The sequence below is a fragment of the Telopea speciosissima genome, chromosome 9 (assembly GCF_018873765.1).
Source record: "Telopea speciosissima isolate NSW1024214 ecotype Mountain lineage chromosome 9, Tspe_v1, whole genome shotgun sequence".
NCBI classification, from domain to species: Eukaryota; Viridiplantae; Streptophyta; class Magnoliopsida; order Proteales; family Proteaceae; genus Telopea; species Telopea speciosissima.
In genome coordinates this window covers 58,500,997-58,645,175 of record NC_057924.1, presented here as the reverse complement: position 1 = coordinate 58,645,175, position 144,179 = coordinate 58,500,997, and the positions used below count along the sequence as shown (strand labels likewise).

At 38.5% G+C, this 144,179-nt stretch overlaps 7 protein-coding genes and 2 long non-coding RNA genes across 9 annotated transcripts; 4 read left to right on the top strand and 5 right to left on the bottom strand.

Moving 5' to 3' along the window:
- Positions 1-6,231: 6,231 nt before the first annotated feature.
- LOC122639194 (UPF0481 protein At3g47200-like) lies at positions 6,232-7,701 on the bottom strand. The gene has a single exon (XM_043832016.1). It carries the CDS (start codon positions 7,699-7,701, stop codon positions 6,232-6,234), a length of 1,470 nt encoding a protein of 489 aa, XP_043687951.1.
- A 14,034-nt stretch (positions 7,702-21,735) lies between these two features.
- On the bottom strand, positions 21,736-23,226 carry LOC122639193 (UPF0481 protein At3g47200-like). The gene has a single exon (XM_043832015.1). It carries the CDS (start codon positions 23,224-23,226, stop codon positions 21,736-21,738), a length of 1,491 nt encoding a protein of 496 aa, XP_043687950.1.
- Positions 23,227-46,785: 23,559 nt separating this feature from the next.
- On the bottom strand, positions 46,786-54,391 carry LOC122639633. The gene is made up of 3 exons (XR_006329548.1): positions 54,301-54,391; positions 51,730-51,731; positions 46,786-46,797 (listed from the first exon to the last, which is right to left on the bottom strand). It is a non-coding gene; the product is annotated as an uncharacterized LOC122639633 (long non-coding RNA).
- Positions 54,392-62,789: 8,398 nt separating this feature from the next.
- On the bottom strand, positions 62,790-63,875 carry LOC122639192 (putative UPF0481 protein At3g02645). The gene has a single exon (XM_043832014.1). The coding sequence runs from the start codon at positions 63,873-63,875 to the stop codon at positions 62,790-62,792; it is 1,086 nt and encodes a 361-aa protein (XP_043687949.1).
- A 6,431-nt stretch (positions 63,876-70,306) lies between these two features.
- On the bottom strand, positions 70,307-114,021 carry LOC122640862 (protein ROOT HAIR DEFECTIVE 3 homolog 2-like). Its single transcript, XM_043834127.1, has 22 exons — positions 113,844-114,021; positions 103,774-103,840; positions 103,550-103,652; positions 100,227-100,297; positions 100,046-100,109; positions 99,881-99,946; positions 99,712-99,759; positions 99,564-99,626; positions 99,425-99,481; positions 98,963-99,121; positions 98,809-98,877; positions 98,629-98,720; positions 89,240-89,318; positions 83,438-83,603; positions 80,744-80,868; positions 80,363-80,625; positions 80,184-80,280; positions 79,907-80,077; positions 79,723-79,827; positions 72,016-72,110; positions 71,773-71,869; positions 70,307-70,802 (listed from the first exon to the last, which is right to left on the bottom strand). Exons 1-22 carry the CDS (start codon positions 113,989-113,991, stop codon positions 70,512-70,514), a joined length of 2,496 nt encoding a protein of 831 aa, XP_043690062.1. The 5' UTR covers positions 113,992-114,021; the 3' UTR covers positions 70,307-70,511.
- LOC122640863 lies at positions 72,407-98,741 on the top strand. Its single transcript, XR_006329768.1, has 3 exons — positions 72,407-72,528; positions 93,589-93,593; positions 98,727-98,741. It is a non-coding gene; the product is annotated as an uncharacterized LOC122640863 (long non-coding RNA).
- A 12,570-nt stretch (positions 114,022-126,591) lies between the features above and the next one.
- On the top strand, positions 126,592-128,946 carry LOC122639488 (receptor-like protein kinase HERK 1). Its single transcript, XM_043832354.1, has one exon. The coding sequence runs from the start codon at positions 126,814-126,816 to the stop codon at positions 128,893-128,895; it is 2,082 nt and encodes a 693-aa protein (XP_043688289.1). The 5' UTR covers positions 126,592-126,813; the 3' UTR covers positions 128,896-128,946.
- A 4,928-nt stretch (positions 128,947-133,874) lies between these two features.
- LOC122639191 (probable receptor-like protein kinase At1g30570) lies at positions 133,875-135,465 on the top strand. Its single transcript, XM_043832013.1, has 2 exons — positions 133,875-134,413; positions 134,499-135,465. The coding sequence occupies exons 1-2, from the start codon at positions 133,875-133,877 to the stop codon at positions 135,463-135,465; spliced, it is 1,506 nt and encodes a 501-aa protein (XP_043687948.1).
- Positions 135,466-138,890: 3,425 nt separating this feature from the next.
- On the top strand, positions 138,891-141,749 carry LOC122639190 (LRR receptor-like serine/threonine-protein kinase RGI5). Its single transcript, XM_043832012.1, has 2 exons — positions 138,891-139,500; positions 139,712-141,749. Exons 1-2 carry the CDS (start codon positions 139,001-139,003, stop codon positions 141,747-141,749), a joined length of 2,538 nt encoding a protein of 845 aa, XP_043687947.1. The 5' UTR covers positions 138,891-139,000.
- Positions 141,750-144,179: the final 2,430 nt, after the last annotated feature.

Genomic DNA, 144,179 nt, shown 5'->3' with positions numbered 1-144,179 from the left:
AAGAATCAGGCAGTGCCGTGACTAATGCAATGAATTTTGAAGGTTTCAAACAGGAATCAGGGGCTACTTCTGCAATATACAAATCCATCAAGCTTGCAACTTTTCTCAATTGAGTTGATGATGCCCATCAGTCTTCCTTGCTGAGAAATGATTTCAAGAATCTCAGTACCAGATTCACATCATAAAGATAATTCGGCCCAGGTGGGGATGGTATAAGGAGGCTATCAATTGTAACTTGATGATGCAATTGTGAATCGATCATATTCACTGTAATCTGTTCCGGCAACATTTGTTCACATTCAATCTCAAAGTCACCCGAAGAATCTCAAATAAGCTTTTGCAAGAAACAGAACTATGGTCTAGCAAAAACAGCAGCTCAACAACAATCTCTGTGATTTTGCGCTTCTCAAAGGATCTAGCATTGGAAAATCTTAATTTTAGGGTTCATCTTTCCCAAATGGTGTAGGGTTTGATTTTCAGTTTCAAACCCTAAACGATTTGGGGAAGATGAGGGCAATTTGGTCACTTTATTCTTTAATTTTATTGGATTTTTGTTACAAGGGCATTTTGATCATTAGATTCGTTGAAACTAACGACTATCATCTCAGGCTAACAGACTGGACTAAAGTGTTACAACGTTTTAAAAGTAGGGAGCATACATAAATTATAAAGATATAAGGGTGTCTTTGGACAAATGGGCATTTTGAGGGGGTATTTGACAAAAACCCTTCAATTAAATATCTTCTTATACTTTACAATGCATCCCCTTCTACATGCATGTCTACTTGTGGTAGTTTGACCACTTTTGTGCATTTTCGTAGTCTTATTTTTTAAATCCTGAAATTTGTCATTATTGTGCACCATTCGAAATATTTTTACATCGTAAAATTGATGAGACTAAATTATGGATAGATAGACCCCAAGATCCCTTGTTCATATGAAAATTTTCAATGCAAATAGAATTTTCCAAGTGGCTAATTGGAGTTTTTTGTTTTTTGGTAATTGACTAATTGGAATTTTGAAGATAAACAATGAGAGATTGCAGAGTAGTTGTAAGAGTAAAGTTTATAGACATACATGGAATGCATGCCAATACATAACAAAGATTTAGTGGAATCAAGCTTTGAAATTAGACACATGGCTAATTCAATGGTTAGAATCAATCGATCTTAACCATTGAGTTTTTAACCTACAACCGGCTCTTCCACATCTTCTTCCTCAGCTACTGATCTGCAACCCAAAACCCATCTCCAGAGACATCCATATGTCTCTTATAGAAAACCACACCATTTCGCACACTGATCTCCGTGACAAACTCGGATTATGCCGACCGACTAGCTTCCACAGTCTGACAAAAGAAAAAGGTTTTTTCTACCATTTAAAAAAAAAAGGAACAAAAAAAAAGAGAGTAAATTACTCCCCCTTCCCCTCAATTATGCTCTAATGACAAACCCCTCCCCTGGGTATTGAGTAATAATTCTCCCCTCCCCTGCATTAACAAGATTCTATCAATCGTACCCATTCCGTTAAAAATGGCTGTTAAGTGATGGAAAAAGACTATATTACCCTTTCACAGTTTGTCTTAAAATATTCTAACGTCTCTCTCCTTGCTCTATCGTCTCCAACCTTCAGCCAAGAGAGAGTGAAGATGAGGTGCTGAAACAGCCCCTGTTCCTTCTTCTTGAATATCCCATGCCCTTCCTCCTTCCTCCTCCAAATCTTAAATATCATAAACCCACCAACCCCAATCAAGATCACAACCGAAGCAACCAACAGAGCTAGACCTTACCTTCCCCAAATCGTTTCCCCAAAACCTGCAAACCCAAAACGAAATACTTCCAAAATTAAATAAAAAAAGAAGAGATAAAGTGAACAAATTCTGATGGAATCAGCTACCTCTTAGAGAACTTGTGTCGTGAGGCTATTTCCATGTTCTTTGATGGATTCAAAGAAGAATCATCCCACTCAACTTCAAGCATTTGCGCACCATAAGCCGCTTCAAACGAATCAAACCCCATTGTTGAAATCATCCACAATAGCTGAAAACCCAAGAAGGTTTTCATCAGATAGAGGCAAAGTGTCCAGAATGTAAAGGAAAAACTCTTGTAAGGGAAGCAGAGACATTAACCAAAAAATAAAAGCATATGCATAAACAGAGTACTGACCCATTCTGGCTGTTGAAAACATGAAGAAGAGCACCCAAACCCGGCAGTCCACTAGACAGATGGGTTCTGAGACAATCTCAATTAGACTCAAAATCCCATCTGTCCGATTGCACAACAGCAACTCAGATCCCAACGGACATGAAGGAACCAGAGGGAGAAATGACAAAAAAATTTGCAATTTTTTGAGATTCAAAAGGAGGGAATCATGGCTTTAACCTCTATCAACATAGGAATCCCAAGTCAAAACATGCAAGAGGTCATTGAATCCAAATTCCTCTTCACCGAATTGGGTTTGAAACCCTAAGAAGGAAAGAAATTACCCAAAAATAGGAGGAATGAGCAGTGATTGTGGTTCTGAGAAGGGTTCAATGAGGATATGGGAGAAATCCTGAATCACAAGTCCCAAAGCCTCTGAGTTTTGAATCTCTTATGCTCTCACTGTTTCGTTCTCTTTCTTCTTCAAACGAAGAAGAAACCTGCTGTCTGAAAACCCTTTTTGTTTTTTGGGCAAAGTCTGAAAACCTTCCTTGCTTTTGAAAACCAGAGAAACCGATCTCAAACCCCTTTGTATCCATCTCTCTTTCTTTCTCTCCCTCCCTCTCTCTGTGTTTTTTGGAAGAAAACTGAACGAAGACAATGGAAGAAGAATCGAGAAATGGGGAAGATGATGTGGTGCTGTGAGCCTATCCTCTCACTCAGGGGTATTATTATAATATCACAAATATAAGGGTAGTTTGGGGTTTAAATAAATGTATTTAGGATGATGTTATCACTTAACAGCCGTTTTTAACGGAATGGATACAATTGATAGAATCTTGTTAATGCAGAAGAGGGGAGAGTTATTGCTCAACACCTAGGGGAGGGATTTGTCATTAGAGCATAATCGAGGGGAAGGGGGAGTAATTTACTCTAAATAAAAAATAGTAACAACACAACTGACATAAGAGAAATCATCAAATGTTTCATTAGAACAAAAATTAGAAATTATCAGTGAAAAGGTTACAATGGCTGTAGTAATGAACAACATGGAGAAACTTCTGATTTCTCAGTTGCGAAAAAAACCAGCGTTGGATTAAAAAAAAAGAAACATTTACATACAATTCCGCTCTCGGTTTTTTGTTCAAAGGAGCAAGAAATAAAAATATCTCTTTTTGGGAGAAAAAAGTTCCATCTGAAGTTCTGAACCGGCGACGCCCAAATTGAGGTATCAAACAACTTCCGGCACAGGGGGAGATTCAGGTCAAAATTGAATCTCCTAGGAGAACTCTGTGGGTGGTGGCTGAAATCGACGATCGAGGATGAGTCGGAATCACTCTGGAGCCCACCACCACCGCAAGCACCAAAAGAAGTCTGGAAATCAGCAGTAGCTGGGTCCAACCTCAGACGGTGAAAGTTCATGCCCATGTTCTCCGACCGAACAAACGCGTCAAAAAAGAAAAGCAGATGCGCTGTCGGCAATATTCCAGCGGCAACAGTTTGCTGTTGTTGTTGATGTGGAAGAGAATGGTGATGGATCGTAAACCTCATGGCAAACCCAGCACCACCGCCACCGCGGTATAGTAGATCTGAGTCCAAGGAAGAGGGAGGTGCGATCGGTGCCGGAGAAAACCCCTCCGAGCAGGAAGATTCATCGGAGAAGAAGACTGAAGAAGAAGAAGAATAGACAAAAGAAGAAACCTTCTTTGAGGGTGAACCGGTTAATGGGTTTTTTTATTCAATGGTTACAATTAAAAGTTAAAAAAATTAACGATTCAGATTCAAGCGTTGCGCTTAAGGAAAAATGCTTGTCGTGACGCTACCGCCTCCTCTTTGTTTAATTGTTCAGCGTAAAGAGAGGAGAGGAGAACCCAGAAGGTCAGAAACCATCAATGTTGGAGTTGTTCCTACTGACACATACGAAGAAGACTAGAGAGGCTGTAGATGAGGCTTGACAAAGAGTTGGGTTGTGAGAGTCTTGACAGAGCATAAAAAAAAGGCGCCTTGTTGAGATCTGAGAGTTCCTCTGATGATGGGATGAGAGTTCGACCAAGGTGAGATCGGAAAAGGATCTTAGCCCGCCGTGGCGGGTGTTGCATAAATAAGGGTAAGGTAGTCATTTCACAGGTAGGTCTCACCTGGGCCCACATATGAAATGATCATCTCCCCTTGTATTCAGGGTGGGTTTTGGTGCTGCACAGTGCAGCTCCGGCACAACTGCACAAGATCCAAGTCCGATGAGATCTGCCAGTGTTACAGATGTGAGATTTTCTACTGCTGGTGAGTTCGAATGTGAGATCTGCCACTGTTGGTGCATTGGGAAGTGGGTATTAAAGTCAGGTTTGCTGCTGCTGTTGAGAACGGATCTTTCTGAGAACACAGATATGATTTTTCTTTTGTGGATATCAGATGCCATTCCTCTAATTACATATCCATGGCTTGGTAGATTCCATCATTGGAGTCTCTTGAAGAATTAGGCAGTATCGTGACTATTGCAATGAATTTTGAAGGTTTCAAACAGGAATCAGGGGCTACTTTTGCAATATCCAAATCTATCAAGCTAGCAACTTTTCTCAATCGAGTTAATGATGCCCATCAGTCTTCCTTGCTGAGAAATGATTTCAAGAATCTCAGTACCAGATTCACATCATAAAGATAATTCGTACGAGGTGGGGATGGAATAAGGAGGCTATCAAGTGTAACTTGATGATGCAATTATGAACCGATCATATTCACTATAATCTGTTCCGGCAACATTTGTTCACATTCAATCTCAAAGTCACCCGAAGAATCTCAAATAAGCTTTTGTATGAAACAGAACTATGGTCTAGCAAAAACAACAGTTCAACAACAACCTCTGTGATTTGCGGGCTTCTCAAAGGATCTGGCATTGGAAAATCTTGATTTTAGGGTTCATCTTCTCAAATGGTTTAGGGTTTGATTTTTAGTTTCAAATCCTAAACGATTTGGGGAAGATGAGGGCAATTTGGTCATTTTATTCTTTAATTTTGGTGGATTTTTGTTACAAAGGTATTTTGGTCATTAGATTCCTTGAAACTAGCGACTAATGTCTAGACTAACGGATTGGACTAAAGTGTTACAATGTTATAAAGTAGGAGGACAAGCGTAAATTATAAAATTGTAAGAATGTATTTGGACAAATGGACATTTTGAGGGGTTATTTGACAAAAACCCTTCAATTAAATATCTTCCAATACCTTGCAATGCATCTCCTTCTACATGCGTGTCTACTTGTGGTAGTTTGACCATTTTTGTGCATTCTCAGAGTCCAAATTTTTAAAACATCAAATTTGTTGTTATTGTGCATCATTCCAAATACTTTTATATTGTCAGTTTGATAGGACTAAATTATAGATAGATACACCCGAAGATCCATTGCTCATATGAAAATTTTCAATGCAAATAAAGTTTTCCAAGTGGCTAATTGGAGTTTTTGTTTTTTGGTAATTGGCTAATTGGAGTTTTCAAGATAAATAATGAGAGATTGCAGGGTAGTTGTAAGAGTAATGTTTATAGACATACATGGGATGCATGCTAATACATAACAAAAATTTAATGGAACTAGACTTTGAAATTAGACACATGGCTAATTCAAGACATGTAGTACTTATTGAATGGTTAGAATGGTCTCATCATCATTTTACATGGAACAATGCGTTTGTTATGTGCAAAGATAATCTGAGGAATAAAATAAGAAAAACAGAAAAATAATTGAGAGACAGAGAAAAGAGAAATTAAGGGTGGAGAAAAAAGAAATAGAAGAAAAAATAGAAGGGCTTTACGGGTGTCCTTCTTCTCAAGATAACTCAAGAGACAGATTTTTTTTTTTTTTTTTTTTTTTTCCCCTTCTCAAAATAGGCCTCCCATATGGTTACAACTTACTCAATTACAAGTACACCATAATCCCACGTACTTCCGACAATTTTATACTATACGAATTTAAAATTACACCATTACCTATATCATAGTTCCCCAATAATCCACATTTGTGAAAGTAACCATACAAATTTATTACAACAAACAATCACACAAAACATTTATTCATGGCAGAATATTTCATCATGATCGATCAGTTTCCTTTCTTCCAAAAGTCGTAAGAAAAAAATGTTTGTGCGGCGGTCAAGAAGAGGATAACTGCTGCAGCAAAGAATGCAATGACTGACCATGGGCTGTCAAAATATTTAGCCTTGAGAATATTCATATATCGGTAGAATCTTGAGACGAATCTGTGCCATATTGTCCCAACTCTGAACCATGAGTTATCGTAATACCTATTCAGTTCCTCATAAACATCGTCGAAGTAGAGCTCATCATTTGGAGGAAGTGGAACTTCTTTTAGAAGATTTTCAAAAAAAACAGCTACCTCTGCGGGCTTAATGTTCTTGCCGCTTCCAGTTGTAAAAATCTCCTCATCCTCCTTCTGCAGCAACTTCACATCCTCACAAGAGTTGATGAGCTCATTCATGAAGACTACATAACCTGTGATTTTTTTTAAAAATACCTGATCAGATTGCTCCAAGACGATGAGATTTCGGAGCATAGATTCTGTGGAGCTGTCAATTTGAATAGATGGGATACTCAACATTCCTTCATTGGGATCGAAAGTTATATCCGTGAAGCACCTTGTCTCGCTCTTCTTAAACTTAACCGCAGCCGACTTCTTGAGCTCCGTTGCACATTTGAGTTTTCGCTTTTCCGATAAATCAATTAATATAATTGATATGAATCTCTGGAGAAGACACTTGAGTTTATCACAAGGCGTTGGTCTCTCGAGAACCTGCGGCGGATTCTTTGAAGTAAACAACTCCCGTACACAATCAAGCAAATACAAATCTTCCGAATCCTTCGGTTTATCGCAAGGCAGTAAATTGGGAGTTGGTCCCAAGAAATTTTGTAAGAAAGATCGTGCGTCTGTACTTATTAATGCATGTACAGAAGCAGATGGTTCTTCTGAATCACCAAAACGAAGATCACCCTTATTGCATAGATTGTATAATTTGTGGAGGACAAAGAAGGGAAGCTGATTCTCAAGCAACAACAGGTCACGTATAATATGAGGCATCCATTTATCATTGATTATAGGGTCATCGGTGTATTCCGTCCACCGGAGGATGAGTTGAAGTAGGAAGCAGCCGTCCACCACCAGCATCTTCACAAACTCGTTATTCTCGAGTAGGATGACTTCTGAATACCATTGCCGAACTTCTTTTTCCAAACCCCTCATCTCATTGAAACAATATTCAGCCATCGAAGTTGCTTTTTTATTATTATTTTCTGGGTCTAGAAAATCGTTTACAAGCCGCAGCTTATGTGCTTCCATGGGTTTTAAGACCATTTCTTCACGGTGAAGAGGACCAATGGAAATCAAGCGAGGTGTGTAGGCCTCTGGCTTTACATCACGTATTGGCTTGAAAACTCGGTCTATTGTATAAAAAAATGGAAAGGAAGACGACCTCGACACGTATTGTAATCCATCCTTCATGTCCGCCAAAAATATCCTGACTTCTTCATCTGGTTTTGAATTACTTCCATCGGCCATTGCTTGTTTGGTTTCTTTCTTTAAGCTAGCTCTCTCTCTCTCTCTCTCTCTCTGTCTATACTGTTGTTGTTCTCAACGAGCTAGCATGTGAAATAACTGGCATAGTAATAAGATAAAATCCACAATCACTTCAAAGTAAGGAGGAAGGGGGAGGGGAGGATTACAAATCCGTAACTACAAAGTACCCTTTTTCTATGGTAAAAAATCCGTAGTTATAGATGTAGAGACGATACTTCTAGCTGCAAATAGAAAATTGCAGGTAATTCACAGCTATAGGCTATTGCTGCAAATTTTTGAACCTTTTACTACGAAAAACAGGGCAGTAAATCAATGATAGAATGGATCAACAATGGTTATTTAGTCTGTGTTTGGTATGCATTCTTGAAATGCATTCTAGGTTGATTTTGCATTGTTAGACGATAAAAACAACTATTTTTATCATATGAGAATGCAAAATTACCTTAAAATGCATATCACACATAGTCTTAGATTTTCACTCCACTTATTTTTTTTTATCTTTTGTCTTTTTCAAAAAGAGATGCCATCTCTAATTAAAATTTGCGAACCACGACATCTGGGCCCATATTATGACTTAATAAATAAAAAACAATTTAAATTAATTTACATGCCATACTTAAATCCACACTTAGATCAGTCAACTCAAAATCAAGTGAACCGGTTTTATGGTTTTACAAAAAAAATGACTAAACTCGTCGAGTTTGTTAAGCTCGGGAGTCTTATTTGACTCAGACAATTTATGATCCAGTCTCGTCTTTTTTTACCTAGACCTAGTCTAAACTACTCTTGACCAGGTTTTCTAAAATTTTGACTTGACGCGAGTGACTCGTCCCAATCAATTACCTTTATTTGTCAATTTTGTAGCCAAGAGTTAGGCTAGCTAGAATTCGAAATCATTGACAGACACAAACCTGGCCTATTTATTTTTTTGCATCATAACATTATGAATCTAGTGTACCCAATTAATTACCAGTTTGGATGGCCAACATGAATCATCTCAGATCATATGTGGCTCTAGAAAGATTCAATCCAATATCTTTGTACATACAATAAGCTCGGGTATGAACTTGCTAGAGATCCCAACTGAATAATAGTCCATTTTTTGAGTGGACTAGTAGAGCACAAAATTCTAACTATGTTGAAGATTAAAAGATTAGTTAATCAAAAAATAAATCTAAAAGGAACTTCTCATTCTTTAAGTATGAAGCAGCTTGAGGGATAGTACACATGCCTTCAAACCTTCCATTAGATATATAAAGCAACTCTTATTGAAGAAACATGAACCTATTGAAATTCTTCAAAAAATGTATTTCTGCCGTAACTCTCAATGGCATTCAAGTTATATGATCGTTGTTTACGAGAGCTTCGATCCCCATCACATACTGGAAGGTCTAGAACTATATAAGAGAATGAGAAGTGAAAAGCAAGAACATACCTCTATGCAAACAATCTCTTTTCTATGTCAGATCTGCCCACGAATTAACAATAAAACGTCTCCCTGCAAATATAAAGTTCACTGAAAATCATTTTACAGTTTTTGTTTCCCAGTGCATGTATGAGATGAATTATAAACTAACTATAAGAAGAAAACAAAAATCTAAAAAGGAGTTTGGGGGTCCATTTAAGCAAATTCTTTAACAAGCTAGCATTAAAGTGATTCTTTTTCTCCATAGCTTCCTTGTTGGAATGGAGTTTCAATTTAATTGGGGCCTACATGATAACACTTCTGTTTCTCTATTTTTCTATTTTTTTGTTCTTGGAAATAAAAAAAAAGAGAAATCTATTTGTTAACAACGGTTCATTTTTTTGTTCCTAGAAATGAACCGAGATAAAAAAGTTGCTGAGAAATAGAAAAGAAGAAGCTCCAATTTGAAGCTTCTTTGTCCTAGAAATGAAATGAAGAAATAAGGGGGGAGTTATTTTTTAATGAGCACATGGTTAATTTAATGGGTACAACCGTAATTTCATGTTCAAAATAAAATACTACATCCAATGCAAGTTCAACCACCGCCACCGCCACTATCTCCACCACTGCCATCGCCATCACCAGCCCTACCACCTCTACCACCATCGTCGCCACCAACTTCACCGCTGCCACTACCTCCACCACTGCCACCACCACCACCACCGCCACAAACTCCACCACCGTCGTTGCCACCACCTCCACCGGCACCACCTCCTCCACCAATACTGCAACCTCCATCGCCACCATCTCCACCACCACCACTACCACCACCACCTCCACCGGCATCACCACCACAACCTCGACCTTTGCCACCACCACCACCACCTCCACCTCCACCTCCACCTCCACCACTGCCACAACCACCACCTCTACCACCACCACCTCCATCATCACCAACACTTCCACCACTGCTACCACCTCCTCCACACCACTACCAAAATTTTGGTAATTCAATGGCATGTTTGAAATTTTATAGAAGTTCTAGAAACTAAAATGATTGTGCATAACAAACACATATTTGTTTATTTTCTAACCCAAAAATAGAAATTAATATGTGTTACCAAACGCTTTTTTTGCCAAAAAATTTGACCCAATAATAGAAATACAAAAAATCATTTGTGGAATAGAAATATGGCCCAGAAACAGAAGTGTTATCATGCAGACTCGATCTCTCAAATCAAGCTTTCGATTTCAAAAATAATTCTTTGTGCTCATTTGTGATGCTCGATCTCAAAATTAAAAGTACCACCCACATAACAAAACATGGCAACACTAATTTACTTTAATGTTGTTTAGCAAGAAAATCTTTGGACCTCATTAGCAACAATACAGTTAGAGAATGTGACAAGCCCAATCAAGCATTTTGAAACTCAATGTGGAGAACAATATGAAATGTCTTGTATAATATGTTTGAGTAGGAGTTATTGAGATTTCATATCAATGATAAATGCCTAGACGGTCCCATATAATTTTAACTTGCTTTATTACTTTTTCTCTATCTTGGAACATTCATTATTAAGATTCTTGTGGACAATTTTTAACAAAATGTCACATTGAAACCCTTTCCTTTCAAGGGATGATTTTACCATACTTAAATGCCCCTCTTGGTGGATGGGAAAAACCACATCTTTCCTATTCTTCGACAATAGCCCTGGTTCTCATTCTCACTAATACATAGGTTTTAGTTCTAAACTACAACTTAATATGAAAAGAACCTTTGTTACAATTTTGACCTATCAAATGGTGGGTTTGAAAAAAATATTAACATAACTAAAAAGAAAAACTATTTGGATTTTCTAAAATTGATGGTTTTTCTAGAATTTGTGAGCTTAGTGTGATTTTATTTCCTACAAATACGGGTTCTGAGTTTAAGACCAAATCAGAATAAAAGGGACATGCAGTCCCTTAATTTTTGGGGTTGGACTACCAGTTTATGCTAAAATGTGAATACATAGGTTTTATATGATGAAAAAAAAAATTTCTTCAAGAGAAAAATTATACATTTATTGAACTCCTCACTAACTAAAGAAAAGAATAGATGTACACACCTCAAGCTTTCACAATTGTAGAAGTCTCTAGTATGATCATACGCCGTCATTGTGTTGGAGAAGACAAACTCTAAATGAGAGGTGGAAAATCTGCTTGGGGTTGTAGATCGAGAACCAAACTTCAAGAAAAGAAGATAAGAGAGGAGAGCACTGCACCCAAACAAAGGAGAGGGAGGGAGGGGGTTATGATCTGCTAGCAAATTAAATTTGTCCTGGAGCTCCCCTCTTCTCCACCTTTATTTATAGAGTTTAATTTGATCCTCCCAGTTAATTGCTTCTATAAATTTTCTATTTCCTATTAAAAAGGTGAGGCATAAGTGATCTTAATTACATAATCTATCTAATATTTTATGTAACTGCAAATAACCACCTATTATTTGTAAATAATTTCTTAAGATATTAGGAATTATATGAGATCATATCTTAATGATAATTACATACTAGTCCCTCCTCCAACCTAGGATTCCTTATATGCCAATAGGATTGGACTTTCATCGCATTTTACCCTGGCCTTCAAGTGTGTCTCTATCTAGTTAAAATAGCAAAATTATATTGAAAATACTTTACAAAATAAATATTCAATTAATAATTACTTCAGTAAAACTTTTTTTTTTTGATAAAATATTCAACCAACCATTTTTAAAGAAGAGATTGGCATGACTTGCTTTAAATATTCATCATTTAAATTGGTCTAGAAGAATACATGTTGGGAATTATTTATTCTTCTAGGTCAACATAGATTCTCTACGGCCCAGCTGCTGATAGAGGCCTGTGCAGTGTAGACTGGGCCGTGCGCGCAATGACCGCCTTACCTCCACTTGAGCAAGGCGTTTGGGCAGGGGTAAGATGGTCTTTGTGCGTATGGATCAGTTTGCACCGTTCAGGCCGTTACGGACAGCGCATCGTAGAGGATCTGGATCCCTTCCAAATAAACATTTTAAAATCCAACATGCTCGCTTATATCTCTCATGCTAGTCATACTACATGTTCATCTCATATAAACATTTACACATGTTTTGGAATTCGGTAATTTGGTAACAAAGACACATCTTCTCATCCGTTATAGTCATCACCCTTAACTATGAGGACAATATCCCCATAAAATCATGCAAATTAAAATATAAAATTGTCATTATTGACTTTTGAGGGCCTACTATACATTTAATAAGACCTTTTAAATTAAACATAAAATGTCTATGACAAAGTTTTATTTATTCATTTATTTTTTTTAGAAGTCTACGACAAAGTTAAACTTCAATAATTATTTCCTTTTATACATGGGAGAGAAGACAAAATATAAAAATAGGGAGAAAGAATACCACTGCAGTGCAAGCCACCCCTATGTCCAGACACAGGTCACATGCTGTACCCCTGGAAAGATGGAAATGATAAAGGGTAAATCTGTTAGCAACCAAACAGGTTACAACAAACTTTTGTAACCTCTCTTTTTTACCCTTGGTCACGTCACCTGCAAGTCTGCAACCACTTTCAACGAGGTAACTTTTGTAATTTCATTGCCTCTTTTCTCGCCAAACATGTCCCTCTCTTTGTTTAAGATGATTAGGACCTTTCAACAGCCTCTGTCCTTGCTGTGAGCTCCTCTGCATTACTCTCTCTCTCTCTCTCACGCTTTCCAGGTCAAAGCCATCGCTAGTGGTGGTGGTGGTGATGGAAGGTTGGGCTGTTCACGTCACCTGCAACCTCTTTCAGTGAGGTGTGTTTTATAGTGGGTTGTCCCAACCTGCATTTGTTGATGGAGGTTAATTGGGTAAAACAGCCCCATTATTTTTTCTGAGTCATGCAAGGTGATAATTATTCAAGCAGGTTAGATGTTCTAGATTTGGTGAAAGTGAAGCAAACTTTTTTTTTTGCTTTCTTTCTGAGCAATTATTGTTCATAATTAACGGTGCCGTTTGAGTTTTGATTCGGCCAATTAATTCACAAAAGTTTCAAATAATTATAATTAGATGTTGCATAACTGATCTTGGCAATATACTATACTAATAGATAATCATCCAAGTCCATAACGGGCCAAGCCTTTTACAATCAACTAAATCAAGGTATTAAACCAGGAAAAAAAAACCCATTAACCGGATCTTGGCATTGGCTGATGATATTAGTTAATAAATGAAGGGGCGATATTCTCTTCCCAGGGGCACAGGCTACGTTTAGACACATGGAACGGGATGAGATGGTCATATAAATTATTCACGTGTGAGAATCTTTCTCTCTTCACTCTCTCCCTCCCCCTCTCCCTTCCCTCCCCAATTTGGATCCTCTATTGCCGAGCTGCCCGATAGGACCGTGCTGCCTAGACACGGTGAGGCGTACAATGACTGCCTTACCCCTACCCAAGTGCCTTGCCTGAGTGGGGGTAAGGCAGTCATTGCGTACCTCATCATGTCTGAGCAGGATGGTCTTATCGGGCAGCTCAACAGTAGAAGATCTGAATCCCCCAACCCCGTGGAAGGACATTGATTTAGTTTTAGGGACAATGCCTTTCCTTTTCTTTCCCCAAGTGGAAAGGAGAGTTGGGATATGAAGTTCACGTATGAGAATGTCTATCTCTATTATTAACTTTTGTCACTTCTTTTCTTTTCTTTTCTTTTCTGCATGGAGCCATGGACAATGGTAACTAATAAGACTAAAGAAGGCAATGTGTGGAATGAATGGCAACACGTCAAAAGGGCTGTTCAATTATTGTACTCTGCCTTCTTTCTTGGTGAAGTTCAGTTATTGTCCTCTCTTAAGTTAATTGTGTTGATTAAGATCCGGGCCCTGGCAATGTCTGGTACAGTGCTCCAAAGGGGGAGGCCCCAGGGGGGGAGGGGGGAGGGGGGAGTGGGGGTGGAGGTGGGGAATCTTTCCTTTTTTCCTTTAACTTTTTGTTAAAAAATGATTTCTTTGACGTGAACTGGTACAAAACTTTCTTGACCTTCGTCAGCAGATATTTGTATTAAAACAATAAAATAAGATACAGATACAAAGTTCAACCAACATGTTGGAGCACATTCCCCACCTTCGGCATGGCCATCAACAAGGAAGCACTCCACCACTACACATACAAGGATCACCCCCAATCACCTAGAGAACCTATATCTCGGCCTTAAAGTAGCATCCCACCTCATCTCATTGCCAATGAAACCTGGAGCAACGTCCCAGGTACTAGATATCCTTGTTAAAGCACCCTTCTTTGCTAACATATCTGCAACCCCATTAATCTCTCTATAACAATGGGTTATCCTCCACACCACTTTATCCATGTAGGCACTGTAAAACCTCCATCTCTGCTAAAATTCCCAAGGAAGCGAATTATTGGCCACACAACTCACCAATGCAGTCGAATCGCTTTCAATCCATAAATAGTCCACCTATAGTCGAATCGCCTGTTGTATGCCATAGAGCAGACCCTCAATTTCCGCCCTGAAGTTTGATCCCACCCCAATGTAACAAGCGAAGCAGCATCTAGATTGCCCATTGTGATCTCTTAGAATTCCTCGAATACCTGATCGCCCTGGATTCCCAAGAGAGCACCCATCTATGTTAAGTTTGACCCATCCCTGAGCTGGAGGCTGCCAAGAAATTTAGCTAATCAGCCTGCTAGGTTGCTGAATAACTTTGAGAGAAAGCTTCCTTGATAGCATAAGGTCAGCCACTGTAGAAATTTGTACCGGTTCCAAAGTCGAAACATCGATTAAGTCCTTCCAAATGCCTTTTAACACAACTGTTTGATTGCGTTGTACATTCTCGAACCTCCGCCTATTTCTTTCCATCCAAATGGACGCTGGCCATATTTTAAAGAGCACCACGCCTGCCTTTTTCCTCCTCCACCATGAAAACAGCTCTTCAATAGAAGGAAAACCAGTCCATCTTGGCTCAAACATAGACAATACTGCACCCCAAACCCTGTTTGCAAACTCACATTCAATAAAGATATGATGGCTGGACTCCATGCTCCTAGAACACATATCACACCTTGACGCCCCATGCACAACACGTTTTGTAGCATTCTCGTCGGTTGGAAGGCTTCGGTGCGTTAACCTCCAGCCAAAAACCGAACCTCTTGGTGCTAATCCTCCTTGCCAGACCAGCCTCAACCATCTACACTGAGGTTCATGAACTCGCATCCTCTCCCATGCCGAGTTCACCGAAAATACACCTGACTCCGTCAAGGCCCACACCCTTTTGTCATCATGCTCAGTAGATGGAAGCTTTATCTGCAAAATCTGATTGCATATCTCCTGCAACTCTGGATTTCTAGGGACCAGTAACCTCCACTCGCCATCACCAATATAATCAACAACCTTGTCTTGCAACAGCCTTGGATTTGTGACATAAGGCGCTACCGTATCATATATACGCTGCTCATTCACCCACTGATCGAACCAGAAACTTATCTTCTTTCCATTCTCAATTATCCATCTTTCGTAATCTCCCACCATCTCCCACACCTTCCTAATACCAGGAAGAATAGAAGACTTAGCCCCCTGCTTTAAAGACCCATCCGCCATAAGCAGCCTTCCCCTCAAGAACTCTGCAAATCTGGAATTATCACACTTAATAAACCATGCCAACTTTGGTAGCAGCGCAAGATTTATCTCCTTAACCCTTCTCACCCCCAGACCTCCCTCACACTTAGGCTTGCACAGCTTGCTCCACCTAACTATGATAGACTTCGACTTATTTGCGTCCCCACTCCAAATAAAATTCCGGATCCACTTTTCCATCAACTCCACAGTCGACACTGGCCTTCTAATCAAATAGCTTATCTTGGAATTTAATAAGTACACATAAAGGCATTCTTTATTTCGAAGGATGTAAAAATAGACGAAAAAACCTGAATTGGATTCGCATCTGTATTGTGTAGGGTATTAGGATCTAAATTCAGGAAATCTGGAATGTAATCCATCTGATTTGAATAGATATCCAATTAGTAATAAAAAGTTAAGCAGGCAAGGATCTTGAGGGTAAGGGTGTCAATTGGGACGATTCCCAGTATTTGGGATGGGACGGTACAGGTACCGGTACTAAAAGTGCCAATTCCAGTGCCGCCCAATTTAATTAATAGGACCAAACCTAGATCCCAGTCCTGATCACTAGCAGGACGGGACGGTACTAGTTCCTAAGCGGTCCTAGGCACTACAGAAAAAGGGAGAAAAAATTTAATTGTTCCAAATGAGGTGGGTTTATTAGTATTGTGGAATTTTTTCACTATCATGAAATCTAAATTGTCTACTGCTTTTTATAAAGCAACTTAAATTATGAAATCATAGTTTTACTTCTTCACACTCCCTAAGATCACAAGTAATAAGCTTCTCAAGATTATAACTAAGAGTTAATGATAATCAAATAAACAAAACCCAAATATAGTTTTAATGTCATCACCAAACAAGTTTATAAAAAACAGAACTAAAGATCAATCACTTGAAACCTCCATAAGAGAAAAGACTCCTAAATAAATCAAACTGCTATCATAAAACTTAAACACAAGAACATGCATAAAAAATGATATCTTCATGAAACTACTATCAAAGGCTAGTCAACACTTTTTCTCCTTAGGCAAGATGGCCATGTAGGCTGCAACCATGACATAAATAATAATAAAGTGAACACTATCAATGTTGCCTGCCCAAAAAAAAAAAAAAAATTAGGAACTTTAATTTATTATAGAGCTGATTGTAGGCCAAAATTGCACTACTATAAATAAATGCAGATATGCTAATCATCTAATGAGAGACATATGTATCATACACAACTCTAAATCCAATTGAAATAGACGTTTAATAAATAGTACCCTTAAGTTGAATATCTTACCTACATATTATCCATCACACATTCACACATCAGCCTGGGAGGTAATATATACATTGTTCAGTTCGAGTAGCAATTGTTAGTATACTACTCAATGCATCAAGCAAATCATCGACATCAGTATACGGATCGACTATATACAAAGAAATGAATACCCTATTAGTACAAAATAAATTATTATAAGTTAAAAAATAAATAAATAAAGATTACCTTGAAAATCCACATTAAACAACCAATCTCACACGCAAATCAAGGTTTCAACATTTTTGGATAGTAGTCTACTTTGGTATTTATCGATCACCCTACCCCCTATACTAAAAGTCGACTTAGATGCAACAGTGGAAACAGGAATTGCCAGGATTTCATGTGCCATCCGAGCAAGATTAGAAAATTGTTGCTCGATCACATCCCTTCCAATATGTTAAAACATCAAATTCTTTGGAATTAGCCTTTGGTAGTTCCTCTAAATACTGATCCAGGTCAGACTTGTCTGAACTTGCAATTACCTTCATTTTTTTAAATCTAGAGAAGTCCTACAAAATGGTAAAATCCAATCAAGAAATGAATATGCAACAGAAAATCTACATAGATTAATAGAACATAATTATAAGAGTGGTTTAATAAAAAATAGATTTTATAGGATCTTCAACATTTGGTATGCTCTTGTATGCTTAAAAAACTCTGTGCAATGTTGTCTTGAGACGTGAACAATCTCTTCAGCTACCTCTTTACTCCTACAAATCCTAGAATATGCCCATTCCACTATAGTCAACTTGTATCTGGGATCAAGAACCACTACAATTGATAAAATCAGAGCATATTCACTCTAATATTTGTTTAATTTCTTCTTCATTGCATCCACCAACTCTCTCATAAAGTTTTCATCATTTAAAATCTCTTCTTGCAAGGTAATATGAATTTTCACCACACTAGGAAAATATAAGTTTGAAGTGGGGTATTTTGTACCAGAGAGCATATTTGTGATTTCATTGAATGGATTCAAAAACTTGGTGATCTTTTGAATTTTCATCTATTCATCAGCATCAGGACAACACATATAATTATCCAACTCACTTAAATTTTCAAAGGCTGCACGATAAAAAATTGCACCCTCAAGCATATGGTAGGTGGAATTCTATCGGGTAGTCACATTTGCATTCAAGGCCTTGTTACATGCGATTCTCAAGTGCTTGTAACTGTCTATAAACCTTATCTTTCTTGATTGAGAACTTTTCATAAATTTTACACTATCTCGAACCTTTTGTACAAAAATATCTATTAACTTGATTCCATCTTGTACAATTAGGTTCAAGACATGTGCACATCATCTAACATGGAAAAAGTCGTCTTTGCACAAAAGAGCATTTTTTGGATTTAATTTACTTTTCAAAAAGTTCACAAACAAATCTTAGAACTAGCATTATCTATATTAAAAGAAAATAGTTTCATTTCGATCTCCCATGTCATTAACATCTTTCCAATTGTTTCACTAATATGAGCACCAGAATGCAAAGCCGGCAAGATAGTAAACCTGAGCATCTTCTTTTGCAAAACCCATAATCTATTAATATAATGAGCTGCTATGAGAATAATGTAACTATCATTAATTAGTGATGGAAATCCATAGATCCGTAGTCAAAGAAACCCTTCCTGGAAAACTTACTATTAACTCTTTGGTCTTTTCCTTTTCCCTTTTCTATAATTTATGAATATCTAACATTTGAGTGTTCCTAGATATGGGTTTGTACTCTGGCCAAATATGCAACATCAATTTTCTAAAATCCTCGTACTCTATAAATTTGAGAGGTAATTTATTCTTCACTATTAATGTCATCACCATCTCCCGTATAACTGTTGGACCAATATGGCTATCCTTCATAATCACCTTTCCTCCAGATGTTGTCATGAGCATTTGGGCTACATCTTTATTGTCACGCTTAGGGTAACATCTCATTTGTGTATTAAGACTAGAGGTTCCATTCTACCCTAGGCTTATTATCATTAATTTTTCTTTTTTGTCCAACTCCTTTAACCAATTAGGATTCCAATAGGCCGAAGTTCTCTTCCTAGTATTCATAGCTTTAGGGGAAGAAGACTTGACAGTGCCACCATCTTTGTTAGATGGTTCGGGTGCCGAAGTAATTATAGCATCCACCATTTTGCACAATGAAAATAATAATCACCCTAAATAGGCACCTAAAAGAAAATTAATATTAAGTTAAAATCAAGCACAATATAAAAATCTATTTTAAACTTAAACTTTAATAAATAAATATTAATATTACTTAAAGAAACCATGCGTGTGACTTTTCCAAAGAAAACTATAGTTCACTACTTCACTATAATATAACGTATGAGAGGAAAGATAGAAACTTTTTGGAACACAACAAAACGGATCAATCATGTAGCACAATAATGCATCAAACTCATAATAACAAGAAAATAATACCATGAGGTATAGAGTTCTGGAAATCAAACGATTAGTTTTATAAAATCAATTTAACCCACTATTTAAAAAAATAAAGCCTAACCCAAATATCCAATCCCTTATTATTAAAAGTTTAAAACCAATTCTATGTTTTCATATGTTTTATCTGGGCCCTATTAAATGATCACCCTCGTGCTTTATAGACGCCAAATGACACCTCAATAGAAAGTAAAAGAAAAAGGCATTGGAGTGTCACTGTGTACTTCTTATTATTAGAAAAGTCACAATCATGGCAACTTTCCCCTTCCCTTTTTTTTTTTATATTCTAATCAGATAATAGAGGATAGATAAGATAAAAGTAAAGAACATTAAAGATATGAATGAAAAAACCCCCTTGTGTTTCCTCTTTGATTTTTCCAAACAAAACATGAAAGCAAGATCATGCGTTAGCTTTCTCCTTCGCATTTCTTTATTCTAATCAAATAATGGAGGATAAATAGGACAATTTTATAAATAGAAAAAGGATAGATAGGACAAAACTCACGAAAGTAAAACAATAGGAATGGAAGAATCCCGTTGTGTTTCCTCTTTGATTTTCCCAAACAAAATTCTATATATCACACATGTCACATTGTAGTCTGGTATGAAGTGCTAAAAAGAACCCGGTAGATGTAGTTGGTTGAGGGAAGAGGGAGTAGCACTGTAGCACTGTAGTAGGTTCTGTGAGGAGAGACTTCAAGCTGGGGCTATTGAGTATTGATCTGTTGTTACTCTTCTTATTCAAAAGGCAATTAGTGAAACCCTAATGGGTCATAATTATTATACCCTATTTTTTTTCAAAAAAAAAAAAGAAAAAAAAAAAAAGAGGATCTTATATACTATTTCTTTTTAAATGGTACTAGTAGTTTCGGAACCATCTGGTACCTAATTGAAATTTTGATAATGGTACCACTGGGAATCCTGTCCCAGAACCGTCTCGCCTCATTTATCATTCGGTACCAAAATCAGATACCATTACCATCCCATTTACTAATGGGACGATCTGGTACCGGGTTTTAGGGGGACAGTATTGGGACGGTTCCCGGTTTCGATCCCAAATAGATACCCTTACTTGAGGGTTCTTAAAAATTTGATAGGTTTTAGATCAAGAGTGAGAAAAAGGGCTCACAATTTAAGAAACTTGGACCGAGAGCGAATTGCATCCCCCGGAGAGAGGAAGGTCCAGGTTACACAAATCATGGATGTAAATGTTGGGGGATACAATCTCTTGTATTCTGTCATTTGCATAAGTGGGCTAATTTCAAAGGGCCATTAAGAGGCCGTAGGGCCCGAAGGGCCTGACGCCTCAAGGGCCCAGCTATATGATATATTTCAGTAAACTACCAATATAGGGTTTCGATATATACTTGTAATGAGGATTCTTTCTTTGTTATCAAACTAAGAGAGGTGTGAGGATGTACGATTGTAACCCTATTCCCCATTGATGGTGAAGCAAATCTAATTTCATCGTGGTCGTAGGCAATCTTGCCAAACAACGTAAATCTTTATGTGCATTGTGTAATTGTTTGTTTGTAATTTCCATTCGTTTCTTGCATCGTTTTAGGTTTCATTTTCTACAGTAAACAGATAACAAAAAATCCGCATTCAATTCATATCTATATCCTGTCTGATTTGTATTGATCCATTTACATCTCTATAGTTTCCTTATTTTTTTCCTTTCCATGTGTTTGGACCTCAGTGCAATTTTTAATGGAATCAGACTTTGAAATTGGAAACATGGCTAATTCAAGACGTATAGTAGTTATTCTATGGTTAGAATGGTTTCACCATCATTCTGCATGGAATAATGAGCTTGTTACATGCAAAGATAATTTGAAACTAAAATACGAGAGAGAGAGAGAGAGAGAAGAAATATGAGAGAAAATAGAAGGGTTTTATGGGCATAATAAGGAAGTTGCCTATCCTATTCTAAGGATAACTCAAGAGACAATTTAGAGATTTTCATTCTTTTTTTTTTTCTTCTCAAAATAAGCCTCCCATACGGTTACAACTTACTCGGTTACAACTACCCCCATCACATACATATTATACAAATTTAAATAACCACACAATCCACACAATATTTAATTTCCTAGACTCTTACAGTCTTACCTATACCATACATCCCCAATAATCCATACATGTGCAAGTAAACATACAAATTTATTACAACAAACAATCTAACAAAACATTTATTCATTAGCAGAATATTTCATCATGATCGATCAGTTCCCTTTCTTCCAAAAATCGTAAGAAAAAAATGTTTGCGCGGCGGTCAAGAAGAGGATAACTGCTGCAGCAAAGAAGGCAATGACTGACCATGGGCTGTCAAAATATTTAACCTTGAGAATATTCATATATCGGTAGAATCTTGACACGAATCTGTGCCATATTGTCCCAACTCTGAACCATGAGTTATCGTAATACCTATTCAGTTCGTTATAAACATCGTCGAAATAGAGCTCATCATTTGGAGGCAGTGGAACTTCTTTTAGAAGATTTTCAAAAAAAACAACTACCTCTGCTGGCTTAATGTTCTTGCTGCTGCTGCTGCTGCTCCTGCTGCTGATGCTGCTGCTCCCTGTTGTAAAAATCTCCCCATCCTCCTTCTGTAGCAACTTCACATCCTCAGGAGAGTTGATGAGCTCATTCATGAAGACTACATAACTTGTGACTGGTTTATAAACATATCCCTCAGGTGTTTGCTCTAAGACGATGAGATTTCGGAGCAGAGATTCTGTGGAGTTGTCAATTTTAATAGATGGGATACTCAACTTTCCGTCATTGGGATCGAAAGTTATGTCCGTGAAGCACCTTGTCTTGCTCTTCTGAAACTTAACCGCGGCTGACTTCTTGAGCTCCGTTGCACATTTGAGTTTTCGCTTTTCCGATAAATCAATTAATATAATTGATATGAATCTCTGGAGAAACCCTTTCAGTTTATCAAGCCAAGGCATTATTTGTTTCTCGGGAACCAGCGGTGGCTCCTTTGAAGTAAAGAAATTCCATACACAATCAAGCAAATGGTAATCTACGAATTCCCTGACGTTATAGAAAGGCAGCATATCGGGAGACGAAACCAAGAAACTCTGTAAGAAAGATTGGGTCTCTGTTCTGAATGCATGTTTTGAATCCCGACATCCCTTGCAGCAGCATAGATTGTATAATTTTTGAAGGACAAAGAAGGGAAGCTGATTCTCAAGCAACAACAGGTTACGTATATTATGAGGCATCCATTTATCATTGATTATAGGGTCATCGGTGTATTCCTCCCACCGGAGGATGAGTTGAAGTAGGAAGCAGCCGTCCACCACCAGCATCTTCACAAACTCGTCTGTCTTGAGTGGGATGACTTCTGAATAAGATTGGCGAACGTCTTTTTCCAAACCCCTCATCTCTTTGAAACAATGTTCAGCCATCAAGGTTACGCCATTATTATTATTATCTTGGTTTAGAAAATCGTTTACAAGCCGCATCTTATGTGCTTCCATGGGTTTTAAGAGCATTTCTTGACGGTGAAGAGGACCAATGGAAATCAAGCGAGGTATGTAAGCCTCTGGCTTTACATCACGTATTGGCTTGAAAACTCGGTCTATGTTATGAGTAAATGGTGAGGAAGACGACGACGCGTATTGTAATTCATTCTTCATGTCCGCCAAAAATATCCTCACGACTTCTTCATCTGTTTCTGGTTTTGAATTACTTCCATCAGCCATTGCTTGCTTGCTGTAATATCTTTCTTTCTCTCTCTCTCTCTCTCTCTCTCTCGCTCTTGCTCTCTCTCTCTACTGTTGTTGTTCTCAACGAGCTAGCATGTGAAATAACTGGCATGGTAATAAGATGAAATACACAATCACTTCAAAATAAGGACGGAGATGATTACACATCCATAGCAGCAAAGTACCTTTTTCTTATGGTAAAAAATCCACAGTTATAGACGTAGTGACGACACTTCTAGCTGCGGATAGAAAACTATGGGTAATCCACATCCGTTGGCTATTACTGCAGATTTTTGGACTTTTAAATCAATGATAGAATGGATCAACAATGGTTATTTAGGCTGTGTTTGGTATGCATTCTTGAAATGCATTCTACGTTGATTTTGCATTGTTGGATGATAAAAACAACTATTTTTATCATCTAAGAGTGTAAAATTGCCTTAGAATGCATATCACACACACAGCCTTAGTTTTTTCACTCTATTTATTCTTTATTTTTTCCTTCTTCAAAAACGGGATGCCATCTTTAATTAAAATTATGAACCACGACATTTGGACCAACATTATGACTTAAGAAATAACAAACAATTTAAATTAATTGACATGCCATATATAAATCCACACTTAGATCAGCCAACTCAAAATCAAGTGAAATCGGATTTATTATTTTAAAAAAATGGCTAAACTTGTCGAGTTTGTCATGACTTGGGTAAAAATACCGAGTCTTATTTGACTTAGACAATTTATAATCCAGTCTCGTCTTTTTTTACTCTTACCTAATCTGCACGACTCTTGAGTACGTTTTTCCAAAATTTTGACTCGACTTGGGTGACTCCTCCCAATCAATTACATTTATTTGCCAATTTTGTAGCCAAGAGTTAGGCTAGAATTCGGAATAATTGACAAACAAAAGCCTGGCCTATTTATTTTTTTGCATCTTAAACATTATGAATTTAGTGTACCCAATTAATTACCAATTTGGATGGCCAAATCATGAATCCTCTCAGATCATAGTTGGCTCTAGAAAGATTCAACCCAATATCTTAGTATATACAATAGGCAATAGGCTCGGGTATGACCAACTGAATAATAGTCCATACTAATGTCAAATATATATATGTGCTTTAAATTATATTTCCATTTTTTGAGTGGATTAGTAGAGCACAAAATTCTAACTATTTTGAAGATTAGAAGATTAGTTAATCAAAAAATAAATCTAAAAGGAACTTCTCATTCTATACGTATGAAGCAGCTTGAGGGATAGTACACATGCCTTCAAACCTTCCATTAGATATATGAAGCAACTTTTATTGTAAATTATGAGAAAGAAACATGAAACCAATTGAAATTCTTCAAAAAATGTATTTCTGCCGCAACTCTTAATGTCATTCAAGTTATCTGATCGTTGTTTACAGGAGCCTCGATCCCCATCACAAAAGCTCCATTTGGTTGCAAGGGGAATTAAAGGGAAGAGAAGTGAAATTTTTTAATTTAAATAAAAAACTTTTGTAATCATTATCCCATGTGACTATATCACTTGCTCCAAATCATTCCATATTTGGTAATTAAATTTCACTTTACTTTGCATCCAATTCTCTTTGGGTTAAAAAGTAAAATAAAAATTACATGTAAAATGTATCATTAGTAAACATGGTATGAAATTTAAGTATTTATACAATCATATGGGGTAATTATTACAAAAGTTTTTTTTAAGGTTTGAAAATTTTCATTTCTCTTCCCTTTAATTCCCCTTTGCAACCAAATATTGCCATACTGAAAGGTCTTAGAATTATATAAGAGAATGAGAAGTGAAAAGCAAGAACATACCTCTATGGAAACAATCCCTTTTATATGTTAGATCTGCTCATGAATTAACGATAAAACGTCTCCCTGCAAATATGAATTTCATTGAAAATTATTTTGTAGTTTTCTTTTCCCAGTGCATATATGAGATGAATTATCAAGTAATCATAAGACTATCGAAAACAAAAATCTAAAAAGGAGTTTGAGGTCCATTTAAGCAAATTCTTTTACAAGCATTCAAGTGATTCTTTTAAAAGATAATTCTTTGTGCTCATTTGTGATGCTCGATCTCAAAATGAAAAGTATGATGCGCTTTTCGTGGAATCATTATCCTCTGGACAGCAAGGTGTTGTCCCCTCACATTGGGGCAAAATGACCATTTAACCTCCCTACCTGAACACACTGCCCGAGGGAAGGTCATATGATCATTTTGCCCCCATATGAGGGAGCAGCACAGCAGAGGATAAAAATTCCTTTTCATGCCACCCAAATAACAAAACAATAACAAAACGTGGCAACACACGACTATAATACAAGTAAGACAAAATTACTGTCCCCTCCCCTTGATTATGCCTTAATGACAGTCCACTCCCTTAAAATTGAAAGATTCTATCAACCTGTTTCCATTATTTGAAAAAACTGTTAAGGTGATGATATCAGCCTTAATATATTCATTTAAACCCCAATATTATCCCCTAATAACAAGAGACTAATTGAAATGACGAAGTTTTTCTTCTTCTTCGTTCGTTATCTGACCGTCCCCAAGGCCAATAAAAGTTCTTTCGTTTTACCAAAAGTAATCCCTGGGTTTCTTTTAGTTATTCTAAATAAGTGGCTTTGGATTCAGATAATTAACAAGTCCAATATGAGCAAAGAAGAATCAGAAGTGAAGAAAGATATAGAGAGAGGGGATTTAACTGAAGAAGAAGAACAACATATGGGGTCGACTTGAAACAGAGAGATCAATCAATCCTTTTAAAAGATTAAAAGGTGTTCTTCCACCCTCATATTAATTTGGTGAAGAAATTAGCAAAACACTCTCCTGATCCGATTGATCCTTTCAAGTTACCTTCAGCAGATTCGGGAATCGATCCATAGTACACAAAGGAAAAAGGACATATGCTAATAATATCTTTGATCCGATCGATTAAAATCCTAGAATTAATCGTCCACCGATCCTTCGTAAATGGTGCTCAACAAACTCCTTGGTTCGTCTGGAAGAATATCTCTGCAATTTCCTAAATGGACCCAAATCTTGAAACCTATCATACTCAAAACATCCTTCAAACCCACCATTTCTGAATCTTTGGTTGTTGTTCAGTTCCAAAACTCTGAGAAAGCGCGATACTGGCCTTCACAGCGAGCGCGGCCATGTCAGGAGTAGTGAGAAGATACTATTGGCCATGTCAGGTGTTTTGGTTTTTTGATTGAACCAAAGCTCGAAAGGGGTTTAGCTACCGCTATTGCAAGTGATTTCCTGGTCTTGTTCCGAGCCCTGTTACGCCGTTGATCCCTGACCCCTTTAATAGGTCTCCTCCACTTCGGTAACATTGGATCTCAGCAAGTCTTCTCTACCCTCAACAAATGACACAGCCTAAACTCCGCCCTCCGCGGAGATGCAGTAAGAAGAATAAGAAGAAGAAGAAGAGGGGTGGGGGCGGATGGGGTTGCAGGAGGAGGAAGAACAAGAAAGAATCTTTGGATTTTAGGGGAGGGGAGAGTCATTATTCAATATGCAAGGGAAAGAACTGTCATTAAGGTATAATCGAGGGGAGGGGACAGGACAGTAATTTATTCTACTAGTAATTTACATTTTCTGTACGGAGTAGGCCACACTCCCATGTGTCTATCTCTCTCCCCTTTAAAACAAGGGGGTAGAGGTGTCTTTTCACATGGGGGAGGAGAGAGATAGACTCATGGGAGTGCTGGCGTAGGCTACACTCCCGACAGAGAACTTTTTCCCTTTACATTAATATTGTTTTGCAAGAAAATCTCTGGACCACATTAGCAACATTATAGTTAGATCCTTATTAGAAGAAAAAATTCCTCAACAGTGCCTAATCTTTCGGTGCACTCCAGTGCAAGTCTGAGAGTTCGACAAGTGGAAGATGCGACATCCAATGGTGTCGAGCTCGAGTAGAAAGAAATGAAAAAAAAAAGTGCCTTGCATCGAGCTCGCACCGTTGGATGAAGCTTCTTCCACGTATTGAGCTCTCAGAATCGTACTGTCGTGCACTGCCAGATGCCTCCACTGCAGAAGATTTTAATCCTTAGAGAACGTGACAAGGCCTGAAAATATGAACCAAGCATTTTGAAACTCAATGTGGAGAACAATTGGAAATGTCTTATATAATATGTTTGAGTGGGAGTTATTGAGATTTCCTATCAAATGATAAATGCCTAGACGGTCCCATATATTTTAACTTGCTTTATTACTTTTTCTCTATCTTGGAACATGCATTATTAAGATTATTGTGGACAATTTTTGACAAAATGTCACATTAAAACCTTTTCCTTTCAAGGGATGATTTAACCACTCTTAAATGCTCTTCTTGGTGGATGGGAAAAACCACATCTTTCCTAATCGACAATAGCCCTGGTTCTCATTCTCATTGGCTCCTGTCAATTTGGGCAGGGCGTAGCACCGTCCAGCGCCTGAGATTGATAGGGGCGCTTTGACCGCCTTACCCCTGCTTTGGCAAGGCGTGGGGCAGGGGTAAGGCGGTCAAAGTGCCCCCTGTCAATCTCAGGCGCTGGACAGTGCTGCGCCCTGCCCGGATTGACAGGAGCTTTTTCAGGTTTTAGTTCTAAATTAAAAAATAATAATAATAATAAAAAGAAACTACTTGGATTTTCTAAAATTGTTTAAATCATGGATTTTGAAAAGTGATGATTTTTCTAGAATTTGTGAGCTTAGTTTAATTCTTGTTCTTACTAATTAATAGGGGTTCTGAGTTTAAGACCAAATCAGAAAAAACGGAACATGTAGTCCCTTAATTTTTGGGTTGGACTACCGGTTTATGTTAAAATTGTGAATACATAGGTTTTACATGATGAAAAAATATGTTTTTTTTCTTCAGGAGAAAAATTATATATTTATTAAACTCGATTCTCTCTATTTTATACTAGATCTATCCTAACACAAAGAAAAAAATAATAATTTCTATATCCCATTAAATGAATTTTTCATGTTCATAAACCACTAACTAACCAAAGAGAAGAATAGATGTACATATATACCTCAAGCTTTCACAATTGAGAAAGTCTCTAGCATGTTCATATATACACCGTCGGTGTGTTGGAGAAGACAAACTCGATCTAAATGAGAGATGGACAATCTGCTTGGGGTTGTAGAGAACTACACTTCAAGAAAAGAATATTAAGAGAGGACAGCACCGCACCCAAACCTAGGAGAGAGAGGGAGGGAGGGAGGGGGTTATGATCTGCTAGCAAGCAAATTAAATTGTCCTGCAGCTCCCCTCTTCTCCACCTTTATTTATAGAGTTTAATTTGATCCTCCCAGTTAATTGCTTCTGTAATTGATCTTAATTACATAACCTATCTGATATTTTATGTAACTGCAAATAACCACTTGTAAATAATTCCTTAAGATATTAGGAATTATATGAGCTCACATCTTAATGCATGATAATTACATACTAGTCCCTCCTCCAACCTAGGATTCCTTATATGCCAATAGGATCGGACTTTCATCGCATTTTACGTACCCTGGCCTTCAAGTGTGTCTCTATCTAAAATACTTTACAAAATAAATATTCAATTAATAATTACTTCAATAAAATTTTTTTTCTTTTTTGATAAAATATTCAACCAACCATTTTCAAAGAAGAGATTGGCATGAGTTGCTTTAAATATTCATCATTTAAATTGGTCTAGAAGAATACATGTTGGGAATTATTTATTCTTCCAGATCAACACAAATCCTCTATGGTCCAGCTGCTCGTAGCAGCCTATGTGGCACAGATTGAGCCGTGCATGCAATGATTGCCTTACCCCCGCTCGGGCAAGGCATTTGGGCAGGGGTAAGACGTTCTTTGTGCGTGCAACTTAGTTTGCACCGCTCAGACTGACCACTACGGACAGCGTGTCGTAGAGGATCTGAATCCCTTCCAAATAAACATTTTAAAATCCAACATGCTCGCATATATCTCTCATGCTAATCGTACTACATGTTCATCTCATATAAACATTTACACATGTATTGGAATTCGGTAATTTGGTAACTAAGACACATCTTCTCATCCCTTATAGTCCTCACCCTTAATTATGAGGACTATATCCCCATAAAATCATGCAATTTAAAATATCAAATTATCATTATCAACTTTTGAGGACCTACTTTTAATAAGACCTGTTAAATTAAACATAAAAAGTCTGACAGTTTTTTTGTTTTTTTTGGTCGAAGTCTATGACAAAGTTAAACTTCAATAATTATTCTTTTTTAAGCTTTTATACATGGGAGAGATGATAAAATAAAAAAATTAGGGAGAAAGAACGCCACCCGATTGTGTAGTGCAAGCCACCTCTATACCCAAACACAGGGGCATGCATAATAACTATCGTACCCCTGAAAAGATGGAAATGATAAAGGGTAAATCTGTTAGCAACCAAACTGGTTACAACAAATTTTTGCAAGTGCTCTTTTTTACCCTTGGCCACATCACCTGCAACCTCTTTTAACGAGGACATTTTTGTAATTTCATTGCCTATTTCCTCGCCTCCCATTTCCTCTCTTTGTTTCAGATGATTAGGACCTTTTAACAACCTCCGTCTTTGCTCTTCTATGCATTACTCTCTCTCTCTCTTTCATACCTTCTAGGTCAAAGCCATCTTCAATAATGCCATCTTCAATAATGCATTAATCTCTCTCTCTCTCTCTCTCTCTCTCTCTCTCTCTCTCTCTCTCTCTCTCATGCCTCCTTGTATAATTGATCTTGGCACTATACTATACTAATAGATAATCATCTAAGTCTATAACGGGCCAAACCTTTTACAATTAACTGAATCAAGGTATTAAACTAGGAAAAAAACCCATTAACCGGATCTTGGCATTGGCTGATGATATTAGTTAATAAATAAAGGGGCGATATTCTCTTGCTAGGGCACAGGCTATGTCTAGACACATGGGACGGGATGAGATGGTCATTTAGATTATTCATGTATGAGAATCTCTCTCTCTCTCTCTCTCTTCACCTTTCCCCCCCCCCAATTTAGATCCTCTACTGTCGAGCTGCCGAGTAGGACCGTGCTGCCTAGACACGGCGAGACATGCAATGACCGGCTTACCCCTACCCAAGCGCTTTGCCCGAGTGAGGATAAGGCGGTCATTGCATATCTCACCATGTCCTGACAGCACGATCCTACCAGACAGCTCGACAGTAGAGGATCTGAACCCCCAACCCCGTATAAGGACATTGACTAGTTTTGGGGACAATGCCTTTCCTTTTCTTTCCCCATGTGAAAAGGATAGTTGGGATAAGAACGTTCACGTATGAGCATGTCTATCTCTGTTATTAACTTTTGTCACTTTCTTTTCTTTTTGTATGGAGCCATGGACGATGATAACTGATAAGGCTAAAGAAGACAATGAGTGGAATGTATAGCAACACGTCAAAAGGGCTGTTCAATTATTGAGCTCTGCTTTCTTTCTTGGTGAAGTTCAGTTATTGTCCTCTCTCAATTTGTGTTGATTAAGATCCGGGCTCTGGCAATGCTGGTTCAGTGCTCCAAGTAAAAGGAAAGAGGGTGAAAGAGGGTGGGGGGGGGGGGTGTTAGAAAATGATTTCTTTGACGTGAAGGGGTACAAAACTCTCATGACCTTCTAACCAAATTGCTTATCTTGGAATTTAATGACTACACATAAAGGCATTCTTTATTTTGAAGGATGTAAACAGATAGCTAGACGAAAAAACCTGAATTCAATTCGCATCTGTATGAGTGTAGGGTATTAGGAATTGAATTCAGATAATCTGGAATATAATCCATCTGATTTGAATATATATCCAACTAATAATAAAAAATTAAGTAGCTAAGGATCTTGAGGGTAAGGGTGTCAATTGGGGGGTTCCCGGTATTTGGGATGGGACGGTACCGATACCGATACCAAAAGTGCCAATCGTTGTACCGTCCCATTTAGTTAATGGGACCAAACTTAGATCTCAGTCTCGATTACTAGCAGGACAGGACGATACCGGTTCCTAAACGGTCCTACGCACTGCAGAAAAAGGGGGAAGAAATTTAATTGTTCCTAACGAGGTGGGTTTATTAGGATTATGGAATTTTTTTACTATCATGAAATCTAAGTTGTCTACTGCTTTTTATAAAGTAACTTAAATTATGAAATCATAGTTTTACTTCTTCAAACTTTCTAAGATCACATGTAATAAGCTTCTCAAGATTATAACTAAGAGTTAATGATAATCAAATAAATAAACCCAAATATAGTTTTAATGTCACCACCAAACAAGTTTATAAAAACAGAACTAAAGATTAATCACTTAAAACCTCCATAAGAGAAAAGACACTTAAATAAATCAAACTACTGTCATAAAACTTAAACATAAGAACATAAATCACATCTTCATGAAACTACTATCAAAAGCCAGTCAACACTTTTTTTCCTTAGGCAGGGTGGCCATGTAGACTGCAACCATGACATAAATAATAATAAAGCGAGCACTATCAATGAGGCCTACCAAAATTTATTTTTTTTAAAATTAGGAACTTTAGATTGTTGTAGAACTAATTGTAGCCCAAAGTTGCAAACCGTAAATAAATGCAGATTGTTACCCAAAAATAAATAAATAAATAAATGCAGATATGCTAACTCATCTAATGAGAGACATATTTATCATACACGACTCTAAATCCAATTGAACTAGAAGTTGAATAAATAGTACCCTCAAGTTGAATATCTTACCTGCATATTGTCCATCACACATTCACACATCAACCTGAGAGGTAATACATCGTTTAGTTGGAGCAGCAATTGTAAGTACCTTGCTCAATGCATCAACCAAATCATCGACATTAGTATAGGGATCGACTATATACAAAGAAATGAATACCCTATTAGTACAAAACAAATTATTGTAAGTTAAAAAAAAAAAAAAAGATTACCTCTAAAATCCACATTGAACAACCAATCTCACATGCAAATCAAGGCTTCAACATTTTTAGATAGCAGTTTACTTCGGTATTTATCGATCACCCTACCCCCTGTGCTAAAAGCTGACTCGGATGCAACAGTGGAAATAGGAATTGCCAAAATATCACGTGCCATCCGAGCAAAATTAAAAAATTGCTGTTCACATCTTTCAAATATGTTAAAACATCAAATTCTTTGGAATTAGCCTTTGTTGGCTCCTCTAAATACTGATCCAGGTCAGACTTGTCTAAACCTGCAATTACCTTCATTTTTGTAAATCTAGAGAAGTCCTACAAAATGGTAAAATCCAATCAAGAAATGAATATGTAACATAAAATCTACATAGATTAATATAACATAATTATATGAGTGATTTAATAAAAAATAGAATTTATATGGACCTCCATATAGTCATCTTCCTCCTCAGCAACATTACTAATAGGATCCTTGGCATGCTCTTGTATGCTTAAAAAATTCCGTACAATGCTGTGTTGAGACATGAACCAACCTCTTCAGCTACCTCTTTACTCCCACTAATCCTAGAATATGTCCATTCTACTACAGTCAACTTGTATCTGGGATCAAGAACCACTGCAATTGATAAATCAGAGCATATTCACTCCAATATTCGTTAAATTTCATCTTCGTCGTTGCATCCACCATTTCTCTCATAAAGTTTTCATCATTTGCAATCTTTTCTTGCAAGATAATATGAATTTTCCCCACACTAGGAAAATACAAGTTGGAAGTGGGGTATTTTGTACCAGAGAGAAAATTTGTGATTTTATCGAATGGCTTAAAAATTTTGGTGATCTTTTGAATTTTCATCTATTCATCAGCATCAGGATAACACATGTAATTGTCCAATTCATCTAAATTTTCAAAGTTTGCACGATAAAAGATTGCACCCTCAAGCATATGGTAGATGGAATTCCATCGGGTACTCACATCTGCATTCAAGGCCTTGTTATAGGCGATTCCCAATTGCTTGCAACTATCCATAAACCTTATCTTTTTTGATTGAGAACTTTTCACAAATTTTACACTATTTCAAACCTTTTGTACAAAACTATCTATTAACTTGATTCAATCTTGTACAATTAGGTTCAAGACATGTGCACAACATCTAACATGGAAAAAGTCACCTTTGCACAAAAGAACATTTTTTGCATTTAATTTACTCTTCAAAAAGTTGACAAACAAATCATTAGAACTACCATTATCTATTGTTAAAGAAAATAGTTTCATTTTGATGTTTCATTCCATCAACATCTTCCCAATTGCTTCACCAATATGATTACCAGTATGTAAATATGAGCATCTTCTTTTGCAAAACCCATAATCTATCAATATAATGAACTGTGAGGACAATGTAATCATCGGTAGTGATGGAAGTTCATAGATCAGTAATCAAAGAAACCCTTCCTGGAGAACTTAGGATTAACTCCTTGGTCTTTTCCATAATCTATAAATATCTAACATTTGAGTGTTCCTAGATATGGGTTTGTACTCTAGCGAAATATACAACATCAATTTCTAAAATCTTCATACTCTATAAATTTGATAGGTAATTCGTTCTTCACTGTTAGTGTCATCACCATCTCCTGTACAACTGTTGGACCATTATGCCTAACTGTCATAGTCACCTTCCCTTCAGATGTTGTCATAAGCATTTGAGTTACATATTTATTGTCATGCTTAGGGAAACATCTCATTTGTGTATTAAGACGAGAGGTTCCATTCTACCCTAGGCCTAATATCGTTAAATTTTTTTTTTGTCCAACTCCTTGAACCAATTAGGATTCCAATAGGACAAAGTTCTCTTCCTAGTCTTCTTAGCATTAGGGGAAGAAGACTTGACAATGCCACCATCTTTGTTAGATGGTTTGGGTGCCGAAGTAATTTCAGCATCCACCATTTGCACAATGAAAATAATAATCACCCTAAATAGGCACCTCAAAGAAAATTAATATTAAGTTAAAATCAAGCACAATATAAAAATCTATTTTAAACTCAAACTTTAATAAATAAATATTAATATTACATAAAGAAACCATGCGTGTGACTTCTCCAAAGAAAATTACAGTTCACCACTTCACTGTAATATAACGTATGAAAGGAAAGAGAGAAACTTCTTGGAACACAACTAAACGGATCAATTATGTAGCACAATAATGCATCAAATTCATAATAACTAGAAAATTATACCATGAGGTATAGATCGAGTTCGGCAAATCAAATGATTAGTTTCATAAAATCATTTAACCCACTATTTGAAAAAAAGTCTAACCAAAATATCCAATCTCTTATTATTAAAATTTTAAAACCAATTCTATGTTTTTATATGTTTTATTTGAGCCCCATTCAATTTCACTCTCATGCTTTATTGATGTCAAGTGACATCTCAATAGAAAATAAAAGAAAAAGGCATTGGGGTGTCACTGTGTACTTGTTATTACTAGAAATGTCACAATCATGACAGCCTTTCCCTTCCTTTTCTTTATTCTAATCAAATAATAGAGGATAGATAAGATAAAAGTAAATAACATTAGCAATTCCCTTTCCTTATTCTAATCAAATAATAGAGGATAGATAAGATAAAAGTAAATAACATTAGCAATAGGAATGGAAGAATCCCCTTGTGTTTCCTCTTTGATTTTTCTAAACAAAATCCAAACAAGTTCATGGTAGCTTTCTCCTTCCCATTTTTTTATTCTAATCAAATAATGGAGGATAGATAGGACAATTTTGTAAATAAAAAAAGGATAGATAGGACAACACTCATAAAAGTAAAACAATAGGAATGGAAGAATCCCATTGTGTTTCCTCTTTGATTTTTTCAAACAAAACTCTATTTATCACACATGTCACGTAATAATATGGTACGAAATGCAAAAACGAAGAATCTGGTAGATGTAGTTGGTCGAGGGAAGAGGGAATAGCACTATAGTAGGTTTTGTAAGGAGAGACTTCAAGCTGCGGCTATCGAGTATTGATTTGTAGTTTCTCTTCGTATTCAAAAGGCAATTAGTGAAACCCTAATGGGTCATAATTATTATACCCTATTTGTTTCAACAAAAAAAAAAAAAAAAAAAAAAATATCTTATATACTCTTTCTTTTTAAATGGTACTAGTAGTTTCGGTACCAACCCGTACCGAATTGGTATTTCGATATTGGTACCATTGGGAATCCCATCCCATTTATCATTCGATACCAAAATCAGATACCAGTACCATCCCATTTATTAATGGGATGATTCAGTACCGGATTTTAACGGGACGGTTCCCGGTTCCGGTCCAAAATTGACACCCTTACTTGAGGGTTCTTAAAGATTTGATAGGTTTAGATCGAGAGTGAGAAAAAGAGCTCACAATTTAAGAAACTTGGACTGAGAGCAAATAGCATCCCCTCGAGAGAGGAAGTTCTAGGTTACACAAATCATGGATGTAAATGTTGGGGGATACAATGTCTTGTATTCCGTCATTCGCATAAGTGCGCTGATTTCAAAGGGCCATTAAGAGGCCATAGGGCCCGAAGGGCCTAACGCCTCAAGGCCCCAGCTATATGGCATATTTCAGTAAACTGCCAGTATAGGGTTTCGATATATATTTGTAATGAGGGTTCTTTCTTTGTTATCAAACTGAGAGAGGTGTGAGGATGCATGACTATAACCCTATTCTCCATTGTTGGTGAAGCAAATCTCATCTCATTGTGGATGCAGACAATCTTGTCAAACAACGTAAATCTTTTGTACATTGTGTGATTGTTGGTTTGTAATTTCCATTCGTCTCTTGCATCATATTAGGTTCCAATTTCTACAGTAAACAATGAATAAAGAATCTATATTCAATTCACATCCATATCCTATCCGATCTGTATTTGATCCATTTACATCTCTTTAGTTTCATTATTATCGTTCTTTTCAATGTGTCTAACCTCAGTGCGACTTTTATGGAATTTGTGTGCTACTATGGTTTCAGGCTATTAAAACAAACAGTGACAGAATGGTCCCAACATCTTATGTGGTTTGTGATGTATATTAATAAGGAAAATAGATAACCAGGATAAGGTACTTGTGGTTAGTAGTCCCCCTAGCCCGGCTCTGGCCTTGGGTCTGAAAAATCTAACCCTAAACCTCCCTCAGGTAGGGGTGTCAATTGTGGATCAGAACCGGAAACCGGAATCGATCCGGACAGATAGGAACCGGAACCGGACCACCCAATAGCTTAATGGGACAGATCTGGTCCTAGTGTTTTTCTGTCGGTCCGGGTCAATTCCGGTCCAATTCTAGGTTCAAAATCGATAGCCCATTAAGGACCAATAGCACTGGAAATGCTAGAACCGCTTTACATCCCTTAAAACTAAAGTCTAACTTTAAACCCTAATATCTAAGAAGAGTTAAGAGAGGAGAGGGTCGAGAGGCATTTACAAAACCTAGCAGCGGTGACGGCACGATGCAGTCATTCAGTGAAGTTGTGAAGGCAGCACTCTATTCTCTAGGCTCCAACACATAACTGAAGGTACCCGTAACTCTGAGTTCTCTTCCCCCTCCCCCTTCCTCTTCTAATGCGTTCCTCCTTCCCCACAACTCTGAGTTCTTCTCAGTGTTGGTTGATTTTGATTTTAAGGGATAGTGAATAATAGGAACTCATTCAATCAACGATTTGATCAACATCACAGAGATTGATCTATAGATCATCGAGGATGAAGAAACTATACGACAACCAGATCAAACTTTTAGTTCGACTAATGATTTGCAAGATCTAAAATGAAAGAATAATGAAGGAAATTCGAAACATTTTGTTATTGATCTTTTTTTTCTTTTGTTATCGTTCTTTTCTGTTGTTGGAACATTGAAAAGAAAGACAACCAGAGCAATCTTTTAGTTCGACTAACGATTTGCAAGATCTATAACGAAATGATAGAGAAAGAAATGCAGAATAATCATTCATCACATTAAAACCAAACAATAAAGGGAACCTTTGATGTAAACTTTAAAGAGGAAAGAAGAGATCTACCTCCGAGAGAATTTAAAAGGAGAGAGGTCTCCAGAAGAATGCCTAGCTGCCCAGCCGAAGGCCTTTCGGGGATGCTTTCCTCTGGTGATTTTGACATTCTCTATCTTTCTCTTCTGGTCTTCTTCACAAAAACCCAGAAAAAACGAGAACTAATTTCCTCTACTGCCAAGATTTTTTTGGGGTAGAAGCCTAATCCATTATTATAGGAATAGGTAGTTGAAACTGTACCCAAATATGTTAGAATCTAAACACGGAATAGACTAGAGTTTTAGTTTCAAATCGATAAAAAATCCGAACTCAGATTCAAATAGGAACTGAGCAAGCAATGACAGAGTGTAACTGAGAATTCGAATCAAAGAACAAATAGGACAAAATTCTAAACAATAGCAAACTTTAGGAGTTATACAGGGAAAATTCAGAATAGAGTTCCATGTTTAAGATGAAATCTACACTTAAAACCAGCAATTAAAGCATGCCACCCAAAACCAGCAATTAAAACAATCTCCAATTGTCTTACAAAGTCAATTCATAGTTGTTTACATTGCATGGGACTTTTATGTGGTACTCTTTTGGCTCAATAATGCTTAGAACCAACTAAGAACCAGAACCGGACCTCCCATTAGTTAATGGTCTTTGATCTCAGATTTGTTTCCAGTAAACTTATTGGTCCAGCTATGGTCTTGACACCTTAGAGCCAGAACCGCTAAAGATCCAAACTGATACTCTAGAACCAGACCAATTGACACCCCTACCCTCAGGATTTAAAAATCTAGCCCAGACCTTGTTTGGGTCAAGGCGGTTCAAGGCTCACAGGGCCAAACTTACACCCCTAGTAGTAACATACTCCTATGTCAATCTGATACCTCAACAATTATCAAATGAAATTAAGTGAAACAAAAAGTTTATTAAAATAAAATGCAAATCTTTAAAATTTGCTATTATGGAGGTCCGGAGAGCAGGTGTGCAGTGTCAATAAGTTGAAGCAAGCAAGGAAATCTGTCTTTCTGCAAATAGGATTTTTTATACGCTATTTTTGGATGCCCTATAACAAGGGAAAGGATTGGTTTTATATCTGAGGGTCTTCATCAGTCGCTCGTTGACATTTTTCAACTTGTCTCACCGAAATCCTGATTTCTAGGGTAAAAAATGAAGTGAGGTTCATCAATCAATTAAATTCGAGTCTAATCCGTGTTTTATCACTATTTCTTGATTCTAGATCGTCCTTGAAACTCTTAGGAACACATCTATATGACTATATCATCCATGAGTCATTTGGAGTTTATTTTGTTAGGATTTTCTATGGGTTTAATTAATTATGCAATAACTATTTGTGTGGATCCACTGACATAAACCCAATTTGGGAATAATTTCAAGAATATTGGAGGTATACTAGTCTTTTCCATTGTGGGGTGGATTGGATTAGAATTTGTATTTATTATAAATCTATGGTTAGGGTCTCTACAGCCTCTTAGTCTCATTCTCTATTCTTTTCACAAGAAAGAGAGGTAAAGTGGAAAGACAAGGCTGTGGAAGATCTATACCGAGGGAAGCTCTCCTAAATGAGATTGCTATCATCAAACAAGAAGGTTATTGCACGAGGGTTATCAAGCTTTGGAGCTTTTCTTATTATTGTTCTTTCCCAACATAAGGTGCAAGATACTCTTTATTTTTCTATTCTCTTTTCAATTGTGTTCTAGTTCACTATATGGAGATGGATCAGGGTTTCACAAAACTCAAGGAGTTTTTCTAACATATTTAACATTTGATTTGGATCATGGCCATTTGTACAGTATTTTAAAGAATGACAAATATCATGAGATAGTCTGATTTAAGATTAAATATTTAATAATTTAAAAAGATTTTGATTGGAATGAAAAGATTCAACCATATAATGTTTTAACAATTTAAATATTTTATTTGGATTACAATAGAACCCAAAAAAAAAAAAAAAAAAAAAAATTTATTCAATTAACTTTGTAAAACGATGGTATAACGGTATAACCTATTCTAAGATTAGACTATTAAAAGTGTCTAGAAAATTACAATTTTGGCTCAGTATGGCTTCAATCATGCATATAAAAAATTGGAATAAAAGATTAGAAAACCGCCACAATAATAACATAAATTTAAAGAGGCCCTACGAAAATAACAAAATACACTCCTTAAAAAAGTGTTTATATATAGGTAAAATTTTGTAGTAACCAAGGTTGGTTACAACCATGGTTCCTAATCTCGTTTTGGGATTGGTAAAATCGTCTGGATCGGATTGGTATCGGTCGAGACCAATCCCGATATATCTATACGAATATTCGAATAAGGATAAAATGGTAATAAAAACAGTTTTTTTTTTATTTATGAAAAAACAGGGACAAAGATAAAATGGTATCAAAAACAATTGTTTTTTTTTTAAAAAACTGGGATAAGTTTGTCTTATTTGGTCGATTCGATTCCCTGATCTGAAAATCTGATACACCAATCTGATCCCAATATTGAGATTACGAACCTTGATTACAACATTATTGTAACCTCACTTTTCTGCCCTATCAGAATAATGCACTTTTATCTTTTATTTTCAAGCTAGTCATTTCACGTAAAATCTTTATTGAATATGCAAAAAATAACTTTCAATTTTAAAAAAAAATCGAGTGATATAGAAGCAAAGTTAAGGATTAGAAAACCGAGTGATATTATTTGAGACAAAAGAAATCAAACTGATTCCAAGCGATTCCAAGCGAGCAAGATAAGCCCTGGAATCATATCAGCGTTAATGATCTATTAAGTAAGCTTAACAATCCTATGGAATACTAGTTGGATCCAGCACATCACACAACTTTCTGGTTAAGTACAACATAATTAATGGGTTCAATCTTATGCAACGGGGGTGTAGGTTGCGCACAGACACATGGGGATGGGTGAAATGACCATCCTGCCACCCCCTCTCTCAATGATCAAAATGATCGCTCTGTCCCATTCCATGTGTTTGGGTGCAACCTTCGCCCCGTGTGCTCTCAAGTAGAGAACAGCGCCCCTTATGTTAATTAGGATGTACAGCTCTACGAGGCATTAGCTGCCTCAAGCTATATCCTACCGAGGAAGAGGAAGAAGATGAAGAGCATAGGCTTACCTTGTTTGTTAATATAATGAGAGCAACACAACCGGCTGGGAGCAAGAAGGATTCTCGTCAATTTAAAGAAAAAGAAGGTGCTCAAAACAGACAGCTAATGTCTCTTAATTGCTTGTGTTTAGGCCTTACTTTAGCCCAGTGTGGAGAATATATATAACCTTCTTCACTCACAACGATAAGGTTTAAATTCAGTGCTCGAATGAAAAAAAAAAAATCCTTAATTTTCTATTAGAAAATGATATCTTTGACGTGAAGTGATACAAAACTTTCATGACCTTCTAATCAAATAGCTTATCTTGGAATTTAATGGCCACACAAAAAGGCGTATCCGTTTAGAGTATATCGATCTGAATTCAGATAATTTGGAATATAATCTATTCGACTTGAAGAGATATCCAACTAATAAAAAAAAAAAAATCAGTAACTAAAGATCTTGAGGGTTCTTGAAGATTTGATAGATTCTAGAGATTGAGAAAAAGAGCCGGGATAATTGAGAGACTTGGATTGAGAGCGAATTACATGCACCGGAGGGAGAAAGGTCCAAGTTTCACAAATCAAGGATGTAAATGTTGGGGGTACGATGTCTTGTATTCCGTCACTTGCATAAGTGGGCTGGTCTCGAAGGACTATTAAGACCTCAAGCCCCTGGCTATATGGTATTTCAGTAAACTGCCTATATAGGGTTTCGTTATATATTTGTAATGAGGGTTCTTTCTCTGTAATCAAACAGAGATAGGTGTGAGGATGTACGACTGTAACCCTATTCTTCATTGATGGTGAAGCAAATCTCATTTCATCGTGGTCGTAGGCAATCTTGCCAAACAATATAAATCTTTGTGTGTATTGTGTGATTGTTTGTTTGTAATTTCCATGCGTTTCTTGCATTGTTTTAGGTTTCATTTTCTACATTAAACAAACAATAAAAAATTCACATTCAATTCATATTTGTATCCTATCCGATCCTATCCGATTTGTATTGATCCATTTACATCTCTATAGTTTTCCTTATTTCTTTCCTTTCCATGTGTCTAGACCTCAGTGCAATTTTTAACGGAATCAGACTTTGAAATTAATGGTAAGAATGATTTCATCATCATTCTATATGGAATAATGAGCTTGTTACGTGTAAAGATAATCTGAAAACTAAAATAAGTGAGAGAAAAAAAAAAATATGAAAAAAAATAGAAGAGTTTTACGGGCGTAATTAGGAGGTCGCCAATCCTCTTCTCAAGATAACTTAAGAGACAATTTAGGGATTTTCATTTTTTTTTTTCTTCTCAAAATAGGTCTCCCATACAGTTACAACTTACTCGTTACAACTACACCATAATCCCAAGTACTTCTCGATCACAATCCTACAACTACTCCCCTCACATACATACTATACAAATTTAAATAACCACACAATTATCACAATATTTAATTTCCTAGATTCTTTACCTATATTTATCCAATAATCCATACATGTGCAAGTAACCATACAAATAAATTTATTACAACAAACAATCTAACAAAACATTTATTCATGGCAGAATATTTCATCAAGATCGATCAATTTCCTTTCTTCCAAGAGTCGTAAGAAAATAATGTTTGTGCGGTGGTCAAGAAGAGGATAATTGCTGCAGCAAGGAATGCAATGACTGACCATGGGTTGTCGAAATATTTAGTCTGGAGAATATTCAAATATCGGTTGAATCTTGACACGAATCTGTGCCGTATTGTCTTACCTCTGAACCATGAGTTATCGTAATACCTATTCAGTTCCTCACAAACATCGTTGAAGTAGAACTCATCATTTGCAGGCGGTGGAACTTCTTTTAGAAGATTTTCAAAAAAAACAGCCACTTCAGCTGGCTTAATGTTCTTGCTGCTGCTGTTGCTGTTGCTGCTGCTGCTCCTTCTCCACCTCATCCTGCTGCTGCTGCTGCTGCTGCTGCTTCCAGTTGTAAAAATCTCCCCATCCTCTTTCAGCAGCAACTCCACATCCTCAGGAGAGTTGATGAGCTCAGTCATGAAGACTACATAACTAGTGACTGGTTTTTTTTCATATCCCTCTCCTGATAGCTCCAAAAAGATGAGATTTCGAAGAAGAGATTCTGTGGAGTAGTCAATTGTAATAGATGGGATACTCAACCTTCCCTCATTGGGATCAAAAGTTATGTCCGTGAAGCACCTTGTCTCACTCTTCTTAAACTTAACCGCGGCCGCCTTCTTGAACTCCGTTGCACAATTGAATTTTCGGTTTTTCGATAAACCAATTAATATAATTGATATGAATCTCTGGAGAAACCCCTTCAGGTTATCAAGACAAGGCATTGATATTTGACTCTCGGGAGCCAGCTGCAGCGGCCGCTTTGAAGTAAAGAAATTCCATAAACAATCAAGCAAATGGTCATCTTCGAAACCAGTTATGTCATAGAAAGGCAGCATATCGGGAGACGAAACCAATGAATTCTGTAAGAAAGATTGGGTCTTTGTTCGGAATTCATCAGGCGCAGGTTCTGAATCCCGACCACCACCCTTGCAGCATAGAATGTATAATTTCTGGAGTACAAAAAAGGGAAGCTGATTCTCAAGCAAAAACAGGTCACGTATAATTTGCGGCATCCATTTATCATTGATTATAGGATCATCAATCCTGCGGAATTCCTCCCACCCGAGGATGAGTTGAAGTAGGAAGCAGCCGTCCACCACCAGCATCTTCACAAACTCGTCTGTCTTGAGTGGGATGACTTCTGAATACCATTGCCGAACTTCTTTTTCCAAACCCCTCATCTCTTTGAAACAATATTCAGCCATCATCAAGGTTGCTTCTTTATTATTATTATTTTCTTTGTTTAGAAAATCGTATACAAGCCGCATCTTATGTGCTTCCAAGGGTTTTAAGACCATTAATTCTGGACGGTGAAGAGGACCAATGGAAATCAAGTGAGGTATGTAGGCCTCTGGCTTTACATCACGTATTGGCTTGAAAACTCGGTCTATAGTATGAAAAGTACTTAGAAAGGAATGCGACCTCGACACGTATTTTAATTCATTCTCCATGTCCGCCAAAAATATCCTGACTTCATCTTTAATTCCACCCGCCATTGCTTCGCTGCTATGTAACTCATGGCTGACTAGAAGTGCATGAAGGTCAGTGTATCCAATAGGGGTTTCACGCCCAAGCAAGGTGGGAACAATATCCTGAAGGTCGCTGCGTAAGGCACGATAAACATGTAGGTTGAAACCTTCAACAGAGAGAGGTCGCCCGGCATCGGCAAGTTCATCTGCTACATCTTTGGCTCGTTGGAGAAAGTCAGTGACCGGTTCATATGGTTTTTGTTTAAGACCTTGTAGACGTGCATGGAGATTCATGAGACGAGTGCCAGATGCAGAACCGAAACGTGAAGCAAGGGTGTCCCATAAATCCTTGCTGGTAATTTGATCCAATATTAAGTGGAGCACCTCTTCGGATAAAGATGCCATAAGAAGACTGAGGATGTTGGCATCTTGCTCTTGCCAAGTTGCAGCAGCGATAGGATCGGCTGGGCATGGATATGATCCATCAACAAAATGAAGAAGACGGTGACCGCGAAGGAAGAGAGTGACTTGCGCACGCCATAAGAGGAAGTTCTTGGCCGTAAGTTTCAAGGACCAGCAATGGTGTGCCACAGGAAGAGGAGCACGGGTGGGTGTAGAAAAAGAGGGGAAATCAGTCACTGTAGGAGGGACAGCGGAGGAAGAAGACTCGGTTGGGGACCTACTAGGAGTGAAGACGCGATCCATGCAACTGGGTAGCATTATGTGAAATAACTGGCATGGTAAAAGGAAGCAATCCACAATCACTTCAAAATAAAGAGGAAGGGGGAGTGGAGCATTACAAATGCGATTTACAAGGCAAAATAATCAGTGATAGGGATGGATCAACAATGCATGGTTATTTATTTAGGCTGTGTTCAGTATGCATTCTTAATTGGAATGCATTCTAAGTCAATTTTGCAATAAAACAAATATTTTTATCATTGAGAATGCAAAATTACCCTAGAATTCATTCCAAACATAGCCTTAGTTTTTTCACTCTATTTATTTTTAATTTTTTTCTTTCTTTTTCAAAAAGATACTGACATCCCTAATTAAAATTATGACTTAAGAAATTATTATTTTTAAATAATTTAAATTAATTTATATTCTATATATAAATCCACACTTAGATCAGCCAAGACTACTTGGTTTAGAATTTTAAAATAGAACCAAACTGATCACTAAAAAGGTTTATCAGTTTCGGCTTAAACTGTTTGATTCTATTTCAGTAAACAATTTTGGGTAAATTGCACATCACCCCTAGTTTTCAAATGAAACTCAGATCACCCCCTCTACAGTCTAAAGTAAATGGTGTTAGTCTGTTATTAGTTATTGGTGTGAAAGGACTATTTTACCATTGTACTAAAGCATTAGAATTAAATGTACAATATAAGACTAAAAGGTAGTATGTTCAGGGATTTAAATTTATTTAATTGGGTGACATCATCACTTAACGGCGTAAAACTAACGTTGGACTAATTTGTCATATTGGGGTCTAAACCAGGGATAATTTGAGTTTTTTCAAAAAACAGGGGGTGATCTGATTTTCGTTTGAAAACCACGGGGTGATGTAAAATAATTTACCCAACAATTTTTGTTCGCAATTTAGTGAATTCATACCCTTAGTGGGGGAAAATCCTCTCTTCATATAGAATTATAAATAGAAAATCACTACCTACTTAGAGTCGAAGATCTACATTAAACATATATGACTCCATTCAAATCAGTCCAACAATGAAATGATCGACTTCTTATGAAAAGAATAGATGTACATACCTCAATATTCAAATTTGTAAAAATTACTAGTTTGTTTACACACCGCCCTTGTGTTGAAGAACACAACTACAAAACCTGGATGAGAGGTGGACAATTTGTTTAATGTTTTAGAGAACCAAACTTAAAGTGGAGAAATGAATAAGATAAGACAGGAGAGGACAGAACAGGAGAGCACAAAAAAGGAGGGAATTTTTTCCTAATGAAATTGTCCCACTCCCTTCCTATATTTATATAGTTTGGATCCTTCTAATTGCTTCTAGAAATTTCTTGTTCCCTACTTAAAGAAGTGAGGCACAAGTGATCGTAATTTCATTACCATCTAATATTTTATGTAATTGCAAACAACCACCTATTATTTTAAATAATTCCTCAAAGAATTGGAAATTATATGATTTCTCATCTTAACAAACAATTGCACACTATCCCTTCCTCGAATCTAAGATTCTTTATAGACCAATAAAATCATGATTACTTTAATGGGTAGAAACACTACATGTTAAATATTCACCACTCTAAGATTCTTTAATAATCATTGGATTGTAACCCCATAAAGGAATGTAATTTAAAAATATAAAATTATCATTTGGTTTTTGAGGACATAAATTTAACAGGATTTGTTAATGAATAAAATATAAAATGTCTCTCACAAATTTAAACTTTCAATATATATTTTTTTTATTTATCAATTTTCAGTGTGTATATATATATACACACAAAAGCCAGATCCACTATTTTGATGAAGAAAATTACAAACCATCTCACTATCTCTCAAAGAGATAACCACTATATATAGCGTTTTCACATGTTACAATATAGAGAAAATCCTAACCTAGGAAAGTACAAAACTTCTCCCACAAGTCCATTCGGTTTGGTCCAAGTTTCAAACCAAATAGAACGAATAATATATCAAATCGAAGATCTCAATAAAAGTGAAACAGTCTGCCAAGCTACGAATCAACAAAACCTTCTGCATTAAAACTTATATCAGACTTCACCAATAACCTTAATTAGCAAATAAGTGTTTATTAAGTAGGCTTATATGGAGTACATACGTTGGTCCCCAAATCATCCTTGGTGTTGATACCGGCCATAAACTAAAATGAGACTTAAACCTGAGTTTATATATGTTAGTTGGGACGCAATGCTTTACGAGGCATTAGCAACCTCAAGCCCTAAAGAAGAGAAGTTCATGCGTAGGGGGAAAAACCAGAAAAACAGATGCACAAGGCAAAACTGAGTAACCATGCACCACATACTATATAAGTCATTCATTAAGATCAAACACAAGCATAGAAGTTTATGTACCAAAGAGGAAGAAGAAGAAGAAGATGAGGTGCGGCAGAGGCTTACCCTGCTTGTTAATAAAATGGAGAGAAGCATAGCTGGGTGGGAGCAGGAGCAGGAAGGATTCTCGACACAATTTATAAAGAGAATGGAAAGTGCTCAGAACATGTTTGTTGATATAATGGACTTGAGAAAAAGGTTTACCTTAATGTTTGTTGATATAACGGAGAGCAGCACAATCGGCAGGGAGCAGGAAGGATTCTCCACAATTTAAAGAAAATGAAGCTAGCTAGGTGTTTAAAATAGAGAGCTAACGTCTCTTACTCATTTGCTTGTGTTGTGTTTGGGTCATATTTTGCTCCAGTTTGTAGAATATATATAATGAGGCTTCTTCATTCACAAGGATTAAATTTGCCGTACGATTTTTTTTATTACAAAAAAAACGTTCTTTTTACTTTTCTTTAATTTTTTCTGTTATAGAATGATAGCTCGTCTTCAAATTTAACGACCACAAAAAGGCAGTATTTGTTTCCTTTTTTTTTTTTTTTTTTTTTTTTTTTTTTTTCATGTGTCTGAACTTGAGTGTGATTACGAATTTTTATCATATATGATTACTTGATAGGTGCGGTTTCCTAGTGCCTCTCACAAGAGGAGGGTGGACCCCATTTGGACAGAGTGTTCGGCCAGGTGCTCCGGGTGAGTCCCACCTCCCTCTTGTGAGAGGCACTAGGAAACCGCACCGATCAAAGAATCGTAGACGATAACAAGTCATGTGATTCCATGCTATTAAAACCAATAAATTTTTTTTTTTTTTTTTTTGGTGGGGGATTTAGGAGATTGTTATTTTCTCAAGTGCGATGCATTGCCCAATGCACCACATTTGAAAATCCAATCATTAAAACATGGGTGATAGTGTTTTTTTATCTTCTCAAGTGTTAAGTGAAGGGTTGAATTTTAAGGTATTAAAATCAATTGACATAATGGTTTTTTTTTTTTTTTTTTTTTTTTTGGTAAAAGACATAATGGTATTTGTTACCTTATTTCTTTCTTTTTTTTCCATATTATATGGTTTGTGACGTATAATTTAATCATATGTCAATGACGTACTTTTATGACGTATCTTTTACAACCCTAAAAATACGTCATTGGCATCTCTTTAATTGTTTTTTATCGTCACTACAACTATAAAAACACGTCATTGGCCTCCATTTAATTGTTTTTTGTCTTCACTATTGGCCTCTATTTAATTGTTTGGTATCTTCTTTTTTTTTGACAATTACTTTTAACAACTATAAAATTACGTTATTGGTATCTATTTAATCTTTTTTGTCCTTTTGTCTTCCATGAGTTTCACGTTTCTAAGGCCATCTATGAACGCCAACCATGCAAGCCTCTGTATCTCTCTCTCTCTCATATAAATTTGACCGTGACACCTGACACCCATGATGTAATGTACCACAAATATATCCTTACGTTTCCCTCTCAACACTATTAAGTGCTATCTTCTCACTGCCCCCTTCCCCGAATCGTCATGACTTTCAATTCCTGTCCGCTTCAAGTCCTTTCAATTGTTCGCATAGGAATGAAAATGACCACTTTATCCCTTGCCCGAACACGCTGTTCAAGGTGGTGTAGGATAGTCATTTCTACTCCTATGTGAGGGATTAGAGGAAATTGAAGCAGACATCGAATTGGAGGTGATAAAAATTCCTCTTTCCTCGGATGAAATTTTACCCTATGTGCTCAAGGCCCAAAGCCAAGGAATTGAGAATTAAATGGTATTTTAGAAAGGGTAAAAAATCGCAATGAGACGGATAAATGCACCGTTATACGCAACGTTTAAATCTCAATCGTGGAACATTTTACCTTTAGTTCTAATCGTTGATTGAGTTTAAACGTTGCGTATAAATCTCAACCGTGGAACATTTTATCTTTAACCAATGACAGGAAAGGGTAAAGTTGTGAAACCTACTATAACGGTGAACAGGTTGAGTGGGATTATATATTCAACAGTTAAGGTTGAAATTAAAACGGTGAACAGGTTGAGTGGGATTATATATTCAACAGTTAAGATTGAAATTAAAATTTTCAACACTATAGATTTCAAGTGGTGTGTTTAACGTTTTTAACTGTAGCACTACTATCGGTCACTCTTTTAGAAAATACAACAACCTAGGTATTTATGAACAATGGGAAATGAATTATTTCATTTCCTTAGCTGCCAGCTTTGTAGCTAGAACATTTAGCAGCAAAAATTTTCCCCCTTTCACTACCCTCCACCCCTTGCTGGATTTAGATCGTCTACGACGCACTGCCCTGTCCTACCTGTGCGGCGGAGACACAGGGCGGTGCGTATTGATCGATCGCCTTACCTCCACTTGGGCAAGGTGCTCAGGCAGGGGTAAGGTGATCAACGTGCACCACCTTGTGTCTGTGCAGGACGGGCAGCCCACGCCGTAGACAATCTGAATCCTCCCTTGCTCTGGTTCCGTGGTGAGAGAGAGAGAGAGGAGGACCATATGGATGGGAGTTGACAGTTGGGAGTTGATATTAAGAGATGGGTTAATAAAAGCCAATTCAAGTGAATTGACACAAAAATCCCTAAAAAATTCACTTTCGACCATTTTTTTTTCTTGTTTGGGGGGGATGGGAGGGTTGAATCGTTATCGTCTCTTGTTTGCTGCCCAAATAGGACCGTCTTGTCCCCTCACATGGGGGCGAAATGACAACCTAACCCCCTGCCCGAACACACTGTCCGAAGAAGGTTAAGTCATCATTCGCACCCCATATGAGGGTATAGGACGGTCCTGTTAGGGCAGCGAACATGAAAGGATGAAAATTGGGGGGGGGGGGGGTTTGGGGCAATCTCCACTAGTAGGCTGAATCACTTTCGGTATGGGAATGAGTGAAACCAAAACTAAATTGTTAAGGAACTTGGATTGTCAATGGGTTTTGATTTCAGTCCAGTACGATTTTAGTTTATTTTGACTTTTCAGTATCGAATTAACATCGATCTAGATCGATTTATTTTTGAACTTGAATCATAATGAAATCTTACATTCATAAGCTATAGTGAGGAAAGATTTGATAACAAAACTTTAAATCTTTTCCCCAACTCAAACAAGTAAACAACGAGGAATAAGAAAATTGATTTGATGTGTTCATGTTGTAATTGAAACAAAGAAAAATAATTTGTGAGGGAAAGATAACTATTATTGAAATCAATAGGTAGATAGAATTTATAGCAAAATCATTTTTACAAAAAAATGCTTGTAGGGATCCAAAGAAGATAACTAATATTGAAATAAAAATGGATAATAACTAATGAGCAGATATCTAATATTAAAATCACAAAATGAACTCTACCATCAAATCATTAATTTAACTGTCCAACTAATTTTGTATATGGGAGAGAGATTCTACTGCAGTAGAGCATAAGCTGTTAGAACATTCAAGGGTTTTGAGAAACCCGAATCCGTCCCCATACAGATCCCTAGAATACGATTGAATCAAAGAATAAATAGGGAAAACATAGTGTACCTGGCACCCACGTATGTTGATGAGGATCACATAAGATCGCCTCCAATAACTGGATCGATCTGTCAGAAAATGAGTGCAATCCGTGATGGGGATCTTCTGCCGTCTCCTAAACTCTCTCACAGCTCTCTTTCTTGTGGAGAAAAGAAAAAAGAGAATAGTCACTACAGGGACCCCTCATCAGTAGTATTTATAATACTCCCCAAAATCCTAACCCACTTCCACAATGGGCCGAGCCGGGCTGGTCCATCTCAATAAAATAGTAGCAGCCACGTCGGCCCTTGTATTTCTTGATCCCCATCAATGATCGACCCTATAATTAATTAAGCCCACACTCGTCGCATTTCGAGGAAATCCCAACTATCTCCCACTTGGGCTACATTAATTATAAGATCATCATTATCAGATGTGGCCATGGGATCTCAACACAACAATAATGCTACTAAACCTTGATCCAGTCAGCACATACATTGATGTCGAGCAACAGCAGAGAATACACCTCAACATACGGCATATCACTTTCTGTCAGCCACAAGCAAAGATCTACTTACCAACATGAACCGCGTTGAGATAATTTGTACAAGGAATGTTGTCCACGTCTGTGATCACATAAATATCGTCATCATTTCTTGTGGGTCCTCGAACGTATCATGAGCATCGTACGACTCATGGATTACCTTTAAACATCGACATGATTCGTTGGTAATCGAACGACTGGGTTTATCATCAATAGAACATCCTTGGCTAGAAATAGCCGAACGACTTGGCTCGTCGCCAATCGAACATCCATGGACCAAAAGACCCATCAACACATCAATCATAGACATGCATGCAGATGCTATTTATCACAACAAACAGAAGCATCACGATCGAAACGAAACATATATTAGGTCCTCCCACTCAGCAAGCATATCAACGAGATAGGAAGAACACTCAATCCACAAACAGACCAATCATGTAAAGAAGCACTCCCACTGATCAAGAGAATCAAGCAAACTAAATCGATCAAGTTTGAAAACAACAATTCAAACCACGTTCAAATCACACATCTCGGTACAAAGTAAACAAAACCGTCAAACTATTCAAACCGATTACTTCTTTCATTCCCATTTAAGTTATCATTCTCAAGATTCTTTCTTCCTTGTGCACAATTAGACATCAATTTCTTCAAGGGTATAATCGTAGTTTGTTAAGTGCATCAATATATTCTTCGTGTTTTATTCGCTCATTCATTCCTCTTATTATTCATTGTTTTATTTTAGTGGTTAGCCTCATCATTCCATATTATTGATACATTCTCAATCCATGCCACCGAAATAGCTTCTGTCAAATGGCTCAAGGCCGGTTATACCCTATAGGTTACAAATTGTTTTTAAAACAATCTTTCATCGTTACAATTCTTATTAATGGATTATTCGATCATGATTCATTATGCTCGTTGGTTAACCGTCAGTTACCATAATTATTGACTTATTATTTCATCTACCATTTTAAGTTATTATCTGTCATCAGCATAATTTTCATCAATATATAGAAATAAAATATCATAATATTAAAGATTTATAAATCACACAAATCAGCATGTTCTTTACCCATCGCGTGTTCACTTATCATTTAAACATGCATCAACATATCATCGTAAAATCAGTGGTTTTAAACATTTATCATCAACTCATCAGACACATGTATGCATACAATCAAGATGATAAATATTAAATAACAATACTTCTTTACAACAACATTGCATTCTTGCCCTTTCGGGTCAAAGGTACACGTCTTTATCGTACTGGTACACATCTTTATCGTACCGTAAATACCGCGAGATAGCAACAACTTTCAAAAATCTCCCTCCACCTTTGGGTGATAGAGAAACTCCTAGGTTAGGCACCGCAATAATAATTTATCGCACTGCAATTACCGCGAGATGTCGATGACTTTCAAAAATTTTTCTCCACCTTTGGGCGGTAAGAAAACCCCTAGGCCACGCATCCCAAATTCTTTGAGTACACTATCTTTGGATGGACACACTGCCTTTCCATGAAGAGATCAACAGTTTTCAAAAATCCTAGCACCTTTGGGCAACTGGAACCCTTAGACCACTATCCTTCCAATCCATATGCATATCACCTCGTCAAACTTTGGTAACATCGTCTTTGGGCTAATATCACCTATTCCGCTGCCTTGACAGAACCATAAAAGGATTCGATGGGCCACTTTGGTGGATCACCATTTTATCCTCTCATAATTCCTCAACCAGGTATGCAGCAATATATGTGGAAGTAAACACATTGATCGTCCATAATGTGTTGTGACATGCATATTTATCGTCAAAGCGGCAGTGGTCAACCTAAAATAGTCCAAATATGCTCAAAGTAGCATAATCATCCAAAACAGATCCCTGGGATTATTAAACGTCCCAAAATCAGGTACCAATGGGTAGGTCTTGAAATTACGAACAAAACAAGACCAACCGAAGCCCAATCGGAAGCTCCACCAACCCATACGTCACTCGAAGGTGACACAATCGTCATTAACAGGTCCCATAAAAATTCAATCAAATATTCGAATAGGATATCCAAAACGTCGGCCTTGAAAATACAAGTAAAATGGGATATCCCAGAATAGAATTCAATCAAAACGGCATTCCAAAACAGGAAAAACAGCTTCTGAAACAATTAAAAACGTTCTAAAACAGTCGATTATGTTCCCAAAATAATTGGAAAACATAAAAAACTGCCAAAATCATAGTCTCTGTTCATACCATAAAAATTGCATATCAAATCGAAGAGCACGAAAAAACAGACACACCAAAAAAAACCGCGTCTCAAAATTCATCCAAACGAACCCACATGGTCAATTTGAAGTTTTCTGGTCTTGTCCCCTTTTTTTGTTTTAAAATCTGAACAGGGCCGGTTCAATTGAATCGAATCAAATCGAACTGAACCGGACCGTCGGCCACACAATCGATCACCCGAGTCATAGTCCGGGTCGAAAAATGGGTCTGGTTGACCATCCGGGTCGGGTCAACCTTGACTGGGTCTGGAATCTTTGACCGGTCTGGGTCAGGTTTGACCCAGGTCTAGTCAGCTTTGACCGGGTCAAACGTGACCCGCAAGGAATAGGGCTGATGTCAGCATCGCTATGGAGAAATTTTTTTTTTCTGCAACGGCCGCCGGCGAGTGGATCTCACTCGTGCCTTCGGGCGGTGCATCCGGTGGTTGACGGCGACGATCCACCCACCGCCGTGATCGTCTCGACGAGTACTTTACACCCATACAAAAATATTCAACTTTCGTTGGTGAAAAATTCCGACAGCGGCGAAAACGTGCGATTTTGCCAAAATCCGACCAAAACCCCTATTTCCACCGTCAAAACTCGATCTAGGTTCTTAATCAATCGATCCTAGGTCCGTATGGTCGGCTCTGATGCCACTTGTTAGAACATTCAAGGGTTTTGAGAAACCCGAATCCGTCCCCATACAGATCCCTAGAATACTATTGAATCAAAGAATAAACAGGGAAAACATAGTGTACCTGGCACCCACGTATGTTGATGAAGATCACATAAGATCGCCTCCAATAGCTGCATCGATCTGTCAGAAAATGAGTGCAATCCGCGATGGGGATCTTCTGCCATCTCCTAAACTCTCCCACAACTCTCTTTTTTGTGGAGAAAAAAGAAGAGTCATTGCAGGGATCCCTCATCAGTAGTATTTATAATACTCCCCAAAACCCTAACCCACTTCCACAATGGGCCGGGCCAGGCCGGTCCATCTCAATAAAATAGTAGCAGCCACGTCGACCCTTGTATTTTTTGATCCCCATCAATGATCGACCCGATAATTAATTAAACCCACACTCGTCGCATTTCGGGGAAATCCCAACATAAGCAGCATCAAGAAGGAAGAGCCACACCCTTCTCACCTTTACATCATTCGGAATGCAGTCATGTAAGAGACTTCAAGTGAAGGTCGAAACTCTCGGAGGAACAGCCTATACCAGACCTGACTTGCAAAGCGAAATGCAGGATTCTTACATCGAAGAAACTCCCACGCTGACTTAACCGAGAAAACCCCAGACCGAGATAGTTTGCATACTCTCCTATCATTCGAAACAATAGAGGGAAGAGGGAAACGACGATTCCGATCACAAATAAGCTGGAAGGAAGAAAATTGCACGGCCGAAATACACCATTGATTATTGTCGATAAAATCAGCAACTGTTGCCGAAAGAGTTGTCACCAACAATTCTGATACTGCCATTGTGGATGAAATTCCAGAAATTTTGCCGTTGGTGACCAAAGACTTGAAAGAAGCATGTCTGTGCGATGGTCAAGCCGAGGATAGCTGCTGCAGCAAGGAATGCTATGAATGACCATGGGCTTTCGAAATATTTTAATTCATTCGATCTCCATGTATGCCAAAAATATCTTGACTTCATCTGGTTTTGAATTACTCTCTCTCTCTCTCTCTCTCTCTCTCTCTCTCTCTCTCTCTCTCTCTCTCCTGTTGTTCTCAACAAGCTAGCATTATGTCAAATAACTGGCATGGTAATAAGAAGAAATCCACAATCACTAAAAAAAGGGAGGAAAGGGGGGTGGGGGGAGGGGAGGTGAGGATTCCAAAATTCAAATGCGATTTACATCTGGTTATTTAGGCTGTGTTTGGTATGTATTCTTGGAATGCATTTAGGGTGATTTCATATTGTTGGAAGATAAAAACAACTATTTTTATAGGCCTATCAGTAATATATGATCAGATTTTGGATTTGGCTTGCGTGCAACCATGGCGGGAGCTGCACAGGTGCAGCACGAAAACCATCCCACATACAGGGGGTGGTCATTGCACATGTGGAGCCCAGGTGAGACCTACCTATGAAATGTCTACCTTACCCCTGTTTTTGTTGTCGTTTAGCGGTGCTGCACTTGTGCAGCTCCCGCCACGACTGCAAAGGATCTTTTTCTCCAGATTTTCTTCTTCTCAGATTTGAAAACTCATAACCACATGTGATATTGAGTTTTCAAAACCACATGTGATATTGAATTTAATCACATGTACGTGATATGGATATTACACAAGATCTCCAAGCTTATATGGAATCCCATCTTCTATGTAAATACAATATTTCTTATGATCTCATCCCTTGTATGGATCAACCTAGGCTGTACTCTATTTATATCTCCTTTGGAGAATAGAATCAAATCAAGGAAAATCATATTTCTTAACAAGGCAAAATGTTCTCTGTGCCGGGGGTGCTGGCTGCGCCCAGACGCATGGGGGTGTGCAAAATGATGCGCTTTGCTCCCCCCTAAATGGCAGGTCCATGTGTCTGGCCGCTGGCTGTGCCTAGAGACATGGGGTGGGTGAAATGACCGTCCTGCCCCCCTGAATGGCAGGCCCATGTGTCTGGGCCTAGGCTGCGCTGTGGCATAGAGAACATCAGCCTATTTTTATAACCTGAGAATGCAAAATTGCCCTAAAATGCATACCAAACACAGCCTTAGTTTTTTCACTTTATTTTCTTTTTCAAAAAAGAGACGCCATCTCTAATTAACATTATGAACCAATGATGGTGAAAAAAAAAATTAATGCTGCAAAGAGGTTGACCTCATCTAGAGTTATTTCGGTTCAAACCTTTTAGCCATGTATATGATTCGATTGTCTGCCCTTCTTTCCCACGTGGTAAAATAACTTTTCATAAAATAGTTTCAAATATAAAGAAGAGGTCAAGATGGCTTATCTTTGAAAATGTGCTGAAAAAACCTAGTTTAAGGTGGACAATTTTTGGCGACACGGTTCTGGAATGGTGTTAATGATCTGTTAAGCAGGCTTAACGATCCTATAAAGTATTGGTAGGGTCCAGCACGTGAGACACAGCTTTCTGATTAAGCATGCACTACAACACAAAGGGTGTAATCTTATGGGACAAAATTCCAAGCGGATTCTAGTTAGATATGTTGATCCCGAAATCATCGCTGGCGTTGATAGCATAAACTAACACCAGCAATTTTGTTAGTTATCACATACTGCTCTACGATGCAATAGCTGCCTATACTAGACAAGGTTAAAAATAATAATTTCTATATTAAAATTTATTTTTAAATGTTTTACGGTATTTCGATCGTAATCACAGAGTCTTTGAAATGGACATGTACGATGAGTTGGGGTCTAGAAATATTTAATTACATGCGTTTTTTGTAATTGTGATTTTCCCGTTGTGTTTTGGATTGACGAATCAAGGAGTTGAAGAACCAATCCCTTTCTCTACTCAAGTTGGAAGAACTATTATATGGAGGAAGAGCTTTGATTGCGACTCTAATTCTTCTCATGTAAATTTTTGTTTACCATGATCTCTAAATTCAAATGGACAATTGTTTCATATCTGATCCATTTTTGTTGCGCATATTGGGTCCAAACCAACAGAAACAAGTAAGAGCAACATAGCAGCAGCCAGCAGGAGAGAAAGAGGGCCAACTGCCCACGACGTTATGTGTGCAGGGAATGTTCACGTACGTGAGTGTACGTGAACAACTCACAGCCATTCAAATGGAATTTATTCTGTGGTAATGTTCCACCTGAACGTCTGTGAGTCATTCATGTACGCTCACGTACATGAACATTCACCCCCCTCCAAGGTTATCACCGTGACAGTCACTAACCGGTTTGTGAGTGAAAATTGATGGATAATTGAGATTTAACTAAATGATAGATCTACAGCTATAGGACAAGATATGAGATGATAACTTCGGTAGCACTGCTATATAAAGCTAAGGCAAAACTGAGGAATTATGCACTACTATATAAAGAAAGGGAAGCAGTTTTCTGTCCGGGAGTGTGGCCTACGCCAGCACTCCCATGTGTGATGTGTCTATCGATCTCTCCTCTTTACAACAAGGGTGCAGAGTTGTCTTTTCATATGGGAAGGAGAGAGATACACTCATGGGAATGTTGGCATAGGCCACACTTCCAGACAGAGTTCTTTTTCCCTTAAAAAAAATAGATAATTAGGATAAGGTGTCTGTGGTAGAGTTGGGCTCACGTTCACATACGTGGGACCCACATGGAGTGGATTCCATCTGAACGGTTTTTAGCTGTTCTTGTACGTTCACGTATGTGAACATGAACCTGCAATAAAAAGAAGAGAATTACAAAGATATGAGGCAAAAGTGGTGACAGAATGATCGAATACTCCAATCTGTTTAATGTGGTTTTGTCCAACAATCTAAGGGTGATCGGCTACATTCCAACACTTTAGGTCTTCATGGAACCTTATGAGCTACCAATTCTTTACTACATTTTTCTGATGATGTCCTCTCCTTCTGTTGCTTCACGCTTCATTCGAATATCATAGGAATCGCATCATTTTTGGGTTAAAATATCTTCCCATGTATTGGGATGCATCCCTGTGTACATACATGCATGCCTATGATTTCCAACCACTCGTGTGCACTCCCGTAATCCTGATTTTTCAAACCTCAAATATGTCACTATTGTGCACTAGCCCATATATTTTTACATGACCAATTTGATGGGTTTAAAATTTTTCAAAGTAAACAATATTTGCCAAGTGGCTGATTGGAGTTTTGAAAATATATATATATATACAGATAGGAAATTGTATAGTAGCGATCAAAGTATCTGTAAATGCACGTGGACATACATGGGATGCATGCCAATATAAAATTGAATTAGACTTTGAAATTAGACACATGACTAATTCAAGGCACGAAGTAGTACTCAATGGTTAGAATTGCAAAATTATCATTCTACATGAAACAATGAGATAGACAGTCTTGATAATCTTATTAAGGTCATACGATTTAACTGAGTTCTTCTCTTTGGCAAAAAAAAAGAAAGCAATCTCGTATTTTCTTGTCCCTTCTTATTATTGTTTTTCTCTCTCAATTATGTCTTTTCCACTCTCCCTTCTGTGGCATGGATGTTAAGTTTTTGACAAAAAGAAAATTCTATTAAGAAGAGGAATCATGGAATAAAAGGTCTACAATATCATGCATACACATTTAAATTTGGGATGTAAATTAAAGTGCCAAGTGGACTCGAAACATGAGCCACAAAGAAAGTAGGAATAGAGGACTCAAGCAAATTAATGTTCCATCGATTTGAGTAGATGAACTTACAAACCTTCACAATTCGCTGGTTTCTTGAGACAGCAGGGGGGGGGGGGGGGGGGATAGTGAAACCTGGGATAGAAGGATCCAAGGTTCTGACCAAAAATAAGTATCATTTCCATTACCTATTCTTCTCAAGGCCATCTTCATTACGGAAGGAAGAATATGGGCTATGCTATTTCATGTCCAAGATCCCCTCTTTGCTGGAATTTTCTAGTAAAAAATTGACGAATTAGAAAAATACTTGGCCTTCAAAATCCTAGCCCATAAGGTTGAATTATCAAAGATTAATCTCGATTCTAATTTAAGTTAAAGTGCTGAATTATGGCTTTCAATCTTTATTTTCTTCTACTTACCCATCGAATAAAAATCGAAATTTTTAAAGAGAGAAATATCATGAACACGTCTCGTGGGTCTCACTTATGGACTCCGCACAGGATTCAGTTGGGCTCATCTCCAAGTCTCAGCAGTGTCATCCAATCCAACTTAGTTGGACCCCTCATGGTTCGAACTAAGTTGGATTAGATGCAACTAGCTAGGTTGGTCTATATGGGCCAATTAGAACTGGATCAGTGTCTACTAGGTCCAAGTGGTCTGGGTCGAGAATTAGATTAGTTTCGGACCTGTGTTAAACCCACATGGAATATACTATAGATAGAGCCCATAAAAGTCACATGGGATTAACTAGCTGGCTCTGGTTCAAATGGATCTGGATCGGATCTATGTGGTCCCTGTAAAGCCCAAATTAGGTGGGTTTGACCTGTTGGGTCAATTGGGGTTTGATCTTCGTGGTCCCACTGTGTTCAAGATATTCCATGAATGAGATAAATCCACATCTTAGCTAGGGATGAGGAAGGGGTGGAGGAAGAAATAGTGATGCAACCATGAGAGGATTCTTTAATGGTAGAACATTATTATTAGGAAGTAGGAAATAGCATATATGATTCACATATTATAACTGTTTGAATGTAACCTTATTAAAATTTGAGATTCAAAGTTAATTGTATTCCATATGAATAACGTATTGCATTGGGAAATATATACCCAGTATGACCTACCTAAATAATCTCCTAATAATAAGAGATTTACAAGTAAATATGGTATACAAGATACGGATGAATATGTGGATAGATATACAGATAAGAATGGGTAGTTGAGGAGATACGATCGTAAGGCTTCCCCTCAAGTTGGAGCGTGAAGGTTGCGAATGCCCAACTTGGACAGCAAGAATTGAAATTGCTCATGTCCTAGTGCCTTGTTAAATATGTCGGCCAACTGAGAGTGGGAGGCAATCTTGGTGGGAAAGATGAGACCTTGTTGTTGACATTCACGAAAGAGATGACAATCGATCTCGATGTGTTTGGTACGTTCGTGAAAGACGGGATTGGAAACAATGTGGCGACTGATTATCACAATATAATGGAATAGGAGTGTGATAGGAGAGTCCAATGTCATGCAGTAAATAGGTGAACCAAATTAACTCACAAGTGGCAACAGCCATAGCTTGATACTCGGCTTCGGCAGAGGAACGAGAAATGGTCTGTTGCTTCTTAGTCTTCTAAGAAACAAGACTGGAGCCCCATAATACACAATAGCCAGTGGTAGAACGGCGGATCATGGGACAACTAGCCTAATCTGAATCACAATAGATGTTGATGTCAAGCGAATAAGCAGATTTGTAATGTAGTCCTTGACCAGGAGGCGCTTTGAGATAGCGTAGTAAATGGTGAGCAAAATCGAGGTGAGGTTGCCGAGGCTGGTGCATGAACTGACTTAAAATATTGACAGTGTGAACTTTATCAGGATGAGTAACTGTAAGGTAGATTAATCTACCAACCAACCGATGAAAAGAAGGACCCGCAAGAAGGCCACCTGCATCATTTGATAATTTTAAGTTTTGTTCCATCGGTGTGTCAGCAGGGCAGGTACCAGTGTAACCACAATCGGACAAAATATCAAGAACATATTTGTGTTGATAGAGATACAGACCGATGCGAGATCGTACAACTTTAATGCCCAAAAAATATTTGAGTTGACCAAGGTCTTTAATGTGGAAATGCTTATGAAGCATAGTTTGGACATCATGAATTAAGGTAGCATTAGACCCAATAATAACCACATCATCAACATATAGGAGGATGAAACTGTCGTGGTGCCCTTGCGAAGAATAAAAAGTGAATGATCAACATCAGAATGCCGAAAGCCATATTGACAAAAGCCTATAGAGAACTTGGAATATCATTGTCGGGAGGCCTATTTAAGACCATATAAGGACTTGTGAAGACGGCACACCATTTGCTCCCCATTTCGTCGATAACCAGGAGGAGCGGTCATATACACTTCCTTATGGAGGTCGCCATGGAGGAAGGCGTTATTAACATCCATTTGATGGAGAGGCCAATCCTGAGCAGCAGCAAGAGCTAATAGAACCTACATAGTGACTAGCTTAGCCACAGGAGCATAAGTATCATGAAAATCAACCCCCTCAATCTGAGTATTACCCTTGGGAACTAGACGTGCCTTATAACGTTCAATGCTGCCATCAGAATGGCGTTTACTTTTGTACATCCATTTTGAGCCAATGGGCTTTTGGCTGGGAGGAAGAATAATGGACCAAGTTTTATTCTGTGTCAAGGCCTGAATTTCAGCCTACATAGCATCTCTCCACTCTTTGTGTTTCATAGCTTCAGTAAATGTGAGAGGCTCAATCTCAAGAGCAACAGATGTTAGAAAAACCTTATGAGAATAGTAAAACGAACATAAGAAAGAAAATGTGCAAAGGATAAGAGGAGGACGAACCTGGAGTCAAAGAATGGCATCGGGATGCAAAAGCATTAGTAATTTTGTAGGCAACGTGGGGTTTAGCGGGGTCGTTGGGAACGGATAGGAGCTATGGGTTGGGTTGGACGGGAAGGAGATCGTAAAGAGAAAGGGGAAGGGTCGAGTTCAACTATAGGGGGGGCTGCATGTGAAGGGGATGGGGTGGTAGGAGAGCTAAGATCATCAAGGGGAGGGGTATCCACGTGGGAGGGTGGTAAGGGAAGAACAGGGGACCTACGAGGCAAAGGAGTAGGAAGGATGGCATAGGGAAAAATGTGCTCATGGAACACAACGTCCCTGGTGATATAAATCTTTGTGGATTGGAGTTCAAGTACACAGTAACTTTATGGCCATGTGGAAAGCCAATAAATACACCGGGAGAAGCTCGTTTATCAAATTTGTGGAGGGCAACATGATTTATTCCTAAACAAAGGCTACCAAATACTCGCAAGTGGGAGAGGTTTGGTGCTTTGTTATGGAAGACCTCATATGGAGGAGGCCCTTGTAACACAGGAGTTGGAAGCCGGTTTATTAAATAAGCAACAGTTAAAATGCATTCGCCCCAAAATTCAATAGGAATACTAAATTGAAAATGAAGTGCACGAGCAATATTAAGAAAATGACGATGTTTACATTCCACAACACCATTCTATTGTAGAGTCGCAACACAGCTGGACTGATGTAGTACGCCCAAAGAATGAAGATAATTGGAAGTAGAATGGTTAAAAAATTTTGAACCATTATCTGACCGAATGCATTTAATGGATCAAGACATGAATTGAGTATACACCATAGCCAAAAAAATGGTAGCGTTAAACGCTTAACTTCAGATTTAGAAGACATAAGAAATAACCAAGTGCTACGTGAGTAATCATCCACAATAGTTAAAAAATAACGAGAATCGGATACAGAAGTAGTCCGATATGGTCCTCAAATATCAAAATGGACCAATTCAAAACAAGAAGAAGTTGTAATCATACTAGTAGAAGATGGAAAGCGAGTTTGCTTAGCTAATGGACAAACGGTGCATATGCACTTATTAGAAATTGATTTTGTAACCTATTGTATAATCCTCTAAATAACCATATGTTAATAATATAACTGCACCTAGGGGGTGCAAGTTTGGCCATGTTGGCTCAAGTCCATGCATCTCTCCCTTCCCCAACTCCACGATCAGGGCCAATCAGGGTCAGCCCGGTCCGACCCTGAGGGCGGATCAAGGTTGAATTTTCCAGGCCTTAGTCAGGGTCGGGTCAGGCCTGGGCCCAATTAAGCGGACTTAGGGTTGGGCTGGGGTTTTAAAAAGCCCGACCCAACCCAACCCAGTTGCACCCCTAATTGCAGCTGTTTTATTGCATTGAAGCTGCAACTTTATTATTTAGACAGAATAGAAAGAGAGAAGAAAGGGCTTACTCTCTAAATAATGGATAATCCCCACGAATGGAAGTATGGAACAAAGTAACAGAGATTAAAACAAATTCTTATGCAAACTTCTTATTAATATATAACTTTAAACAAAAGTCAAATATGCAATTACATATATATTTTTTTTAATCACTCGATCTTTCACCCAATCATAAATTAATTCTCAAACAAGAAGCCAAGAAGGAAAGTAGAAATCAGTACGTACTGATAATTCAAGCCTGTTGTAACCTACCAAGATTACAACAACTTATTACAACCACACAAATTTACTTAAACAAAAAAAAAAGGGGGGGAGGGGGGAGGGGGGGGGGGGGGAGGAAATAAAAATATGTAGCTAACAGAACAGAACAGAACAGAACAATTCATGGATGGATGGATGATAGATTTGAGTAGTTAGTTCAGTTTCCTTTATTATTAAGGCCTCAAACCCTTGAAAGAAGCATATGTCTGTGCGATGGTCATGCCGAGTACAGTTACTGCAGCAAGGAATGCTATGACTGACCATGGGCTGTCGAAATATTTAGTTCCAAGAATATTCAAATATTGGTTGAATCTTGACACGAATCTGTGCCATATTGTCCCAACTCGGAACCATGAGGCATCGTAATACCTATTCAGTTCCTTATAAACATCCTCGAAGTGGAGCTCATCATTTGCAAGCAATGGAACTTCTTTTATAAGATTTTCAAAAAAAACAGCCACCTCTGCTGGCTTAATGTTCTTGCTGCTGTTGCTCCTGTGGCTGATGCTGATGTTGCTGCTGCTCCCAGTTGTAAAAATCTCCCCATGCTCCTCCTGCAGCAACTTCACATCCTCAGGAGAGGTGATGAGCTCATTCATGAAGACTACATAGCTTGTGACTGGTTTTTTACCATATTCCTCACCTGATTGCTCCAAGACGATGAGATTTCGGAGCAGAGAATCTGTGGAGTTGTCAATTTGAATAGATGGGATACTCAACATTCCCTCTTTGGGATCGAAAGTTATGTCCGTGAAGCACCATGTCTCGCTCTTCTTAAACTTAACCGCAGCCGCTTTCTTGAGCTCCATTGCACATTTGAGTTTTCGGGTTTTCGATAAATCAATTAATATAATTGATATGAATCTCTGGAGAAACTCCTTGAGGTTATCAAGACAAGCCATTAATATTTGTCTCTCGGAAACCAGCTGCTGCTGCTGCTGCGAGTGCTTTGAAGTAAAGAAATTCCATACACAATCAAGCAAATGGAAATCGGCGATTTCCCTTACGTTATAGAAAGGCAGCATATCGGGAGACGAAACCAAGAAAATCTGTAAAAAATATTGGGTCCGTGTTCGGAATGCTTCAGCCGCCTCAATTTGTTCTGGATCCGAACCACCACCATATTTATCCTTGCAGAAGCATAGATTGTATAATCTCTGGAGGACAAAGAAGGGAAGTTGATTCTCATTCAACAACAGGTCACGTATAATATGAGGCATCCATTTATCATTAATTATAGGATCAATGGTGTATGTCATCCACCGGAGGATGAGTTGAAGTAGGAAGCAGCTAGCCGTCCATCACCAGCATCTTCACAAACTCGTCTGTCTTGAGTTTGGATGAAGTCTGAATAAGATTGGCGAACGTGTCTTTCCAAACTCCTCATCTCCTTGAAACAATGTTCAGCCGTGGAGGTTACATCATTAAAATTATTTTTTTGGTGTAGAAAATCGTATACAAGCCGCATCTTATGTGTTTCCATGGGTTTTAAAAGAGCATTTCTTGACGGTGAAGAGGACCAATGGAAATCAAGCGAGGTATGTAGGCCTCTGGCTTTACATCGATCTCGTATTGGCTTGAAAACTCGGTCTATTGTAGCCGTTGGTGAGGACGACGACACGTCGTCTATTTCATTCATCATGTCTGCCAAAAATATCTTGACTACTTTTCTCTCTGATTTTGAATTACTTCCATCGTCCATTGCTTGCTTGCTTTCTTTAAGCTCTCACTCTACTGTTGTTGTTCTTAACAAGCTAGCATTATGTGAAATAACTGGTATGATAATAACAAGAAATATTCCACATTAATCACTTCAAAATGAGGAGGAAGAATAGCATTATGTGAAATAACTGGTATGATAATAACAAGAAATATTCCACATTAATCACTTCAAAATGAGGAGGAAGAAGGAAGAGGGGAGGGACTTCTTTATCGCCCCCAGTATAGTACTGGGGCCTCCAGTGCTCATCGTGTGGTTGAAGCACAATCCATGTGTGCGTAGTGGGGTTCGGGGAAGGATCTTTATCGCCCCCAGTACCGGGGGCTCCAGTGCTCATTGTGCGGTGCAGCACGATCCATGTGTGCTTAGTGGGGCCTACTGTGCAACACATGGATTGTGCTGCGTCGCATGATGCGCACTGGACCGCCTCCAATACCGGGGGCGATAATTTTCCAGGAGGGGAGAGGAGGATTACAAATGCGATTAGTAGGGCAAATAAGTGATAGGATGGATCAACAATGGTTTTTTAGGCTGTGTTTTGTATACTTTTTTGAAATGCATTCTAGGTCGATTTCGCATTGTTGGATGATAAAACAACTATTTTTATCATCTGAGAATGTAAAAGTACACTAGAATGCATACCAAACACAACCTTAGTTTTTTTTCACTATATTTATTTTTTATTTTTCAAAAAAGAGACGCCATCTTTAATTAAAATTATGATTTAAGGAATAAAAAACAAAAAAAAAAAAAACAATTTCAATTAATTTATATTAATTCTATATATAAATCTACACTTAGAACAGCCAAGACTAATTGCTTTAACATGTATAATGGGTTTAATAATGTACCGGTTTCTAATGGGTTATAACAGGTTCAAAATCAAACCGTTTAAATTTGTTTTAAATAGAACCGAACCGATAACTATTTCAGTAAATAATTTTTGTTTGCAATTCACACCCTTACTCTCGGGAAAAATCCTCTTCTTAAAAGAGAATAAATAGGTAGTCACTACCTACTTAGAGTTCAAAACCTACATTAAAAATATATGACTCCATTCAAATCAGTCCAACTATGAAATGACTTCTTCTTGTCCATAAACCACAGACTAGAGAAAAGAATATGGGTAGAGAGAGAGAGAGAGAAACAGTTTTTATTGAATATGGGTCCTAGCTAGTAGCTTAGTAAGTATAATGGAATCCCAATATAGGATCAACCAACATCCTACAACTAAGGAGCATGTTCCCCTAAATTAGAGAACAAACCGTCCCTACTCTTCCATGTACCAGAGGACACGAAGTCTGAAGATTCCAACCGTTTCGATAAGTGTCACAAGTATAAATATTGATTAGAGGGACTCAGGTTTGGGGGGGGCGGGGGGGTGGGGCTGACGTTTTTCTATTTTTAAATTAATGCTCTCTCCATACCCTATTCTTCTCAACTTTATTTGTGTGCCAAACTGACTTGGGTATCAGAGATTTCTCCCTTAGAGTCTATTCCGAGTTTCTTCAATGTTTTTGTCATTTTGCAGGACATCCACGTCATCAGGTGGTGTTTCGACAACAACATGATTCAATAAACTTTAGAATCTTAATACAATAAGTAAGTTTAATTGATTTTCTGCTATTTTATTGATTAACAAAAGAAAACAATGGACAAAATTGAAGATTAAACACGAACAATGGACAATTCAAAAGATATTTGCAAGAATCGGCAGAATTCGGGATCCGACTCAGGCTAATTCACCGGATATGATTCCGATTCCTAAAACCATGGGCTAAGTGGTTGGGTAGTTGGGCCCATGAATTGGCTGTAACACTTTAGCTAATTCCCCATTTCCCCTAGAAGAATGCATTGTTGTTAGGATTATCTGAATTTATTGATATAAGTACGGCCAATCTAATGACTCATCACATCATGGCCAACCAGACTAGGAACCCGGTTTTAGGCATCAAAGCGGCTCAAATGTGAATTGAAACCGGATTTAAATCAACAAGAGCCAAACCCGGACTGCCAACTTAACTGAATCAAAGAATTTGAGATAGAGAGAATCGGATGGAAAATTAAAGATAAAATGTCTTTCAAAATTTTAAATTTTAATAAAAAAAATATTATAATTATTCATTCCTTAACATATGTTTGTTACAGTAGATTTCACTATTGAGAGGGAGTGAATCAGTAGTCACAAAAATCTTTCCTAAAAATTGAGTCCCACCGTACATATCCTGAGTGCTAAGAGCCGATTCAAGTAACTTGTGGACACCATTGGTTGGGACATTCCATTGGCCAATTAAAGTTCGCCTTTATTCTCGCCTTCCACTAAAATTGGTTAGACCCACCAAATATAAAATTAACATTTTGACTTTTGAGGACGTACATTTAACAAAATTTGTTAACAAATAAAACATAAAATTGATAAAATGTCTCTCACAAATTTAAACTTCAACAAATTTTTTTAAAATTTCTCAATTTCTAAAATATGTTTCCCCTTTTATTAATGGCAAAGATGAAAAATAAAAAATAAAAACCTGAAACGAAGACAACCAAAATAAAAGAATTTGAAATACTCAAAGTGGGGAGATAGGGTGCGTCTAACTTGGTAAGGATGTCAAAACCTAGTCAGAACCATTAAGACCAATTGAAACTGAACGAAAAACCTAGGTTGAACCGAATTGATCCTTATCGGATTGGTTTTGAACTGGGGTATAACGGGATTGGTTGAAAATCGGATCACACCGAACCGATTATTATCCCAACCGAAAATCGAATCGAATGAAACCAATAAAAAAAAATTGAGTATAAGGTTATGAATAGGTGAATTGTTATCATTGATTTCAATATTAGTGAGCAAATTTCTTGCTGGGTTTGAGGTTATGAAAAGGAAAATTGATTTGCTTCTTCCATTGATCGCCTTGTTCACTATACAAAATTAGTTGAATCGTCAAATAAATGATTTGACAGTATGATTCATTTTGTGATTTCAATATTAGTTATCTTCCCCGTACAATTAATGATACATAATTATATGATTTGTAATAATGATTTCACTACAAACTCTATTTATCCATTGATTTAAGTATTAGTTATCTTCTTTTATACCTTTACAACGTATTCTTTTTTGTTCAGATTACAACATTAGCATATCAAATCAATTTTCCTATTCATGGATGTTTACTTGTTTTGACTTGGGGAAGGTGAATTCAAGTGTTTTTATCGAATCTTTCCTCACTACAAATTATGAATGTAAGATTTCATTGTGATTCAAACTCGAAAACAAACTAGTCTAAACCGATATTAACCCAATACTAAAAAACCGAAATCGCACCGGACCAAAACTAAAATCGATCGAAAACCAAAATTGCTTAACAGTTTGATTTTGGTCTCACTCATTTCGAGACCAAAACCAATTCAACCCGACCAAAATCAAGCCAAACCGATCATTTGACCCTACGATGAACTTTAAAGGTGCATTGCCCAGTGCACCAGTGCACCGTTTGATGCACAAGTGAGGTGCACGGAAATTTATCCTCTCAAGTGTGATGCGCTGCCCAGTGCACCACACTTGAGAATATATCCAACCGTTCACCCAACACTTGAGAAGAAAAAAAGATGTCATTGTTCATGTTTTTAACTTCATACTCTCGGTCTCATGGCCATTGTCGAATGCACTAGTGAGGGGATTTTCATCCTCTCAAGTGTGGTGCACTATCCAATGCACCACGCTTTAGAATCCAACCAGCCACCCAACACCTGAAAGGATAAAAGACGTCACGAACCATGTTTTTATGGTTGGATTCTTAAATGTGATGCACAGACAGTGCACCGCAATTGAGAGGATAAATTTTCCAAGTGAGATGCATTGGACAGTACACCACACTTGAGAGGATAAAAATTCCTATTTTTAGGTGTCAATTAATAGGTTAACCGTCAAAATGAAATGTTTAACTGCAAGAGTTTAGGTGCATCTACAGCGGCAGTTTTCCATGGTTTCTTCTAATAAGAGTAAAGTCAGGTCCTCCAACTTTTTTAACAAGCAAGCCAAGAATATCAATTAAAAATGATTCCTTTTGTCCCATACTCCCATGTTTGAATGGAGTTTCAAATTCCTTCATCTCTTAAATCGACTTGTTATTTTTAAGAATATTTCTTTATGTCTCATATGATCTTTTATAGGAATAATTCTTTGCGTCTCATTTGTGATTGCTTCTAATCTATTAAAGACAAACATGAGAGAAAGAGAGATCTAACCCACATCAAGCAATCTAGAAAGTTTTAAGTATTGGTATAGCTTAATAAGTATACAATGGAATCTCCATAAACGATCAACCAAATGTTTTCACACAATGGACCTAAGGCTATGTGTTGTTACTGTATTATTGCAAGGGAAATGAAGCGAAGAGAAGTGAAATCAAACGGGAGATATCATCTTCAGGGAAGAACTAAGGTTGGTCTTTATCAACTCGTTCGGAATAAAAATTCTAGTACTGCAAATAATGTTGTCCACATGTACTAATAAGGGAACATGCTTCTCTTCATCAATCGCACAATCGTTTAGGGCATCCGACCCTATGCATGGTTTGTAGGGTTCTCTCCACATTTGGGTTATCTGTCCTTTCTCAGAAAAGCTTCTCCATTTGTAGCGACTATCGTTAGGGCAAAAGTCATAAGCTACCATTTAGTTCCTTGGACTCAATTTAACATACTAAATGAATGGTCATGGTCAAAATCGATTGTATAATATGAGGTTGAATATTATCGTTTTGATAAAAATCTTTTAGAAGCTTTTTATGATCTTATCTTAGATCAGTCCATACCAAGGTTCTTGCCATGATTTAAATTGCTTGTTGAATAACCATGATCCAAATAAAAAGGTTCACAAAGGCTAAAAATACAATGGTTAAACTATATCCTTTCAATTGAAATCGTTTAAAAACTTGCAATGATTTTGTTTAAGATTAGATTGAATCATATCATTGTTTTCGCCATTATATAAAATGCAATTTGAATGATAACGATTTAAATCAAATATGTAAATAGACTAAAACATTATAACCGATTATATCCTTCCAATTGAAATCATTCAAAAGCTTCTAATAGTCTGATCTTACATCAGATTATACCATCATGTTTGTCATGTTTTAAAATATGGAGTCATGATCCAAATCAATAGTTTAAGATATTAAAACATGATTTAGTTGAATCCATTCAAACGATAGCATCCAAAAGATATAGGTCTGAGTAATTTGATAATTTTGTAATGAACCATTAATCTAAAATAAAACCATTTTTGCTCAGGCATCCCAAGTATCAAATTTTGAATCATTTTTGAAAGTCAGATCTCTGCCATAGTTACCTATAAAGTTAGGAAGCTCCTGGAAAAAAAAATTCTTGGAACATTGGTTTAAATGTTGTACAAAATTTGATATGGGTGATCGATGGGTACCCTATATACAAGACTGAGATTGGCTAACAATTCCCCTTTTAACTGAGAAAATAGGAGTGACCATGATGTGTGCATAGACTTGAGTGGAGAAAAAATAAAGATAAAAAGAGAGAATGATAGACAGAGAGATACAGAATATATAAAATAGGGGTTTTGGGGCTTTACAAACGAAGCCAGACACTTGACTTGGGTAAGGAAGCCTACCTCATCTTTTAGAACAAATTTATGAAATTTTCAAAACCTTTCATTCATCGTTTGTAAGCTATTTAAAGATTACACATCTCAATTAAGATAACTTCTAATAACTATTGTCTTCTAATAACTAAACCCATTCCTCCCATTATCTGATAACTTCTAACAACTATTATCAAAGGATTTCAGGCCTCAACTAATGTTACTGAACGTTATGTACTATTTAACAAAATCAAAAACAAAGGCGGCGGCTCAACTGATCAACCAAATGGGGAGCCATATGTACTTTCTCTCTCTCTCATCTGTTCTCTATATTCATCAAAGCTAAAATTCAGAGAGATGATAAAAAAAAAAACTTCATATATAAATAACACAAGGTTGTATACACAAACTTTCCCAGAGAAAGATATCCACCAGCCCTACCTATGGCTATACATGCAAATCTCATGCATCTGCTTATCACTAGGTCCCCATTAAATTGGAGATCTTGTCATCTCTCCAAACTAAACATTATACAAATTTTCAATCAACTGGTCTTGATCAAATATGTTCTGGCTCTTCAGTGTTTGTAGATCGTCTATGTGTCATTGAAGGACTCGAGTACTCAACACTGCTTTCAGTTGATGTGAAATTAGATGATACAGATGAGTTTGGAACTGAATCTGTCACAGAACTCGTTCTCTCTTGATTTCTATAACTCTGAGCAGCTAGTGATGGGTCTGGTCTCGGTGGTTCAGGAGTTGGACGACCTTGGGCTTCTTCGGCTAGTTTCCTGATAAGGTTCATCATGGTGGGAAGAAACCTTGAAGATATAGAAATAATCCCTGCAAGCTGCACAGGTGCCAACGAAACATGCTTTATGATCAGTTTACTCACGTGATCATTGAGTTGAGCAATTAAAAACAGAAGGTGAAAATTAGAAAAGGAAAAAACCGATGAGAATGTTTTCTACTTTCACTGCCCACAGTAATCAGGCTTTGTAGCATGTCAAAAGCTGACATGGCATATCAGGACCACCCATTGTATAAGGTATCCTCTTAATCTACCACATGTATGTATAATTCAATCCAAGAATTATAGAAGTTGAATATCACCAAAGATTTTAGTATTTCGAACAATAAACAGTGCATGAGAAGGCAAGTCTTCCTTCCATATGGTGAAAAGTAAGGAAAAACTAGCCACATGGAAAAGAAGATTACATGAGATGCACATGGACATTAGTTATAATGGTGTCTAGATGACCAAGGCATTGGAGGAGGTCTTGACACAAAGTGACACCAACAGGGCGACCAAGGTGCCTGGATGCCCAGGCAACACCGAGACGCACCTTGACAACTATGATTTGGACCCAATTAGGGCTAAGCTGTAGAAATAGTTATATAGCGGAAAAACTTGATAATTTCAATTTACACCAGAGAGATCATAGACAGCTTACCTAGAAATTTACAAAAATATGCATTGGACAACAACCCAAAATAACACCAGTATTTTGCAAAAATCTACTCAACTGCAATAGAGATTTTAGTGTGTACCAACAAAGGAAGGGTAACACAATTTTTTTAGACTGACCAACCAGTTATCGTTTATTACATCCACCATAGTACATGTAACTAAGTTCCTTGATATTTCTGGTAAAATTAGATGTTAATATTAAAATAGTATGTTTGATCGCAGTTCATGACAACTCAAAGATGCAACCTGAGTTAAATTCCCAAAACCAAAGAAGGATCATATCCAATTCGGGAGGTCAGAAATTAAAATAAAACTTAAACATATAAAAGACGAAAGAATTGCTACTCACTGTGCCATGGCGGAATTCCCCTGGAATATCAAGCTGTACCCATATGGCTTTGGAAAATAAATAAATAATAAATAATGCCACCAAATAAAGAGGATTCCTGTTTTATCGGCAGAAGCAACAGTGATCAGCTTTAACAAGGACAGCACGTGAGATGAGCAGGTAATGTGAAAAATGAAGCAAAATAACAATAGCAATAACAATAACAATAATAATAATAATAATAAAGGAATAGCTAGTGATTACTTTAGAAGGATCATAAACTCATTAAATCCAAGAACAATCATCGCAAGTATTGTCCATGGTGGAGGTAACCAGCTGTTATTCTGCCTGTGAGCTTCCTGAAAAAACATAAACAGTATCGTATGTGAGATTACACCAATCAATGAAATATCTATTCAAAATCCATCATTTACCATCTCCTGCGATCAGTGCTTTCATAATGGAGGAACGGACGAATATAAACAACAATGCAGGCATAAGTACAGAAACAATTTCAGGGAGAATGGGACACAACCACAACCAAAAATGTGCTTTTGCTCTGTTTCATGCACATAGTAAATAATATGAAATCAATCAGAGAACGAAAATTCCAATGGAGCAGCCACTGCTCTGAATGTAGAGTGGTATACTTCTCCCCTGTCAAGATATGGTGGCATGCTCAGAATCATAAATTACCCACAGCTAATCTGACACAAATAACTCAAGTATAGATCATAAGAGGAAGAGTATAAAAGTGAGCTCAACAGTTTGTTAAACGTCTCCAAAGGAACAGCTCATCCATCTAGAGCCGAGTCTTTTCAAGTACTGCAACTAAAAATTCAAAGCTGCTGGACGAATAATATTCTGCTCTGAGTGGGCAATCATATGACCTAATTGAGCTTTTTTTTTTCCCCATTTTGAGAGTGATCAAGAGTAGAAATAACCGTGACGAACAATAATGGAAGTCATCAGCCATGAGATGTTTAGTAACCACAAAAGCCATTTAAACAGAAGAAACAATTGTGTAGGCATGGTGGATAACAAAACATTATTATCTCCCAGAAACTCTACCCCTAGGTGGTCAGGCAATTGAACAACCAAACACTTCAACTTCTCACAAAATTCTAGTCCCAAGAATATAGCAGTTGAGAAACCAAGGTCTCCAGATGTATAAGATTAGCATTAAGAAGCAAGATGGAAACAAGTACAACTTGGAATGGTTTGAATCAGCCAAAACAGATGTAGGGCATTGGAGATGGGGATGCTCGACAAAAGAGGAAACAATCATCTGCTAACATCAATATAGAGGATTCTGAAAATTGATAGTAATGAGATAAAACTTCGGCAGAAAAGAAGTGTTCTAAGTTTCTTTCCTGACCAAGGGCAGTTTCAACAAGGGAACCCTTTATCCTCATTCTGATACAAGACTGAGGGATTATACTTCTGTTTGAAGCTAGTTCAATAGGGATCTCGGAGTTGGTTGTAAGAAGATAGAGATTTCACATGTCAGCTTTGCAAATGATATTATCTTGTTCAGCAAAGCTAGATAAGAGAGGGTGGACCTTGGTGCAAAGGTAAGGTTGATCCATTGAGACCAAGTGGTCACAGGTTCGAGTCTCAGGAAACAGCCTCTCCATGAAAAGGGGGGGGGGGGGGTAAGGCTGCATACATTATGACCCTCCCCAGACCCCGCAGTGGCGGGAGCCTCGTGCACTGGGTACGTCCTTTTTTTTAGTAAAGCTAGATAGGACCCATCTGGTAAAAGTTTCTGTAGACTGCAGTCCAGAGATACAAATGGAGTCATGCTACATAAAAGGGTGATGTGGCAAATCCGGCCATTGTATTTCTAATGAACGGTCTGGATTGGCCATGTCTCAATTTTCAGATCAAATTCTAACATACAGCGTACAACTATGGGCATCTTCCCTCTCGATGGTCTATGTATTGGCATGCATTCTTCTGCAGTCATGGATATTTCATCCTTGACACACACCAATCCAGATATTTCATTGGATTGTTCTGAATTGTCCAGATCGTTCCAGTCTAATACCAATAGGAATTGGGGATCTGAATGATCTAATCGCTATACTTAAAACCATGCTCTTAGGAATAGAAAGTTAACTCCAATAGCTTCTAGAATTGTTACAAGAGATATTTGTCTCTGATCTCATCAAACTATAGTGGCTTGCTCACAGAACACCCTCATTTATTGTCATCTAATCAAAAAAGGAGATAAGGCTCATTGGGAGATTCCTGTTCATTGAAAATATGTACTTCGTACACTAAATAGCTATGATATGCTATAGAGAAAACACATGAGGTGGTCTATTCCGTAGTTGTCAAGGCAACTAGGCAATCCAAGGTGTTGGAGGGATGCCTAGGTGACAAGCATAGTTCGAGATCTCAGTAAAAATCTCGTTTTTTTCTACTACCGAGTTGAAACCACACACGAAACAGGAAAAGATCAATGACTTGACCGAAATTTGGGTCCAAAATTTCATATCGGTCGAAATGTTACAAACTATCTTCTATAAATACCACGACTCGACTATTCTCGATCGAAATTGCAACCTCATGTCACAGTGGACTCGACTGGTTTTACCAGTTTTTGAAGAAAACCCCTCAAATCTCCTATTTGCTCCAAATCTTACCCAAACAAACTTAGAACAAGAGGATTAGTTGCTCAACAACAACATTTGGAGGGATAGGGATGAATTGGTAGTTGTTGGCTTGTATTGTTGAATCATGAATGTTGACTCAATATATATGACTCTATGGAAAATCCATAAATCCATAGGGAGATAACATACCCTTTCATAGCTATTGGAAATGAGGCAAATGCTTTGTGTTGGGGGGGGGGGGGGGGGAAGACTTAAAAGGAAAAGTACTCTTGAAGATAGTACTATATCTCGCGATATATCGGTATCTCGGCCTACCGAGATATCCGAAATATCCGAGATATCAGCAATATTCCGAAATATTGCATTTTTCTGCAATATTTCGGGGTCCATCTCGGGGGTATTTGGCCATATTTAGGCACGAAACTTCATGGACAGCCTTATTTAAGCTTAATAAACACATTTAAACCATAAAATTGTAAAATGTGAATTCAAATTGGTGTTTTGGGCTTGCACCTTGATTGACATACTGTCGCCGACCTTAATGTATAAATAGTTAAATACACATAGATTAATGAAATCACAACTTAAGTTACAAATTACAAGTGCTAAATCGCTAATAGTAGTTCTTGTGCCTCCTGGATCAATCCCACTCATGCCTCGCGAGTCGACGCCCATTGCTCTCTGTTTGAATGACATATGTGGACCACGGTATAGAATCGGAGAAGAAACGAGTGTAGTCATCCACAAGTGTCACGTAAATGGAATCATCAACGATGTAGGTAACCTATCCTAGGATATAAACTAGGGTTACCAATCGATCCAATCCGTGAAGAAGATGATCCACTGTGATATGATGTTGGCGCCGGCGCAAGAGGCGATGGCATTGGCGCATGTATGGTGGTGAGGTTGGTATCTAGGTCCGCTAGGGTATGCAAAGATGTTATCTACAAAAGATGATCCAAGATGTCCCTGGACTGGACTCGTAGTCATAGTCCCCTACCCCCTAAACGCCCATATGATGATGATCCATCTCCATATCCACCGTAAGGTTGTGATGCACCATAATCCGATGCCAATGGAGTGGCATGTGCGCAAAAGATGGGGCACGCCAATGTCAATCGGTCCTCCCTCCCTATCACCCATACTCAAACCACCAACAGAGCTAGATAGGTTATCAATGTCCATTTGATCGAGTTGCAATCGTGTTTGTCGACCCTACGCTCCTCTGTTGTATGTATGTAGGGGGCCTCTCGAGGTGGGGGTGCGGGGGCACGTGCTCGTGGTCCGTATCTTGTGTGGCATGATCAAACTGTGTCTCTCCGGTGAATCGGAGCGGGTCCACAGTGCCGAATCCGGGCCTCCTGGCCTACCACATAACGCTCTCGCATGCCGTCATATTCTTCACCAAAGATCACCACCACCAACATCACCACCACCAAGATCACCATCACCACCACCAAAGATCACCATCATCACCATCATCATCATTTGAGGACTTAGACCGAGTCTTCATCGCAGCTGAACATTGCGGCGCGGTGGGCGGAATGGTATGGTGAGGCTTCACTTAGCATGTATCGACCCTCGTCGGCCATATACTCGTCATCGGCGCCAATCTCGGGAAGCTATCGTGGGTCGGGCCTGCCTCCCTCCTCATCCAACAGCTGGCTCGCCTCTGTCCCTCGCCCGATCCACGATAGGGTCCTCATCGTCTGTCGACTTGAAAGATGTCGGCTAGATCAATGGTGCCCCTCTTTGTCCCTCATGTCCCGTGCGTATGTGTTGCGGTTTCAGGCCTCAGTTGTAGTGCTGCATACGCCGTATCGGATAAGCGTTGAGACCCCGATCTGCATTAGCCTCTTGGGTGGATGAGTGCGAAGGTACTCCGGTTCCTCTCACTGACAGGATGCGAGAACATGTTTGAGGCGAGGACTTTAATTGCTATTCTTCTTAAGTTTTCAATGATTCCCCATACAACACCCACCATTCAATGCATTACAAGTTTACAACAAAAAAGACATGTGTCAATGTTGTTTCAACTTTCAACTTTCAAATTTCAATACATATGTAATTTAAAACTTAAAAGAATTACCAAGATCACCACGTGCTCGCCTTGTATCGCACCTCGGTTCAAAACTTCCCAATGCATCCCTAAATACCTTGATCTATACCCGTGGAAAATTAGTAAGTACTTCTTCACTACTTATTTGAAAGCATCAATAAGTTGAGTTTCCAAATGAACTCACTTCATTGTTGCAAATTGCTTGTAGTGCGCACATCCGGCTCCAACTTCTTCACTACTTGTTTCACAAATCAATAAGTTGAGTTTCCAACCCAAGCCTATTGTTATATTGATACTTAGGGTTGAAGTAGTATCTTGAAATATGACATATAGAATAGAGGTATTGTCAATGCATAGGTAATTAGTAAATAATAATACTATGAATTAGTAAACATAAAACAAATTTACTCACCACCCTTATGCGATGGTGGATGCATAAGTTGATTCTCCCAATGAGCATTTATGATATCTAAGAAGTGTTTGCTCTGCGAGGACCCACACTATGAGCAATATCTTTCATCAGTCTATTAAGGATATAGGGCTGGCATGGTTGGGCCCTTCGAGCGAGTCGCAACATGTAGAACTTGAATTCCAGCTCTAAAACTTTCACCACTTTGCTTAGTTTGGTCAGGAAGTCCTCGGGATGACATCGTTGTTTGTGCTTCCCTCCCATTTGCGATCTTGAACCCTTCCATTGAAACACGCTCCTCGGAAGCAAACATGCTTCTCGGCCAGCCTTCTTTGTCTCGATGCTTTTGAGGCAATGTAGTTGGTGGCAAATCTTGTGATGCGAGCTTAACCAAGTCACCCCCATTTTCCTCGATAGATTGAGTGCATGGAGAGTGTTGTATACAAAGTTGGTGACTTGTCTTGCGCTTTAACCCACGAGTCTTCACCACTTTAACTTTCCCATATCTTTTAGCATTAAGTCGATGCAATGGGCTGCAAGGAGTCCAGAAGAGCCGGTACTTATTATTGTTCATCATCTTCTCACCGGCCAACTTGAAGTTACTTCCATTGTCCGGTTACAATACTGACAACATTCTCAATACCATCTTTTTCCACTACTTCCTTTAACAATCAGAAATATATTTTGCATCCTTTATCTCTTTGGATGCATCCGAGATTTGAGAACACTGTCCTCCCATCGCGATAAATCATGAAATTGATGATGGACTTTCTTGTAGGCCGTCCATCCATCGCCATTATAGTCACCCCATATGTCTCCCCATATTCTTCATCTCACTAATGTACTCATCAATCTCGCTCTTTTGTTGAGGTAGATAAACATTCATTACCTCATATGGGGTGGGGCCCTTGAATCCTGGGCCGCCTCTGCATGGTATCTATCGTGGTATCATAATGGGGGCCTTGTCATGATGTTCTTTGGGATGGTATGGTATAGCATCCACTTAGCTATTGATTCTTTAACCAATCCCTTCATCCCCTTCCACGCTCCTTTGATTCCTGGGTCGATTGCTTCTTTCTTCTTATGCAATTTAGGATCGAGATGTTGATGGTGGCATCGATGCCGGTAGAGGTGTTGGGGTTGCCCTCACACTTGTGGATCTTTTAAAAAGGATTCAAAGTTTTAGGACCTCCAGCTAATCGCACTCCTCCACTACCCCCTACTCTTTGTCTCTGCTTTGATCATCTCGAAAACTTCCTCTACTCCTCAAACAGTCCGCCTAAAATCCCTAGCCTCCTCTGCTGTTTGTATGTCATCAGAATCGCAATGTCATCATCGAGGAGGAGGAGGAGGATCATCATCATCATTGTATCGTCTTCCTCCTCCCATCGAACTCCTCACCGTATCCTCAAGTTGTTCTCTTATCCTTTGCTTGTCGCTTCCTCTTCTTTCTTCCCCTCAAACTATCACCAATCTCCTGGCTACTTCGGTGGGGACCATATGACAACCTACAACATCTTTAGATCCTCCACTGATGTTGTTTAAGTCTACTGGACCCACCTCCCATAAATTGCATGTGACAATAATTACATATAGATTTTCTCTTATCCCCATCAATGGGAGTACCATGTAACCATGCAATGTCACCCCTATCTTGGCTGGTTGGTCTCTCTTGTTCCCTCTGTTCTCTTTGTTCCGTCCGCCCCCTTTGTTGACTACTTTCCCCACCTTTTGCTTGCCTTCGCACGTTGTCTATCACGATCCGCCATAATGATACTTGTTTCTCAATGTAAGTAACACAAATAATTAAAAACTTAATGTAGATGCACTTCAATTACACTTTTAGATTACTAATACACTTGTATAGTTATTTAATATTTTTCCCCTAACCCTTATATTTTTCACAAAATTAAAACCAATTTTTTATATATAATGTTAATATAAGTATTGACCTAACACAACAAAACTATGAATTAGTAAACATAATATACATGTAATGCATCTCAAAACATATAGAAATAACTTTCATATTTTTTCATTATTTTTTAAACTTAAAACTCATATTTTTCCTTATTTATTTCTGTTTTTTTAATTTTTTATATATTTTTCTTAATTTTCGAAAATTAAAAGAATTATTTAAGAGCAGAAAAATAAATCCGACACTGTGAAGCCGTAGATCGGCCATTGGTGTCTAACATATATTTAATTCATTACCATCTAAGTCATATTACCCCTAATTATTTCCTATTTTAGTTGTAGGAAAATGAATTTTTAAAACCAGAAAAAAATAAAAAAATACATATGGGAAAAAAATTTCGACACCGTGAGGCTGTAGATCGGCCTCCGTGTCTAACATATATTAATATCATCAACATCCAACAACATTTGTACAAAGTTTTTTAAAAAAATTGTTTTAGAAAATATAATTTACCTTAAATAATGAAATTAGGCTTGGATGATGAGCTTAGATGACCCTCCGACGCGTCTTCCGGCGACAAGGAGCTTCAATGAGGCTTGGAAGGGAGGAAGAAGAGAGAAAATTTCATTTCAGCAGCTCTCGGTCGAAATATCGACCAAGAGCTGCGAAATATGCAATTTATAAGGATTTTGAATGTGACACTATTGTCACTTTACAATATCTCGCGATATATCGTGATATCTCGCGATATATCGTGAGTTCCACGATATATCGTCGAAATATCTCGATATATCGGCAGTTATTGTACTTTTTTTTCGACCTTGTTTCGTATCTCGGTCATGTCGAGATTCACGAAATATCGCGATATATCGCCGATATTTCGCGAGATTTTATACCATGCTCTTCAGGCAATAAATAATATGAAAAATGATGGAAGAGAAAAACATATACAGCCATTATGTACCTGTGCAGATATAGCTTGAGCGACAGTATACTCTGTTTCTGTTTTAAACTGTCTCCACAAAGCCTTACATTGTACTGGTGTAATTAGTGTACTACTCCTAGGAACCTGTTACATACACTTGTTAGTGATAAATCACGAAACGGAAGTTTGATCCAATTAAACACAACAAAAAACTAGCAAATACCTCCTCCCATGTGCTTGAAGCCAGTGGTTCTGCAGTGGTTTCTGTTCCCCTCTGCTGGGTAGAAGAAACTGCCACTGTGCCATCCATAAGAGATGAATAAAGTGTTGCCTCAATCTTGTCTGGTTTATCATCCAAACGAATGGCAGCCATTACGGATAAAAGTTTCAGGGACTGCAACAAGATCATAGGATCTTCATAACACCCTCAAATGTTAAGAAAGTACACATCGGCATACAAATTGTAAACATTTTACTCTTATCCAGGAAATGCAAATTACCGCAGCATAGGCAGCTTTTGTTATTGCCTTGATATCTTCCATCCCATTCCAAATCCTAGGCATTGAATCATTGTCATGACTGAAGATTGTTGAAAACCTGGAAACAATTCAATGGTGAGACCACTAAACAACGAAATTAAATGACTAGCCAAAATAGAGTATAAAAAATTAATTGGTACCTATCCTTCATACGAATCAGAACTTTCCCAGCTTCTTCTCTTGCTTTCTTCTCCACCACACCTCTTGCAAAGTCCCGTATATTCTGCACCATTTTATCAAATGCAGCTTGATCCACCTCAAAACTAGCAACAGCAGTTGAAAACCCTGATACAGCGGTTTCAGTCTCACGCTTAAGAAGTTTTCTTATTGATGCCCAGGTATTCTTTCCAGCAGTGTCAAATAGAGATTCTACAGGTTGGGCGAGTGCTTCCGTGAGTTGGTTCTACAATTCAAAAGGATATGTTTGTTATGGCACTGGGAAGAAAAAACGAACAAAAAGTTTCTCTAGTCTCCCAGTCAATGAGGAAATCGTCCATTTAAATAAGTTTGAGGTACAATACCTCATAGTTGGCTACTATTTCTGATAACTTTGCACTACGGACAGATGCTACATGTGCTTCGATATCTCGACGAAGCTTTTCCCTTACTTTTGAAGGATCCCAGTTAGCCTGCTTTACAGCAGCATCTGCAAGAAAACAAAATCAGGAATATATGACTACAAGAGCAAGTTTAAATTAGCATAGAAAAAATATCAGCATATGGAAGTATTTTGTATTATATTCGAGGGAAGGAAAACCAGATGGAACTACAGAGAGAATATTTTGAATTTTTAAAAGTACAATGGTCACGGTGTCTAGGCCTCCCAAGGCATTGGAGGGGGTCCATACGCAAGGCGACCAAGGCATCTAAGGCAACGCCTTGACAAATATGTTTAGAAGTCCTGCATCCAAGCCTGATATAGGTTGATACAGGATCTAGAGCCAACGAAGATGATCAAGGTGTCGAGTATCAGTATCAGTCAGCATAGCTGGAGGATGGTTTTAAGATGCGTCACGAAGACATAGCAGAATGAGGGGAAGATGCTAAAAGAAACAAGATACATTAAAGATACTAATGTAGTCCTAGATTGGTAGGAGACCAACTAGGAGCCAGTAAACCGGGATCTGTTATGAACAGGTGAATCGGCTAGGTCAAAATAGGATTTTTGGTGAAATTAGGGTAAGGGTTTGGTTATGGTTAGGTTTTGATGTATGAGTTACGTTAAGTCAAGGTAGGGGAGTCTATCAGTGAAGGTCTTGTTAAGTTTTAACAAGTTTAGGATGGGTAATCAGAATCGGCAGCAGGTTTGGGGGTTAGGGTTTGGGCTTTTGAAAGGAGGAAAGTGATGGTTTCTAGGGTTTACATGTATAGAAGGTTAGAAGAAGAATGGTAGGGGTTGGGGATGAATCAAACTTACTATAGTTGCAGAATTCTCTTGCCAGCAGCTTGCTTGATTATAGATCTTGAATAAAAATCCAAACTTGAACTAGAACTTAAATGTAGAGCTTCAAAAGAACTACCCCGGCTTCCCACCACAAGGTGTCAATCGGATCAAACCCCGATTTCTTCAAACAATCCACCCGGGCTTCACACCGCAAGGTGTTGATTGGATCAAACACCAATCCCACCAGCCTTGATCAAACACAAGACAAAATCTTCAATGGAGAAGAGGAGCAGCAAAAAGCTTTTCATTAATATCAAAATTCGTATCCAATACTTGCCCCCCCTTACAACCTTATATAAAAGACTCAAAAATAGACTCCTACACTAAAAAGGAAAGGCCTAACTCAATCCTTAACCTATTAAGTAACTTAAACTGACTAGGAAACTGAAATAGACTAAAAACATGGCTGGACTTATAAAGTCCTAATCCAGACCAACTTAAATAGTCACATGACCACTTAACCAAGTCACATGATCACCTAAGTGATCACATGACCACTAATTACATAAAAATATAACCAAGTAAGGAATCCCGTACGCAACCTAATTACCCATATTTTAGGCCCATAAAGTGGCCTATTATATAGAGAACTCATGGGATCAAAGGCCCAACATATATATAACCCAACCCTAGACTTATTCCTAAGCAAACAAGCCCTATTTGGTGATGAATCTGCATCAGATACACATGGAAATGGTCAAGAAACTGTTGCAAGAGCAGTTCCTTGAATAAAACTGTACCCGTGTAATGTCGTTAACTTTCCAAGCAAATAATAAATACGAAGATGAGACATAGCCCAAGTTCCAAGAAGCATTATGGGTGCCATATTTGAAGCCAAGTCTGCAATGTTGAACCTCCATAGTCGCAAGCCCACAAACGATTTATATATCAGCCACACCCATGTTTCTAGAGTTGAGGCCACCATATTTGAGTGGCAAAACCATTTCTATTTCATAAGGAATTTTTTTCATTTTTTTCATTTTTTTCATGTCCTCTGCAATCAAGGGGAGAAATCTTCGTAGGTTTTCATCCTTTTAGCAACCACCAGTGGTCGTCTCCATAGGGATATGTAGTAAATAGTGAGGCTTGAAAAAGACCTCTCTAAGAGAAAATGATGCTCCACCGTAATAAACATCTCTTTTCCAGGTTGCTAGCCTCCTCCCATCCTTTCGAAAAACAAAGTTTCTGATGTTTGTAGCACATCAGCGCATGCCTCAGTGTTATTTTTTTTTCAAAAAATAAAACAGCCAGGCAAGACAGTTGAAAACCTTTTGGAATATGAAGCAGCAGGCTTTATGGTCTATTCAAATTTTTAGACTCGGCACCTATCAAAAAAAACTGTATAGCCAATGGATCATCTGAGATAGACAGTGACCATCAGTTCCTAGAATTTACCACTTGTCAAACGGCTAGGATGGATAGGCATAGATTGGTTCATGTGATAGAGGATGTTTCATCCATCCCACTGGTTAAGTTTCAGAACCAAATGAGCAGGGAAATGGCTCTAAACTTAATCCTAGGTTTCACAATGCCATTCCATTGCAACTTTGTCACTTTGCACTTGCTTTTGCATGTGTTCCTCGATTGTCTCGGACTGAAACTAGGTCAGCAAGTATGGTGTGTTGTCCTTTTATCTCAATTCACATGAACCTACCCTCTTCTGCCAATGTGGTATGGATCATAGGCTGAATTCAATAAAGTCAACCTTAGGGATAAATCTTGTACTATTGAATGACCCTCTAGCAGCAAAGACAAAATTAATTAAGCTCACCTGCACATCCTTCATCAAACTCATGCATACAGGACTGCGTCCAAATACGAACAGATGTAGAGAATCCTTCTCCTCTATTTAGTAACTGTTCCAGTCCCTTCTTGAAATTGTTGAGATATTTAGAACGCAGATGTCCCAACATAGTTTGGTAAGCAGGATGAACAAACTGTAAAAATAAACAAACAACATGAATAAGAAGAAGATCAAGACATCACCAAAAAAAGGGGGAAAATATAAAATGAATGCGAAATGGCATTAGTTTCTCAGTCTGAAGTGACTAATTTCATGATTTTTCAGTTTATAATCTGAGTTTATATAATAACAACTAAAGATGCTCACTTCAGATAAATCTAAGGAGAGTGATGAACTCTCGTCAAAGTGATTCTTTAATGAATTCACTGTTTTTGAATATGAAGTCCTTCCCAGACTAAAGCACTACATATAGGAAGATGCAACCATGGAAGTTCCCAAACAGAAAGACCGAATTATGGATGTCCAATGCAATACATGGAAGAAATATATAATGTTACAGCAAGAAAGTTGGATAGATAGATGCCTGACAATATAATACCGTGAGTTATAGAACTCGAGGTCAGACTTGACATTAATTTCAACCTTGCAGTAGGTTGGGAGCTTGTAGGAAGAAAGAAAAATATTTTAAGAAATTACATATATCAACAAGTCTCCAGCATTCAGCAGATTAGGATAGGTGTTCCTCAACAGAATGCTGTTATCATCCTTCACTAGTAACAATTTTTTAAAATCTTCACTAGTAATTATGTCAAATTGGCACTAGTGTAAAGTGTAATACATTAGTGGTGAATTTTCTTATTCTGTGTTTTCTTCTCCCCGAACCATTTATTCGTTTGAACTACTCTACTACTTTTGATGATGTCCTGTATGGTTCCTAGACTTGTTTTCCTCCATTGCGGGAGTGTTCTCCTTTTTTTCTCTATGTTTTGCATCCCATACAGATGCCCCAACAGTGGGAAGACTCCTTGTTATAGCTGCAGTAGAATAAGTTAATGGATGGGCTGGAACATTAAATTCCATTCCAACTGTACTCACAGGCACTCTAAGATGGGAAAATCCCTATGCCCTCCTTTTCTCAGCCCGAGAGAGAGAAAGTGAGCAACATGATGCAACAAAAAGAAGGATTTTGATTCAAAACATTAATGAGCATGCCTTAAAACCATGAAATAGATTGTTTAGGGTCTTCAGGCCCAATATGGAAGAGGAATCTTTTCATGAATATGGAGGACAAAAATTCCATTAGCAAGATAAAAAAAATACTGTTACAAACACAGCAATCATATAAAAACTGGACTCCTTGCCAATTGCCATAATGGTTCAAATCCTATTGTAATCAAGAACACAAGCAAGAGCCTTGATGTAGAAATATTCTATAATGAGGCTCCCCTTCTTCATCAACGCAAATGAGACTGCTGCATATGCAGCACATTTATTATATAAAAGAAATAACCAAATATCCTAATTAGAGGCTTTGCGAGTTCTTAAAGGGACGTGGAAATATGTAAGAGCTCCAGAATGGATATGGAAAAGATATGTCACTTTAGTTCTATTGGAAATGATAAGATCATGAGCAATAAGTTGACCTCTATGCATATCATCATGACTTCGTAGAGTACCTCATTTACAAGCAACAATATTTTCAAGGGAAGCCATCATACAATGAATTGTATAGAAATTGATTTCTTACTCACTGTCTGACAAAAGAGTGAGCCAGACCAGTCTCTATCCAGTCCTACTATAGCATAATCCATCACAGAGGTTTCTGTCTATTGATTGAACCATTACAAAGAGCAAACACATTAACAGCTCGCTTGACTGGTTCCATGGACAAGACAAAGCATCCTCCGCTCAGTATAAAGCTTTTCGGGATTCAACATCAGATATTGTTAACAATTGAGATCTTGTAACTAAAATCTATATAGTGTATTATTTTATATTTGTTCTGAATTATTTATCCACCCCTCGTGTTCCCCTTTGGATATTCCGCCGTGCTAGAGCTCCTGGATGATATACATATTGTTTCTACCCTTTCCTACAAGGTCGACCTTTTAGAGGAAGTGGTTCCAACAAGGTATCAGAGCAGGCAAGGGTCACGGTATCGAGTCCCTTTGGGCGCGGGCAGGTGTTGTGAATTATTTATCCGCCCCTCGTGTTCCCCTTTGGATAGCCCACCGTGCTAGAGCTCCTAGATAATATACATATTGTTTCCTCCCTTTCCTACAAAGTCAGCCTTTTAGAGTAAGCAGTTCCAACAATATGATAGAAAGACTTTGCAGTGGGGCCTCATTCTTTATATGGCTCAATCTTCTACTGGGTTGACATGGTGATCAGGCAGTGTCACATTGAACAACCAAATATATGGTAAAAGTTTGGAGAATCTGGACTCCAAATGCCCCATTTCACCATAGACTACAAGGGTTCAATGCGTTTATGAGATTCTTCACAATAGAAGACCCTGTATGAGGTATTTAATACTTTCAAAGTCTAAACACATCGATCTATATGATACACTACCAACATGTGTGCTGTATATTAAGGAGGCCCCAATAGAAGGGAAATTCAGTGGATTAAATGCATGTAGAATTACCACCAAGGGTATTATATTCAGATAACACCATGAAAATCATCTTAATAACATTCATAGAAAACAAATAATAAATCATCAAGAAACAAGACGTGAATTTTAAATTACGTAATAAAATCAATCAAAGCTACTACTATATGTAGTGAGATTCTAAAGCAACATAGAGGATATTGATTGCCTGACTCCAAGGGGTAAGGATCCAAAATTCTGTTCTGGTGACAGAACTGATGCTTGAAGCAGAGAAAAGAGCTTGACCATCCAAACACATACAGATCATAGACAACAAAAATGGGGTGTTAGCTGACTACATTAAGAGCAGTAGCACGAATACAGAAGAAATCAAAATGATATGGAGATGGAAGACCTTTGAACACCCCAAGTGTCTTGGCAGGTTATGAACTGAACATGGAGCAATCCCTTGATCATGGAATTTGGAAGTTCCAAAGTCGGGCAAACTTTATTCTTGAAATCCAATATTTAGTTTGAGACGCTGCTTTGATCATTTTCTAACCATTCATCATCCAATTTCAGATGGAATGTTAACCCCAGAAGCAAGCTACATGTGCTTGAGCAATTCAGAGGCTTCCCTCCATCTGTCAATTCACTGTCACTTTGTGTCGATACTGGGAAGTATGGTATGAGATCCTCAGTTGATTAATCTCTCCAAGGCATGGTTCAAAATATCGCTTAATTTTGTATATCTCGAGCTTACCGAGATGCGAAATCAGGTCGAAATGAAAAAATACCATATTTCGTCGATATCTCGTGAGATATAGACGATATCTCAATATCTCGTGAGATATCGACGAAATATGGTATTTTGGCTTAAAGTGTCACGTGAAGGGGGGCTTTAATACAATATTTCGCAGATTTCGGTCCATATTTCGACCGAGAGCTGCATTTGCTAAGGAATTTCAGTCTTCTGCTTATTCTTCCACTCTTCCAAGCTCTCATCCAACACTCTAGCCATTGTTCAAGCACATTGTTGTCGGATTTTCGCCGGTAAACTCATCGGAGGGTCATCTAAGCTCATCATCCAAGCCTTTTTCCACTATTTAAGGTAAATTCTATTTCTCTAAAACTATTTTTTTGAAAAGACTATTTACAAATTTTGTTGGATGGTGATGATATTAATATATGTTAGACACCGGAGGCCGATCTATAGCCTCACGGTGTCGAAATTTTTTTTCCATATGTTTTTTATTTTTTTTTATTTTCTGATTTTAAAAATTCATTTTCCTACAATTAAAATAGGAAATAATTAGGGGTAATATGACTTAGATGGTAATGAATTAAATATATGTTAGACACCAATGGCCGATCTACGGACCGACCGGACATTGGTGTGCCCCATCTTTTGACGCACATACCACTCCATTGGCATCGGATTATGGTGCATCACAACCTTACGGTGGATATGGATATGGATCATCATCATATGGGCAGTTTAGTGGGGTAGGGGACTATGACTCCCAGTCCCAGGGACATACTGGATCATCTTTTGTAAATAACATCTTTGCATACCCTAGCGGACCTAGCTACCAACCTCACCAGCCATACATGCAGCCAATGCCATCGCCTCTTGCGCCGGCGCCAACATCATATCACAGTGGATCATCTTCTTCACGGACTGGATCGATTGGTAACCCTAGCTTATATCCTAGGATAGGTTACCTACAGTATGTTGATGATTCCATTTAAGTGACACTTGTGGATGACTACACTCGTTTCTTCTCCGATTCTATACCGTGGTCCACATATGTCCTTCAAACAGAGAGCAATGGACGTCGACTCCAGTGAGGCATGAGTGGGATTGATCCAAGGAGGCACAACAACTACTATTAGCAGTTTAGCACTTGTAATTTGTAACTTAAGTTGTGATTTCATTGATCTATGAACTTGTGAGTTGTGACTTACGAGTTGTGAGTCTTGTGACTTACTGACTTTGACACTTAGTGTATTGCCTTTAAGGCTTTAAGCGAGTTATTAAATATTATGGAGTTTATGAAAATCATGGTACTCATCAATGTGTATTGGCTTTAACTTGATATGTGATGAAGTTAAATACTATTATTAAATATTAACTGCCTAATCTATGTGTATTTAATTATTTATACATTAGGGTCGGCGACCGTATGTCAATCAAGGGTGCAAGCCCAAAACACCAATTTGAATTCACATTTTTACAATTTTATGGTTTAAATGTGTTTATTAAGCTTAAATAAGACTGTCCATGAAGTTTCAGGCCTAGATATGGCCAAATACCCCCCGAGATGGACCCCCGAAATATTGCAGAAAAAATGCAATATTTCGGTCATATTTCGCGATATTTCGGGTATCTCGGATATCTCGGTAGGCCCGAGATACCGAGATATCGCGAAATATTAAACCTTGCTCCAGGGTAATGCCAGAGAACTTATACACTGATTAGGGTGGAAACTACAAAACATTAGTCTCATGTGGAGGAGAATAGTTTCTCATTCTCATGGCAGTGCTCCTAAGATCTGAATGGACAGTAAATAATACAGCTTTGTGCCATCTTATTGGAATGCATGAAAGGAAGAGAACTGATAGTTTTCTGAGTGTTTTATTCCTACAAAGTTTAACATGAGCAGAGATATATGAACTAATTACATCAATTTGCTTTCATAGCCTCTTGAATCTTCTGTCAGCTGGGGTCTTGTAAATATAATCATTACCTCAGAAACACACACATTTTCTTGACAAATTACTGATATTTAACATCCAAAAAAAAACATTAAAGATCCCTCTACATTGCAAAGCTAGAGCTGAACCCCATACCCTGTTTATGGAAACATTTGTAAGTACCAGAAAATGCTTATTTGAGTCAAACAGTGCATGGCAATTTGGCAATAATAGACAATAGAATGTCTGAGTTCATTTTCATTTGGGTGTTGGATTAGAGCATCAGGAAGGAATGTTGAAAGGTAACCAAGCACCATCCAAGATAGGAATACTATCAAAGATATAAACAATCCACGAAAAAGCAAACAGAAGCAATTTCTACTTCAAAAGAATTCAAAGCATCTGGAACAGAAAAGAAATTAAATAAGAAAATAATGCAACTTCCCAGTTAAAAAGCATTTATGACAAACTAATTACTCTGAATATACATACTGAAAATAAACGAATGATCTCAAAAGGACAAGTCTGAATATACTCACATCCAATGCCTTCGACTGCAACTGTTCTCGTTTTGCGTTTCTTACACCTTCATCAAAGTAGATAGCCTCCATTTCATATCTACAGAGAAAGCAAGTATACAGAAACTCAGAAAGAAAGACAAATGCAACTAGTCAAAGATGGTATCTGAAACCTAGCAATCACTCAAGAAGGGGAAAAAGAAGTTTAAAGAAGCATTTGAACAGAGACCAACAGGAGGTCGGACAACGTGATGCAGAAGCTGAAACCATGATTAATTTGGCTGTTCTTTGATTTTTTCGTTGGAGCCTTTTTATTTGTTTGTTCTTTTAGCCTAGGGTTAAAACAGTCTTTTTCATGGTTTATCTTCTTAGTTCCCCTCCACGATTTTAGAGGGATTAGTATTTTATTTTATTTGTTTTAGTTGTTTACACTTATACTCCTATTTAGATTATAAGTCTATTCTATGTTTTATAATTAGGATTCAGATTAGGAATCCCAACTCCTAATCTGATTAGGATTGCTTTAGATTGATTATTTGTAAGGCCTTTAGGCCCCCCTTTATTATTATAAATAGTAGAATCGTGGGAGGCTCCCCCACCTATTATGTTTGAAATTTTGTTTCTTCTTGCTGCTGCTGCTTCTCTGTCTTGTGTGTCATATCAAGACCCCTTGTGAGTAATATCAAGGGCTAGGGCTGGAGTAATCCGGCGACTCCTTGCATCTTGCAGATCGAGAGGTTCGTCTTCTTCTTCCTTCAAGTTCTTCAAGGTTGCTGCTGCTGAAATTCTGCAATTCCAGTAAGAGCCTGCAACTTTATCATCTCTTCTTCTTACTTCCATCTAACCTAATCGACTTCCCCAAACCCTAGCTTCATCTACATTCATCACAGCCCTATTCCCTCATCAGATTACACTCAAAACCTAACCACAGGTCCATCACAGTAACCCTCCCACTTGATCTCAGTTGCAGCCTCACCTATCCACTACAAACCCTAAATCCCTCCCTCAACATAAAAACCCAGAAACCCTAAGATCTGCCTAGGCCTAACCAGCCATCAAAACCCCACCAAAGTCCAGCCGAACCACCCCCTCTCTGCTAGGAAAACTCGACCTAAAGCCCAGCCCCTAAATCTGCTCCTAAACCCTAGTTTCAGCTTAGATCCTAAATCTGAAAACCCAAAACCCTAACCCTAATATTTCTGAATTTCTATTTCTTATTCAAACCTCATTAAAACCTATTCTAATAGACTCCTAAAATTCTGCAGACCATTACCCAATAAAACCCTAACTCAATCTCCCATTCCTAACCCTAATTTTGCCCTAGTTACCCTAAACTGCCCATTCGGCCAACCCTAAAACAGAACCTGGTCCTAAGTGAGATTTATTTCACCTAGGCTACATCACAACGAGTAAGCGAGATAGGGTGAGGTAAAGCCTCAGACCGGTCACAAGAGCCTCCATAATACCTCATCAGGCAGGTAGCGGAAGCTTTAATATAAAGACCGGTGTTCAGCCACCCAGCCCTACATCTAAACTCATAAACCCATCAAGAAAACAAGTAAATCGCTATACAGCATTCCTTCGACAAAGAGGTATCTACAGGGGGATCCAAAGGGCTCATTAACGATAGAGGGTGATCTACATGGTAAGTGCACATAATTGGACCCTCATTTTTTATTTTTTTTTGGGTAGAAATTGGACCCTCATTTGGAATGGACTAAAAAAAGATCTTTATTTATATTCCCCAATTTGGAAGATATTTATTTCATTTTAATTTACGATGGGCTAAGCCAATAATATAGGATGAACCAAAAGAGTTTTGCATCATGAACTTTGTTTCGCGCTTAAGAACTGCTTTCCCCTACTTGCTGCATCAAAAACTAAATCACAAGCTTCTGATAATAAACGCGCAGTTCTAGTAAGATTTTGATGAGGACATCCTACAGGACAACCATACACTTGGCATATTGAAGGTTTATCAAAGGAGGAGATGTAGGAGACATACGGGCTCTTCAATGACGAGTCCCACTTGATGTTTGCACTTATACATGCCCACAGTGGACCCTACTTCAGTATTTTCACAGCCATATTTCAGCATATATTTCACTTGGTGGGGACACCACTAGCATGAGCAGCTTTTATTCTATTTATTTATGTTTTATTTTTATTTTTTGGAGTTATTTGGTAGTTATTGCAGTAGAATTTCAGTTTACAAGTAGTTAGTGGATTGGAAGGTAGTTACAACCACCCAAGTGGATGGATGGTTGAAATTTTGGAGAAGAAACTCCTCCATTAATCTGGATTTTATTTTCCTTCCCCTTTTGATGCAGGTTCATCATAGATATTGGCTTATTTCTTTAGAAATAGGCCTAGGGTTGGGTTATATACATGTTGGGCCGTTGTTCCCAAGGGTTTTCTATGTATTAGGCCACTTAATGAGCCTAAACTAGGGGTACATAGGTTGCAAACGGGATTAGCCCAATACTTATTTTATTTTTATGTTTTCTAATTGAACCGGTTCAAATTGGTTGCATCCAATTGGTTCAATTTAAGTGATCATATGACTTGGTTAAGTGGTCATGTGATGTAAGTTGGGCTGGATTAGGACTCTATAAGTCCAGTCATGTTTTGAGTCTATTTCCTTTAGTATTTTAGTTTCCTAGTCAATTTAAATTACCTAATAGGTTAGGGATAGGATTAGGCCATTCCTTTTTAGTGTCTAAGTATATTTTTGAGTCTTCTATATAAGTTTGTAAGGAAGCCAGCATTGTACACGAATTTGATTAATGAAAAAAGCTTTTGCTTGTTGGCGCCATTGTTCTGCTCCCGTGCTCCTTGTGAGTGTGCATCCTTGTGGTTCTATCAAGGTGGAAAGGGACTGGTGGAATCCGGTTGACTCCTTACGCCGTGACGGCTGGGAGGATCTTCTTCAAATTCGAAGGTGGCTTTATCCTTCACAACTATCGAAGCTTCGCGGTGGAATCTTCGATAGTTTGACGCCAAAATTCTTCTTCTAATCCTCTAATCCTTTTCCCAATTGATCCCCTTTATTTTTGTTTGAATCCTATAAACCCTAACTCCATTAAGGCCCAAAACTCGCAACTCAATTACGTCGACTGCAGAATTTCAAAACTCATCCAAACCCTAACTTTTTTATACCATGATAGCCCTCTAGACCTGCCTACTCATTAATACCCTATAAACCCCTTTCCCAATATCCAACCCTAACCCTAGGAATTGACCTAAATCCTAGTGCTGTCCATTCGAACCAGCAGCCCCTTTTGTTATTTGATCCTGTTGTTTGGCTCCTAGTAGGTCTCCTACCTATCTAGGACTACATTAATTGGTATCAGAGCTATGGCGGAGGGAAGCTCCAACCAAGCCTAGAAAGACCCACCGCCATTCGTTTTTAAGACCCGAGTTCGTCTACCCAATGGGAGCACAACCATATTAATTGTTGATGAGAGGCGACGTAACAACATTATTTCACAATCCGTGGTGGATATGTTGTCCCAATCAGGAGAGATTTGCATCATGCCTACAGGTAAAGTCTGTGTTGAATTTGGGTGTTCTTCATACCATGATGGTGCTTGGTGTCAGCCGGTACCACATTCAAAGAGTTTTATTGCAGTAGATGGTGATTGGTTGGACGAGCGATAAGGTTGGATTGAACCTGAAAACAACTCGTGTGTCCTACCTGATCGACACCGTCTATACCATTTATTTACTCTAAAAGGGTTACAACCAAAGGTGACCACATCGACTGTACAACCACAGGGACTGCCGAACATGTCAACTCAAACACTGCTGCTGATTCACTTCAGTAGGATCTTCTGTTGGTGCATCTGCCATTGGTGAAACTTCAAACACAGTCGTGATTCACTTCAGTAGGATCTTCTGTTGGTGCATCTGCCCTTGGTGAAACTTCAAACACAGTCGATGCCACTTGCGTTTGAGTTGACATGTTCGGCAGTCCCTGTGGTTGTACAGTCGATGTGGTCACCTTTGGTTGTAACCCTTTTAGAGCAAATAAATGGTATAGACGGTGTCGATCAGGTAGGACACACGAGTTGTTTTCAGGTTCAATCCAACCTTATCGCTCGTCCAACCAATCACCACCTATTGCAATAAAACTCTTTGAATATGGTACCGGCTGACACCAAGCACCATCATGGTATGAAGAACACCCAAATTCAACAAAGACTTTACCTGTGGGCATGATGCAAATCTCTCCTGATTGGGACAACATATCCACCACGGATTGTGAAATAATGTTGTTACGTCGCCTCTCATCAACAATTAATATCGTTGTGCTCCCATTGGGTAGACGAACTCGGGTCTTAAAAACAAATGGAGGTGGGTCTTTCGAGGCTTGGTTGGAGCTTCCCTCCGCCATAGCTCTGATACCAATTAATGTAGTCCTAGATAGGTAGGAGACCTACTAGGAGCCAAACAACAGGATCAAATAACAAAAGGGGCTGCTGGTTCGAATGGACAGCACTAGGATTTAGATCAATTCCTAGGGTTAGGGTTGGATATTGGGAAAGGGGTTTATAGGGTATTAATGGGCAGGTCTAGAGGGCTATTATGGTATAAAAAAGTTAGGGTTTGGATGAGTTTTGAAATTCTGCAATTCTGGACAGAATTGAATTGCAGGTTTTGGGCCTTAATGGAGTTAGGGTTTATGGGATTCAAACCAAAAATAAAGGGGATCAATTGGGGAAAAGGATTAGAGGATTAGAAGAAGAATTTTGGCGTCAAACTTACTGAAGATTCTACTGGCAGCAAGCTTCGATAGTTGTGAAGGATAAAGCCACCTTCGAATTTTAAAAAGATCCGCCCAGCCGTCACAGCGTAAGGAGTCAACCGGATTCCACCAGTCCCTTTCCACCTTGATAGAACCACAAGGATGCACACTCACAAGGAGCACAGGAGCAGTAACAATGGCAGCCAACAAGCAAAAGCTTTTTTCATTAATCAAATTCGTGTACAATGCTGGCTTCCCTTACAAACTTATAAAGAAGACTCAAAAATAGACTTAGACACTAAAAAGGAATGGCCTAATCCTATCCCTAACCTATTAGGTAATTTAAATTGACTAAGAAACTAAAATACTAAAGGAAATAGACTCAAAATATGACTGGACTTATAGAGTCCTAATCCAGCCCAACTTACATCACATGACCACTTAACCAAGTCACATGATCACTTAAATTGAACCAATTGGATGCAACCAATTTGAACCGGTTCAATTAAAAAACATAAAAATAAAATAAGTATTGGGCTAATCCCGTATGCAACCTATGTGCCCCTAGTTTAGGCTCATTAAGTGGCCTAATACATAGAAAACCCTTGGGAACAAAGGCCCAACATGTATATTACCCAACCCTAGGCCTATTTCTAAAGAAATAAGCCAATATCTATGATGAACCTGCATCACCTTTATTTTGTTTCCTACATAAATAAACTAAGGGTAATTTACACATACCACCCTTGAGTTTTAACGAAAGTATGATTTTACCCCCCAGTTTTGAAAAATTCTGCGTACCCCCCTGAGGTTTACAAAAGTTAACAAATAAACCCATTTCGTCAGTTCATGACTAACGGTGTTAAAATCAAGGGGTAAAGTTACAAAAATACTGCTTCAAAGAAGAAAAAAAAAAACAAAAACCCTGCAACTCATCTTCCCCAAATCGATTGGGGAAGATGAGTTGCAAGTATCCCTTTCTTTCTCTCTCTCTTGTCAAGTTTTAATCGGTTCTTTTTTTCCCTTTTTGAATCCAGCAAGAAAGGATCCTAGAAACCAGCATGCAATCGAACGGTTAGTTCTGAAATCAGGGACTGGCGGTAACTCGAGCACATTTCAGGGTGCGATTATGATGATAGGAGAAGCTAATGGGGGCAGGAACCTGGAGTTTGAGTTGCCCTAGGGAGGTGATCTGTTTCATGAAGTACCAGGTCGAACTGATTGGCATAAGAGAACTCCAACAAACTCAAATCAGTTTCAGAAGTACCCTAAGGGTTCTTCTTCTTCTTCTTCCTCAGTTTTCAGTACTGAATCCTCATCCTGTGTCCAATTTCTTTTTATTTTTCTTTGAATCCGTTTCAGAAGAGGAGAAATGAGGCGAACATTTTTGAATATTTTTTGGTCAATTAAAATTGGAAAAGAGAACAATTTACAAATACATAAACCTTGGAAACAATCACTCTCGTTCTGGGTAGAAGATCCTTTTCCTTTATCAAGCTTTTAATTCAGTTTTTCAGTTTCAGTTACGATTTCAGTCTTTCAGCTTCCGCTTTTCCCAGATTCCAGAGCTCACTTGACTTTTGGTCCTCGTGACCCACAGGAAAAGAATAAATGTACCTTGATTATCTTTCTAGTTTTCATCATTGATCTACACTGCCTTGCCATTTCTGTCCTCTTTTTCTCTTGCCGAAAATTGAGGGTCGTCCTCTCTTCCTCATGGTTTCTTCTTTTTCTTCTTTGCTGGACAATTAATTTCTCTGAATTTGCCTTTCTTAGAGCTCTCAGAAGATTAAGAAAACAGGAGGGTTTTTGAAAACAAGAGAAGATTTTGAATTCTGGGCAGTAGATTATGAAGTGAGAAAGTTAGGAGGTTGAGGAGATAAAAGCAGTGAATTGTGATTAGTGAGAGAGCGATTGAGAAGATGAAGACGAGTCGTCATTTACCAAAAATGGATTCAGAGCAATAGGGATAAAATTACGGGTCATAAATTCACTGGGCGAGATGTGCTGGAGATCTTTCCCTGTACTATGAGCACCCAACCCTAGACAACACTTCGCCACACTCCTTAGTCCTTTCTGCTTCAAACTCCACCCACTTTCTTTTTCTCCTTCACCATACAGAAAGAAGAGAGTAGTTTTCATGACTGGTTGCAAAGGAACCATCGAAACCATCAAAATAGGAATTCCGCAAAAATTCCCCTACCTTGTTTTTGTTAGCCAAAAGGGCTTCCCTATGGAGACTTCCCTTATTTTAGGGTTTATCGCCATACTTGAAATTTGATCCTTGATTAGATTTTGAACTTTGGGAATTGCAGAATCCTTACGTGTTATCGGACAAGGATACCTGCAACTCATCTTCCCCAATCGATTTGGGGAAGATGAGTTACAGGTATTTTTTTCTTTATAAGGGCAATTTTGTCATTTCATCCCATGTTTTTAACACTGTTAATCCGGAATTGATGGAATGGGCTTATTTGTTACCGTTTGCAAACCTCAGGGGGGTACGCAGATTTTTCAAAACTGGGGGGTAAAATCATCCTTTCGTCAAACCTCAGGGGTGGCATGTGTAAATTACCCATAAACTGATGGACAGCATGTAAAGGGATGATGAACAGAATTATGGAATGAAGAATTTCTTGGAACTTCCTCCCCTCCCATTTCGTATAAGTCCCTCAAATCGACCAAAACCACTGAGACGAGTTAAGCAGGGAGTTTTAAAAGTTCATGGTTTCGGTGGGTTTCGACCAGTTTCAACTGGTTTCGACCATCTTTAAACCATATTTCACTAGTTTCGACCTGAATAGCTATATAAGTGTCACTTATCCCCATCGAAACTTGAGGAAACCTGGCTGGAAATCAAGACAGGCACTTATTTAATATCATTTAAATAAATGAAATACATTTACTACCGATATTATTCATAAATAGGCAAATACCCCCTATTTGAATCCAATAAAAATAGCTAAAAAATCAAATTCCAAAAGGAGAAAAAGTCAACCCCCCAGTTCAAGAATAAAAACTGGATTTTCGGCGGTAAGTAAAATTTTCAACTTTTTAATTATGGGGTTTTTCCCAAATCTAAAAATTCCATAAATTTTAATATGGTAAAACAGTACTAAAAACCAAAAGTACGGTAAAGTATTCATTTGTTTTGATGTCTAAAAAATTATTTTCATTCAGAGCCATTTTGACAGCATTCGCGACAAATCCAAGATTCCTTAAATCTGATTTATATTGAAGGAGTTATGTTCCAGTCAAAGTTAATTTGGTGTGCGCGAATGCTGTCAAAATGGCTCAGAATGAAAATAATTTTTTAGACATCAATTCAAATGAATACTTTACCGCACTTTTGGTTTTTAGCAATGTTTTACTATATTAAAATTTATGAAATTTTTACATTTGGGAAAACCCCAGCATTAGAAAGTTGAAAATTTCACCTACCGCAAAAATCCAGTTTTTGTTCTTGAACTGGGGGGTTGACTCTTTATCCTTTAAGAATTTGATTTTTTAACTATTTTTATTGGATTCAAATAGGGGGGTATTTGCATCTTTATGAATAATATCTTAAGTAAATGAAACCATTTACTTAAATGATGTTAGGCATAAATAAGTGTCTGTACTGGTTTCCAGCAAATGTCCAAGAACAATATACACTATCAAACTTGGGTCAAAAACCACAAGTACCATTTTGAGTGTTTTTTATGTGCAAATAGTTCCTGCATTGTGTTTAGAATGTCAAAAATAGGTTGTATACAAAAAAATCAAATAAAAAAAAAACATTTCTGGGCCTCAAAACCACCAACTCGAGTTGGCTGGGAAAAAATAACTAGTTTCAACCATATCTCAGTTTCTGGCTAGTCGAAACCCGAGTTCTCTGGGCTTCTTGGTGGATCTCTAATTCTTTCCTCTAATCCTCTGAATTCTCTCCTAAAACTTATTTCATTTTCATCATAAGACCCTCTATATCTTATTCTTGTGCAAAACTTGATCCTAACATTGAACTATGACTTATCTATTTATTTAGATTAAGTACTCAGGACAGCACCGCTGATTTTCAGAACTTTGAATGTTCATGCATATGGCTTGTCTTATTGTTGGTTAATCTATGACCCCATGAATGCCCAATTAAGATTCATGCTTAGTTGAATGTTAATAGCCTGGCATATAACTATATACTGAACCTTATTAATATGAATCTTAATCTTAATTCAATTACTCATCATGGATGCTGCTGCACATTCACAGTTTAACCTATTTTGTAGGAAGCCTAGTTCCTAGGTCACCCCCTACATCAGATTTATAATATATATAACTTTACGCTTTGCAGAGATTAAACCAGTACCCAAAGTACCCTTATTACATGAGCTCCAACATGTTTGCCGGGATTAATCCCAGGTTTAGCTGGTTAATATTCTATGATTCAATCCTTAATACTATTCCTATTTTCTGGTGCTTAAATTCTTCTTCTCTTCAATTTCTGATCAACTTGTACTTCTTATTTTAGGCTTGTGATACGCTGTTTTTAGGGAGAGTTTATGCTTATTGATGTTTTTGCTGTTTCTGCCCAAAATACAACTCCATAAAATTTCAATAAGGTTTTGATACAGGACTTGGTGACATTAATAAGGAAAGAGAAGAAGAGAAGGAGAAGATATTGTCTTACTCTGAAAGATAAGTCTCTAAAATTGAACTGAGTTTTTTGCCAAAGCCTAATACTGGCCCAGTTTGAACAGCTTCGTCTAGTGCTAGCCAACCCTACAGAACATCTCCAAAGCATGACATTTGAAAGCTTATCAATTGGATCACAAGAAATGCTGCAAAGCAGAAAGATGTTTTTCACTACCTCATCTGAGGTCAAACGGCTGAGCTTCTCATTGGCAATCTCTTCACATCGAACAGTAGCAACCATTACCTAAATAATAGGAAAAGATTACATAATTATGCCTAAAAAGAACACTCTTCTTTATATTCAACAAAGAGAAGTACAAAATGAAAACCTTGTGAGCAGGAAGGTCAAGATCTTTATTCTCTCTTATAACTTTCCATATCTGCTGGGCACTAAAGGAAAACCCAGACGCAGGGACAACACCGCGTCTGTCTCCAGCAAGCCCTCCCGGAGCAATAGAATGGAAAAATCGCTGCCGCAATTGTGCAACCTGCATAAGAGAAAATGAAATGTTACAACTTCCACCCTGAAATTCCAAGCAACACATGCAGTCATAACTTCACCACAATACTTCTTATTCACAAGTATACAAATGACAAAAACTCAGGTGAGATAGAATGGCAGTATGGCCAACTCCCAAATAGCTGGGACAACGCTTGTTTGCACTTCAATCCTTGGCTAAGGAGCTTGCATGATCTGACTACTCATGCAAATTGCAGAAGTCACAGCAATAATAGCAAATGGCACAATAAACTAGGAAAACAAAAATTACTAATTGCATTTGAGGAGTTACCTGCTCTTTGAACTGCTCTTCCTTTTCCTCATAACTGGATAAAGCAGTGACCTCAACCTTCAAGTGAAAGGATGCGAACATCAAAGTACTGCATATTTTAAACTAATCTACACTTCCTTTAGAACAACTGATGACTCACATTGAAAAATTCACTGAGAGGAGTGTCCTTATGGGCTGGGGGCTTAGAAACATTACTCCATATCTGCAGAAAAATTTAACACTTAGTTAAAAACAGTAGAAACTTCAGCAGCACAACTATGTCATAAGAAAAAGGCATAGAAGGGTACCTTCTGAATATCTTCCCTTAGAATTGGCTCTAAATGCTCGAGTGGAGTCTGTAGGAGAATAACAAACAGGTTAAACATTGAATAGGAACTGCAAGGTGCATTTCATGGTCAGAGCACAAAGTGCTTAACAAATATCTTCTGAGAAAAATGTAATTATCTGATAACGAACCCTTGTTTTGTCACGAATAACAAACAGCAGCGTTGTTTTGCGAGGGCTAAATAAGCACATCATGACCTACAAATTGAAATAGAGAAGTAAAGGATACAAGATCATCATAGATAGTGACCAAGTCATAAACTATCAAACCAGACAAAAAAAAATGTATACATTTACCTGAAACACCGTTTTAAGAAGAGGTTTGTTGGCAGCTTGTTCCCGACCAATATCATGGCACCACCTGAATGCATCCTTATAATGATCAATTATATCAACTGCAAAATAAGTTCACCATAGGCAAAAAACTAGGAGGTCTCTATCTAACAGAAACATGTTAGTGACAAACTTCAGAACTCACATGTTTATTAGTACAATGTCTGAAATCGCCAAAGCAAATAGAGCACTCTGTTTCTCAAATGCAGTATCATCCTGAAATGATAGACACAGTTATATTATTAACAAGAGACTTCAGAAAGCATAACTAGCACCATATACACAAGTTTAGCAGAACTAGCACATTACACATCTAAGGAAAATATTTTAAATCAAAAGAAACGTTCCACTTTTACTGAATTCAAATTAAGTTCCATCTCAACCATTCAAAAAGATTATCAGCTAGTCCCCTTCTGAGAGATGGAAGGAAGTAAGGAACATGTACCAAGGACGGAGAATACCAACTCCAATCATAAAGTTCCACAAGCCAATGCAATCTTATGAAAATGCATAAATTGGGATTAATAAATCTATACTGTTCCTACACATACCTTATGATCCCAATATGAAAGAAAACTTTCATACAAAATTCTGTGAAAGTCCTTGACTCCTTCACAGGTGCTTAAGAGAAGTCCTATATAACATCACCTCTCAAATAGTCACATGACACAAACCAAGATAAATCGGCTGTTCCCATCAAGCCTAGACAAAACTCTAAACACAAATGAAACAATGAAGTGCAGAGTGGGAACCCTGTGAAGCGAAGGTATTGTTTGCAAGGTTGAGTTTTAGAAGGCATAAAACAATCTGAACCAAAACTAGTTGAATCATGCCTTAGAACAGAAAGGCCTTGGCCATGTTTGGAGACACTGAATCAGAGCATGTATCAGCTCAATTTATGACTCCATTTTAATGAATGGCACATCAAAAGGTTTTGACAACACTAAGTGATGCAGATCAAAAGAAGGATCTGCTATGGTGGGCTTAAGAGAGAGAATAATAGGAGGAAGAGAAGATTAAGGGGCTGTTCTGAGGCTGTGAACAGTACCCGTGAACAGTAACATGGAAGAAAAAAGAGGAGAGAGGAGAGAGAAGAGAGGAAATTGATGAGGGGAAAGGGGAGAGAGGAGAGACAAAACCAACCAAAAAAACTATTCCATTCATTCAAATCACCAAGTAGGCTATGCCTATTACATATTTAAATAAAAGTGCAAGACAGAAACCAACCATGACTGGGAAACACTAGTCCAATCGACCATCTTAAAAAGAGACCTAAACAAACTAACTGAAAACAGAAATAAAGTCTATCTAAACCACCCAATCCTACGATGCAACAAAGAGTCATGTGATGACTAGAAAACTTAATAAAATAAAAGAAACAGATTTTGAACATGAATGGACATGTTCCACCTGCGTGAACAACTAAAATATTAAATAAACAAATAAGAACCCCTACGGCAGGAACTTGGTGATAAGTTTCCTGGTTTATGGGTCCCATGATAGACTGCTAGAGTTTCCTGATAAGATTAGAAAACTGAGATCTGTTCTGGCAAGATTCGTTGAATATGGACATTAGAAATAATCCAATCAATTGAACCAGGTTTGAACCAGAACCATGAGTATGCTCCTGCATTACTAAGATATGTATTAGACATTGGGGTCCCCTCTGAACACTTCTATTCACCATTATCGTAGGTATTATCAGCAGATTCTTTAGGAAAGCAGATACCAAAGAAAGGAAAAAACAAAATGGAGGTGTGTCATCTACAATTTGCACATGATACTATTGTCTATTGTGAAGCTACGGAATATAAATTAAATGCAAAATCTAAAAATCCCAATGGGTTATTTTGAGGACAGGCCCCCAAAATACCTACTATTCCTTTGGGTGGGATTTTGATATCCTTTTTACTTCTTTTTTTTAATCAGTGACGACAAATATCATTTCATTTCACATAATAATCATATTTTTACATCTTCTCCATTTCCTCCATATTTATCTCTTTCCCTCACAAAATACATCCTCTTATACACAAAGAAAATCTAGTATTGCAGTAAGGGAAACCAGTTGGTACTAAAACTGTTTCATCAGTACCATTGAACTCTTCAGTTACAAGAGCCCGTAAATCAGATATGACCAATATCAGCACAAACTTTAGGGAAAGATCTAAACACCTCCCATTTATCCCCTCACATACTCCCCAAAACTTAGTTGAAGTCATCTCACATCATATACTTCCTGCCCTCCCATAGACTTCTTGGCCAATGAACAAAGAGATATTTGGAACTTTCATGCGAAGTCATATTCACCTCAAGACCCTAGAAATATCCCAAAACATACTCATTGCACTGTAACTGTGTAAGGGATTCCTCTTCCCTACAAGACATGTGACATCATTTGGGCAGCTGACACCCATTGTGCTGTAAATTATCCACAATCAAGTCTTTATCTAGTGCCACCACCCACACAAAATTAGCTACCCTTGGAGAAGCCTTTGTCATCCAGACCTTCCTCACTTCCCAATACCCGTTGACTTTTAGGGAACTATTCTAGAGTATGACCAAGGAACTAGAACATTTGCAGAATTACTATATAACAATAGGGTGAAAAAACTACCTTGATTAAACAAACAAATGCTACCCCTCCACCTGTTACATGTCAATCTTCAAGGTCCCACTCATGGTGTTAGAACAATTTGGAAGTATTCTCGCTTTGTCTCGCCTCTCTCGGTTTGTTGTGAAGGGAAAACACACAGAAGAAGGTCGTTTGGTGCTTCATTTTTTTTATTTTTTTTTATTTTTTTTTTATTTTTTTTTTTTTTGCAAATCTCACCTTCAACTGAAGATTAAAGCTTGTAGAATCAACATAGAAGCTTCAACATCAAGAGAAGGAGGTGCATTGCATCTCAATAACACTTTTAGGTAAAAATTATTTCTCAAAAACAATTTTTTTCATAGAAACATGATCAATACTTGTTTGTTGACTATGTAGTTATTATATATGATACAATGTCCACCGATCTATGGATTGATGGAGGCGGAATTCTTTTTTTGTTTTTATATTATTTATTTATGTTTCTGTAAATTAAATGGCTTCGCGCAAAGGGTGAGGGATCATGCCGAGAGGGGACTGCGTGCAGGCAGCGATGCTCGGCTGTGGCTCGGGGAGAAACACAGAGGGAAGTGCATTCTTGTGGTAGGATCACAGAGGCACAACAGCCAGGGGCAACAGATTACAGAATTTATTCTGCACACAGGCGTATCAAACATATTTCTCATTCTATAATTTATTCTATCTAATGGTCGTCAAATGATTATTATTTATAGTCCATAATTAATTCTCATAAATTATTTATTATAATATACTAAAGAGAGCCTAAGCTGAAAAACATGTTTGAGCTGAACTCAAATAAGTCGGCTCTTCATATCTATTTCCTGAAGAAAAACAAGAGAAGCAAATCAGGTTACCTCGCCTCTTTCCCTCCCATCAGTACCCTCCAAATCCATGGCAATAGTGCAAGGTTCAATGCCAATACACTTTGCCATCCAAATGCCCTTTGTGGTTTGACTCCTGCAATAAAAGGAAACACCATTATGTATCACTTAAACTGTTGTCACAGCAATTGAGAAAAAAGGGAGGCTAACTGACTTAAGTTTTGATACTTGAACACATGGGAAAATAAGAAAACTACCTTCCCCGGAATGCATCCATCTCCCTGAAATTGGTATGGAATAGATGATTTAATAGGGTGCTCTTCCCTGTCCATAATGAAAAGGTTCAATAATTCCATTTCATTGTTTTTTAATTGAATACAACACAATAACCTTCTCTTTAATGAAAAAAGATGAAACAAAACAAGGACCTAAAAAAGTCATGCCAACGGCAGAGACACCCTCCAAATGTAATATAACTCCATATGAAAGAAAGCCAAGATGTTTGACCAAAAAGAACCAACATTGTAGAACCATCTCAAGTGTCAATTCCAAGTATAAATTCTACCAACGCAAAAAGAATACAACACAGGAAGTAAAAATGAAAAGTAGTCAACAACTCAGCCTTATCCCAAATAAATGGGGTCGGCTACATGGACCTTTGCCCTCCAATCAGCTCTATTCGAGGTCATGCTTGATACAAGACCTAACCTATGCACGTCTTTCCTCACCATTGCTCGTAAGGTCATTTTAGGTCTAACCCTAGCTCTTTTAGTTCCTTTAATCTGAGTCAAATCACTCCTTCGTATTGGAGCATCCAAAGGCCTCTTTTGAACAAGGTCATTGATAAAGGCCAAATTTGGTATGATTTCCATTTCAATTTCAGATTGATTTTATGAAATAGTCAACAAACAGATTTTTTATCAAAAAATTGAAACTGTTTTGGTTGTAACAATATGAGATATTTCAAGAATAAAAAAAAATCCATTTGGTAGTTCAATTTTTGAGAATAGATTCTCTACAATTCTTTGGGAAGGTCGGTGGTAGTGGCGCGAGGTAGTGGCAATGGCGGTAGTGGTGGAGTGGTGATGGTTGTGGTGGGGTAGTAGCAGTGGTGGTGGCGGTGGCAGTGGGGTAGTGGTGGCGGTGGCAATGGTGATGGTGGTGGTGGTGGTGGTGGTGGTGGGGTGGTGGTGATGGTGGCGGTGGCGATGGCGATGGTGGTGGTGATGGGGTAGTGGTGGTGGTGGGTGGCAATGGTGGTGGGGTAGTGGTGGTGGACTGGTGGCAGTGCTGGTGGTGGTGGGGTAGTGGTGGTGGACAGGTGGCGGTGGCGGTGGCGGTGGTGGTGGTGGTGGCAGCGGTGGGGGTGGGGGTGGCAGCGGTGGTTGTGATGGTGGTGAGACCATTACGAGAAGAAGGGTGATGTTTTATTTTTAACATGAAATTAATACTTTGCCCATCAAATTAATCATGTGCTCATTAAAGAACAAGAGTGAAATCAAATGAAAAAGAAATTCTGAAACAGCTCCCCAGCTATTTCAGAATTTCTATTCCACTTGAATTCTATTTCACTGAAATAAGGTGCAAAAATTAGACCAAATAAATTCAAAAATAGAAATCACCCCCTGAAATTGAAATAGAAATCATACCTGTTAGTAAATCAGAAATTTATAATCAGATCAGAGCATGGAGAGAAAGAGGAAGAGAAGGAAGAAGAAGAGAGGAGAAAGGAGTTTCCGCAAGTCCCAATAGAGGAGACAACCTGCGGACAGAATAGGTAAATCTGCCGCAGGTCTGCTCCCTTATATAAATATAATAGAATGTTAAAAAAATTCAAAAGAACAAGTATGCCCTTACATAATCGACTTACTAAGAACTGAAATAAACACAAAACCAAAGCCTGTTTTGCCCCTATAAGCTGGAGCATATATATCGCCCATGCTCAGCTTGTTACAACACAACCGAAACCCAGGAGCAAACAAGGACTTGGTGAACACATCAGCAACTTGGTCAGATGAAGAGACAAAAGGAGTCTCACCAAGTTTCTTCAAGACGGCGCTATGAACAAAGTGACAATCCACCCCTATATGCTTGGTCCTCTTATGCAAGACCGGATTACTAGCAATGTAGATGGCTGCCTGGTTGTCACAAAACATCTTCATAAGAGTTGGAATAGGAAACCCCATCTCAAGAAGGAGAGACCTAATCCACATCAATTCTGCAGTAGTATGAGCCATGGCCCTATACTCTGCTTCAGCACTGGATCTGGCAACAGTGGTCTGTTTCTTGCTTCGCCACGTAACCAGGTTTCCTCCAACAAAGGTACAATACCCTATAGTAGACCGACGGTCACTAGCCGAACCTGCCCAATCGGCATCAGAATAGGCAACAAGCTCCATAGGTCTATTTGGACAATAGATCAGTCCCTTCTTAGGGGCTCCCTTCAAGTACCGAAGAACCCGAACTGCTGCATCCCAATGAGACTTACATGGGGATTGCATAAACTGGCTGAGAATCCCAACAGCATAGGATATATCTAGTCTAGTAACTGTCAAATATAGCAACTTTCCAATCAGACTTCTGAAGACGTGTACATCCTTAAGACCCTCACCATCATCAGAGCCAAACTTGTGATTAGGATCCATAGGAATGTCCACTGGCTTTGCAACAAGCATACCAGTTCCGGTCAGGAGATCTAAAACATATTACCTTTGGGACAGGTTGATTCCCTTTTTACTTCGGATAACCTCAATCCTAAAGAAGTAGTGAAGCTAACCCAAATCTTTAGTTTGAAAGTGCGGGTGTGAGTAACTTTTCACCTCCTTGATCCCACTCTCATCATTTCCTGACACAATGATATCATCAACATAAACTACCAGAACCACCAACTTCTCTCCTTGGCGGCGAACAAACACAGAATGGTCTGAGAAGCATTGAGTAAAATCAAACTTACTCACAACAGAACTAAACTTTTCGAACCACGCTCGGAGGGATTGTTTCAGCCCATAAATAGCCTTGTGCAATCTGCACACACGTCTACTATTCTCCCCCTGAGTAACATACCTCGGAGGTTGCTCCATATATACCTCTTCAAGTAGGTCACCATAAAGAAAAGCATTTTTTATGTCCAACTGGTATAAAGACCAATCATAATTCACAGCAAGTGATATAATAAGACGAACAGAGTTAAGTCTAGCCACAGGAGAGAAGGTCTCAAAGTAGTCAACTCCATAGGTCTGGGTGTACCCCTTAGCAACCAAACGGATCTTAAGCCGCTCAACATACCCATCAGAATGATACTTAATAGTGTACACTCACCGACACTTAACCAAATCTTTACCATGAGGTAAATCCACCAACTCCCATGTATGTCGAGTCACCAAGGCATTCATTTCCACATCCATAGCATTCTTCCCAGCAGGGATAGTAAGAGCCTCAGTGTGAGTGCGAGGGACATTATAAGAAGATAAGGCAGTAGCAAGGCTATGAGGACAAGAGAGAAGATGGGACAAGGAGACAAATTTCTCAATTGGATAGGCAAATAAAGACTTTTGAGTGCATGAGTGTTTACCTTTCCGAGTAACAATTGGTAAGTCATCAGGATCCGAATCAGCTGGAAGGGCAGAAGAAGTTGGTAAGGTTGGATCTCCACCAGAGGTTGAGGAAGGTGCAGGAAACGATGCAGAAGGGCCAGTCTGATCTGAATGGAGCTGCCCAAAGTGCCTCTTGCGCCAGTACACCTGTAGTGGAGAAGACAAATGAACAATGGCGGGAATAGGAGGAGGGTCAGACACGGCTAATGGGTCACTAGACACGGTAGACTGATCCGAAAAATAGGAAGTACCTTCAAAGAATGTGACATCAGCACTGACAAATTGTTTCCTAGGAAGAGGGTCATAACACCTATACCCCTTCTGGGTTCTAGAGTAACCCAAAAAGATACACTTGGTGGATCAAGGGTCCAATTTATCACTATGGAGATGGTGATTATGAACAAAACAAACACACCCAAAAACACGAGGTGGCAAAGTAAAACTTGAAACATCCGGAAATAAGACAGAGAAAGGTGACTTGTCATTAAGGACAGATAATGGCATTCGGTTAATCAAACAACAAGCAGTAAGAACTGCATCACACCAAAAATGTTTGGGTACTTGCATATGCAACATGAGGGCCCAGGCAACTTCAAGTAAGTGTCTATTTTTTATCTCTGCTAATCCATGTTGTTGAGGAGTATAGGAGCAACTAATTTTGATGAATTATTCCATTAGTAACACAAAAGGAGGATATCTCAGATTAAACAAATTCCAAAGCATTATCAGACCGAAAGATCTTGATAGAAGCATTAAATTGTTTTTTTATTTCATTGCAAAAACTCGAAAACACAGTTAAAAATTCTGATCTATCCTTTAAAAGGTACAGCTAAGTAGTTCTGGAATAATAATCCACAAAAGTCACAAAATAACGAAAATCATGTCTATTACTTGCCCGACAAGGACCCCATACATCTGAATGCACTAAGGAAAATAAAGAAGCACTACGGGACAAAGGACGAGAGGGATAAGTAGCACGATGATGCTTACCCAACTCGTAGCCCTCATACTCTAATTTATTCAAAGTCTTAAACTGAGGAAAAACTATCTTTAACCTAGATAAAGATAAATGGCCTAGTCTACAATGTCATCTAAAAGGGGACTCCACCAACAGAAGTAGCCGCAGCAGAAGCAGAAGGGGCAGCACCACTCAGATAATATAGTCCATCTCATTCACACCCTCCTCCAATCGTCTTCCTCGTGTGAAGATCCTGAAAAACAAAGTAAGAAGGGAAACATGTCACAGAACAATTCAGATTCTTTGTAAGTTGACTCACAGAAAGAAGGCTTAAAGGAAACTGGGGAACATGTAAAACAGAGGAAAGGGAAATATTAGAATTAAGAAAAACAGTATCATGACCGGTAACAGGTGTGGAAGAACCGTTAGCCACAATAACAGGAGGGGTATAGGAATCAGATGAAATATAACTAAAAAAACTGATGACTTACCAGTCATATGAGCGAAAGCCCCGGAATCAATGATCCAGGGTGTGGAAGTGGAAAAGAAAGCAACAGGTGTACCTGCATGAGCCAAAGTGGCAGCGGTAGTAGATGCCCCAGTAGTGGAAGTGGATGACTCTAGACTCTTAATACGACGCATGAGGTGTTGCATCTCATCACGGATGTTGGTAGAAGAATCTCCAACAGTCGAACCAGCCTTAGCATCATTAAGAGTAACAAAATCAGTACCTTCTTCTGGAGCTGCATGATTGGCCAAGTTTTGAGCCCATTCAGGTTTCCCATGCTTGAACCAGCAAGTATCAACAGTGTGATTTGTCTTCCCACAATAAGAGCATAACCGGACTGCTTTATCACCATGCCGCCCACCAGAAATTTGACCACCAAAACCACATCCTCCCCTTGAACCACGGCCTCTAGTAGTAGTAGTAAAAGTTGAATTCTCCTTAGGATTGGTTTCAGGCTTGGAACTAGGAGATACGATGTGTTGGAATCAAGAGTGTCATTCAATGTGGGGACAGATTCACCAGCAAGAAGATGTCCCTTTACAGCTTTGAAGCTAGGATTCAATCCAGCCAAAAATTTCGAGACAAAGAATTCATTCCTTTGGGCCTTCAACTTCTCAATATCAGTGGTAAGTGGCTGGAAAACATTGAGTTCCTCAACCATGCCCTTAAAAGCACTGTAATAATCCTGGAGGGACTTGTCTGACTGCTGAAACTGAAATAACTTTTCATAGAGCTCGAAAATCCGGGTCATTCTCTCCTCTTAGGAGTATGTTTCCTTGAGGTCATCCCACACCCCCTTAGTCGTGGTGTGAAACATTACATTGGCAACTGTAAATAAAACCAGATTTAATGGAGAAGATGGAGAGGAAAAAGATGAAGAAGAAGAGAAGTGGTTGTAATCCTTTGGGGAGAACTTTCGAATGAAATTGTTCTCCCCTCTTCACCAATATTATTAATAATAGGGTAGAGCTAACACACAAGAGAAATTCCCAAACTACCCCTAACTAACAACTCTCATCTTCTAATTACTGTTCACGTGAACAGTATACGGTACTGTTTCCGACACTGTTCACGTGAACAGTACCCAAAGCACATTAACACTCTCCCTCAAGCTGGAGCATAGATGTTAATCATGCCCAACTTGTTACAAATATAATCAATTCTCACACTTCCCAAGGACTTAGTAAAAATATCAGCAAGTTGCTCCCCTGTACGAACATGTTGTGGAGCAATAAACCCTTGTAGTTTCTCTCGAACAAAATGGCAATCAACCTCTATATGCTTCGTCCTCTCATGGAACACAGGATTGGAAGCTATATGGATAGCAGCTTGATTATCACACCACAGCTGCATAGGTAACTCCTTCGTAAATTTCAATTCAGTCAACAATCGCTTCATCCACATTAGCTCGCAAGTAACCTGTGCCATAGCCCGATACTCGCCTCCGCACTAGATCTTGCTACTACTGGCTGTTTCTTGCTCTTCCAGGACACCAAATTTCCCCCCACAAAGACACAATACCCAGTGGTAGACCTCCTATCCACAGGAGAACCAGCCCAATCAGCATCACAAAATCCCTCAATACGTCCATGATCATGATCAGTGTAGAGTAGAGTAGACCACGACCTAGAGCTTTCTTGAGGTTTCTCAGAATTCGAATCACAGCATCCCAATGTGACGTCCTAGGAGAGGACAGAAATTGACTTACTACACTAACCGGAAAGGCAATATCCGGTCGAGTCACAGTGAGATAATTTAATTTTCCAACAAGTCTTCTATATTTTTCCGGATCATCAAGAGCATCACCACTATTAGCTGTCAACTTCAAATTTGGGTCCATTGGAGTATCCAAAGGTTTAGACCCAAGCATACCTGTTTCGGAAAGCAGGTCAAGAACATATTTCCTCGGGAGAGAGAAATGCCTTTACTAGACTGAGCTACCTCAACTCCAAGAAAGTACTTCAACTTACCAAGATCCTTAGTCTGAAATTTACACTGCAAATGTAACTTAAGCTGTTTAACGCCTTCAACATCATCACCAGTGATGACTATATCATCTACATATACCACCAAAAATATCCTGCCAGCCTTGCTATGCCGGTAGAACACCGAATGATCACTGCCACACCGAGTCATCCCAAATTCCAGAACAACATCTGAAAATCTCCCAAACCAGGCCCTGGGAGATTGTTTCAAACCATACAACGACTTCTTAAATTTGCACACTAAACCAGACTCCCCCTGAGCAACAAACCCAGGAGGTTGCTCCATATAAACCTTCTCATGGAGATCACCATGAAGAAAAGCATTATTCACGTCCAACTGAAAAAGAGGCCAATGATGGGATGTGGCAAGAGAGATCAAAAGACGAATAGATGCAAGGTTGGCAACAGGGGAAAAGGTATCAAGATAATCAACTCCATAAACCTATGTATAACCTTTGGCAACTAAGCGTGCCTTCAAACGAGCCAAAGAGCCATCAGGGTTCACTTTAACCATATATACCCACCGACAACCGACAGCCTTCTTGCTAGCAGGTAACAGTACCAAGTCCCAAGTGTGATTTTCAGCCAAGGCAGCCAATTCCTCCTCCATAGCTGTCCTCCAGCCAGAGTGGGATAATGCCTCTGAAACAGAGTCAGGGGTAGGATAAGACTCAACAGTAGAGAGACAAGCAGTAAAGTTAGCAGATAAGCTTGTATAAGAAACAAAATGAGACAAAGGATGTTGAGTACAACTACGAACACCCTTACGAAGAGTAATGGGAATATCAAGATCAGAAGAAGGAATACTTAACTGAGGAGTAGGATCTGTAGGCGAAGTTGAAGTTAGAGGATCAGTAGAGACCGGGGGTATTGTATGATAGCAACAATATCTGGTTCCATGTTGTTCCATAACCAAATAAGTATGATAGCATTCTCCTTATTCCAGGTGTTGTAATCCTTGGAATCAGGTTCTGGAGGAGGAGAGGTAATGTAGCTAAGCTTGTCCTTAGCTATAATGTAAACCCGGACAGCTTGTGCCCACTGTAAATAATTGGAATTCCCCTTTAACTTGATGGAGGTAATCTGAACATTGACATTTTCATGAGTGGTCTTTGGATCAGCCATAGTTGATAGACTAACAATTGAGAAGAACAATCACCAAGAGCAGCAACCAAGTTGAAGGAAGAAAGAAGACAGCAGCAACTAGAAAACAGCAATAACTGATCAAATAAACAACTCGGCAGCAAGGAGAGCAGCACCAAACAGCAGCAATATCAAAACCTGGAGAAGCTAGCGAAAGATCGATCTCAAGGTTCTCTGAGAAATCGATGTCAGGGTATTTGTAGAATAATAGAAGGCTCTTGATAGAGCATCAAACTCAGTCACTCCATGTTGTAATGGCCATTAGAAGAAGTTAACATAATAGGGAAGAAGGGCTGAATCAAAGAACTCAAAAAAGAAGCCTCCAAAAAAAAACATCGATTTGCACACCACAAAAGGGAATAGCAAAAAGGAGATCAGCAAAGAATCGTGTGGGGGGGGGGGGAAATCTGATCTGACTAAAAGAGCTCTGATACCATGTTAGTAAATCAGAAATTTATAGTCAGATCAAAGCATGTAGAGAAAGAGGAAGAGAAGGAAAAAGAAGAGAGGAGAAAGGAGTTTTCGCAAGGCCCAATAGAGGAGACAACCTGCGGTCAGAATAGGTAAATCTGCCGTAGGTCTGCTCCCTTATATAAATATAATAGAATGTTAAACAAATACAAAAGGACAAGTATGCCCTTACATAATCTACTCTACTAAGAACTGAAATAACCACAAAACCAAAGGCTGTTTAGCCCCTATAATAACAAATCTCAACAATACCAAATCAAGCCGTAGAGAAGATTTTCGAAGAATTTCTGGATTAGTTGGACCGGTAGAAGCCCACTCGATCAAGTCGAAAATATTAATTTTCCAACTCAACTTTTGAGGGTCATAACTTTTCGTAAGGATGGAGTTACAGGAGCCAACAAGGCCATAATACCTTTTGGAAACGACAGCCAGTGCTCTATAAGCTGTCTAAAGTTTCAAAGCAAAATTTGCATGTTTAAGGGGAGTACGCAGCCTACGAAGTTTTGTGTGTGATTTCAGAATATTAGTTTGTTATTTTATTTTTTCTATATTATTTCATTTCTTGTTTTATTTAGGTTTCCTTTTCCTTTGTAATCTGACCTCCTTATATAAGGGTCGTTTAGGATGAAATAAAATCATCTTGAAGTTTTGAATCAATTCAGTTTGTTTGCTCTTCTTCCTCGTTGGAATAAGGGTTCTCTTTACCTTGAGGATTCAAGGGTCGTGAGCATAGTTATCAAGGCGTCTCCTAGGTAGCTCCTTGGTCACATTGGACGCCTTGGGTGCCTAGGCAGGCGCCTTGCCACCTTGGCGGTGTCGCCTTTTTTTTTGCCCTCCAAAACGCCATTGTCGCCTTCCCACCTGGATAACTATGGTTGTGAGCACTAGAACAAGATCTAGCCCCCCATACTCCCTACTACGTCAAGTGGTATCAAAGCTTTTCAGCGATTTCGCGTGTAATAGCAGAGAAGAAGCAATTCGTCCAACCGGAGTCGAGCATAGAGTAGAGGCTCTCTGGGCAATGTTGGAGATTCAAGAGCAGGCGATGGAGCATGGATTCTAACAAATTCATGATGCTATTTCCAATCTGAGATTCAACGGGAATCAAAATGACAATGGAAATAATCATGCTGAAGGTCTTAGGCAGACCTGCTGTTCGTCAAGGTCTGCGACCTGCCTATGACGATGATGAAAATTCTAATGGTGCCTTTTTGGATCGGGAGAGTGTTTCCAGCTTCTAAGAATCAAAGCGGGAGCTGGGTGATTCCTCCCATTCCTCCCTATAATCCTAATGGGAAGAAGGTCAACTTTATATACAGGTGATTGGTGTCCTTATTTTATTGTGGAGTTTTCTCTTTGTATTCTTCTTTATTATTTCCGCAGTTTTTTTTTTTTCTTGGGTGGGTGGGGAAGATTCTCTGTTCTCGTTAATATATATTTTTCATTCATCCAAAAAAAAAAACAGCCAAAAGGAAACACAACTGTTGAAGGAAAAAATAAAAGAAGCACCTTTTCAGTGTGAAAACGACTAAGACAGTTCAATTCCTTCCCCCCCCCCCCCCCCCCCCAACCCGAGCTGAATTTAACCAAATTTCGCCAGAAAATGAGTAAACAGATGAACTCATATTTGAAGAGCGGAAGAATATCAACTCCAACACCAATCACATACCACTGCTTTGAGGCCCCATTATAGCGACCACAGAATAAGAGAGTCCGCATTCACTAAGCTTTACTGTTTTCACGAAATTCTCAAGTCCAGCAACATTAAATACGCCATTACTATCGATCAGTTGCGTAGAGCAGCACTCGTCCCCCATAACTGATCCGCAAATTAAACTCTGAACAAGAAAAGAGGAATTAAATAATAATAAAAAATTGAATGGTTTCAATTTATTTCTTTTCAAACTGTTTCGAACCGTTTTGAACAGAGAGATTATAAAATCAGAGACCAAACCCTTAAGACTTAAGAGACAGAGAAGAATTACCTGAGCTAAGCGAGAAATCCAAAACAAAGACACAGAAGTTATGCTCGAGGAATAGAGAGAGTCAGAGAACGAATGAAGTATTTCTCTCTTTTGCCGCTTTCCATTGTGATTAAATAGGACGAAGCTCCATAGTAGAGTCCATAAATCCCTTACCCCAACCGCTATTACGGAATCTTTAGTTGTTAGGAAATGATGTAGTAGATTTTGGTCATACATTCTAGGAACGAAAGATATAAGATACCATTCTGATGGTTTACACAGTCGAACATATCAGTTGTCGGTGTTGATTGGTGATGCACCTAATTGAAAATTTTTCAAAAGAGAGCGGCTTCTAGATGCGGTATACGGAATTATGTTGTAGACCTTCGATCAATTTCTATCGGACGGCTATGTATCGCTTTCGTTTTTTCGTAAGAGAATGTACTTGCCTTCTTCGATGGACCTTAGTATCTAGATGGTTATTAAATACAAGGAAAATAGATCGCTGCCTTGGCCTTTAGAGCCTGCACATGAGTGTTGGCCAATGGAAATGTGCATATAAACATCGTCATGGAATTTTTACCTTTTCATCAGGGCAACGTAGTACTTTTACGTGTTTATTATCTCCATGTTTCCTTCCCTGTGAACACGCCAAGTAGCCCCTATAAGTAAATTTTGTTGAAGATCTTCATATAGTTTTCTTATAATATTTGAAAATTCCCTTTTAAAATATTCATTTCAAAACCAAATTCCTTAGTCATGAAGATTTGCTAGAGCCCTTCTTGCTTCTAGCCCCACAGTGGAAGTCTTACCAATATCATTGATATTCCAACTATAAAGTTGCCTTACAATCACAAAACTAGCATTCCTTACTCCTTAGTCATGAAGACTTGGAAGAGCCATTCATGCTCTGTGGAAATCTTACCAATATCATTGAATACTCTAACTACAAAATTGTCTCATAACCACAAAACAAAGCATTGGAAATACTTGTTGATTTCACAATTCATCTAATTTTATGAAGTGCTAAGTTATCGAAGACGCCTGTCTTGATAAACTTGTCAAGATGACCCAATATCTACCATATGGCAAATCAGATGAGGTCCAAATTTTGTGTATATATAGATATTAAGATCCCCAACCAATGTGTCATATGTCATCCCAAATAAGATTCATCAAGTGAAAAAATAAGACTATGAAAATGTAGGAACTACGATACCGTGCATGGTGTGGTGCTGGTTGTGGGGGTGGTGGTGTGGTGGTGGTGGAAGAGGTGGTAGCGGCAATATTGGTGCGGTGGTGAAATAGAATAATTTTGCTTTCATTTCTTTTTAAACATGTCAAATGACATATTTACCTTTTTTATTAACACATGCTTATTAAAGTGGAGAGCAGAAGAAATTTGAAATTATTGATTTCAATTTTAATATTGAAATAGGTCCTCATTTATTTGATTATTGCAGATAGAATTGATTTCAATTGTTCATAAATAATGTGAAAAATCATACCAAATACCATAATTTTAATTTAAGACCCCGTGAAATTGAAATCGAAATCATACCTAAATAGAATGCAGGGAATAAGAATTGCTCAGGTGAACCCTCAAGTTCAGTCCAAAGAGAGAGAGTATGCTATCTGAGGCTAAACTCTATTGGGCCTAAGCTTGGTCAAGCCCAATAATATTTTTGGGTTGGATCAGTTGGAACTCAAAATCATCTTAGCCCAAGATAGATCCTGTATTCAAGATAATGCATGACGAACCAGACCTTTTTACATTGTTGAAGAAAACTTTGCGTCACAAGGCTTTTCAAATTGCTTTTGTGATAGAACTCAAAAGTCACGCTTTGGTGCCACTTGGCAAAGCTTGAGATGCGTACATGATTAAAAAGTAGGGGTATAAGTTTGGCCATGTCGGCCCGAGCCCACCCTGGTCCGCCTTGCGGCTGAACAGGGCCTGGGCTGGATTTTTCAACCTTGAGAGCGAGTTAGGGTTTAAATTTTCAGGCCTTTGGTCAAGATCGGGCTGGGCCAGGGTTGAGGCCTCAGGCTAAGCCCAACCCGGTCTGACCCTTTGTTAGGTTATGCTTTACAATTTATTATTTACATTTTAATATTATCCAATTATCTATTGGTTTACCAAAAAAAAAAGGATAATTATCTATTGAATGAAAATATTTACAATTTTAAGATTGGACTGAGTTTTTAATCCAAAGAGAAGTTTTATTGTCCAATTGAGTATGAAACAATCCAATACCCAATTATATGAAGCAGGGCAAGTCAACCTGGCCCTAGCAAAAATCAGGGTCAATCACAACCAACCCAACCCAGCCCAGTCTAATCAGGGTCAATCTAGGCCGGGCTGGGCTGGGCTGAGCCCGACAGGGTTGGGCCTAGTCACAGATATTTCAGCCCGACCTAGGACTGGGTTGGGCTTGGGTTGAACTATGAGGACTCAGGGTTGGGTTAGGATTTTAGAAAACTTGGCCCAACCTGACCCTATTTCACCCCTATTAAAAAGTGAGTTTAAATTTTGGACCGAGTTTCCCTCCACCCATGGTGAATGGAAACGGCAGGAAAAAGTGGGAATGGATATTGGGGCAGATATTTTGAAACATACAAAAACCCTAAGATGGTGGGTTAACCGTCCTCTATGGATAGACAAAAACTTTGTCCTTAAATTTTTGTGAAAGTATTTCCCTTTGAGAATACATACCCATATAAGATCATACCGAGTAAGAATGCACCAAACTGATCTTAAGAGCAAAGTATCATTATGGATAGACAAAAATCTAATCCCATGTCCTCCCAATGACTTTTGTTTACACACAAAATTCCATCCTATAGAGCACCACTTCTTCTTATCTTTGTTCTTCTCCCTTTAAAACTTCGCATTAATAGAATTTAGTTTAATAGACAACTTATAAGGAGGGATCCAAAAGCACGACATTCATATGTTGGTATAGAACTTAGCACAGACTTTATAAGTACTAATCTACAGGCTTGTGGTAGTAGTGGAATTTTCCAATTACCCAATTTTATTTATTTTTTCTAGTTTTCATACCAAATGTTGTCAATCACTGGACTTAATCCTAGAGAAAAATATCGGTGTACCTAAATAAGTGGCTTTATCTAATATAGTATTGATTCCTGAACTACAACTTACCATATTCCTAATGGTATCCCCAACATGTTTACTATACACCACTCTGCTCTTTTTAAAATTAATTTTCTGTCTAAAAATATCTTGAAACAAATTCCGAATAACGTGTAAAGTTAAAATCTCATTTTTATTTACATGACAAAAAAACGAATGCATCATCTACAAACAACAAGTGTGTAACTTCAGGACAATTTTTATCACTTTTAATCCCTTTAAACAAGTTTAAATCCCTACACACACTAAAATATGAGAAAGCTCTTCCATAGATATGAGTTTAAGGGACAATCCTGATTAATACCACGAGAGAGCTAAAAATAAAAACTGCTACCTTCTATCTTGATAGAATAAGAATCGGTATACAAAATAAAACTAATCATAACACACTAGATTTGGTTTAAACCTAAAAACTCAAAAATTGGTCTTAAAGAACCCCACTCCATTCTATCATATGCCTTTGACATTTTCAATTTAAAAGCAGCCTAACCTCTCCTCCTCTTGTAATATTTTAGAAAGTAGAAAATCTCGGACTTTTATCCTCTCAAGTGTGGTGTATTGCATAGTGCACCACACTTGAGAATCCAACCGTTAGCAATGGCATCTTTTTCTCTTCTCAAGTGTAGGTTGTACGGTTGGATTCTCCAGTGTGGTGCACTAGGTAGGGCCCCACACTTGAAAGGATAAAAATCCAATAATCTCATGGCCACTGTAATGTTTTCAGAGAAATTTGTCTTTTTCTAATAAAGGGAGCGAGCTTGGAAGCAAGAGACAAAGCAGTTTAAATTAAAAACGCCTAAGCCTATTATTAAAAAATATTGCAATAATCTTTATAAGATAGTGCATAGACTAATAGGTTGAGACTTATCTACCTGAAATGCCTTATTCTGTTTTGGTAGTAGAGTTAATAACTATGAATAACACCAAGAGGAAAAGAAAGTGTAGTGAAACAATTATGCACATAAAAGATGAAATCTTTTTTTTTTATTTTATAACATCGCAACATTTGATCAAACAAAGCAGGCATGCTATCATAACCAGAAGATTTATAAGCCCCAATGCTAAGGCAACTTCCCTAATCTCATCCCTTGCAGGTATGTAAGTAAGTTTCTTCACGTCTACGACTCTATATATATTAAAGGAAGATTTTGAAGTTTCTAATCAAAGCTAGATCAAGCATAGCAAGTGTACGTAATTGGACTCTCATTCGGAGTAGGTTAAAATAAAAAATAAAGATCTTCATTTTTATCACCCAATTTGGAAGAAATTTATTTCATTTTAATTTAGAATGATTTGTTGTCATCTTCTGAAATTAGTAGGTCAAACAGAGATGGGAGAGGATTGGCAGTTATACAAATTGATTGAAAGTGGTCATCAACAGACAACTAGGTTTTTGTGGTGCATCAAATTTTTTTTACCACAATTATTATCTATTCACGAAATAAAATTATTCTTAAGACATAAATGCACCATGGAATAGAAAAAATGTAGATTCCTATCAACTTTTTTTTTTTTTTTTTTTTTTTTTGGTAAAGCTATCAACTTTAGTAAAAGATTAAAATTTAGAAGTGGAATTGAGGTGAATAGGGTCAGGACCAGAACTGTCCTGGTTTGCCAATTGGTTCCATACCTAGGAACTGAAACCATTTATTAATGGGGGGAATGGCTTCGGGTCCTAATAGATTCTAAAAACTGTTCCAATGTCCAAAATTGTAAAATCAATTCCTAAGCTGAAAAAATAATTCAAATGTTAATTTATTCCTAAGTATACAAATAATCAAAATCTATACCAAATCATACAAAAATCATGAGTTTTTTTTTTTAATCAATCCCAGTGGTTCCGGATCTTAATCGGTTTTGACCAGTTATTCGGCTTTGGACCTGTTGGGACTCGTAGACCAAGATGTGGCCGCCATAATAATTACTTTTTTATCCTCCTCTTTTCCAATCATATCAAAGCAATATTGTAAATTCGATTACATTATTTTATTACTTACGCCAGTTACAACAAGAAAAACCCTTAAATAATTGTCTACGCCCTTTTAGAAAAAACCTATTATGATTAACTTGGATGATGCTCAGGTCATTGACTTTTATATTTTATATTTTATATTTGGGCTCATGTTCTCTGTGCTGTAGCTAGGTTTGCAACAGGATCAGGTTGGGTCGGGCTTTTTGAAACCCCAGCCTAATCCTGTGTCCCCTTATCTAGGTCCAAACCCGCCCTGATCTTGACTCAGGGTCTTAAAACCCTGACCCTAACCCTGACCCTGATAGGGCCAAGCCCAACCCAAGCCCGCCCTGATTGGCCCTAATTGGGCAGGGTTGGCCCTGATTGGTTGAAGACTGAAGAGGATGATGAGACAAAGAATGAGAAGCCTACTGGTCTCGTTGTTGTTACTGCTGGTGGTGGTGTTGGCTCTGGTTCTGCAATTGATGCTTGCACGACGAAGAACCCCGGCATGTCTATGAATGTTTACAATGTTCAAAGTCCAAACCCTTTGAATTGCCAGATATCTCTTGATCATGTTCTGTCTTGGCCCTCCACCTCTCGTCCCTCTCATTACTAGAATTTAATCATTGCTTCTGTGTTTTTGCTGGATTTCAGTAGTTCCATTCGTGTTTGGTTTTAGATTTTTTGGGTTAATTTCTATTTTCTAGTTCTTCTGATTAATCAATAGAACTTTCAATTTTTCATTTTCTTTTGGTTTCCATTTCGTTCCCAAAAGATGCGGCTTGGGAGTTGGGAGGTCGTGATTCTGCTTCTACTGTTGCTAGCTCTGCAACTAATGTGGTGGTGCTGGTGCTGCATCTGATGCTGTTTGTCAGTTGATTTCAGAAACTCAATGTCATCAGGAACAGGATAGGATGTTAAAGCTCTTGGTTAGAAATGCTGATTTCTCCAATCTCATCCAATGCAAGCTGATTTGGAGGGTAATTGACTAATGGGTAAAAAACCATGTAAGAGTCTCTGTTGCTTTATGTATTTTTATAGTCCATCCAAAAGAGATGAGCAGAGAAACTAATATTTGTGAAGAAGAGAACTAAGTGGTATAGATGAATGTTGGTTGGAATTCTTGAGAGTTTCATGCATGGTTTTGAACAATGTTGCATGAATGCTGCTGGTTTATGTGTTATTGTGTTTAATCTCTCTAATACCTTTGTCAGGAGAGCAATATCTCTTATAAACTAACCTGCTTACTATAGCTACTATAACATAATTTATTTAATTAGTTGTTTGTAGGAAAGTGATTCCATTCAACAGCTTATATTTTACTATAATGCATGTTTAGTGAGTTATGGTTTCTGTATTTATCGGTGTGTATATCTGTTTTATTAGTTATCATGTCAAATGGTTCTTACTTCTTAGCATACAAGCAAATCATATGCTTAAAATTTCAAGTGCACATATAGATGGAGAAAAAAAATCATCTTGAAACGGGAGTCAAGCTGTGGCGCATGCTGCCTGTAATTTGACAAGTGTACATGGGTGTCCTGCAAACTTTTTAAACAGTTTCTTTCAGGATCAAAATCAGGGTCTCGATTAGGGCCAAAATCAAGGTCAAGATTAGGGCCAAAATCAGGGTCGGGCTTACCCGAGGTCTCAACCCTGACCCGACCCGACCCTGACTCAGGGCCAGGAATTTCTGACCCTAACCCGCCCTCAGGGCCAGAAATCTTTAGCCTAGGCACTGTTCGGGCTCAGGGCGGGCCAGGGAGGATTCGGGCCGACAGGGCCAAACTTGCACCCCTAGCTGTAGCGCTGCGCCCAGACACATAGGCCTGTCACTCAGGGGGACAGGGTGGTCATTGCTCCCACCCCCATGTGTCTGGATGCAGCCTGCAACCTCGGCACAGAGAACATTCTCCCTTATATTTTATAAGAAAGAAAAAAAACCCTTGAAAAGCAGCGTGGCTGATGCACACATGGGACCATCTTGGATAGAATTCTACCTTTCATAGGGGTGGGGTGATCATTTCGCCCCCTCTTATCTGGCATGGGCGGTACACTCACCCACACCCATAGAAAACTTTTCTCCATATGTTTTTGACTCTCCCATACTCTGTCTACCTTCTAATACTTTAAATATCATTCCACATCTTGACACTGCACCTCCTTTATACCAATCCAACAGCTATGTTTATGATCGTGCACCATGCACGAAAACCCTCCTCATAAATATAAATCTACTTGAAAATGTCCATGGTGGAATGGGTCAAGACTCAAGACCTCTTCTAACTTTTCAATAAATTTCAATACCATGTGACTTGTCACAGGGCAAGTTTATTAATCTTTGTGAGGTCAACAATGTATATATGTCATCAACACGGTGTCCCCTTCTAATTGTTTACATAAAATATGATTGCCTTATGCAAGGCAGTTGAGTCTGTCCAATAGTTCCTACCAAAAACCCATTTTGTAAACCAAGAGAGTTCCTTGAGAGAGAAGAGCACTTCAAGCATCTTATAAGAATCCTCTCTGCAACTGCAACTTATGGCCGCACTAGATTGGACTTCCTCCGGCTCTGTTTCTTTCACAACTGGATTTTCTTGTTACGATGTGTTCCTCAACTTTCCCCTTCAACCCTTCAAAAGAGTGCAAGAGCGACCCTGGATTTTCTCCCATGTTGTAAACGTGGCAGCCCCATCTACATCTCTGCTGCTTTTATATATTGGCAATCCTAGTTCAACGTGTCAGCTCGGATGAGTTCTTGAGCTGTTCACGGTTTCAAGAATCAGGAATTGGACGGTTAATCAGCCAAATGGGATCAGAATCGTCTGTGATCAATCATATCCTGCCGATTCCACTCCATTTTCTAATGTTTCAAGCCGGTTTGGATTAGAATCGGTCAATCGGCACTGATCGATTCGATCCCCGATTCCGTTCTTTAAAACCTTGGTGCTGGTAAAAACTCATAGCCGAGTGAGAATACTGAGATTCTCACCGTGAGAACAAGAGACATTTTTCAATCGATCACTGGATTTAGATGTTTAATATTCTGAATTTTTTTTTTCCCATGAGAACTTTTGAAATTTCTTACAATGTACATAGTATGCAATTGAGAAAGAAAACTCTTAAGAATCTTATGATAATGTCCAATGTAGTTCATGGAGGCTTTTACATCCCCATAGATTTCTCTAAATGTAACTAGGTAGGTTACAAAATGTTTGTAACCTAATTTAAGGGAAAAAGTTGTGCACCATGATAGCTCAAAAAAGAAATTGCACTCCTTCACATATCACTGTTCATTCATGTGAGTATGATATGTCATAGATGCCCCTCCTCCTATTGTCAGATTCCAAAGGGGTTTCTTTATTTGGCTCAAACTGCACTCTAGTAATGTAATGAATCCTATCCCCTAATCCCCTAATTTAATTAGGTAGAAAAAAAGTTGTTTGTCTACATAGCATACGCTAGTACCTCACTGTGTTTGTCTCTCTCTTCCCTCCTCTGTGGCTTGGGATCATGCGGTCATTGTGTTGCGTGCAACTCCTAGATCACCACCTCAGCACATGTGTCCATCCAATGGTTGGGCATCGAGCTCCTTTCAAATTTGAATTTTACATTTTTGAGGAACTCGATGCCCAACCATTGGATGTGCATCTGTGCTGAGGCGATAACTTGAGTATTGCACGCAACACGTTTACCACACATTAAGGCCTGATTCGATATGATTTCTATTTCAATTTCAGGAGGTGATTTCTATTTCTGAAATTGTTTGATTTGATTTTTGCACCTTATTTCAGTGAAATAGAAATTCTGAAATAGCTAAGGAGCTATTTCAGAGTTTCTATTTCATTTGATTTAGGCATTTAACACTCTTGCTCTTGAATAAGCACATGGTTAATTTCAAGGGGAAAATAGTAATTTCATGTTAAAAATAAAACACCACCCTTCTTCTCCTAATGGTCTCACCACCACCACTACTACCCCGTTACCACCACCACTACCCTGCTATCACCACCACCGCCACCACTGCCATTGCCACCGCTACCTCCACCACTTCCATGCCACCACCACCACCACCTCCACCGCCACCACTATTGCCATTGCCACCACCACTACCGCTACCCCTTCACCACCACCACTACTTCCACGTCACCACTACCTTGCCACCATCGTCACCACCACCACCGCCACTATCCCGTTGCCACCACCACCATCCTTCTCAAAGAAATATAGAGGATCTATTTTCAGAATTTGAACTATCAAATAGATTTTTTTTATTCTTGAAATATTTCATATTGATACAACCAAAACAATTTCAATTTCTTGACCAAAAATTTATTTGTTGACTATTTCAAGAAATCAATCCAAAATTGAAATAGAAATCATACCAAATTGGGCCTAATCCCAGGCCGCAGAGGATCCAAACCCTTTAAAGAAACGGTGCTATGGGAAAAAGGATTTTTGTTATTACCATACTACGATGCAATCTAAAAGCTGTAGATTTCACCAATGCAGAAGGTGGCACTATTAGCTTCTTCACATGATCGATCGAGTATTATCTAGGGTCCGGCAGCTCCGGGCCATTGAGATGCATAACTTCTCTCAGTAGGTGCCAAACAAATAACAGTAAACGTTTGGCGTTGTGGTCAAACCCAGCCATGTCTCACACTACCTTACTATGACTCAATATGTAAGCTAAACCCCAAACAACAGTATGTATACTTCCTCCGCCTGCACCTATTGCCATGTGCGCCCAATACGCACAAACAAGGTGGAATGTATGGATTGCCTTATTCTTGTCCGAACGCCTTGTCCTTGTCCGAACAGGGTAAGGCCATACTTTGCACTGTGCTTATGTGTGGGGGTGCGCCGCACATGCGGAAGTAGAAGAGTCGGATCCAAACCGTAACTTCTAAATGCATACTGCATACCTCTAAGGGTCCAGCAGGCCTCCTTTCCATAGTGGAGTACTGATTCTTCCATCTAAGCTTAGATGACCTCAGTAGGCTGTCTTCTACACGTTTAGGTAAACTATGATTTTTTTTTTTTTTTTTTTTTTTTGTTAAAGAGGTAAACTATGATTTCGTGGAAGGCAGTTGGTCAATTCAAAATTTCCTATTAAAAACCGATTTGTGAATCAAGAGACTTCCTTGAGAGAAAAACTCTCTTTGAACATCTTATTTTCTCTGCAACTGCAAATTCACGGCGGCACTAGATGGGGCTTCCTCCGTCTCCGCCTCCGCCTCCACCTCCGCTGCGTTGACAAATGAATATTATAATTACGAAGTATTCCTAAACTTCAGGGGTGAAGATACTCGCAATAACTTCACTGGCTTTCTTAACTTAGTTCTGAAAGACAAAGGAATTGATGTGTTCATTGATAGTAAAAAATTGTGGAGTGGAGAAGCCATTGGCCCAACTTGCCTTGGAGCAATTAAGGGATCCAAAATCTCGATTCCCGTCTTCTCTAAAGGTTATGCACACAGCAAATGGTGCCTGTTGGAACTTGTTCAGATTTATCAATGCCACATATCCAAGCGTCAACGGGTCTTACCCATATTCTTTGATGTTGATCCGTTGGATGTTCGGAATCAGATCGGAAGTTTTGAAGAAGCATTTCGGGAGCACGAGAAGAATTTTCAGCCCCATACTGTTGAGAGTTGGAGGAAAGCTTTGAAAGAAATACGAAGTTTGAAAGGAGACGTTATTGACAAAAATAAGTAAGTTTTAATCCCATAATATTCTTGTCTCATTATCGTAAATTTTTTTTTTATTTTATGAAATTCTAATATCTTAAACCTAATAGATTATTTATTTCATTAGTCCATTCCATTTCATCCTTTACTCCCCCTCCTCCTCCTCCCCCGCCCCCTCCCCCTCCCAATTTATAGTTTGATTTTTAATTTCATAATATAAAAAAATTCAATTCAATTCAATTAAATTACATACCATATCAAAATCAAATATTATCATTAAAATTTGTTTATAGACACAAAACTCTATTTAAACATGAGGGTAATATTTATTTGTCTAGATAAGAATCTTCCCATTCATTTCTATCCATTATTGTATGTAATGAGTTTTTCTAAGCTTGATGAATGGGATATAAGAATACAAGTTCATAGAGTCTAAGAACAAATAATCGCAAGGAGTAAATATCCTACTTATTTAGCAGACATGGAAAAGTTGCTACATCGGTTGGAAAATTTGGTACAACGGTTGGTCTGATATTTATCCATAGGGGTATTTTATTGATTGACTATTTTCATAATTTGGTGCAACATCTATGTTTACCATGTAATAGACCATTACCCTTGTATCTCAATTGGTTCAAGGTTTTTCAAGAAGTAGAACATTTTAAACCCATTTTAACACATCATCAATTATTTTCAACCTTGCTTGAAGTCAAAGTTCGCTAATAGGGCTACAACAGGGTCGGGTTCGATCGGGTTTTTTAAAACCCCAGCCTGAGTCCGCTTAGCTGGGCCTAGGCCCGACCCGATCCTGACTCAGGGTCTGAAAAATCCAACCTTGACCCACCCTCAGGGTTGGGCCGTGCTGACCCTGATTGACCCTGATCATGGAGTGAGAGAAGGGAGAGATGTATGGACTGGACTAAGTTGGGCAGGGTCGAGGAGAAAATTATCAATTTTACATAAAATAATACTATAATAAAATATATTATTGCTTATTATCTTCATATATAATAATATTATATAACAAAATATGTGTGACATTTAAAGTGTATAATATATATAGATATATCAAAATATATTTTATAGTATAATTTTAAGGGAAGTATTTTTCTGTACGGGGGTGTGGCGCCGGCCTACACCAGCATTCCCATGTGTCTATCTCTCTCCTCCTTAAAATAAGAGGGCAGAGGTGTCTTTTCACATGGGGAGGAGAGAGATAGACTCATGGGAGTGCAGGCGTAGGCCACACTCCCGGACAGAGAACATTTTCCCTAATTTTAAATAGGGTTAGGCTAGGTCGGGCCGGGCTCAACCTGGGGCATCAACCCTGGCCCGACCCGACCTTGACCTAGGGCCAGGAATTTCCAACCCTGACCCGTCCTCAAGGCCAAGTATCTCATCTCAGGCCCCATTCAGGCTCAGAGAAGGCCAGGGCAGGTTCGGGCCGACAAGGCCAAACTTGCACCCCTAGTCGCTAGGTTGATCATAGAGATTCAATCTTCCTCTTATGATGTAGGATATTTAATGGCTCAAATTTGCTGAGTATTGGAATAAAGTAGTAAATTAATTAGGTTATTATCTTGATGGTCGGTTATCACCCAAAGGATACTTGCATTTAAGCTGCCACACCCCTACGTACTTTGTATATAAGGATGCATATTTTCAATTTTAACTCATACTAAATTCTCACTATTGTTTATTTCTGATTGCTTTCCATTTCATAAAGACTTAAATTTATATGTTATTTTTTTTTACTAGATATTTTCAGCTCATTAGTTGTTGCGATTTTCTTTTTTATATGAAATGATTGTAGGGATCAAGCAGAGATAATTGAATTGGTTGTCAAAAGGGTCCTGGATGAACTGGTCAGTAGCATGCACTTGGCTGAATGCAAACACCCTATCGGTATAGATTCTCGTGTACAAAATCTATTAACTCGATTAAGTATTGGTTCCAATGATGTTCAATTCATAGGAATATGTGGTTTCAGTGGCATTGGGAAGACAACGATTGCTGAGGCTGTTTATAATCGCATCCTTTCAACATTCAGTAGGCATAGTTTTATTTCAGATGTTGGTAAACAAGCAATGCAATGCATGGGTCTTGCTTCTTTGCAAAAGCGACTTCTTAAAGATATTTTCAAAACAGAAGTTGATATAGGTCATTATCGTCAAGGGAAAAAATTGATAGAACACCGACTTTGCAAAGAAAAAGTTCTTATTGTTCTTGATAATGTGGACATTATAGAACAGGTAGATGCTTTGGCCGGTGAACTTAATTGGTTTGGTCAAGGAAGTAGGGTCATAATAACAACCACTTCTGAACATATCTTGAATGTGGCTAAAGTTGATAAAGATAAAATCTATTGGCCTCAAGAGCTGGACGAGGAGGAATCTCTTCAACTATCTAGTTTGCATGCCTTTTCACTGGATGAACCTCCTAAAGATTATATTCAACTTTCACATGATATAGTACGCTATTCGGGAGGGTTGCCTTCAATTCTAGAGGTGTTGGGGTCTCACCTGTCGGACATAAGCAGCAAAGAAGAGTGGAAAAGTACATTGCGAAAATTGAAGGCTGGTAAAGTTTCTATCTCCACTCTTGCATCTCTACGCATACAGAAAAATAACACATCTATGAAAGACAATAACTCTGGTTGGCGCTCATTACTTCATGGAACCAATGGAAACAAAACCCCTATTGCTAGGGTATCTAAATCCACCGGCGGATATCGAAATGTCTCCACAGCTACTCTTAGAGTTGGTAAGCGGTTCAGAACAAAAGCAAAGATCAAAGCTGCATTATCTAAAATCACCGGAAGATATCTGAATCAAAACGGTTCTATAGCTACTGATAGACTTGGTAAGAAGTTCAAAATAGCAGAGATCCGAGCTGCAACAAAGAATTTTGATGAATCATTGGTGATCGGAGTGGGTGGGTTTGGTAGAGTTTACAAGGGTGTACTAAATGACGGCACTCTTGCAGCATTCAAGCATACCATTCTGCAACCTAAACAAGGTCTGATAGAATTTGACAGAGAGATTGAGATGCTATCAATGCTGAGGCATAGGAATGTGGTTTCCATGATTGGGTTCTGCAAGGATGAGATGACTTTGGTTTATGAGTATATGGCAAATGGAGATCTCACAAAGCATCTCTTTGGGAATGATCTCCCACCATTGACATGGAAGCAGAGACTAGAGATTTGCATAGGTATTGCACGAGGGCTTCATTACCTCCATACAGGGTCAGAGAGGGGTATAATCCATAGGGATATTAAGACAGCCAACATACTATTGGATGAGAAGTTTGTAGCAAAGATATCTGATTTTGGATTATCAAAACCAGGTCCTGCATTAGGTCATACCCATGTTAGTACTGTTGCAAAGGGAACCCCTGGATATATTGATCCAGAATACTTCCGAAGGCAGCAATTGACTGGAAAGTCTGATGTTTACTCTTTTGGTGTAGTACTGTTTGAGGTTGTTTGTGCTCGACCTGCCATGGATAAAAAATTGCTAATAGAGCAGGTCAACCTTGTAGAATGGGCACTCCAGTGGCAAAGACAACAGGGATCACTTGAAACCATTGTGGATCCACGGCTTGAAGGGAATTACTATCCAGAATCATTGAAGAATTTTGGGGAAATCGCAGAGAAATGTGTTGCCGATGAGGGTAAGAACCGACCCACAATGTGGGAAGTGTTGCAGGATTTGGCGTACTTCTTGCAACTGCATGAAACTTGGTTAAGAGACAAGGTTGGGGATGAATATTTCACCTGCTCCTCATTGGTTGGTACAGTTGAGTTTGGGGATTCAAGAATCGGAATCGGTTCCGCCTTGGTTGGAAATGATGATTCTACTGGGGAAGAATACTTCACCTGCTCCTCATTGGTTGGTACAGTTGGGTGTGATGAGTTCTTTGATCTTGTTAACCTTCAAGGTGGGTTAGAATGAGGGATAATTTTCAATTATTGGATTCAGATGTTTACGTTCTTAAAAAAGTTCTTTCACTCGAATATTGATTATGTACTATAAAGTACCATTTTATAATTTTAGCCATTTTTTATGCTTGTAATTCTCTGTACAATTTGAAAATTTTATTCTATCATGTTAGATCAATTGATTCAAGATCCAAATAGATTCGGTTCGGATCATACCTGAACACATATGGGAAGACAGCAGAAGAAAGATCAAGAACCAAGCTTTTGGTTACGAGCACACGAACGATTCTTCTTCGATCTCTAGATATTTTGAAAGACTTCTCAATACTAAACTTCACACCACAAATCCCTAGAGAGAGATGAAAGAGAACACAAATACTTGGAGAGTAACGAGAGATGAAATTTGGTTTTTAATTGTTTGGCCTAAGGGTTAGAGGTCCTCTATTTATAACCAAAACCATGAGACCCCCTTTTAAACTCATACTAGAATCGATCAAAGAGGGGGGAGTCAGCCACTTAATGGCCGGCTCTCTCTCTCTCTCCCATGCACGGGTTGGGTCCGGCCTACCTCTTGTGGGGGGCTTGGCCCGGGCCTTGGGCCCATGTCCGTTTTACATATCAAAAGCTTCGATTAGCTGTTATTGGAGGCCTTAGGGCATTTATATCCTAAAGCTCGATCTAGCGTTGCAACAGGGTCGGGTTGGGCCGGGCTTTATAGAACCCTAGCCCAACCCTAAGTCCCCTTAGTTGGGCCCAGGCCCGACCCGACCCTGACTCAGGGCCAGAAAAGTCCGACCCTGACCCGCCCTTAGAGTCGGGTCGAGCTGACCCTGATTGGCCCTGATCATGGGGAAGGAGAAAGAAATGCATGGGCTGGAATGGGCTGGGGAGAACATTATATATCAAATTTACCTAAAATAACTCTATAATAAAAAGTATTATATCACTTATTGTCATCATATATAAGATATTATATAAAAAAAAATGTAGATGACATTTAAAGTTTATAATGTATATATTATATCAATATATATTTTATAGTATAACTTAAATCAGGGTCAGGCCAGGCCAGGCCAAGCTTAGCCTGAAGCCTCAACCCTAACCCGACCCGACCCTGACTCAGGGTCAGAAATTTCTAGCCCTAACCCGTCCTCAGGGCCAAATATCTCAACCCAGACCCTGTTCGGGCTCAGGGCGGGTTTGGGCCGACAGGGCCAAACTTGCACCCCTAGCTCGATCTATTTTACTATCTAGGACACTCGAATCAGCTGCAGCCATGAACCCGTCAATCTCTTCTTCTATAATTCCACAAAATCGATTCCCTCTGTTTACCAAATGCTTGTATTTGAAGAGAGCATCATAACAAGTAAGCAGGAAAGATTTTTGTTGTTTTTGGTGCAGACCAGGAATCATTTACACTTGATTCGGTAGTGAATCTTCTTTTTTGTCTGTTGTCAGATTTTGGGAAAGTTTCTTAACTACATCCAACGGTGCCGAGCTTGTTGATGATGGGTCCTATTCCAAACATGAATACAGAGCCCACAAGAAGTCCTGCACGTAAGGGGTGTTTACTGATGAAGCCCGATCTCAGTCCAGAAAGTGTTGTGCGGATTCTTCAACAAGTCGTTTCGTTGAAACGTGCCAGAATGGCCTAAAAATGCATACATCAGCGTCGTGGGCGTTGGCCCCTGCAAAACTCATCGAGACCTTCAAAATGATATGTTTATTAACATATGTCGGGTTCAGGTCCGAACTAGACTAGGTTGGTCTTTTGGGCTTCTAGGGGCATTTTTGTATTTTTTTTGGTTAGGGTTCTCTTATAAAGTGTTCTTATCTTTGTGAGGGTGTGTTAGATCTGAGGGATTGTAACTGTTGCTTCAGAGAAGTAGTGAAACCATTTTCTATCGCCAACTGTGGATGTAGCCTACCTAGCTACTTGGGGGTGAACCACGTAAAATATGATCTTGTGTGTTAGTGTGATCTTCTCTTTATCTTTGTTTTTCTGCAAAATCCTCATTTCTGGGTGTTGTTTTTCTTACAAGGGAGAGTATTGTGGTAATCCCACATTGGCTATGGATGCTCCAACTATCAATTCTAAGAGCCACAAGAGGCCACCCCACTTTGAATCAATTGATTTTAGGGAAATTTTTTTTTTTTGGGGTTATTAGAAGCTTTACATATATTTGATAGAAGGGGGGAGGGGGATCAAACCGGGGAGGGGATAAGATACCAGCCAAGAGATTCGAACTCGAGACCTCTTGGTGAGCATGGGCATGAAGCGCACCACGACTCACCAACTGAGCTAAGCAATTGTTGGTGATTTTAGGGAAATTTTCATCAACACCCCCTCCGATGGACCGTTAAATTAATGCCACCTTTGTAAGGGCCAATATATCAATTTTTGCCCAAAAACTAACGGGTATACTAAGTGCAATGAAAAATATTAAAATATCCTATACCCACTAGCATCTTTTAGACCTTCGGATGAAATGGAAGGCATCTCAACCATTTAACCACTCCTGCTCTCTCTCAACCTACCCACCCTTGTGCCCACCTATTGCAAGCTTTGAGAGAGATAGGAAAACTGAAAGGAGAAGTTATTGATAAAAACAGGTAAGTCTCAATCTCACAAAATTCTTAAACTTAATTGATTATCTGTTTATTTAATTAGCCCTTTAAACATAAAGGTAATATTTATTTGTCTAGATAAGAATGTCGCCATTCACTTCTATGCATTATTGTTTATGATGAGTTTTTTTCTAAGCATCGCGAATGTGATATAAGAATACAATCTCATATTGTAAAGAACAAATAATTATAACAAGGAAATATCCCTACTTGTTTGACTGACATGGAAAATTTGGTGCAATGGTAGGATTAGGGATATCTTGTGTTAGAGTTATGGCATTTTGGCAGTTGACAGTGTGTATAGTGTGTGGATGTATTGTCATTGTTGGCAACAAACTAGTGATGATGTATATGATGTCTGATGATGTGTATAGGCAATGGCTGATGTGTGGGATGTGTTTGGTATGGTTTGACATGTGTATGGTATGTGTCCAACATGGTCTGACATGTTTAGGATGTGTTTAGTATGTGGATGGCATGTTGGGAGCATGATGGTGATGTATAGATACATTTGAGACGATGTGGCATGCATATGATGATGTAAACTTATAACCAAACTGGGCTTCTTTGCTTAGGAATAAGTCTAGGGCTGGGTTATACACATGTTGGGCTTAGCTATGATCCCATGGGTTTCCAATGTAATAGGCCAATTTTATGGACTTAAAGTATGGGTAATAAGGTTGCATATGGGATTAACTGTTTTAATTCCTTAGTTTATTTTTATGTAACTAGTGCTCATGTGACTTGGTTAAGTGTCATATGACAACTTAAATGGTCATATGACTATTTAATTGTTTTGTAAGTTAGGTTGGATTAGGATTCTATAAGTCCAATCATGTTTTGAATCTATTTCCTTTATTATAGGTTAAGGATTAGGTTAGGTCTTTCCTTTTCAGTGTAAGAGTCTATTTTTTGAGTCTTTACATAAGGTTGTAAGGGGAGCAAACATTGGAGGAGAATTTTGAATAATGAAAAGCCTTTTACTACTCTGTTTCTCCATTAAAAATTTTTGTCTTGTGTTTGATCAAGGCTGAAGGAATCGGTGTTTGATCTGAATAACACCTATAAGTGGGAAGCTCGGGTGGATCATTTGAAAGAATTGTTATTTGATCTGATTGACACCTTGCGGTAGGAAGCCCTTGTGGATCGTTTGAAAGAATTGGTGTTTGGAATGGTTTGACATGTGTATGTTATGTGTACAACATGGTATGGCATGTTCAGGATGTGTTTAGCATGTGGATGGCATGTTAGGAGCATGATGGTGATGTGTACATGCATGTGAGATGATGTGAATGCATGTAGGTGCATGATGGCATGAGAGATGATGCACATGAGATGCATGACACAAGACATAATGTGATGGTCATGTATGTTAGGTACTTCACTGATACGCCATAAGCTCCGAAGCTAATGGAACGCGTTAGATCAAGCCCTTTAACCTATCACATACTAGGCTGGCCCAATCTACCACCCATACACCAGAGAGGGCCCCATTAGGCACATAACAGACCCTTATCTTTGTATACATTGATTCACCACCCCTCTCAGTGTTGGCCGTGCATTAGACCCTTATCTTTGTATCTCAAGAGGTTAAAGATTTTTCAAGAAATAGGACATTTCAAATCCATTTTAACATATCCTCGGGGATTTTCTACCTTGTTTGAAGCCCAATATGTTAGGTTGATCATAGAGATTCATTCTTCCTCTTAGTATGTAGGATATTTAATAGCTCAAAGTCACTTAGTATTGTAATAAAGTAGTCAATTATGTTATGTTGATGCTCTGTTATCACCCCTAATGATATTTGTGTTTAAACCACTACACCCCGGATCTGGCTCCTATACTCTGTGTTGCCCCAACTGTGTTGTGCTATGTAGACACAAGGCCACGTGCAATGACCGCCTTACCCCCACTCAGGCAAGGCACTCGGGCAGGGGTAAGGCGGTCATTATGCACAGCCCTGTGTCTACGCAGTGGGGCCCTTGGGGCAGCCCGAGCAGCAAGAGCCCCCAATCCCTACATCCCTATTTTGTATATAAGGATGCATACTTTCAATTTTTGCTCATACTAAATTCTCACTACTAGTGTTTATTTCTGATTGCTTTCTATTCCAGAAAAACTTAAAATTTATATGTTAAATTTTTACTAGGTTTTTTTTCCCTCAGTTGTTGTGATTTTATTTATGATATAAATGATTGTAGGGATCAAGCAGAGGTAGTTGAATTAGTTGTCAAAAGAATTCTGGATAAATTGGCCAATGACATGCACTTGGTTGAATGTAAACATCGTATTGGCATAGATTCTCTTGTACAAGATGTATTATCTTTATTAAGTAGTGGTTCCAATGAAGTTCAATTCATAGGAATGTGTGGTGTAAGTGGAATTGGGAAGACAACCATTGCTGAGGCAGTCTATAATGGCATCCTTTCATCCTTCAATAAGCATAGTTTTATTTCAGATGTTAGTAAACAAGCAAAGCAATGCATAGGTCTTGTTTCTTTGCAAAACAGACTTCTCAAAGATATGTTCAACAGAGATTCTGACATACGTCATTGTGGTAAAGGGAAAATTTTGATAAAACACCGACTTTGCAAAGAAAAAGTTCTTCTTGTTCTCGATGATGTGGACAACAAAGAACAGGTAGATGCTTTGGCCAGTGAACTCAATTGGTTTGGTCCAGGAAGTAGGGTGATAATAACAACCATAGATGAACATATCTTGAAGGTTACTAAAGTTGATAAAGACAAAGTGTACTGGGTTGAAGAACTCAACCATGAGGAATCTCTTCAACTATTTAGTTTGCATGCCTTTTCAATGGATGAACCTCCTCGAGATTATATGCAACGTTCACGTGATATGATAAAATATTTGGGAGGGCTGCCTGCAAGTCTAGAGGTGTTGGGGTGTCACCTATCGGACAAAAGTAGCAAAGAAGAGTGGCAATTTACTTTGGCGGAAATTGAAAACTTATAAAGATTCTATCCACAGGCTTGGTAGTGATGATAATAAGCGGTTCAAAATTGAAGAGATCAAAACTGCAACAAAGAATTTTGATGAATCGTTGGCGATCGGAGTTGGTGGCTTTGGCAAAGTTTACAAGGGTGAACTAAAAGACGGCACTATGGCAGCAATCAAGCATGCCCATCTGCAATCTAAATCTGGACAAGGCCGGGCAGAATTTTTGAAAGAGATTGAGATGCTATCGAAGATCTGGCATGAACATGTGGTTTCGATGATTGGTTTTTGCGATGAAGAGAATGAAATGATTTTGGTGTATGAGTATAATGCAAATGGGAATCTCAAGAATCATCTTTTTCGCTGGAATTACTTGACATGGAAGCAGAAATTAGAGATTTGCCTAGGTGCTGCAAGAGGACTCCACTACCTCCACACATGGGGAGAGAATGGTATAATCCATAGGGATGTTAAGCCATCCAACATACTATTGGATGAGAAGTTTTTAGCAAAGATATCTGATTTTGGAATCTCACTAACAGATCCCCCTGCATTATCACATCATACCCATCATCATGTTCATAGTGTAAAGGGAACCACTGGATATCTTGATCCAGAATACATGGGAGGTGGGGAATTGACTAAAAAATATGATGTATACTCTTTTGGTGTATTACTGCTTGAGGTTGTCAATTCTCACCCACTTTTCAATTCCAACTTGTTAGAAGAAGAACTATACATCCCTACAAGACTAGAATGTCCATTACATTTACTTAGGTTGGAGAGATCACTTAATTTCTATGTGGACGAAGAAGGTAATTACTGTCCAGAATCATTTGAGAAATTTAAGGAGATTGCAGACAAATGCACGGGTTTTATGCGTAAGAATTGGGGTTTTATGGGTAAGAATCGACCCATAATGGAGGAAGTGTTACAGGATTTAGAGTATGTCTTGCAGCTGCATGAAGCTTGGTTAAGAACCAATAGCGGGGTAGAATAATCCCCATGCTCTTCATTGGTTGGTACAGTTGGGTCCGGTGATTCATCAGGAATCGACTTGGTTAGATATGATGATGAAGATTCTATTGAGAAAGAATATACCGCCTATTCATCCTCATTGGTTGGTACAGTTGGGTCCGGGGATTAATGAAGAATCGAAATCGAATCGGCCTTGGTGGCTTGGTTAGATATGATGATTCTACTAGGGAAGAATATATATATTCCTCCTGCACCTCAAGGCGGGTTAGACAGAGGGACAATTTTCAATAAATGGGATTCAGATATTTACATTCTTAAGAAATTTCTTCCACTGGATTTAGTGATTATTGTGAATTGTGCAAGAACCATTTGATAATTTTAGCAATTTAGATCCTCTACCGCCGAGCTGCCTGGCAGGACCGTGCTGTCTAGACACAGTGCGGCGTGTAATGACCGCCTTACCCCTACCCAAACGCCTTCCCCGAATGGGGATATGGCGGTCATTGCATGCCTCACCATGTCTGGGTAGCACTGTCCTAGCGGGCAGCTCGGCAGTAGAGGATCTGAAGCCAGATCCAGATCCTCTCTGAGGAGCTGCCTGGCAGGATTATGCTGCCAAGACATGGTGAGGCCTGCAATGACTGCCGAGCGCCTTGCCCGAGTGGGGTAAGGCGGTCATTGCACGTTTTGCTGTGTTTTGGCAGCACGATCGTGTCGGGCAGCTCGGCAGTAAAGGACCCAAATTGATTTTAGCCACTTTGTACGTCTCTTCTCTATTCAATATAGAATCTCTGTTCTACCTTTTGCTCAAAATGCTTTTTAATAGTCTTATTTTTAATCGTAATTTTAATAAATATCAGTTTTACTACATTTATTAGCAAACCTACTTTACTCCTCTCAGGTTCTCTACCCGGTCAGGTTCGTAGGTTCCTCTCATAGGGGATTTGGCTCCTGTCCTGCAGTGGCGGGAGCTGAAGCGTCCAACACCTCCCCTGGGATGCCTCCACGTGGACAACAACTAATCCAACGGCATGAAATGAATACATATTATTTTAATCCAATTACTTCCCATAGTCCCATTTGTTTCTCTCACCCGACCAGAACCCTGATTAACCCGAGATTCTTTATATTTCTTTGGGAGAGGGTGGGGGTGGTGGTGGTGGCCCTGGTGAGGGCAGCGGCGTGGTTGTGGTGGAGGCGGTGACAGTGATGCTAGTGGCGCCAATGGTGGTGCGGTGGCAAAAAAGAATAATTTTGCTTTCATTTTTTTAAAACAAGTTAAATGACACATTTATCCTTGTTGATAACACTTGCTTATTAAAGTGGAGTGCAGAAGAGACTTGAAATTTATTTATTTATTTATTTTTTGGTAAATGACTTGAAATTGATTTCAATTTCAAAATTGAAATAGGTCTTCATCTATTTGACTATTTCATCTTAAATTGATTTCAATTGCTCATAAATAATATAAAAATTCATACCACGCCCCATAATTTTAATTTATGGTCCCATGAAATTGAAATAGAAATCATACCCAGATAGAATGCTGGGAATAAGAATTACTCAGGTGAACTCTCAAGTTCTAGTCCAAAGAGAGAGACGATGCTATCTGAGGCTAAAATCTATTGGGCCTAAGCTTGGTCAAGCACAATAATATTTTTGGGTTGGCCGGATCAATTGGACCTCAAAATCATCTTACCCCAAGATAGATCCTGTATTCTAACCATTGTACCAATGTCTAAATTGTAAAATCAATTCCTAAGCTTACAAAATAATCAAATATTTATTCCTAAGTATACCAATAATCAAAATCTATACCAAATCATACAAAAATCATGAGTTTTTTATTTTTATTTTAATCAATACCAGGGTTCCAGAACTTAATCGGCTTTCACCAGTTATTCGGCTTTGGAACCATTGGGACTCCTAGACCAAGATGTAGCCGCCATCATAATTATTTGTTTATCCTCCTCTTTATCCAATCATATCAGAGCAATATTGTAAATTCGATTACATTATTTTATTACTTACGCCAGTTACAACAAGACCAACCCTTTAATCAGGGGTGTCAATTCTAGGCCCGGCCCGATCGAGCCCGTCCGTTAAAGCCCAATCCGGCTCGATTACTAAATGTGTCGGGCGGTCCCGATGTGGGGTTCTACCTCGTCGGGCTTCTGATTGGACTGATCGATTCCAGGCCCGACCTAGATTACCCGGTTACAGCCCGACCCTTTAACTTATAAACTTCTCCTCCCCTTCCCTCCAAATTTCCTTTTTTTTGTTTGTTTCTTTATCAGTCTTTGACATTTATTGGTTAGATGTGCTTCTATTTGGTGTTGTGCTGCTATTTTAGTTGGGATAAGCTTTATTTGATTTTGAGTTGAGGTGTACCGTGACTGCCCAACGATGTGATGGTTTGAACTTAAAATTGTGGTTGCATGTCAATTAGTAAACTCACACTGTTTAGAGATCGTTTAGAGTTAAACAGCTCATTAGCCCGTTTTGGACCTGGTTTAGGCCCGTTTAGCCAGAATAAGACTGTCTCGATTAAAGACCGAATACCGACCGGCTGAAATGAAACTGTACCATACCCACCCAAGGCAAGCCCGAATGCCTAAATGATCGGACACGATGTAGCCTGTAAAATTGGTGAGGTTCGGCTAGGCTCGACCGAGACCGATCGAGCCTGATGTCAACCCCTACCTTAAATAATTGTCTATGCTCTTGTAGAAAAAACCTATTATATGATTAACTTGGATGATACGCAAGTCATTGACTTTCATATTTTATATTGGGGCTCATGTTCTCTATGCCACAATGGAGGCTGCGCCCAGACACATAGGCTTGCCACTTAGGGGGCAGGGTGGTCATTGCTCCCACCCCCATGTGTCTGGACGCAGCCTGCACCCTCGGCACAGAGAACATTCTCCCTTTATATTTTATAAGAAGAAAAAAAAAACCCTTGAAAAGCAGCATGGCTCATGCACACATGGGACCATCTTGGATAGAATTCTACCTTTCATAGGGGTGGGGTGATCATTTCGCCCCCTCTTATCTGGCATGGGCGATACACTCACCCACACCCATAGAGAACTTTTCTCCATATGTTTTTAACTCTCCCATACTCTGTCTCCCTTCTAATACTTTAAATATGATTCCATATCTTGACACTGCACCTCCTTTATCCCAATCCAACAGCTATGTTTATGATCGTGCACCATGCACGAAAACCTTCCTCATAAATATAATTCTACTTGAAAATGTCCATGGTGGAATGGGTCAAGACTCAAGACCTCTTCTAACTTTTCAATAAATTTCAATACCATGTGACTTGTCACAGGGCAAGTTTATTAATCTTCGTGAGGTCAACAATGTAAATATGTCATCAACACGGTGTCCACTTCTAATTGTTTACATAAAATATGATTGCCTTATGCAAGGCAGTTGAGTCTGTCCAATAGTTCCTACCAAAAACCAATTTTGTAAACCAAGAGAGTTCCTTGAGAGAGAAGAGCACTTTAAGCATCTCATCTTCTCTGCAACAGCAACTGCAACTTATGGCCGCACCAGATTGGACTTCCTCCGGCTCTGTTTCTTTCACAACTGGATTTTCTTGTTACGATGTGTTCCTCAACTTCAGGGGCGAAGATAGTCGTAATAACTTCATTGGCTTCCTTAACTTAGTTCTGAAACACAGAGGAATCGATGTGTTCATTGATAGTGAAAAGTTGTGGACCGGAGAAGCCATTGGACCAGCTTGCCTCAGAGCAATTGAGGGATCCAAAATCTCTATCCCTGTTTTCTCTAAAGATTATGCGAATAGCAAATGGTGCCTTCTGGAACTTGCCCAGATTCTTCAATGTCACATATCCAATGGTCAAAAGATTTTGCCCATATTCTTCTATGTTGATCCTTCGCATGTTCGGAAGCAGACCGGAAGCTTTGAAGAAGCATTTCGGAAACACGAGAAGAATTTCGAACCCCATATCGTACAGAGTTGGAGGGAAGCTTTGAGAGTGGTAGGGAATTTGAAAGGAGAAGTTATTGACAAAAATACGTAAGTCTCTCAATCCCACAAAATTCCTCTGTTTTATTTCATTTCATTCTCTATCCATTATTGCTTATAATGAGTCCTTCTAAGCCTGGTGAATGGGGAATAAGAATACTAGATCATAGTATGAAAACAAATTTATATATATGTTGTTCTTACTAGATATTTTCATCTCATTAATTGTTGAGATTTTTTTTTTAATATGAAAATATTGCAGAGATCAAGCACAGATAGTTGAATTAGTTGCCAAAAGGGCCTTGGATGAGCTGATTAGTAGTACATACTTGGCTGAATGTAAATACCCTATCGGCATAGATTCTACTGTAAAGGATCTATTATCTTTGTTAAATATTGGTTCCAATGATGTTCAATTCATAGGAATCTGTGGTTGCGGTGGCATTGGGAAGACAACCATTGCAAAGGCTGTATATAATCGCATCATTTTATCCTTCAAAAGGCATAGTTTTATTGCAGATGTGAGACATCAAGCAATGCAATGCATGGGTCTTGCATCTTTGCAAAAGCGACTTCTTAAAGATATCTTTAGAGCAGACTTTGACATAGGTGATTATCATAGAGGAAAAATTTTGATAGAACGAAGACTTCGCAAAGAAAATGTTCTTCTTGTTCTTGACGACGTGGATAGTAAAGAACAGGTAGACGCTTTGGCTGGTGAACTTAAGTGGTTCGGTGAAGGAAGTAGGGTCATAATAACAACCAGAGCTGAACATATCTTGAATGTGGCTAAAGTTGGTAAAGATAAGATCTATTGGCCTCAAGAGTTGACCCATAAGGAATCTCTTCAACTATTTAGTTTGCATGCCTTTTCGATGGATCAACCGCCTCAAGATTATATGCAACTTTCACATGATGTGGTATGCTATTCGAGAGGGTTGCCGCTAACTCTAGAGGTATTGGGGTCTTACCTTTCCGACATAAGCAGCAAAGAAGTGTGGAAAAATACATTGCAAAGATTGAATGCAGGTGTAGCTTCTATATCCAGTCTTGTATCTTTACGGATGCAGAGAGAGAACACATCTCATATGGAAAACGATCCCCCTGGTTGGCACCCACAACTTCATGGAACCAATGGAAACAACACCACTATTGCTAGGGTCTCTGAATCCACCGGAGGATATCCAAATCTAAATCCTAATGGTTCAACAACTACTATTAAAGTTGGTAAGAGGTTTACAATAAAAGCAAAGATCAGAGCTGCATTATCTAAATTCACAGGAGGATATCAGAATCGAAATGGCTCCGCCACTACTATTAAAGTTGGTAAGCGGTTCAGAATAACAGAGATTCGAACTGCAACAAAGAATTTTGATCAATCATTGGTGCTTGGAGTAGGTGGTTTTGGCACAGTTTACAAGGGCATACTCGATGATGGCACTCTGGCAGCATTCAAGCGTGCCAATCCGCAGTCTAGACAAGGCTTGGAAGAATTTGAGATAGAGATTGAGATACTATCTAAGCTCAGGCATAAACATGTGGTTTCCATGATTGGGTTCTGCGAGGAAAAGAATGAGATGATTTTGGTTTATGAGTATATGGCAAATGGGGCTCTCAGGACACATCTCTATGGGAGTAATCTCCCACCATTGACATGGAAACAAAGACTAGAGATTTGTATAGCTGCTGCAAGTGGGATCCATTACCTCCATACAGGGTCAGAGATGGAAATAATCCATAGAGATGTTAAAACATCCAACATACTATTGGGTGAGAACATTGTAGCAAAGATGTCTGATTTTGGGTTGTCAAAAACAGGTTTTGTATCAAGAAATACTCATATTAGTACAATAGTAAAGGGAACTGTTGGATATATTGATCCAGAATACTTCCGAATGAATCAAGTGACTACAAAGACTGATGTTTATTCTTTTGGTGTAGTACTGTTTGAGGTTGTTTGTGCGCGACCAGTTTTTGATCGAAGCTTTCCAGAAGATCAGGTTAACCTTGTAAGATGGGCAATCCGGTGGCAAAGACAGGGATTACTTGAAACCATTGTGGACCGACGCCTTGAAGGGAATTATTGTCCAGAATCATTGAAGAAATTTGGGGAGATCGCAGAGAAATGCCTTGCCGATGAGGGCAAGAATAGACCCACAATGGGTAAAGTGTTGTCAGATTTGGAGAATGTCTTGCAACTGCATGAAGCCTGGTTAAGAAGCAATGCAGGGGAAGAATCCACTGCTCCTCTTTGGTTTGTAAAGTTACGTAAGTCTATTAAGTCAAATACTGGGAAGTGATCCCTTGTTGGGTTATTGGGTTTTATTTTACACACCGTAATTAATTAGTATGAATATTTATACATATATGTGGTCTTAATTCTAATATCATTGATACCAAAAAAACATTAAAAAAAACCCCCTCTAATATCATTGATGGGAAAGGAGATCTTCTATTTTCTTATAGGGTTAGATCCCTACCCTCACTCTTTATATAGTCATCAAATACCCCATTAAATGCATGATGATAGAACCCTACAGATGTGAGGAGAGAGAGAGTAAAGAAGACCAACTACCATCACAGACAAGAGAGCATTCTTGCAAGCAACCTTTTTTGAAAGGTTCATCTTGTATTGATTTACATGCTAATGTGTATTCTCCATACTGTAAGAAGAGAATTATCCATACTGGAGAATACATGCTAAACTCAGCCATTAGCATGTATTCTCCATACTTTAAGGCCATTTCAGTACTTGGATAGAAGAGGCATGCACATAAAGAGGAGTATTGAGGTAATAATCTCACATCGATTGTGGGTGCTCCGACTATCAAGTACAAGAGCCACAAGAGGCTACCCCACTTTGAACCAAATGGTTTTAATTAAGATTGAAGCTTAATATTTTTAATCCTAATCTTATTATATTTCAGTTTTACTATTTCAAACCTATACATTTATGCATTGACAATTTGGATTGTCTATGGCGCAGCTGCCCATCCTGCCTGTGCTGCGTAGACACAGGGCCACGCACAAAGACCACCTTACCCCTACCTGAGCGTCTTGCCCGAGTGGGGGTAAGGCGGTCTTTGCGCACGGCCCTATATCTGCGCAGTACAAGTAGGACGGGCAGCTGCACCGTAGACGATCTGCATCCCAGATATATGGGCCATTGATCATTACTGATCCGAGACATTTATTTCCAAAGAAAGATTAGCAATCATTAGGGACCTTGGGCATGTATATCCTATATATCTACTTTCCTTCTATTTTATATCTTCTCTCGTTGAATTCTGCCCCTTTATGTCCAGAACCAGTCTAATTAAACATGGCCTGTCCTGCCTAGTCTTGCCTGTTTGTGGCTGAGAGGTCTTTGGTTGAGAAGAGTCTGCTAAGTTGGGTTTGGATTTGTAAGAGCTTGCACCAAATGTTGCTGATCGACAACTATTGAACATCTATATATCTTTCTCCCTTTTCATGACCACGTAATTTTGTGTTTCATTTTTGGAGCGCTGTTCTCTGTGGAATCTATTGGCCTCAAGAGCTGAACAATGAGGAATCTCTTATACTATTTAGTTTGCATCCCTTTTCAAAGAATGAACCTTCTCAAGATTATATGCCACTCTCACATGATGTGATACATTATTCGAGAGGGTTGTCGTCAATTCTATCTGCAGGCTTGCATCTTTTGCAAACAGAATAAAAATGCATATCTTTTGAGAGACTATCCGGCCCCTTAGTTGGCGCCCACAACTTCATGGAACCATTGGAACAGCAACACTGTTGCTAGAGTATCTCAAGTCCTCGTAGGAGAATGTCTAGATCTAAATGGCTCCACAGCTACAGAGAAAGTTGGTAAGCGGTTCACAACAACAAAGAACCAAGATGAATTAATTAGATTCACTGAAGGATCTCTGAATCCAAATGGCTCAACGTACAGCTATTTGTTGTGATGATAATAAGCGGTTCAAATTAACAGAGATCCGAACTGCAACAAGAAATTTTGATAAATCGTTGGTAATTGGAATTGGTGGCTTTAGCAGAGTTTACAAGGGTATACTAGATGACGGCACTCTGGCAGCAATCAAGCGGGCCAATGGGCAATCTATATCTGGACAAGGCTCTGCGGGCAGAATTTTTGAAAGAGATTGAGATGCTATCGAATCTTAATCCCTTCTGATGATGTTTTGGGATTAGCATTCATTAGGGGCCTTGGATATTTATTATATCCTACATTTGTATCTCTACTTTCCTTATATTTCATTTCTTCTCTCATTGAATTTTTTTTCACTTTGCTCCGTTTGGTTGCAAGGGGAATTAAAGGAAAGGAAAGGAAAAATTTTCAAACCTAGAAAAAAAACTTTTGTAATTATTACCCCATGTGATTATATAAACTACTTAAATTTCTTACCATATCTAGTAATGATACATTTTACATGTAATATTTATTTTACATTTTAAACTAAAGGGAATTGAATACAAAGTAAAGTGAAATTTAATAATCAAATATGGGATGATTTGAAGCTAGTGATATTGTCGAATGGAGTAATGATTACAAAAATTTATTTTTTTCATATGAAAATTTCACTTCCCTTCCCTTTAATTCCCCTTGCAACCAAATGGAGCCTTATATCTTGCCTTGCCTGTTTGTGGCTGAGGTCTTCGGGTTGTGAAGAATCTACGATGTTGGGTTTGAATTTGTAAGAACTTGCACAAATCGATTGCAATAGAGGCTT

Excerpts from the sequence above, each read along its gene's own strand:
- LOC122639194 (XM_043832016.1), bottom strand. The coding sequence starts at position 7,701 with ATGGCCGATGGAAGTAATTCAAAACCAGATGAAGAAGTCAGGATATTT.
- LOC122639193 (XM_043832015.1), bottom strand. The coding sequence starts at position 23,226 with ATGGCTGATGGAAGTAATTCAAAACCAGAAACAGATGAAGAAGTCGTG.
- LOC122639192 (XM_043832014.1), bottom strand. The coding sequence starts at position 63,875 with ATGACATACACCATTGATCCTATAATTAATGATAAATGGATGCCTCAT.
- LOC122640862 (XM_043834127.1), bottom strand. The coding sequence starts at position 113,991 with ATGGGGGACGAGTGCTGCTCTACGCAACTGATCGATAGTAATGGCGTA. Across the intron at positions 103,841-113,843 it reads AATGGGGCCTCAAAGCAGTG|GGAAGAGCACCCTATTAAAT; the intron begins GTATGTGATTGG and ends CATTATGGACAG. Across the intron at positions 99,122-99,424 it reads AAGAGCAGTTCAAAGAGCAG|GTTGCACAATTGCGGCAGCG; the intron begins GTAACTCCTCAA and ends TCTCTTATGCAG.
- LOC122639488 (XM_043832354.1), top strand. The coding sequence starts at position 126,814 with ATGCACTTGGCTGAATGCAAACACCCTATCGGTATAGATTCTCGTGTA.
- LOC122639191 (XM_043832013.1), top strand. The coding sequence starts at position 133,875 with ATGTGTGGTGTAAGTGGAATTGGGAAGACAACCATTGCTGAGGCAGTC. Across the intron at positions 134,414-134,498 it reads GCAAGTCTAGAGGTGTTGGG|GCTTGGTAGTGATGATAATA; the intron begins GTGTCACCTATC and ends TTCTATCCACAG.
- LOC122639190 (XM_043832012.1), top strand. The coding sequence starts at position 139,001 with ATGGCCGCACCAGATTGGACTTCCTCCGGCTCTGTTTCTTTCACAACT. Across the intron at positions 139,501-139,711 it reads GAAGTTATTGACAAAAATAC|AGATCAAGCACAGATAGTTG; the intron begins GTAAGTCTCTCA and ends AAAATATTGCAG.